The 119,432-nt window shown below is 43.1% G+C and overlaps 7 protein-coding genes across 18 annotated transcripts; 4 read left to right on the forward strand and 3 right to left on the reverse strand.

The window, feature by feature from the left end:
- Positions 1-2,869: 2,869 nt before the first annotated feature.
- zbtb42 (zinc finger and BTB domain containing 42) lies at positions 2,870-9,622 on the reverse strand. Its single transcript, XM_034113395.1, has 2 exons — positions 9,481-9,622; positions 2,870-8,264 (listed from the first exon to the last, which is right to left on the reverse strand). The coding sequence occupies exon 2, from the start codon at positions 8,248-8,250 to the stop codon at positions 6,655-6,657; it is 1,596 nt and encodes a 531-aa protein (XP_033969286.1). The 5' UTR covers positions 8,251-8,264; positions 9,481-9,622; the 3' UTR covers positions 2,870-6,654.
- Positions 9,623-14,693: 5,071 nt separating this feature from the next.
- Positions 14,694-45,449, forward strand: akt1 (v-akt murine thymoma viral oncogene homolog 1). 4 transcript variants are annotated; one of them, XM_034114361.1, is made up of 14 exons: positions 14,694-14,933; positions 19,652-19,837; positions 33,049-33,177; positions 35,606-35,717; positions 36,012-36,138; positions 36,682-36,813; positions 36,948-37,013; positions 37,570-37,638; positions 37,755-37,880; positions 39,384-39,512; positions 42,740-42,954; positions 43,119-43,206; positions 43,386-43,488; positions 44,792-45,449. In XM_034114361.1, the coding sequence occupies exons 2-14, from the start codon at positions 19,792-19,794 to the stop codon at positions 44,869-44,871; spliced, it is 1,422 nt and encodes a 473-aa protein (XP_033970252.1). In that variant the 5' UTR covers positions 14,694-14,933; positions 19,652-19,791; the 3' UTR covers positions 44,872-45,449. The 4 variants fall into 4 exon arrangements, with proteins under 4 accessions (XP_033970252.1, XP_033971050.1, XP_033972462.1 ...); XM_034115159.1 differs by having other exon boundaries at positions 14,766-14,990; XM_034116571.1 differs by lacking the exon at positions 14,694-14,933 and adding an exon at positions 16,858-16,909.
- Positions 45,450-50,387: 4,938 nt separating this feature from the next.
- Positions 50,388-71,201, forward strand: cep170b (centrosomal protein 170B). Of its 6 annotated transcripts, none has more exons than XM_034147126.1 (19): positions 50,388-50,551; positions 51,249-51,386; positions 53,197-53,286; positions 54,102-54,180; positions 54,856-54,914; positions 55,483-55,633; positions 58,272-58,400; positions 59,128-59,616; positions 59,698-60,626; positions 60,799-60,957; positions 61,593-61,731; positions 61,849-63,438; positions 64,234-64,480; positions 64,666-64,798; positions 66,815-66,949; positions 67,037-67,125; positions 67,566-67,659; positions 67,752-67,803; positions 69,541-71,201. In XM_034147126.1, exons 2-19 carry the CDS (start codon positions 51,282-51,284, stop codon positions 69,753-69,755), a joined length of 4,884 nt encoding a protein of 1,627 aa, XP_034003017.1. In that variant the 5' UTR covers positions 50,388-50,551; positions 51,249-51,281; the 3' UTR covers positions 69,756-71,201. The 6 variants fall into 6 exon arrangements, with proteins under 6 accessions (XP_034003017.1, XP_034003189.1, XP_034003353.1 ...); XM_034147298.1 differs by having other exon boundaries at positions 66,815-66,913; XM_034147462.1 differs by having other exon boundaries at positions 64,339-64,480.
- Positions 71,202-71,700: 499 nt separating this feature from the next.
- LOC117479079 (5'-3' exonuclease PLD4) lies at positions 71,701-76,041 on the forward strand. Its single transcript, XM_034126097.1, has 11 exons — positions 71,701-71,785; positions 71,896-71,966; positions 72,064-72,224; positions 72,767-72,950; positions 73,057-73,177; positions 73,271-73,398; positions 73,744-73,944; positions 74,491-74,630; positions 74,716-74,881; positions 74,962-75,058; positions 75,140-76,041. Exons 2-11 carry the CDS (start codon positions 71,916-71,918, stop codon positions 75,343-75,345), a joined length of 1,455 nt encoding a protein of 484 aa, XP_033981988.1. The 5' UTR covers positions 71,701-71,785; positions 71,896-71,915; the 3' UTR covers positions 75,346-76,041.
- A 1,803-nt stretch (positions 76,042-77,844) lies between these two features.
- Positions 77,845-80,722, forward strand: srp14 (signal recognition particle 14). Its single transcript, XM_034125683.1, has 5 exons — positions 77,845-77,951; positions 78,802-78,874; positions 78,975-79,087; positions 79,187-79,219; positions 79,697-80,722. Exons 1-5 carry the CDS (start codon positions 77,928-77,930, stop codon positions 79,781-79,783), a joined length of 330 nt encoding a protein of 109 aa, XP_033981574.1. The 5' UTR covers positions 77,845-77,927; the 3' UTR covers positions 79,784-80,722.
- Positions 80,723-80,768: 46 nt separating this feature from the next.
- Positions 80,769-88,451, reverse strand: xgb (x globin). The gene is made up of 5 exons (XM_034125673.1): positions 88,201-88,451; positions 84,387-84,494; positions 82,339-82,459; positions 82,056-82,136; positions 80,769-80,972 (listed from the first exon to the last, which is right to left on the reverse strand). The coding sequence occupies exons 1-5, from the start codon at positions 88,362-88,364 to the stop codon at positions 80,853-80,855; spliced, it is 594 nt and encodes a 197-aa protein (XP_033981564.1). The 5' UTR covers positions 88,365-88,451; the 3' UTR covers positions 80,769-80,852.
- Positions 88,452-89,033: 582 nt separating this feature from the next.
- On the reverse strand, positions 89,034-118,779 carry LOC117476686 (pleckstrin homology domain-containing family G member 3). 4 transcript variants are annotated; one of them, XM_034123398.1, is made up of 19 exons: positions 118,581-118,779; positions 112,852-112,919; positions 103,376-103,905; positions 100,615-100,715; positions 98,206-98,275; positions 98,062-98,108; positions 97,820-97,970; positions 97,407-97,538; positions 96,733-96,915; positions 96,500-96,592; positions 96,189-96,275; positions 96,070-96,100; positions 95,742-95,843; positions 95,603-95,635; positions 94,878-94,888; positions 94,283-94,546; positions 93,318-93,434; positions 90,957-92,412; positions 89,034-90,851 (listed from the first exon to the last, which is right to left on the reverse strand). In XM_034123398.1, the coding sequence occupies exons 2-19, from the start codon at positions 112,898-112,900 to the stop codon at positions 90,208-90,210; spliced, it is 4,101 nt and encodes a 1,366-aa protein (XP_033979289.1). In that variant the 5' UTR covers positions 112,901-112,919; positions 118,581-118,779; the 3' UTR covers positions 89,034-90,207. The 4 variants fall into 4 exon arrangements, with proteins under 4 accessions (XP_033979289.1, XP_033979269.1, XP_033979279.1 ...); XM_034123378.1 differs by having other exon boundaries at positions 94,196-94,546; XM_034123388.1 differs by lacking the exon at positions 118,581-118,779 and adding an exon at positions 114,379-114,409 and having other exon boundaries at positions 94,196-94,546.
- Positions 118,780-119,432: the final 653 nt, after the last annotated feature.

The following is a 119,432-nucleotide window of genomic DNA, read 5'->3' on the forward strand; positions in this document are numbered from 1 at the left end:
GTCTCATTGAACCAACATAGATGTCCATAGCTCTATAGCTGGATATGTGTTTCCGACCGTAAATATTCTTATTTGATTTGGGTCCGGTCTGAAACTTTCCAACAAAGTGTGTTTACTTATTGTGAAATTACAAGTGAAGTTTAAAAAATCGAATAATTTGTCTGACTAAATCCAGATTTTAAAGATGCTCAGCCTCATAACTTTCGATGACGTAGTGCTAAGACATTATTATGGTTGCAAAAGAAAAAATATATTCATCTATTTTCTCTCCTACAATGTCAAAGCGAGCATCCCACTTCTTCCTTTTTCATTTGTTTTGATCATTTACCGACATCACTGACTCTTAAATATCCAAAGTCCTGTTATGTCCTCTAAAATGGACTGTCCTTATCAGTTATTTCAACCATTTCCTGTGGTCTGGTTAGTGTATTCTTTGTACTCTGTTCTTCACAGTTTAATCTAAGTGTTGGCCTCGTGCTCATAGAACAAAATAAATGGTGATACAGTAGGTCTGCCTTGTCTTATATATCCTAAAAATATGAAACATTAATAAGTAAGAAGAGTTCACATGGACTGAAATCCCTTCTTTAATGTCTTGTCTGTCCTCCACAACATTCATTGTGAACTTATTAAAGGGTGGGATGCTGATGCTCCCCTCCCCTCCCTGCTCTCTGTTAACCCCATAATGATGTGTTTATGCACCTTCAAAACAACACAGTGCAGCTGTCAAGGTTTTCAGCACATCCCCATCCGTGACATTCAAAGAAAATAGTCCCGTGTGCTCCCCCACACGAAGGGGTCCTCATCTTCGCCCTGGTACATCTATGGGCCTGGGATGTCTGTGTGGATGGGGGGGGGGCCACATAGTCACCCACGGCGCTCCAGACAGGACCAACTGCAGTCGGCCAGCGGGAGCACGTGGCTTTGTCTTTCACCCATTCTTCTGGGGACCAGCTGTGGTCTGAGTGTGATGCTGCTGCTATAAATATGCGTCAACGAGTGTGAGTAAGTGACAGCTGTACAGTGGACCAAGGACACACTGTCTTGGCACTGTCAGGGCGAGCCACTCCAAAAAAGGCAAACCCAGTGTGAGAGCACTAGTTGATATGTATTTATGCACTTGTAGCAATTGATGTGTGCTATACACAGCTCAGATCGCAGCTTTAGATGGTGGTAAAGTTTAAAAGCTGCTTCAAATGTAGATGACACCAGACTATTATGTTATCAATTGAGATTTCTTCTTCTATATTCCTATTGGGGTGGGGGGGGTTGTGTTTTCTGAAAGTCAAAAGAATTGCTCCTCTCAAAATTAAGTGGATGATAACCATATGCATGCGTGTTGATACGGAGAGAGAAAAAGAAAACCACCCGTGTTTATGTGTGTGTGTGTGTATGCATTGTCTGCACACAGGCGCATGTGTGTCTGTGTTTGTGTGCCCTTTTCAAGTGTGACCACCTGTCTTTTGTTAAGAAATAAATAAATAAACACAGGCCACACCAGCTGTCCCTGGCAGTCCGTCCCCTCAGAGGTCAAGGGCTCCCACCGCTGGCCTTGTTGAGCTGGTGGACACTTACAACTTTCCTCTTAACTTCTCTCAAGCACCTCTAAACACACACACAAACACACACACACACAAACACACTCAGAGCCAAATGAGCCGGGCTTTGAGCCTCGGAGAGGAATGTTTTATTACACCATCGAGTTACGTTGCACATATCCCAGCTCGTCGCCCTGCAGCTAAGCCCTATCACATGGCCCCCCGCCTTCCATGTGAGGGTTTGGGTCTATAAGAAAAGCACCAGGCAGTCTAAGCCCTGGATCCCGTCAGGCAGATGTGAGGTGTTGGTGCCAGCGAGCGCTCTGAGGCCTGCTGCTGTGGATGTTTAGGTGGCCGCAGCCGTGCTCAGGGCCCTTATTTACTGGGAGCTGGCTGGGGCTGCTCGGGGTGTTTATGAATGATCTTGGGAGGACATTGTTTTCTTTATGTAGGAGCTGCCTGGGCTAGCGCCGCTGTGTCGTCTGTTTGTGCATAAAGTACGTGCTGGGGAGCCGCGCCAGACAATGGCCTGGCTGAGCTACTACCCATGCACACAATAGAGTGGAGGGATGAGGCCGAGGTTTGGGGGCCGTGGTTTTGGGGGGGCTGTGGGGGTGGAGGTAGGAGAGATTGGGGGCAGGGGTAGTTTGGATGCGGCCCTTGTCTATATGGTGTTTCCCAGAACGGGTGAGCTGGGATTTAGGGGGGGGAGGGTGGTGGGAACTCGAGCACATCCCAATTGGGATCACGTCGCAGAGCAGCTGGATTTCTTTCATGGTGCAGCGGGGAAATAATTAAAAGTACTCTCCATTGAAAATGTCCAGTGAATTGGCATTAAGCCCCTGAAGGAGACATATATTTACTTATAAATAGTGTGTGTGTGTTTCAAAGGAGATATAATCAAGCTGAGTTTTAGTAATAATTACAGAACAATGTCAACTGGCTTTGTTATCCAAGGTTTATCTCTTTTGGTGAGTATTGGCAACAGGTCAGGAACAATGGGAAACCATCTTGAAAATGGCTCCGTCCTTGAGCTAAGTTTATGGTTTACGGCCTGCAGTATTATCACTTTCTGTTGTCTCTGTACACATTGCTGCCCACACACACACACACACACACACTATCTGGCTGATTGTTGCTGCTCCGTGTCAGACGAGGGCTCTTAAACAATGTTCTTCAGTTGGTATCAGAGTCTACTTCGAAATTTTTTTTATTTAAAAGCTAATCTTCTAGTAAAACATGGGTTGTCAGAAATTGGCTGGTGTTAAAACTAGATTGAATGCAAACAAAAAAGGAAGATTGGTAAAATGAATAAACGCCACACAATGAGAGAAAGTTGTTCCATTTAATTCTATGCATAATCTTAAGAAAGACCTAAAATCAAGATTGTCACATTTCCACAGCACACGCACACAAGCACACTCCAAAAGCGCAAACAAAGAAAATGCACATACAGTTACAGATCAAAAGTAAATTGCCTCAATATCTAAGCAATGTCAACTCTGCATAAAGATTGTCCTCTAATCTCTACACCACTAACACTGAAGCAATTGATTACTATAAAATATACCTTTCTTATTAAAAAATTATATTAAATTCTAATGGCACTTACTACAAATTCTATTAAAAAGATTTCCGTTCGATATTTAGAAGCTTTTTTTTTTAACCAAATTAAAACTGAGACAGTCAAATGTTGAACAAGAAGCAAATGCAGTAATAAATATTTCTCATGATAATACACAATTTCACAGTTGTAACCTGCTGAGGACAAAATTCCAGTATTGGTAAAGTCATTTTTTTTAGACTTAAAACATCATACAGCATGAGTTAGGCAAACATAGCTCTCAAACAAGTTTCCATAGAAGTCAACAATCAAAATCTCAGTGTTTCACATTCAACAGTGACAATAATTAAAGGACCCGACTGTTAGTTCCCAGTAGTAATGACTTCTAAAAAGCCAAAAAAAAAAAAAATGCTTGTCCTCAGTTAACACGTCCAAAACAGATTTATTCACATAGACAAAAACGGTCAAATAAAGGTTAAATGTAATCTCTCGCAAAAGCAGCAAAAATAAATGGACTTGTATCTTTTAGTTTGTCTGATTTTTGACATGATAGAAAGACAGGAACAACAGTTGTGAATCAGTGGGCTTCTGTCGCTGTGAAGTGAACGCCGCAGTGAAGGGCAAAAGATGGACAATATAGAAAAAGGGCTTCTCCAGATGCAACACCTATTCGTGTGTCTACAAGGCACAAGTGGTGAACATCCTGGAGGTATAAATAAAGACTGCAAACAATAAAAAGAAATCTTCACATATTGTTAGTTTTTCTACCTTTGTACACACGTACATCAGAGAATCAAGCAATTTAATTTGCACCACATAAGAAATGTTTCTTGAAAAAGACAAAACTACAGTCCTGTGTTCTGATTGAACATTAACACTACAACAGCTATGTATCTGAAACACATTGTCTTGCGAATGCTGAGAAATCACATGTGAATTCATTTTCTGTGTCCTGAAAGAAGTCTTGGTGATTAACATAAAAACATAAAGACACCTTAAGGGTGCGCTATGCTGAAATGGATAGGTCGTCAGCGCCTACGTTTGACCTGTGTCGTCACAATTGCCAGACATTATTTTCAGTCCCTACAATTTTTCTAAATCGAGCACTTAGAAAACAATACTATGATAATTCTGATATTCTCTTGACGGATGTGCAATCAAATCACCGTTGTATCTCCTCAATGTAAGGGAACAATGAAGCATTTATCTACTGCATGCTGGGATAAGGTGGGGAGGGGGGGGGGGGGGCTGTTCTTTGATGCCTCCAAACAATACACCTGTTTACAGTGTCCTTGGTCTCCCTTTGCTAAATACATTTCTCACATTCCAAGGGCTCCATTCAATACGGAAAAGTGCAAAGAGAGACTTGCGTTTGCCTTTTCTGCCCACAGCCAGCGGAGAAATACACAATGATCCCTTGAGAACTACCTGGGATTTGGTGGTGTGGTGGGGGGGGGGGGGGGGACGACGACAATGCCTGTATTGTCTGGTTTCTATAGGTAACTAATGCCGTATCGGTGTGGCCGCGCTTGTGAACAACTGCTTCCTGTGGCAGAACAGCAGTCAGAGCAGTAACTGCTCTGAAATATGGAAAAGTAACCAAACTCCCCTGGGGAAGACGTGACACTTTAAGAGACTGCAGTCTTAATAAGACACCTGACTCTGTGTTGTAACACGGGAAAAAAAACAAAAACAGTTTGATAAATAGAATATATATTTACATTAAATATACATATAGTAAGAAATAGCAGCCTAGACAATAGTGTTGAAACTATATGCATGCTTAAAACAAGTGCTTCTCTATGTTCCATGTGACAAATCTTAAGCTTTCTACACGGTATATTAAAATACAATTACAGTAACTCGATTTGCACGGAGAAAAAAAAATGAACAGACAGCCCCAATACCAGTTAATGAGTACCAAGATCGCTAGGCAAGACGCGGCGTCTTTTCAAGCTTATAGAAAATAAGAAGTACACCTACAGTAAACCCTGAACCAAACTAATAAATAAATTCTGATCAAGTCTTCTCAGGACAGATTAGACAATATATCATGAACTTTTAGTGCTACGCCCCCTAAGAATCCAGAAAGCATCTATGTTAACAGACTTGAAAGATTCTTTTTTTTAAAGGACAGCATCACTAAAGGCTCCAGCTTCATCAGTAGTCACATACACACATACAGTAAGAAGATATGATAATGTGAAAAGGTTAATTCAAAGAAAGAAAGAAGTCAGTAGATTGAGCTGAATGGCACCTGGAGCTCAGCTTTGATGAACAACAAAGCGCTGAATATCCACCTGTCTCCCTTCCTGCCTGCTGAGGGTTTGCCCTTTATGTCATACCAGGAAATAACAAGGTCATTCACTGGAATCTAGTAGCCTTTAACCCAAACAATACTAAATGTATTTGAGCTTGCTTTAGGTTCTTTTATTACATTCCTGTTAATTATTCAGTTAAGGACGCTCGTGGATAAAAAGGCATTCCAGAGTGGACAATAATCTTTGTTACCACCTGGTATGTGGAGTGTAATCCAGATTATTTCAAAAGGCCTTAAAACTCAAGAAGGCATAGTGATACAGCTCATTCTCGTTTAAGTAAGTACATCAGGTGAAGTGTTAAGAATTTCAGTAGGCACCAGTGTTACGAGCATTAGCTTTTAACGTCCTTCCTCTGATTATACAACTTCTTTTTAAGTAGCAAATTAGAAGGCCATCCCATTGATATGAGCTCACTCACATTAGCAACTAAAGACGTGCTGTCTCTCCTCAAGGCAGACAGAATTAGAAATATGGGGATATGATGGTCTGCTTGCCTCTTGTTATAAACAACAGAAAACTGTCTCCAACTTCATTTCAACCAAATCAAAATTCTACTTTCATGAAAAATAGTTATACTTCCAGTAGTTAATCTTCATTAGTTTTGCTGCCTTATGATACTTGTTAAGGACTAAATAAATCCCCATAAAATAAATAATAATAATAATAATAATAATAATAATAATATTAATAATGTAGGAGTTTTAAAAGAAAATCATATATTGCTACTTACGGACGGTTCTGATCTCCCATGTGCACAAATAAAAGTCTCACTCACTCTGACGATTGTATTAACATATGTTAGCATTAGCTATTAGCATTAGCTATCACCCATTTGCCCATAGGCTCGAACATGGGATGCTTTTTCTCTCAGCAAATATACTCCTCAAAAATAAAGTCAACAGATTGACACAAACAAGACAGAAACAAACAAGTGCATCATCTACATTTGTTCACCTTCATTAACACAGATCCAGCTTGGGTTTCACAGCACCCATGTGTACCCTAACAGCCTGCTTCTGACCCTCATGAAGGCCTGTGTCACAGTCCAGCACAGGAAGCACTTTGCTACATCTTTAACTTGAGAAATGCCAAATGGGGTAGAATCCAAAAAGAGAAGTCTCCAAAATAAACTGCCAACATGTGTGTGTACTAATGGGGAAAGTGTTCAGTAGTATTATTCAGTGTATGAAAAGACATTCTGTCTCGTGTCATGGCACTGGTGAGAGGGGTTTTATCCAATGGCGAGAGTCTTGACAAGGCCACAGTGAAACTTCCTGATGTGGCGGTAGAGGTCCCCAGACTGGGTGAAGCGCCGCTCGCACCACTTACAGGCGTGAGGCTTCTCCCGCGTGTGAACCACAGCATGCCGACTCAAGTTATGGGAGTACTGGAAGCTCTTGCCACACTGGCCACAGGTGTACGGCTTCTCGCCAGAGTGTGTGCGCTCGTGGCGCTTCAGGGTGTACATGCAGGAGAAGGTCTTGTTGCACTGCATGCAGGTGGGGACCGAGCCATCGGGGGACAGCTTGGAGCGAGCCACGTCCTTCTCTCGGAAGTGCGAGCTGAGGTGCAGCTGCAGCACATGGGGGCTGGGGAAGACTTTGCTGCAGAGGGGGCACACACACACCTGTTGCCCCGGGGGCAGGAGCACCCCGCTGGAGGTGGAGATGTCTGAAGAGGCGAGGTCGTCCTCCTCCTCCTCCTCGCTGTCCCCCAGCAGCCTCCCCCTCCTCTCCTCTACCTCCCGGCCCGGGGCGCCCTCCCTCCCCCTGCAGGCCTCCCCCTCCTCGTCCATCAGGTCCTCCTCCTGGGAGAGCAGGGCGGCTGTGGATCCGTTGTTGCCTGGGAAGAGGGCAGCGAACCCTGTCACCACTGAGCTCCTGGCACTATTCCCAAAGCGCTGGCTCTCAGGGCTCATCGGCTCACTGTCCTCCTGCTCTGACAGCAAGTCGTGTTCGTCTTTAACAAGTGGCTCAGTGCCCTGCTGCTGGCTGTCGAGGGCCAGCTGTCCCGAGACGTAGGAGGGGTGTAAGGGATCTCTGCTAGACAGAGGCTTGAAAGACAAATCCAGCGCACAGTCCATGTCATCTGAAGCCCGGGACCTCTGGGACAGCGATACGGTGGAACTACTGACATCAGCTTTTGTTTTTCCAGCTGTTTGGACGCAGGGCTCGGCCTCTGCTGACAAATAATTGACACCTACAAGGTCCGGGGACCTGCCAGAGTGACCGTTCGCCTTCTGCCTGCTCCGCACAGACCTATCACAATCTGTGACAGCCAGCCTGACTTCGCTGTTGTCCATGTCAAACTCTTGTTTCAGGGGGGCCCTGAGGAGCCCCTGAGACTGTGTCTGGGGCTGTCGCCGGATGAGCTGCTTACTGTGCAGCTGGCTTTCCAAATATTTTGCTCTGTCCACACAGCCGAGCCCCAAGCCCTCAGTCATCTTTTCATCCAGAGAGGAGAGTTCCTTATCTTTAAGCTTGCTTTTACACACTTTCACTATATCATACATGTGGAGGTAACTGGCTGCTGCCAGGACATCCTCCACCGGGAGAGAGCTGAAATCCAACTTCCCCTCATACATAAATTCAAGGAGCAGACTGAAAGCCGGGGCTGTCACAATGTCACTGTTGAGATGCACAACGTCCCTTTTGTCCAGCTGGTCCCTGTAGAAGAGATGGAAGTACATGCTGCAGGAGGCCAGCACGGCTCTGTGCGCTTTGAATCGAGCCTCCCCGACAAGAACAGTGCAGTCACAGAGGAAACCTTGGTGACGCTGCTGACTCAGACACTGCAGCAACTGGCGGCTATGGTCTGGGAACTCCATTCTTCCTTCATAACCTGAGAAAAACAGGAAAAACAGGATACGGGATAAACGAATTGAAGCCATTTAGAGGGCAGAGCGGTGCAGCCGGCAGAGGCAGACACCACGGCTAACCCAGAGGAAATGTTAGGATAACTTAACGCAAATCATTTAAAAGTCTGAGCAAACAAACAATGCACAAGCATGCCCGTGTTTTAATCACACAAGTCCATAAAATCCTTCCCAGTTACAAAACTTTATTCAGATACATTACATTCATCAGCAATAACTTTATCCAACTTGAGACCATAAATCCTACATTCTTTCCAGTGGTGCAGGACACGCTACGCTGCGCTCACCCACCCATATCACGGTGTAAAGGGATCCACTCTCCAAATTATCCCAAGTATTCCGGTTTCTGGTAGTCAGCCTACTTCTTGAGCTTCCAAAATTGGCAAAAAGTGGCGCACCGGCGATCGCACAAGAAATAGCGGAGGTTTACGGAATAAACTCCCGAGAGTGGGAATTATAGCAGTCCATCAGGGGGGCGGGGGGGGGGGGGGAAAGGAGGCAAACGTGAAAAATAAGAGCAGTGCAGAGTGAGTAAACTGGTGCTCTGTTTGCTAATTACACTGCAAGCTGTGGAGTCAGCTGCTCTGACATCACCGCAATGGAAACGCTACCTCCAGCTGTGCTCCCCTTTATGCCATATGTTAACTCTGGGCTATACGCAGTCCAAACTACACACACTCAACTTGTTTCAAAAGAAAAAGAGTGGATTCATAAGTATCACAAGATTGCACGGAATTTCTAACTTTACTTTTTTTAATCGTGTAATTTATCACCAAGGAAAACTGCAGCCGATAACCGCGGAGGGGAATAAAAACGCTTCGGGGCACTTATCAGACACACGCGCACAACTGTGAAATATTAGTTTAAAAGGGTAAATTCAAAACTCTAAACAGGCAGATAAAAAAAAAAACTTCGGTGAATTGGATATTAAAGTTTGATTCACCGTAAAGGAAAATGCATTAGTGTAATTTTGCGCCCGGTATTAACATGTTCATGAGAGATAAAAGTGTAAGACACAGCAGAGCCAAGGGCGCAGTAAACCGAGCTCTATGTCCGTGTTGGGAAACGCATTGCTAGGAGCCTTTTAAACAGCACAGGAACTCTGCGCTGAACGAAGCGGCGAGGGGACACTCTTTTAACTTTCGCTTCCTCCGTTTCAAAGCACAAAAACACTGCACTTACATTTATTTCCGCCCGGTTCGTCGTGTTCTTTCCTAGAAGCCCGGACGTCCTTTCATGATGTGCGGCCAGATGTTCGCTTCTCCTTGTCGTTTCTTGAGCTTCAGTCCGACCCTGGCAAGGCAGGCTGCACTCAGCGCTGCTGTGTGTCAAGCAGGTTGATAATGGCACAAGTCTCGCGATATCGCGCGTCCACAATAAGTTCTGTACTACTCCGAGAATTCACACAGCGGCAGCAAGTAGCAGAGTACACTGGGAACATCAATTGGCTGCCTTATTAAAACACCTGCCCCACGGACGGGGGAGGGGGGCTTTCAGTGGGACAAATCCGGAAGTATGGCAAAGTTGAGGAAAGGACAAATAGAGCAATTGATGACAATACAAAGAGTCTAGACATTGAACAAAAAACATTTTTTTGACTAGACAGACTTGTCACCATACAGCTGGATGTTGAAATGTATTATATGTTGAAAAGTATCATGTTTCCTGTTCTATCCAGATCTGTTTGAAGATAATAGGATTTCAATAGTTCAAATCCAGAATGCAAATTGAATTAGCAAGCTTCCCAGAAACGTGGGATGTGGTTTTGAGTCTGCATTTGATGGAAGAAACACTTTCTGTCACAAATAATTTGTATCTTTGAAAGTATCCAAACTGATACAGAGAATTATAAAATCATGCTTTGTTCATTTGGAGGGTCAGTGGACTATAGGGAACTTTTTAAGGGCTGTTCGCTCTAATCCTGCTTTGGGATGTGGAATTCCCTGGCACCGCACCACCCAGCGCCTTTGTTTCTTTAGACCACACCATGTCCCTGGCTGTGACTTGTTTAGCCTAAATTGTCTGAAGACAGGAATGATGCTGATTTGTGTGGACTACATTAGAAAAAAGTTGTTGTGGACTATCAGGCACTACCAGAAAAAAACATCAGTCTCTAGGGTCTTTAATTGTTAAAGCTAGAGATGGTGGCACAGTGCAGAAACAGGGGCTCGAGGTTGCAGCTGCTCATCTCGTGCCCCCCCCCTCCTGTCCCTCCCTGTGCTCCCCCAACTGCTTCAGTCACCTTTGCCCTGTGTTCCAGCTGCCGTGTGTTTTGAAAGGGCCATTTGCAGCTCCTCTCAGCCTTCTGACACAGAGGGGAATGAGCAATGTGACGGGAGGCGGCAGCCACTGGTCGGAAGGGGCCACCGGCTAGATTCTTATCCACTTACTGCTTTATTCCATTTTTAGTCTGGCTGTTACAGAGGGTGGATATCTTGCACTCTGGTCATGTCTCTAAATAAAAACTCTCTTTATTTTAGTCTGAAAGCTTAATTAGGGTAGCAAAGGAAACAACGATGATGAATAACTGCACATTTTTGACAAAACACCAGCAAAATAAATGGTTATACTGAAGCATCAGATGCCATATACAATTTACCATTGAGCACTCACACACACACACAACACACACACACACACACACACACACACACACACACACACACACACACACACACACACACACACACACACACACACACACACACACACACACACACACACACACACACACACACACACACACACACACACACACACACACACACCATCAATGCAGGAGCAGCGATGTGGATAAGAATAGGAGCAGTGGCCCTGTGTTTCCCTGGCAAACGTAGGCGCCCAGTAGAGGAGGGGTGTGTGTTCACAAGGCAAGACAAAGCAGTGGTTGTGCCTGGGGACCGTGGCCTCAGAGAGAGAGGCTCGGCACGGTGAAGGTTCTCACACACAGAAAAAAAAAAACGATAGAGAAAGAGAGGCAGAGAGGGAGAGAGAATGAGAGTGGGAGAGTGGGGGAGCGGGGAGAGAGAGAGAACACTTCCTGGAGGTTCATTCTTCCTCTCTCCAATCATCAATGGCATTCTCCCCCTGACCCACTCCTCTCTCAGGCAAACAAAAGACCCCGCATTCCAGTGTAGCCTGACCGGCCAACCAGCCAGCCATCCAGCCACAGTCGCACCACATCCCTCTCCCCGCTGGACCAAAGTCTCACCATAGGGGTGCATGAGTGGAGGATGCTTATAAGGCCTCCTTATGCATTGAAAATCACTTTTAAACCCCTAAACATTAAGCTCTCCCATTGCAATCAGCGTTAAGCCAAACATTACACACTGTCTGGCCTGCTCCATCTTTTAAAAAAAACTATTTTTCTTGTACACATTGACACAAAGTTAAGCCTAACATGTATGGTATCTGTACATAGCTCAGGGTCTTTCAAATCATTTAGAATAAAATGTTGTGAGTTTGGAACAATGGTTGGCTGCATCTGGTTGTAAGGAGGGACCAAGTATGAGTGACACATTAAATTATATTTGAAAGTATTTGTTTTACAGATATACTTGTACTTGTATGAACTACTATTGCTCACTCCATTCATCCTTTAGACTAGTTTGGAGTTCAAATAAAACTACACATTTAAAAAAAAAAAAGAGTACATTTTTCTTTTAGTATTTAAAAATATATACTAATCTTCATTTAGGATTTAAAAGGCTACAAGATGGCATATGATGTTCAGTTTGTTATACATTTGGGGTGACCAAATAAAACCAGCTTATATTGAGATGAGGTTATGGTCTTGTTTGGAAAACATAAAGAACAGCCAGCTGTGTGCTTTCTTATACAATGCAACAAACTGCCTACCCTTTAAAGCTTTGAATCCTGTAGTGACTGTAGGCGAAGCTGCACAACAGGTGGATAATACATCCTGGAAAATAATGTGACAGTTGAAGCAACATTGCACTGCAGTTGCCGGGAGATGCCGTATTGGTCGGACCCCCCACCACTTCCTCCCTATTATGGCCCTTCTGCCCTTCTGTGTGTAATTGTTGCTGCTGTATGTTATCTATTCTCCTTCAACAGCCCATTCAGTTCTGTTCTGTCCTGTTTGTTATTCTCTGAACAGATACTGCAGGCAGACAAGAGAAGAGATCAGATGAGTCTATGCAGGAAAGACATTATTAACTCACTTTGACTCTATGATCCTGCTTCTTTAGCTTTGAACCTGAAAAACAACAGAGTTGGCTTCCCCATCACCGGACCAGAGGAGGATGAGGAGGAGAGGAGTCACTGCTGAAATATGGGATACCCTCACTCAGCTCAGTTCTTATGACAGGAACAGCTTGGCGAGGCTGACACATGGTAGCAGGGAGAAACACATTACAGTGTAAGTGACAAAGAGGGGAAACGACAACAGAGGAGGCTGAGAGACAGAGGGCAGAGGCCACTACGTTTGTCATCACAGAGGGAACATTGGCAGCTTTCCTGTTCTTGTGACAGTATATTCATTAGTTATTGCACAACCTTTCAAAAGCATTGTCTTGCATTTTTATATCATACACAGATAAAAGGAGTTGATAAAGAAGATATTGTGGTCGGCTTCAAAGAAAATGAAGCGTCGAAAGGTCACAAATGTACCTGCTTATACAGCAAGGTTATAGGAATATTATTGGAATGATATGGAGAGAGGTTTTCTAAAAATGTAATGTGAAACAAAAATGTATGAAGTCATATGGGTTCTTCATTTGTTACAGAGGATCCCTGACTTCTCTTGAGTCTGACTGACTTAACATGTCTGTACCTGTTGCAAACTGGTTTAACTCCTGCCTCTCCGACAGGCAGTTTTTTTGTGTATGGACATGAGTGTTTATACAATAATAATGTGGTATAATAAGAATTATATTCTGATATAAACTCCCAATTTAATCTTTATGCTTTAGTTTTTTCCTTCTGCAGTTTCATCATTCTTTCTTTTCTTTCCTGACTTTGTGTAACTTTATGTTGCTGCATTTCCTGTTGACACAAATGATGCCCTTTTTATATATTAACCTAGAAGTAGTCCTGACCCTGGAAAAATAGTTGCTAGCAAGCTCACCGTAGTGCCATAATTGTACTCCATCCACCCATGGAGTCTGTGTGAAAGCTCCATAAAAAAACGTGTTCACATCTCAATCAGGATATAAGTGATGTGCTGAGGCGCCAAATAAGAAATAATGGTTGGAAAAGTGCATTCAGTAGGATTTGCCCTCGTCACAGAGTAAGAAAACTAAAGGTTACGTTTGATCTGAACTTTACTTCATGGCTTATGTGCCTTTTATGTGAAATGTCAATGGCCCTTTCCTCCTGACAGCAACTCACAGTTAAAGAATGTCTTTTTTAGCAGGACTGCTGTAATTTGTCCAATCAGGTGTCTCCAAAAATAAGCCATAAATCAACAACCAGTTGCCTGCTGCTTGAGTGCAACAAGTAACAGAAGGACAGAAGCATCACAGCCATGACTACGCCGCTCACAATGGGTACCTGTTCTCAAAGTATTCAGGGCTACAATGTCTGAAATGCTTTTAAGCACCCAAGTCAGATCCTGGGGGAACAGTATCGTGAGTGCCTCCGAACTGCAGGACAAAAACCTTTTGCTCCTGGCCATTACCAAGTAAAGAAGTAACCTATTTTAGCCTAGCGCACAATTTTCATTTGCTGATATATATATTTATTTATCTTTTTGCAATTCCCCATACTGTTTGCATTTTTTTGAATGAAGAGTAATTAATTTAATCACTGCATGTTTAAGTAAAACTTGAGCCATTTTTTTTAAGGCTGCTTGGAATATCTTTACATTGCAAGTTTTACATGATTGAATTACATTTTACATGATTAAATAAGTTGGACAACACTAAACAAATTAAATATAACATTAAGGGGTTTTGAACAATATAGCCTTCATCCTGAAGCCAAAATAAGCTCCTTGAAAGCTCCTTTTTTTATGTTTGTAAAGTCTATATTTTTGGGTTTTATAATAATGAATATTATAAAAAGACTTTGCCATCTTGGGCCTTGGGAAATTGAAGATTTTTTCAATTACAAATATTCTGGAATGTTACATATTAATTTAAGGAAGTAATCAGATAGCAGATTTGAAATTAATTTAAACAACCTTTTATCTTTCTGTAAAAAATCTACTAACAAAATTAGATTATTATAATTAGAAGATTGTTTCAGGAAGTAACAGACATCCTTCATTGTACTGAGGATCCTCTGGAAACATGGCCAGGGGCTTCTGTAGATCCCCGGACCCTATTTTGGAAACCACTGGCCCAGATAAAACAACGGAGAGTTCAGCAGGGCCATGCAGCCCCTAATAATCCCCCTACAGAAACACTGCAGGGTTTTTTCAATGGGACGGCTGACAGCCCACCACTCCTCCTGTGAGTGGGACCCATAAAGCGGTAGGCTCTAGGACCCGGGAGACGGGCTGCCACAGAGGCATTGCAGACAGCGCGTTTGGGAGGTGTAGTGGAAGAAAGGCAAAGAAACGGAGTAAATGAGAGCACTTTTGTCCAGATTGTTGAAGGACTTATCAACTTAATACACCGCCGAAACAGCTCACTATAATGAGACGGACACATTGTTGAATTCCTGTCCAGGTAAATGTCCGCGTTTCCTTCGCATGGTTAACTACAAGAGGTCGACAGCTAGACAGGGTAGGTCCCCATTGTACTTACATGGGATGCGGTTATTCTCACCCAAGCTGCCCTGCTAGGCCCCATATCCTTTCTATCGCTAAATGCAAACCTGAAATGAGGTACTTTCCTGACTTCGCCGTACAAGTTATGTAGCTGTAAAGTCAAGGTCTTATACACGTCCTGTTGTAAATAATGCGTTGTTATTTTTCTACAAACAACCGCGAGTCTATGTGCAGAGTTAACCATTCATTTTTTGACAATGACCACTTCTGAGACACAGCCCTCAGGCCAAAATATCTACTGTCATGTTACTTTAAACGCTTCACCTCTGCTAGAAAGTTGTTTTCGCTTGTACTTTATGGCCCAGGAGGCAAATGAAAACAAATGAGCTCAACAAGAGAGCTGCTCATTCATTGTTATGAACTACCACCGCGTTTGTTTACGTGTTTGAGTGGGGAATTTATGGCCAGGCAGTAATTCCAGTGAGTCGTTAGCTTTGCTAGCTTGTTGCTGTTTCTGTTGTAACATTGTTGCATTCACGTTCAGTGATTCAAAGTTGTACATATTTGTTGTGACTAGATGCCACCTTGTAGTGGTTCTCAAAATGGAGCCCAAGGACCTTTTTAGTTCCACAGTTTTTACAGCAGGGAAGTCATAAAGTAAAGGTATAATAGAGGTATATTTCTACTTCCCTCCCTTGTAATCAGTACAATTGCTAACTGCATGTGGGTAGCTGTTTTGGTGATAGGTTATACTGTTCTCACTGTTATCATCCCACCTACATTGATGAGAGTAATGCCTTTCTTTACTAAACCATATTTTAAATACAGGATCATTCTTCAATATTTTTTTTTTCTCAAATGTATGTGAAGCCTACTGATGTTATTGGAGTCATAATGAAAATGTTTCATCTGAGTGTCAGAAGTAAGTGACATGCAACCTGTAACACTTTAATGTCCAACTTGAACTTCCTTCACTGATGTTACTGTCTGTTTGGCTCCCAGAGGATACTCATACATGTACAGTCTGGAAACAGAACATTGTCCCCGGGCATGTTGTACCCAAAATGCCTTTAGTGTCAAAATGTTTTTACCAGTCATGAGACCATGTCTGTCCAGTGTGAGTACGCAGGGGGACTTGGCATGTGACCGGTGAAGACGCAACAAGCTGGCGTAATGATGCATCCAGTGACTCCTTGGCTCTCCCTGTTCTATTTAGAAAATACCAGTCACCTCCCACCCAATCCCCTCACAGCCCTTTTGACGCAAATGTGCCACCAGTTGCATGCAGAATCTGAGGAATGTTGTTTGAAATGTTTCCCCTGTACACAGGCAAACTTATTGTGCTCGTCCCCCTGCCTTTACCACAGGAGTCTAAATGTAATGTCACTGAGAAGGATATGCTTCTAATGATGGTAGCCCACCATCAGCATCACATGACGGTACTCTGTGTCAGAACACTGCAGCCTAACATACTTTTAGCTTTATTCATCTTGTTAATAATAGTTACTCACATTAAAAAACCAGGAGATTTGATTTGAGACAAACCAAAGACACCTGGACTTATCCTGAGTGTTATGTTACGCTTGGTATATATTTGAATAAATCTAGCTTTGTGATCTATCATGAATTCATTTCAAAGCTTGTCTGAACAGCACAAAGAACAATTCATTTTCAGCATGATTCGTACTGTAAGGGGGTTCCTTCTCACGTCATCACAGGATTAAAACAGTGGGTCTATTCAGCTTTCAAGATTACAGTAGCTGTGGTTTTGTAGTCAGCTATACCTACCCACAATATTCTTATCACTAGTGATATGTTTTAAGGGAACTTGATAGAGGAACTGTGCACTGTGTAGTAGTTCACAGTAGTACCGGTCCTATTGTGACATTTGAACACAAACGAAGTGTAGCTTCAGGGACTGTTTTCCAGCAGCAGGTGAGCATATTCTCATATTGTTGTTTCAATATGTTATCTTTGTAAATCAGACCCTTGTATACCCAAGCGGTGGTATAAAAAGGAGCAAAAACAGACTTGTATCTATCGATCTGTGATGAAGGAAGTAGTGTGGTGATGTCGGCCTGATTTTCTGCTTCCTGCCATAAACACATGGGACTGTCCTCTGTGGCTCAGTGACAGGCTCAGTGTGTGGCATCTCTGCAGCAGGAGACTGATTTGCATTGAATGGGATGGCCCCTGGTGCCAGAGCCAGAAAGATGAATGATTGAAAGCTGCCCTGACAGCAGCGTAGGCAGGCAGGCTGTGGCCCAGAGGCCTGAGGACCATGTGACCCGCTGTCAGGGTACTGGGTTCATTCAGTGGCTGCTGGCTGCAGCGCTGGCAGCAGCCCAGCTTTTCCACATAGGCCGCAGTAGCAACAGGTCCGCTCCCATTAAAACAGCAGCGCTCTGTTGTGGCTCCAGAGCCGGTCTTGTGCATGTGTTGCTTTTTTGGCTGCGGTGTGTGCGTTCAAGTTTGTTTGTGTGATGTATCCAAATGTGTATATAATGTGTGCGTGCCTGTGTCACAGAGTACACACTAAGATGCTGGAGAGATCCAACGGTTTGTGTGATCCCTCGTTTGAATAGCACTCACTGTGCTTTTTCCTCTCCAAGATCCTCCCAGCATCCACTGTGTGACACAAACACCGAAACCCCAAGTGCAATAAACAAAAACACTGAGCAAAAATAAACTGTGCTTCCACAAACTCACTTCTGCTCATTGATGGAAGCGGGCAGAATGGCAGTAAAAGGCGTGTTGATCGCACATTCACTGACAGATGTGTTCAAGCCTGGGGCTCTACTGATATGACTCGTAGTCTGTCAATAGTCACATCCACTTCCTGTTGATGTCCCCACTAGTGAGCTGGATGAGGCCACTCAAACAGAGCTCTCTTTTGATGGCCTTACCGACGGAGCAGCAGCAGCAGCAAATTGATTTCAGTTGATGGTCAGAGATTGCCTGGTGCGGTATGTGACATTTGTGTGAACAAGCATGGCAATTGATCATTCTTTGGCTTCTTCCCTGCGTTCAAAGCTATCTTTATATAATAATAATAAAAAGCACTGAATGAATCAAAAGGTCAAGTGTTTTGGTTGTGATAGCCTCCAGGTTTTTTCAGTATGTGCTGATTATGAATAACCGATAAGGCTGTGATGGAATTCAGCTGTATTTGGTTTATCTGTCAGTGACGTCTTATCCTGTCTTATCATACATGGTAAGATTATTGTTGTGGCTTGATCTTTTAGCTACATTCAGTTTTTAGGCTGCACTTTACTCGTACATCTTTCTGAGACCCTTTTCACACATTTAACTGTAAAAGTGTCTGCATTTTTGTACTCATGTCAGATGTCTGTGTGAATAGTTGCCCCGCGTTGTAAACATCAGCCTGGCAGTTTATCCTATCTGGACTAATTTACATTTCTGTACTGCTTCAACCACAGGTCAGGTGCAAACAAACTAAACAACACTCATAGATTTATTGAACCTTTATCTCACAACATGGCTATTTTATTGATTCAATAGCCACTGAATCTTTTGATCTCAGTTGTGTTGACTTCACAAAAAAGTGTAAAAAAAACAGCTTACAGTAAACAAAACCATCTCATTTCAAAGTAAAATTAGTAGCTGTGGTGGAGTTGTGGATCATATGTTTTGCATCCTTCAGCATGTGATATGACATTTGAATCTTAAGTGTGTTGTTGGGCTTTAAACAAACACATCAGGTTGGATAATGTCACACTGATTAAGCAATTTTCTGATTTAGTACTCTACTGCAAGACATAAAATCTATAATTGATTTAACATTTATTTCACAGTATCTATATCTAGATTACTTCAGTTACAAAATAATTTAAATGAGTACATAACAAGTAATGGGAGATGTGAAAAAAATGTATTTTATTTTTTAATATTTATTGACTGTCGTTGAGTACTTTAATTTCTCTGGTTGTTTCTGTTTTATTTGGTGATAACTATTCAAAGTGAACAAAAATGTTTATTAAAGAAATGTTCATAAGGCCCCTTCCATATTCATGCTGACTTTTTTTGTGGTAGGCAACGGAGCACAGGGACTGCACTGTTGTATGTTTTTTAGCCAAAATGCTAATCTGCAAGTGGGATAATAATCCCTGCTATCCCCCTCGGAAATTCACATCCTACAGTATGCTCGGCAAAAACTAAATCATAATACTCCTCAAACTGTTTAACAAGAGAGCCTTTAGATCTTTTGGACAATCATTTTGGTATACCATGGGCTAAACCATCAAGGTCAACTGTTTACGCAACTTCAAAATAAGTTTGAAAACCCTTCATTCAGTCAGCCTGGGTTCAGAATTGTTTCATGCTATTATTTTCTGACTCACTGTTGAAAAAAAAAAAAAGGGAATATTTGTGTGAGAACAGCATGGAATTTTCCAGTAGGGGGGAGACTTCATTGTGAATGCCAAAAACCATACACAGATATTTGAACCTTGCAATGTTGCAGGTTCCACGTGAGAAAGGGACTGTGCTGTGCTTTTAGCATATCTTCCCTAACTGGGTCATAAAACACAAGGATCCTCTCAAACTCATTGCCTCTCTTCTACTATGTTGACCTGAGGGTTAATATTCAGACGACAGAAAAAAACGTTCACCTCGAAATGCGGCTCGTTTTTACTCTTTTTTTTTTTTGACTAATAGGTAACCACCATTGAGAAGGCGGCTGTAAACCCCAGGACCTCGTCTCCAGGCTCCAGCAAAGAGCCCTGTGAAGAAAACTTGGGAAACAAAGCTGTGTCTCTCCCTGTGGGAAACCTGGATCCTCCACCCTGCCCACCAACATGACCAATGTGGTGATTGTCAAGGAGGGATGGCTGCATAAAAGAGGTAAATGCACAGATACATCTATTCTTTGACTTTCATTTAATATCACTTTGTATGGCACCTCAAATGTGTTTGTTACCAGAATTAAATAAGAACATTTACCTAATTATCTATGGGCTATGGTTTCTTTTCAGTTCAAAAAGATATTGTATAGTCACCATCACCTCATGTACAAAACCAACTGTGCAACCTTGCAGCTTAACCAAGCCGGCAAAGAACACAAACTATGCAAAGACCATCAAATATGTTAGTTATGCACATTAAAAAAAATCCCTTGTTGATACATGTTAATGCATTAAAACGGCTTTCATGGAATACATGCACATGGCAGTTTCCCTGTACTCATAAACGTCTTACGCAGCGTCCACACGGCGGCGTGCGTTGAAGCTTGACCAACAACCAATCACATGAATCTCCCGCCCCGGACATACAAGCACGCGGTTTGATTGGCTAGAGCTTATACTGGCATATGATTTGATTGGCTGACGCTTCCGTCGAAGCTTCAAAAGTTGAACATTGCTCAACTTTTGAAGCGAAGCGACGCTCCCACAATGCAGTTCGGCAAAGTGTGACGTCACCCCATTCAAAGTGAATGGGCAGAAGCGTTGAAGCTTCAACGCACGCCGCCGTGTGGACGGGCCGTCAGTGTGTTGGGGCATAAATGGTGTAGTTTTTGAACAATTAGATTTTTTCCCTAATGGTTAAAATATCACAAATCACATTACCTTCATTCTAGATTTGCAAGAGTTTAATGTAGTACACTATTCGCAGATGCATTATCTGAGTTCTTCAGTGCTGAACCAATGACATTGGTGCAAGGTGATTGATCACTGGGTGACTTTATTTAAACAGGCTGTAATCCAGATCTACTGTACAGAGCCTTCCAGTGGCTGAGGCCCCAGCGGGCCCCCTTTACTCTGACAGTGCTGTGTGGTGTGGCACGGCTCTGTGTCGGTCGTGAGTCCTGTTGTTTGGACGAAGAGGCATTCCTCGCATACCTGCTGGCTTTGAGCAGCTTTATGTGTGCATACTCTCTCTGCCTTCAAACTGCAGCCGCCTCACAGAGCCTGCTCCACCACCACCAGGGGCAAAATAGGATAAGGAACTTCTCCAAAACCACTGAAGGCTCCTGGGCCCAGTGCCAAAGAACCAGGCTTTTACTGGAAAAGGGGAAACCAAGACTCTGACTCAGGGGATAGGGTGATGGTGGCAGGTCACTCGGAGAGTTCCTGGGACTCTTGGGTGGGGGGGAACAGTGTGCTGCTGTGGTGATTTAGCCCACACTCCCCCTCCTCAAGGCTTGGGCTAAGAGCAGAACAGGCTGCTGTTTTAGGAAAGGGTCAGCCTGGTTCGGCTCAGTTGGTCTCAGTCAGACACACCCTGGTGCGTCCAGAGAGGGAAATGTTAGGCGCTTTTAGTGTTTCTCTTAGAATATCAATGTTTACAAAAAATAGTTCTTCAAGTTAGATTTTTTAAATCCAAACCACAATCTATTGTAGCTCATATTTGGTGTCTCGATGCTTTAGGTGCAGGTTGTGTTTTTGAGTCTATCTGTAGGAATAAACAACAACAAGAAAGTTCCTTCTTTGGAAGGGAACATGTACATTTACTTTAGCTAGGCATGACCGATAAAGGTGTCGTGTCATTCATTTTGTACATTTGTATACTCTTTCCGGGTTTTAGTTCCTTTTTCTTCATATTATTATTTGTGCAACAGAAAACTGGCACAGGTAAATCTTTCCAAACATTCATCAGTGCTGATAAGAATGGGAGATGTGAAATGAGGAGCTACACACACACACACACACACACACACACACACACACACACACACACACACACACACACACACACACACACACACACAGTTGTAGCCGTGACACCCTTCAGGTAGTTACACACACATGAACACACTAAACAAACAACCCTTCAGGAATAGTGAGCTGGCATGCTGTCGCAGCCCAGCAGCTGTGTCCTGTGAAATGTCACCCAGAGCCTCTGTGTTTTGATTGGAGGGCGTCCACCTGCCTCCTTGACAGGAAGGCTTTTAGTGTCGCGTCACTGTCACGTAGTCTTTGCCCCAGAGCCACGGCACAGAAGGTGAACCTGCAGTAGCCCCCTGTCTCTCTGTCCATCACCTCAACCCCCACCTAGCCGCTATCATCCCAGTTTGCACCTTGAGTGGAGCTTTTTTGTGCGGTGGCGCCACCCAAGTGACTCACAACTCCATGTGGGCGTAATAATAAACGGCTTATACCGCTTCCAAGTGTGTTCAGCATGCTCATTACTCCCATGTGTGCACTCAAAACATCAATTTAATGTTTTACAAAAGATAGCCCTCCATATTTGCCGCAGCATTTTGTGTGTGTTCCATAGACACGCTCAAACCACATTGGTGTAAGAGGAGATACAGTTAACGTGTTTTCTTACAGTAACTCCTATTAAATGAAGCTACATGATCAATGGATTTCATACTGGGCCAGTCACATGCACAGAGCACGTCAGCTGAACATGTCACTCAGTCTCGCTCTTTGGGTCCTGTCTGATTAGTCGTGGTCAGCGTGTGTGTGTGTTAACCGTGTGGAGGCTCCTGATTGGGAGTAGAGCGAGCATTGTGCCATAGTGTTAACCCCCCCGGTAGAGCTAATCTCTCATGAGAGCTGCAGAATCTCAGCCTTGGAGTGCTCTGTGCTCACTCGGTGAAATGATCTCATTCTGAAGGACACACCTTCATACTTTCTCCTTAAGCCTTGTGGACGCTGTGCAGGATGTGTTGTTGTGACTGTCCTGGTTGTCTGTTTTAGAAGGACACTTTTGGAATGCAAGACAAAGCAGCTGTAGGATGGGAGGAGTGTGTACTTATGCCTGGACATGCATATGCAAATGAGTATGAATATATGGACAGTGTGAAGCATATTTATTCAGAAGGTATACTGCAAGCAGGACGTTACCCCGGTGCCCTTATGCTCCGACCGCATCCCAAGTACAGGCTTTCGAAAACACTGTAACTTTGTTGTTACTATCATAACCAGTTGTTATGCGTCCCCAAATGGTATTTCTCTTGTAGGTTCTTCACAGAGTGCACCCACACACTTTGAATGTGCCTACGGCCTCTAGCGGCCACAGAGACCAAGCAGCATGTTATTTCTTTTTGCAAGTGTGTTTTTCCAAAGTTTCCATCAAAGCAGAGCATCATCAGACATCAAAGAGGCAGATTGTGGGTTCCCTAGTTTCCAGGGAAGTGCTGCGGCCAAGAACCCAGTGAAGCTCAACAGAACAGCGCTCGCTTGTCCTCTTCTCTTCCCTGGCCCTTGTTTGTTTGACTCATTTGCTCTCTGACAAGTATAAAGAGCCGGCCCCTTCGTTAGGCTAACGAAGGCCACAACAACTGTTGGATTTGGGTAGCACGCTCAGCTGGCTCCGGCTCAGGGGAGGGAGGGGAGGCAGAGGGCACACCAGTAGAGATAACGGGGGAAACATAAAGGGAGAGAGAGGGAGACAGAAGTTGAGCAGCATCTTTGTGATGTTCCCAGAGCATTGCTCAGTGACCCGAGCGGCCTCAGGAGAGCGATGGATGTTGTGTGTGTGACATGCCACAGAGACCCTCTCGCCGTTCAGTTCGGAGCTCATCAGCTGATTGGCTCCTATGCTGGTCATGCGGCTGAAGGACACCCATGAGCTGCTCCTCCAAGCGAGACCTTGTTGGTGGTCCAGCAAAGTGCATGAGACTCAGAGTGGGACTGAGAGAGAGGGGGGGGGGGGTGGAAAGCATGCATGACTTTTGTGAAACACCAGACACAGTAGTCTGTGTAGATGAAAACAGTTTTTCATCTTTGATATCTGTGCGTTGTGCATCTGGAGAACAGGCATGGGACATTTCAGCCAGCGCTTTCCACATTTGTTTGAGTTTCCTCTCTGTGTTAGTGATGTCAGTAAGGGAATGTGGTGTTTCCTGCACAGTGAAATGCTCTTCAAAGGAGCAGCCCCACCTGATTAAGAACGTCTCATGATGCTGCAATGCTGACGGACTCAGGACTTTGACCGGCTGCCAGCTCTGCTGCTGGGCTCGCCCTGGCTCCTACACATCCCCTCATTATGGCTGTCATGGGCCACACACTGCTGCATCACACACACACACTAACACCCACATTACGTACTGCAGAACTCAAGCTTATCCAATTTGCAAATATTTTCACCTATTTTGTGGGGCTTTTAAACACAGCAAACACGTTTCAAGTCCTCTCTAAGTGGTCCAAAAAGGTTTGTCATATTGCAGCTTTTTGATAATGTCATGGCATCAATGCTACTTTTATCAAATACACAATGATGCGGTGCTTTACTACTCAATTTGAGCAATGCGATTGCATTATAGTTAAAAAGGTTTTACTCATTATTAAACTTTTGTATATCTCCATTTGTTGTAAGTACAAATAGAGAAATGCTTCTGTCTTCTGAACACTGTCACTGATAGACAACCACTAAACATTAGATAACTGATTAAGTGTCTACAGAAAGCTTCTACCTACTTAAGAAACTCCATTTAGCCGACGTTTCATCAGAGTACGCGTTTATTTATTATTCTCATTTTAACACTTCAAAAGTTTTTATTATAAGATATACAAAACTGAAAAAGAACATTTTTAATTCTCTCTTTGCATCTAGATATATAGTGAACACTGACCAATATTTAACATCTGAACATCATTTAAAAGAGTTCAGATAAAGGCATGATAGTAAAGATTTAACAGTCTTTTTCTTTAAAATGCTTGGTTATTCCCTAATGTTTTTTGTATCATTGCACTTGCCTCTTAAAATAAATATTAAATAAACACTCAAGAAAGGGCAATGTGTGTAGGGATTGTTTTTCAGGGGGAAAACTGAGTAAACTGAGGGGTGTAATTATGTGACGACATGTCATTTAATGGTTTTACTTATTTAGAAATCATAACTTTAAAAAAATAAACTTAACAACAGATATCTCCAACTTTAAACTTTAAATACTCAGGCGGTTGATCACCAGCAGTGGAGGATGAAGTGCCAGGCCGGTGTCAGAGTGGATACCCTGTGGGCGGAGTCCAGCGGCAGAGGGTCTCACACCGGGGAGCCAGCGCTCTGGCCGGGTGTCTGGCCGTCAGCGCGGACCCCCGGCTCTGGGTAATGGGAAGCAGTCTTCCTGCTAAATGTGGTGGAGAGAAGTAAATTACTGGGGTGCAGCTGTCGGCACACAGGCTGGCTGCCATGGTGGGGGGACCAGGAGGCTTGGGGGCGGGGGGGGGGGGGCACCTCCAAACCCGCTGTGTGCTTACTTTGCTGTGCAGAGTCCGCCTGCTCGCCACAACTGTGCTGCTCGGCAGCGCACTCCATCTCCATTACCCTCTTCCCCTTTCTGTCTCTGTCCTTTCCTCCCCTCTGTCCTCCCTCTTGTTCTCTTCCTTTCTTACACCCACATTCTTCCTCTTCTCCTTGTCTCTTTTAACTCCCCTCTTTTCTCTCTGCCCCTGTCTAACCCCCCAACCGGCTCACCCCCTTCTTGGTCCTCCCTTACTTCCAGCGCACACTCCTCACCCACAGCCCCACCATCCTGTTGCTAGGATAATGACCCTGCTGACAACTCAGACCCATGGCGGAAGCGGCTATGGACCAGCGAAAAAGCTCCCAGTCTCCGACATCAATCACACCACTGGCACCTCTCTCCAGTTTGGGGAGGGTAGGGGAGACGTGGAGATAAAGGGGATGCTCAGCTGTCTCCACACTAAGGCTTGACTGTATGCTCAGATATGCCCATATATCCTCCACATCAGCTTATTGTGATACTTGGAGAATACAATAGTTATTCAGAGGCCATTAAAAAAAAAGGTTTATCATTCTTTTAGAAGGAAGTTGACAGTTGTTCACAGCTGGATACTACCTGGATCCTCTGGAGCATCCCTGGTTATCCGGGGGGTGTTTGATCTTCCACTGGTCATTGAGAGTTCATTGGCAGTAATTTGCTCTAAATGATGTGTGTTTATTTGTTTGCCGTGCAGTAACCCAGTTAACTAATCCATGGACTGCTTGTTTACCCAGGGAGAGGGGGCAAATCTCAGCCCCAGTGTGGCAGGGGGGAACTTCCCACAGTGTCTCTATGGTAATCAGCAGGTGTCACTCACCACGGAGAAGAAGTGAGGGCTTTCTTACGAGCGTGAGAAAGAGGGGCAGCCTCCATCGCACCCCCCACCCCCATCCTTCATGCTTTTTTTTCCTGTTGGGGTAGCAGCGGCAACCGCGGTGACAGAGAGAAAGAGAGAGGGATAAGGGGACGAGACAGAGAGGGCCACATTGGAGGCCAGGGTGGCCCTTCCCCGCAACCTGTTGATGCTGCTGCCAAAGCCCTGGCAATGGAGTCCCCCATCCAGCTGCATGGGAGAGTGAGGGGCCAACAAAAGAGGTTTCGAGAGGAGGGGGATGTCAGGAAGACATAAAGAGAAGGGGGGGGAAATGTGGGAGGCCAAACTCCTGGACAGTTTGGGATGGCATGTGAGCCTGGTGCTGCCTTATATGGTCATAGCAAGAGGGGCAAATGGGTAGATGGGTGTCCAGGCTGCACGAGGAGACCAGCTCGGAGCTCTGCGGATGGTGTGGGGCGGAGTTATCTGGTTGCCGGGGCTCAGTGGTGACCCCTGCATCAGGGAGCCCCCTCTCCTCTGGAGCAGGCGGCCCGTGGCTCATTGAGATGCAGGGCACAGGGTGGCAGGCCGCAGCTGCAGCCTACAGGCACAACCCGGCAGAAAAGGGCCGAAGGGATGGCGGGGGCGGCTGAGGAAAAACCAACAAAAGGCGCAGCCCGCTTCCCCCCTCCTCCCTCGCTTTGGAGTTCTAATTCCCTAATCCTCAACCTCCGCCTACCCCCCCCTTCTCATCCGATTCTCACCACTCAAACACATACACATTCACAGTTCATGCAGTTACCACTGGCTCTCTTCCTCCCATCCCCAAGCCATGAATGGCCAGACGGGGACAAAACCCAACAGCAGCCCCCTCAGGAAGTCCAACCACTGGGTGTGGGCACTGAGGAGCATTTTGTCCGACCCTCTCTCTCTCTCTGTCTGTGTGTGTCTTGTGTGTGTGTGTGTGTGTGTGTGTGTGTGTGTGTGTGTGTGTGTGTGTGTGTGTGTGTGTGTGTGTGTGTGTGTGTGTGTGTGTGTGTGTGTGTGTGTGTGTGTGTGTGTGTGTGTGTGTGTGTGTGTGTGTGTGTGTGTGTGATGTGTGTGTGTGTGTGTGTGTGTGTGTGTGTGTGTGTGTTGTGTGTGTGTGTGTGTGTGTGTGTGTGTGTGTGTGTGTGTGTGTGTGTGTGTGTGTGGTGTGTGTGTGTGTGTGTGTGTGTGTGTGTGTGTGTGTGTGTGTGTGTGTGTGTGTGTGTGTGTGTGTGTGTGTGTGTGTGTGTGTGTGTGTGTGTGTGTGTGTGTGTGTGTGTGTGTGTGTGTGTGTGTTAAAAAACCTTCCAAAGTAATGGAGAGCAGGGGAGAGAAGCGGATGACGTGCAACAGAGCTGTTAGTTTTGGACACATTGTTAGAACACTGCGGCCTCTCCTTTTGGGGGCCGCACGATGAATGCTGCATGATGTGTCTTATTAAAAGCCAACAAGCCACAGCAGCTGGGACTTCAACATTCCTGTCAGTGTCACTTAGAGACGGCAGACCAGGACGCTCCTCGGAAACAGCCACTAACCCCTGTCACTCTTTCTCTCCCCCTTCTGTCTAAAGCCTTCCACATGTTTTCCTTTTATTTATTGACCCCTGAATGAGCCTGCCTGGCCATCCCTTACTGTTAAGGCCTCTCAAAAGCAAAGTTGACTTGCAAATGTCTACGGAGCTGCAAGAAACCATGAATTATAATCCCAGTGAGTGCGTTTTCCTTGCAGATCCTCAAATCAGGGGAAACTCTTTTAAATGTGTTCAGTTGCAACCAATCTTGTGATTATTTCAACATCTGGAATATAATGATTCACTATGGTTAGATTTTAAAAGATGTTTATGAGATGTCCTTGCTTTCAAGGTAAACTATGTAGGGGTCATTTTTCAGCTCACAAACTAAAATGCATAGACGCATGCATAAGCCTCGAATACGATGCTCCACCATCTACAGCTGTGGCCCTACCTTGTTGCGTGTGTGTGTTTGGTGTATAGAGGGTGTGGCGGTGGCAGGCTGGAGCTGTCCACACACGAGGCCATGCAGCAGTTGGCAAATAAAGATGAATTCTGTTGTGTTTGGCAGCGGTTCTCCGTTCATTATTTTCCACTTTGCCCAGCGCGCATCCCAGACCTCAGCAGCTGCTTGTCATGTAAAGACACTCTATCAGGCCCTGACAGCTCCTCCCATGCACACACACACGTACGCATGGCTCATACACACTTCACTTGAGCTCACCCCCCTCACTCACAGTCCTACATATGTGGGGAACATATGTAGTGATCTGTCTCACTACCACTCCGCTCAGCACAACTCTTTGCACACTGCGTAGCTTTCTCATCCCCTCTAGTTCTCTCATCTTTCATCTGGTGTCAAAAACCCTTCCCCTAATTTGGCGGAGTTCAGCCACATGTCTGCTGTCACACTTGACTTTTATTACCACTTCATTTAGTGGATTTCCTCACATTAAAGTGTGTCTCAGTTACAGTGAGACCTTACACATGAAGAAGGTTGATCTTATCTAGGTTGTGGTCAGTCTGTCTGTTGGCCAGTTTCCTGTTTTGGAGAACATGTTGACATCAAAAGGGTTTAGTTTACATCAGTGATGAAGAGCTGACTTAAAAGCAGAAGGCTCTCCTGTGTTGTTACGAGGTCCATTGTCTTCTGTCTGCGCCGTGTCTCTCACTGTACACAGGATGTAATCTGCAGAGCATTGAGGTCAAGTCATTTTGAGTATTGACAGCAGATTGGTCTTTAATTAATATGTTGGTGTATATTACAGAATATAACAGTGTTTCCACATTTACTCTCCCAACAGCTGTCAGTTTCACTTTCTCGTCATGTCGGCACTGAACAAAGGCCACAGTGTGGAAAGTAGAACTGAATTAAAGTAGAAGGGGAAATGGGTGTAAATAGGAAGCTGACAAGGGTCATCTTTGTTGTTTATGCTCTGAGGGCAGACTGTTTGCGGGGGGTGTTGCGTTGCAGAGTGGTGGAGTCACACGCACAGACACACACAAACAGCCGGATATAGCCGCTTCCACTGTTGTCATGTGACACAATTTGTGGTCACAGACGACGAAGTTGCCGTGTCCTCCTGTCTAGAAAGAGCCTGTGCTAAGTAAGGGTGTGCAATGCAGATGTGGAGGTACTTCACATCTCTGTGACCATCTTTGAAACATGTGTGTAGAAAAAGATAACAAAAGTCTCACACAAGTCATTTATTTACATCCACCTGAGAAAAGTGTGATTTGCATTATCATATTGGCTGTTTTCTTAATCCCATGAAGGGATATGATCTGGAGTTTTACATTCCTTGCACCACAAGCTTGATGATCTTTTCTTTGTTTTGTGTTGCCTTTCCCCAGTGACCATGCAGACTTGTCATAATGTCCTAAATATTGCAGTAAGTTGTTTAGAGACTCTAGTGACTGAGAATGGTAAGCTGACATTGTCATCTTTCCCGACACCCATGTGACCGAGGCCACCTCAGTGTGGGAGAATGTGGAGCTGACACACACCGTGCCATGCGCTGCTGCGTCACGTATGACCACCCATGCTACTTCTGGTGGGTGCTGTGCGTCACTGAAGCTGGCAGGAGAAGCTCAGAGCCTTCCAAACTGGATGTTGTTGTAATCTGTTAAATACAAATACCTTTCGCTGCTCACTCACGGAGCGGTGTACACAGACAAATGTATTTGCACACAAGCACATGAATGCGTACACATAAACACCTGTCTCTGCCCATCAGGATCCGAATGCTATAAGGTCATCACTCAGCTGGAAGTGGTTTGCTGCATTCCTGCTGCCAAACCAAAAACTTCTAAACTAAAAGTCCCAACATTGAGATGTACCTTCGTCTGGTGTCAGGTAGGGGTCTCATTATGCTGCCTCTGCATTGTGCACATGCTGTCCTCACTGTGGGCTGGCATGGACTATGGCTGGGGGATATGGGTCAGCCAAAACTGACCACAGAACAGGGCGCCAGCTGGGGCCCATCTGAGGCAAACATGGATCGGTGCTGAAGGCTCAGGGGACTTTCTGGCCACAAATTATTTCTATGTTGATCTGGCTATTGGTTTACCTCGCAGATGATACTAACATGGCTACGTGCAATCTTAAATTGCACCTCTTCTGCGCTTTGAATATTTAGATTTTATGCTGAAGTAAGGTAGTCTGTTTCTCCTGAAGGACTGTGATAGATAACACTCTGCAGGAGGATTCTCTGGAGACCTGCGTGCATGCGTGGGTGACTGATGTGGAAGTTGATTGGTGAGGCCTGCAGTTTAAAACAGACAAACGACCCTGTAATTGTGTCGCATTCAAACAGACACGAGTGAAATCCATCACCGAACAGACTTTTGCCGGTGTGTATTCTAATTAGGACGATACATGTAGTAAGAGTGGCTTTATTGGGAGGCGGCAAGAATGGCAACCTGAAGTAAAGCTAATTTCTAAATGAGCTGTGTTTGCCGTGAAAACGCCTACTCTGCAGAAACAAGATAAAAAAAACTTCTCCTATGCCATGATGAAAAATGTAATAATAACATATGGGACATCTGCTGTGGATTTAACACGTAAAGTACGTTGTGCTCTGGGGCAGATGTTTTCCTCGGCTGTGGTGATTGCCGCCACCAACTTGCCAGCGGCAGTAAATCAGGTGTTTTTACACATGGATGTTTGTTTTGGGGTTGATGGTGTGATGCTCTGCTGGAAGTTGCCTGCTTTACAAGGCTTCATCCTGCTGTATGTGGTCGACTAGAATGACTGTGCTCTTCTAAAGCGTGCTTTCCCTTTCCTCTACACCTTTTACGCTGACAGAGAAAAGCCATTTGGAAAATGTCCAATTAATGGTTGCAAGGGGTCCTAAAGAGTACGGTGAAATTCTAAGGGGAGTTCAGCTTGGGTATTCTTGAATTTAAGAACATTATTAATATTAAAATGTAGATTTTACTATTAAAGTGAATGTATTTTTGTTTTATTCCGAGTGAAATACACGGTACCTGTTTAAGTGAACAGTATATCCACTTGGAACTGCTTGTCATTGATTTGTAACCTATACTGCATTCAGCCGATCATTTGCCAGAATCCAATTAAACGGTGTTTCCGTATAATGACTACCCTCTGAAAGCACATCCTTCCATCACATGTGCATCTCATAGTACTGGACTGTCTGAGCTGAAGGACTGATTGATTATATTCATGTATTTATTTGGCAGATTAAATTAATGTTGTCTTCCTATGATATGGTAAAACGTGTGTTTCTATCTGCATACAGGCCTGAGCGAATAATCCCCATATTTCTATTTTACTCCCGTTATTCCCCATAAATTCACCATCGATCGCCATGGAAAGTTCCAACTTGAATATTTGCAGAATTTTGCAACCCTAGCCCTATTAGAGTTTGCCGCTCATGTCATCACTTTCTACTTTTTTTAAGAGATAGTCCATCATTTTGAGGTGTCAAAAGTGGCAACTCTTGAAAGTGATGTTCAGCCGGTGTTGTGACTTGTTGTCTTTTCCTTTTAGATATTTTCTAAGGATGTACACTAATCAGAGGAGACACTTTAGGCTGCTGTTTTGATCTGTACCATCTCACACATGATATGTCATCATGTGTGGCTTTGAAGGAGGGTAACAGAAGCTCATATTGACAGATCTCCTACCTCTCCCTTACAGACACACACACTTCTGTGTTAGAGGAAATGGGGCAATTAAGGACAGCTTGCTACGGCTCTGCATGGGGTTAATATGCGGCTCCGTAATTAAAAATAAATTACACTTTTCCTGTATAAATATTCAACTCCCTCTCCACTTTGTGCCACTGCCTTGTTATAGTATGTAAGCTATTTTTTTCCCCCGTCTGCACAACATCTGGCACGACATTTCCTGAAGCATCACCGGAATAAATTGAGTTTTGTCTGCCTACCAGAGATTCATTTGTGTGATGCTAGTGTGTCTAAGTGAATGGGATGCACATGCATGGCTTGAGGTTATGGGTGTTGTCCAAAAAATTGAAATTGTGGAAAGTTTTATTTGAAAATCAAATGGAGGCTTTGTGGATGCTTGTGTTACAAAATGATTGATAGGGAAGAGACAGTGGTTGAGAGTGGTTGTGGTCTATAACGATTAACTAAAATTCATCCCTAAAAAATTATAAACGGAAAGGGGAATTTCACAGACTGTCGTTTTTACATGTTTTAGGGAGTACTGCTTGATATTCTATGGAAATAGTTCTGTAAAAACGTTGGGACCGCGTCAAAAGTCTATTTGAGGCGGTGTTTGTTAGGGCTACAAGTAAAAACACCCACATTTCCAACTGATCTGTTGAAAGTCAACTTGCATTTTGGGTAAATTAGGTCCAAAGTTTTGACAATAAAGAACAATGTGTGGAATACAAAGATGTCCCTGGGTGTGGTGTATTTGATTTTGATACTTGTTTCAAACTTTCCTTCTTGTTTTAAACTTGCCATCTAAAGGCCAACAGTGTTCTGGGAGTACAGTGCTAAATCAGTGGAGCACTCCTAAGGGTACAAGACAATAACTGGGAGGTTCTTCTTTTGTCTCAGGTTGACTAATTAGACTTTTTTAACAAGTCAAAACACCCATATTTTACCGTGCCAGTTAAAGGAAATGATCGGAGGATAGAGCACGTTTTTGGACCGTTTAAATGTTCCCTGAGAGAGTCTACATTGCAAGTTATCGCTGTAAAGGGGACAGACAGGGCTGAGGAAAGGGTCCTGACTCCTACTCAAACCACCATTTGTCCTGCAGCTGACCTACACTCAAAGAAAAACGGTGACAAGGTGGTCATTTTTTCAGGGGACACTAGTGAACAGCATAGTAATTACTTCCAGGAAACGGGTTGCACCTCTTTGATTTAAAACAGAAAAAGAAAGGACATCCCTGTGCTGTCATTAATCATGAAACTACAATGTTAACAACATGCGAAAGAATGTGATGTTTCTGAAAAACACTATTGCTTTGTCACACTTGGATTTGATCTCGTCTCTTATAACAATTTCAATCTATTTTTTCATATCAGGAGAATACATCAAGACCTGGAGGCCGAGGTATTTTCTCCTGAAGAGTGATGGTACATTCATTGGCTACAAAGAGCGACCGCAAGATGTTGACCAGCTGGAAACCCCCTTAAATAACTTCTCTGTCGCACGTGAGTATCTGCTTCAGAGAAACCACTGCATTTTTTTCCCTCCGTTTCTTGGCAGCTGGGTTTTACCCTTCTTTTGTTTGCTGCTTTCTTGTTTTTACTTGCATTTTTGTAACATATATGTTTGCATGCTTCTCTATCCAACTCTGAAAAGTAATTATTAACGGAACAAAACACCCCAAATAAATTGTGCCCAAGTGCCTGTGATGTAAAATGAAAGTGAGAAGGAAAAATACGTGTTTACAAGTAAAAGTCCTGCATTCAAAATCTTACTTTAGTAAAAGTACAAAAGTATTGGCATAACATAGTAATACAAAAACTAAAAGTACCTATTTGGCTTAATGTAATTTCAGAAATATATGAGATTACTGGATTATTATTATTATTGATGCATTAATATGTTCATCACAGCTGGTAAAGGTGCAGTTAATTTAATAACTTTATATACTGCTTCTTGATATCTTAAACTATAATTATGTATCATAGTTTATGTATTAGTTTAATTATATTTTGTATAAACCTATCATCTAAATCTGTTAAGTAACTAATCTTGGCAAATAAATGCAGTAAAGTCAAAAGTAAAATATTAGCTTCTAAAATGTAGTGGAGTAGAATTATAAAGTAGCATAAAATGGAATAAAAAGAAGTACCTCAAAATCACACTGAAGTATAGTACTCGAGTAAATGTACTTCAATACATTACACCACTCCTTGGTTGTGAACAGAGACATTAGCACGTTAGGCTGTATGATGTTAACGGCTTCACTGCAACTTTCTTTCAATTGGGGTGTCGCTCCAGGGCAAACCAAGCGAGCGTGTGTGCAAGATGTCTGACTCCTGACGTTAATACATCAGATGCCATTCCTCCTCTCTGTGTGTGTCTCTCACAAATCCTTAGTTTTTATAAAAACGGCGACAAAAAAGAAAAAATGCCCAGAGCAGCCGAGCCCTCTCCATCTTCACATCGGAGAAAGTTGCTGTGATAAGCTGAGCAGATGACTGAACACAGCAATTAGACAGCATACTGTTTGTTTAACTAAATGTTTCCTCCCCGACACTCTTGAGTTATCATGGCTATTAGCCGCCTGATTTTGAGTATTTATCTGGGCGCCGCTCTGAGGCTCTGTCTCCATCAGCGGTAGCTTTGTTTTTTGTCACCACGGCGACCCAGCCACAGAGGACACATGGTGCGGCGCTGCTGACGGGGCTGCTGCAGCTGGATTACATACTCAGCCTGATGGAGCCATGTTGGATCTCAGTGGTGGTCCACTCCCCTGTCCTCCATCTATCAGACAGAGGCCATTTTGTGTCACGTTTTGACATATTTGCTGACATGTTTCATTTGGGAACAGATGTTAATGTGAAGGAGGTGCAGATGGAAATCTTAGAATTCAGTTATTAGACTGTTGTGAGTAATTGTTTTGCAAACCGCTTACAAGACAATAATTTGCCTAAAAAGTGAGATAATTGAGCGAAACGGAGGGAAAGTATGTGTTGAGCTGCTTTTTTAAGAAATCGTTGGCAAGTTATGAAAGATTTGTCTGTTCAAACATGACATCAGTTTCTGATTTCAGCTTCCCTTTTTATTTTGTTCAGGTTAAAATTATATTCTTTGGTTTCTGCAATGTTTGGAGAGCACAAGAACTTGAACGCAAGAAGTCACCATTTTCAGGGTTTTCTATAATATAGACAAACAAACCATCAATTAAACAGGAAAATAAATGGCAGATGAATCAATAATGAAAATAGTTGTATATACACTTATAGTCCAAACAAAAAACACAGAATCATTTAAAAAAATTAAAAAAGTGTACTATCGCAGAATTGTTCTAGAACTTTAATGTATTCATTCTGGGTTTGCTCCATCAAAGCCTAAACTATAGCAAAAAGGCTGGGCGATATGGAAAAAATCAACGAATTATTTTGGATCTAATAGATCAATAACAGTGTAAAATATGAAAGGGTTACATATTAGTACATTTACAAAATATTTACACAATGTGATTTTTGATAACTCATTCATCAGTTATATTAATTTAATGACTAACTAAGGCATATAACAGAGAGTGTCTGGTAAGTTTAGAACATGACATCACTTTACTGTAATGCAGCGTTTATCACCAGGGAAAGACTACACTAATGCAATGATTACAAAATCCAAAATGATATCTGATCTTGTTTAATGATTTTTACCAAGCATCGATGTTATGCCCAGCCTTATTGGCAAACGTTTTGTTTTAAAGGGGCTGACAAGTTAAGGATCGAAGTTGTTTCCCTCCACCAAAGTGCACCTGTTCTTCTCCAAATTGAGCGACAGTGTGTGTTAGGGTGGCGATAAAGATAAATGGCTATAACTGTGGGTCTGTCTCTCCTCTGCTCCCCTCCACACCGGCCCTCCTCCCCGGCTCCCTCCCTCCCTGTCTGCGGTCAGAGTGCCAGCTGATGAAGACGGAACGGCCCAAGCCCAACACATTCATCATCCGCTGCCTGCAGTGGACCACTGTCATCGAGCGCACCTTCCACGTGGAGACCCCCGAGGAGAGGCAAGCGAGAAGCACACATCTCTCCGCTCACCAAGCAGTAAAACACAAATCATTTACATGCAGAGAACTGGCCCCTGTTGCTAGAAAACAGTTTAACGGCTTTGTTTTTCTAACATCTAGAAGCAAACCAACACATTTAATCATTATTATGCTCTCTCACAAGGTTCCCTGGCTATTGGCAGGACTCACAGTTACCTTCCTGTTGATAAGAAGACAATGACATGATTGGGCTGCTTGGCTTGCATGATGGTAAATGGGCTGATGTTATCTTTCTGCTGCCTGTTTGTCCCTCAGGGAAGAATGGACTAAAGCCATCCAAGCAGTGGCTGAAGGCCTCCAGAAACAAGAGGAGGAGATGATAGACCTCTCTCCGGACCCCATGGACATGGAGGTCTACCTGACCAAACCCAGACAGAAAGTGGTACGGCCCGTTTGACCCTGCTGTGTAGCTCTGCTGTCCCCACATAGAAACACATCAGTTTCTATTAACATGAATTCAACCCACTTGTATTCCTCCCCACCCCGCTGGTATCCCAAGATGACCGTTACTCTTCCACGAACTCTGCCTTATTTGTACTTCAGCCCACTTTCCTCCGCCTCTCCCCAGCTTCTTTTTTACTTTCCTAACATCAGCCATGGGTGGCTTAGCACCAGATAGTATGTCCACCAGGTTTCACAACCCCCACGTGTGTCATGACATAAAGGTCCGAGGCCACGGGATTGTATGTCCCCCACACAACAATTTTCAACATTCTCCTTAGGGCCAAGGTCAGAGGTTAACTCAGACACAACCACATATAGGCCAAACCATTAGAGAAGGGGAAATTGCACAGTGGGTGAAATCATGCCTGAAATGCTTCCGTGTTGTTGTCAGTGGGACTGTGTGCCCTGGATAGTTAGAGCACGAGTTTGTTAATGCTTCTGTTCGTAACCAAACGCCACTTTCTCTCCTTTGGCTCTCCAGACTATGCACGACTTTGAATACCTCAAACTCCTGGGAAAAGGCACTTTTGGCAAAGTTATCCTGGTAAAGGAGAAGGCCACAGGACGCTACTACGCCATGAAGATCCTGAAGAAGGAGGTGATCGTAGCAAAAGTGAGTGGATGCCAATGAGCAAGTAAAAGAGGAGGACATACACTGGGGGGAGAGCAGTGGAGCAATGACTGATACCTAAATGGTAAGCCATTGTGAGAGTTGCACAAACAGTCTTTGTTGCTTTTTTTTTTCAGGATGAAGTGGCGCACACACTCACAGAGAACAGAGTCCTCCAGAATTCAAAGCATCCGTTCTTGACAGTAAGGAGCCCCTCCATATACCTAAACCAAACCTTATTTTAACTCGCAGAGATCCTCGGGAGCCTCTTCAATCCAACCCAGCAGCATCCTTTCAGATAAAGGGGCAGTTTCAACAGGAATGTTTTGAAGAGTTTTCTTACAAAGGCTGCAGACGAGCCAGGCCTTTTATACCAACACTGAACGTTCCTTTTTTTGTTGTTATCAGTTAACCCTTTTCTGTAAGTCTGAGGTGGGCTGTAGTGAAAGCTCCTCCAATTTGATTTAAGTGTCGGTAGGAGGCAACATATAATGTGATGTGCTCATGCAATGAATGGGATCAATGTTTGCCACACAACAGTTGTTGAAAAGGTTCGACGCACTAAATGCACTATGCTGTAGTTTCTCTCATCCTGTTAGACATTTGAGTTAAAAAAAAAATGTGAATGTAAGGTTCAAAGCTGCAACGTGTGTATTTATGTTAGATGTTACAATCAGCTGTTCAAATGTCAGCTTCCTCTTGACTTTGCTGGAAACATCACCAAGTTCTGCTTTAAGCGTTTTCGTTCTCTGTCTGCAGGGACTGAAATACTCCTTCCAGACACATGACCGCTTGTGCTTCGTCATGGAGTATGCGAACGGCGGCGAGGTAAACCATTTGAGCTATCAGTAAATCTGCACCTGTAGTTTAATCAGAATACGTTTTACTGTTCCTATTTTTCCTGGACTAACCATCTTTCTCTTGTCTTCTCTTCTGTCAATCAGCTTTTCTTCCACCTGTCAAGGGATCGTGTATTCTCAGAGGAGCGGGCGCGATTCTACGGTGCAGAGATTGTGTCGGCGCTGGACTACCTGCATGCTGAGAGAAACGTGGTGTATCGAGATCTTAAGGTAGGTGTGAGACACATCCTCACTCTCTCTCATCCTCGCTGTCAGCCTCTCTTCTGTCTTCCTCTTTCTCCCTCTCCCCTCCTTCCCTTCATTTCTCCCCTGGCAGGATATAAATAGGGTTTGCCTCCATAGAGAGCAGTGGCAGTGGACAGGGCTTATTGATCTGCCTCCCCCAGATCAGTCTACAGACCTCACTGCAGCTGGAGGGAGGCTCAGTCCATACGCTTACTGCAGCTAGACAGAAATAACCACCAGTCCTCTCTGCACACACTGCATCCCGTTATAGCATGCGCACAGCGCTCTCAGTGGGTGATTTGTGTGCCTGATTAATGTCATTTTGTACACTGGCAGCATAGCAGGTTTAGGTAAATGAGAGAAAATGATTTCAAAAGGACGCATTTTTATTTTCTGCATTCAAAAGCTGCAGAAAACTCCTCAGATGGGATCAGAAGTGGATGCTGCAGACTGATAGGACATGTTTGGGTTTAGATGTGCTGTGGGGGGTTATCGGTGTTGCAGTGTGCATTTGTAGCCATGCTACTTCCAGCTGATAAAACTATACCAGCCAGGTCAGCACAGCACAGCACAGCACTCTCTCCCTCCCCCCCCTCTCCCTTGGGTTTATGAGGCAGGCTCCCAGCCTGCTAGGGTTCTCCTGAAAATGCCAGGGTAGCAGGATTGGAGGATGTGCTGACTCTGGCCAGGCGCTGCTGGCCACGTGTGAGCTACAGCTGCCAGGTGACTTTAACTGAGAGAGAGGGAGAGAGGGAGAAGGAAGGGAGACAGAGGGAGACAGAGGGAGGACACACTGATATTAAAAGGCCATGCAGCCTCATGTCATGACACTGCATGATGCACAACCTTACAGCCTTAAGGTCAATCTACCTCTACATGCAATCACCGGCTACATTTCCATCCACCTGTGTTTGAGGGAATTTTTTTTAAATACATGTTTGTGTAGGCATGTTAAAAGAGATAGATTCATTAAATAAACTATTATATTATTTAGTTTCTATAGTTTTTTGAAAATACATTTGTGACATGCTCGCAATCATTGTTTCATGCCGACGCTTAGCTAGAATGCCTTTTTTAAAACGAGGGATAAAAATAAGCAAAAGATATAAACACTACATTGTACACAAGGATTTGGTAATTCATTCATTATTATTTTTTAAAAAAAGGGAGAAAAAGCTAATTATGTACTTTGGTGGTAGGCAGCAACCAAATGTCATCAAAGCTGCTGGTGCTAATTTGTTTATGTCATCTTGCATAAATGTAGCTCATTCATTTATTTTAGATTGAACTTTTTCCAAATGTTCAGGATTTCATGAAATACTTGCACAATTATATGACCGAAACTTCACAAACACAGATGCCTGAATTATTATACATTCAATAAATAATATTCCCATCACCTCCCTGAATGATTGGCTTTATTCTGTCCTTAACAGTGACTCATTTTACAGTGATGCTAACATCTGTCTTTTTCCTGTCCCCCCTCAGCTGGAAAACCTTATGCTGGACAAAGACGGACACATAAAGATCACAGATTTCGGCCTGTGTAAGGAGGGAATCACAGATGGCGCCACCATGAAAACGTTCTGTGGGACGCCAGAATACCTGGCACCCGAGGTAACCACTGCACGGATTCAGTCCACCTGAAATATTGACTTCACCCTTACCTGCAACAAAGTCAACCTAGTGTAGGCCCGTACAGATGGATGATAAATTAAAGGAAAAACAAACATGAGGTAACCTTTTAGGTCACTTAAGACTTAACAGCTTCAAAGACTCTGAAGCCCGATGGAGGGAAATACTTCACATTCAATATTTTACCTGGCTATAGTGTTACTAAATAAACAAAAACAAAGTGAGATCATTTTGAAATTCCACACACACACGTGTGTTGTTGGACATCAGTGTATGAGAAGCATGTGGAAAAAGCAGCTGTCCCAAAATGCCTGTCTAATCTCCAGCTGAAGTCTTCCAGTTAATGAGTGTGCCGTGGCAGGGCAGCCTGCTCATATTTGCTGTGTGGGGGGGTGTGGCTTCTCCCTATTGCGTGCAGGTATGACAAGTGTTGCAGTGGGCCGTGTAACCCGATATTGCATTGTGAGGGGTTGGCCGTGTGTGTGAGTGTGTGTGTGTGTGTGTGTGTGTGTGGGTGAGTAAGTACATGAGTGTTTGCGCTAGCCCCTCGCCTGTTGCTGTAAAAATGTTTTCCGGGAGAAGGGTGTCCATGTTGACACAGTTGCCGTATCGTTGTTTTTAGCCTCCATTTGGAATTTTCTGGTTGGGGGTGAGGAGGTGGAGTGATAGGCTGGCAGCGCCTCAGGAAACGTGAGCTTCCGCCCCTGAAAAAAAAAAGAAAAGGAGCACATTGGCTACAGCTGTTGTGGGGCACCAGGGGGGCCACAGCCCGGCTGCTGCCCTGGATGCCTCGCCTGACCCGCACAGAGCCAGAGCTGTCATGAGCACGCTATCCCACAATGCTTCAGGCTGCCTCACAGGAACATATACCTGTCGTATTTTCATCAGTCAGACCAAACCTGCCTCTGACCATCAGCACCAGGCCGTCATAGCTAGCGTGAGAATATTTACTCCCTCACACCTGGACAAACATGAAAGAAAATGTTTGTTTTTCTATACTTCCATAAACCTTTTTATTGAGGCCCCACCTGTCCGTGCTGAACTCTGTCTGGCTCCACAGAGGAGCACAGTCTGTGACAGCTCCTGCCTCGGCAGCGGAGAGCAGGGAGACATCAGGGGGCGTTACCATGGCAACAGGGTCGCTGGCAAGTGTCTCTATGGAGTGCGGGCCAGGCAGTGTTACAGGTTGTTCTGCAGTAAACAATGACCTTGTTGTGTGTGCTGCACAGGAATGCTGTAACGTCTGGGAATATTCCACCCAGAGCAGGAGGGAGAGGGAGGGAGGGCGAGGGAGGAGAGACCCAATCTGCCTGACCAGTTTGTCTCTGGAGTCAGGAGCGGGACAAATTCACTTTGTCACTTTCATTAAGAAGTTACAAGAACAAAACTGTTATTGGCTGAGGGAATAGGCTTTTAGGGAACATCTACAGAGAAATGTGGACAGGCTTTATCTAGCCACTGAAACTGATTTGGATTCACAGACTAATGGCTCTCTGTGTTCTGCACTGTTTTGCTCACAAAGTTCTGCACTGTGTGGAGCTCCAGCAGCAGCAGCAAGTGTTTGTGCTTTTATCTGCTCCTTCCTCCCTCTCTCTCCTCCCTCTCTCCTCCCCCTGTCGGTGCTCCTTTGGGGCAGTGTAACAGTATTAGTTTGGGGTTGAGGCCCAGGCAGCAGTCCTGGTTACGTATATGAGGGATGAGCTTGGCTCCTGCGCTCCTGGCAGCTTCACAGCTGTGGCGCTCTTCTACATATATGGGGCAGCTGCGGGCCCAGCTGTCGCACGGTGTGAATCACACGACAGCGGCGCTGGAAATAGAGACGGCCCAGTAATCCTAGCCCCACACCGGCTTCACGTTACTCCCCCTGCCCTCCCAATCCTCCTCCTCGATGCTCACCACTCACCGCAGCGCCAGGCGGAGTGCCCACACACATGCGTGCACACACACATCACACAGTAGTTTTGTTCCTTTTACGGACACATCGTCCCATCTGTTTTCAGAGACCCTCTCTCTCTCGTCTTGTGCACAGTTGTGTCCATATCTAATTCTATTAATCCGCCCACATCTTTTACTGAAGTTTCTATTCTTAGGTCTGAATTGCCTAGCATCATGCTGCAAGAGGTTTAAGAGAACAGACTGTTCTCCTTGTCTTGATCTCACCTTCAACATCCGCCTGGCGAGGTAGAATCCAGTACATGTCCCCTGAGACCTTGGAACAACTCTGCGCAGCAGCACATTAGTCATGCAACAGGTTGCTGTTCACGGAGCACAACACTGGAGGAGTTGTCTCATTAAGAACGCTGGAGAGGAAAGTCATCCTATGGAAATTATAAGACTAAATATTTCCCTCTCTCTAGTTTGTGTTTGTTGCCACACAGTCACTTATTTCAGCGACGTGTTGTGTTGTGTGTGTGTGTGTGTGTGTGTGTGTGTGTGTGTGTGTGTGTGTGTGTGTGTGTGTGTGTGTGTGTGTGTGTGTGTGTGTGTGTGTGTGTGTGTGTGTGTGTGTGTGTGTGTGTGTGTGTGTGTGTGTGTGTGTGTGTGTGTGTGTGTGTGTGTGTGTGTGTGTGTGTGTGTGTGTGTGGTGTGTGTGTGTGTGTGTGTGTGTGTGTGTGTGTGTGTGTGTGTGTGTGTGTGTGTGTGTGTGTGTGTGTGTGTGTGTGTGTGTGTGTGTGTGTGTGTGTGTGTGTGTGTGTGTGTGTGTGTGTGTGTGTGTGTGTGTGTGTGTGTGTGTGTGTGTGTGTGTGTGTGTGTGTGTGTGTGTGTGTGTGTGTGTGTGTGTAGTGTGTGTGTGTGCGCAGGGGCTCCAGGGGAAACTCTATCCTTTCTCCTAATGTGAGATGTGAGTCAGTGCTGGCTGGGGCTGCCTCAAAAGACCAGACTGGGGGGGAGAGCAGGTGATTTTGGTGGGGGGGACAGTTGCTTTAGGGTCTTTAGTTTAGCCTAAAGAGCTATTGTCTTCACAGACTTCTGATTGTCAAACGCAACCACAAAACCATGGCAACCTAACTATTTTCTTTAGCTTGTTGTGCAAATATTCTTTGAAAAAGAGCAGATATAATATATATTTTTACTATATTAAAAAACAATAGTATTGTTTAATAAAAGGATATCATTCGTACACACTATACCTCCTCACCATGTACTAACAATGGCTCATGAGCATCTTAACAGCTGTATTTAACAAACGTTTTACCCTCATCCTCAAGGTGCTGGAAGACAATGACTACGGCCGGGCAGTGGACTGGTGGGGTCTGGGGGTGGTGATGTACGAGATGATGTGCGGCAGACTGCCTTTCTACAACCAGGACCACGAGAAGCTGTTCGAGCTCATCCTCATGGAAGACATTCGCTTCCCTCGGACACTCGGCATCGAGGCCCGCTCGCTGCTCTCTGGCCTCCTAAAGAAAGAGCCAATGCAGAGGTGAGGCAGGGTACCCTCCGCAGTAGGGAAGCTCAAAGTGGGAGTTGTGCTTCTGATGCCAGCTTATGAGCTTTTGTTAGGCTAAAATAAAAAGAAAGTAGAAATCATTATTTTAGAAATATTATTAATAGTGGATATTTATCGATTTTGTATTTGTCTTCCAGGTTAGGTGGCGGATCTGAAGATGCCAAGGAAATCATGCAACACAAGTTTTTTGCATCAATTGAATGGCAAGACGTTTATGAGAAGAAGGTCAGTTTCTAAAAATGTTCATGTTGCTTTATTTTCCCTTGTTTCGTTGTTATGGTAAACACTGAAAGACAGAAGAAAATAAAAAGGTCACTCTCCCCTAGAGGTGAAGTTACTGTTACTAAACTGAGTGATGGCGCTGATGTGCTGATATGTTTGTGTCTCTTCTCCTCTCCAAACAGCTGGTCCCGCCGTTTAAGCCCCAAGTTACCTCGGAGACGGACACACGATATTTTGACGAGGAGTTCACAGCACAGACCATCACTATTACGCCACCCGGACAAGGTACCACCAAAGCATACACACCCAAACATCAAGCACACTTAATATGACTTAAATGCATTCAACACACCTTCACATCATTAGACTGTTCCTTATTGCGGAGCGGTAGAAGCTGTGGACTCTGGGAGGGAAGATGACTTGCAACCTTACTTTATAATAAATGTCCATCGACCTCCTGTGAGATGTTCTTAGGAATGAGGAATTACATTTACAATTTATTTAAGATGAGAGTTTCTTCTTGATTATATATGGTTACTAAGTCAGGGTCACTAAATGTGTTTTCATGTGAAATCCTCAAAAGATTGTCACTTTCATTTGAAATGTTATTACAAAATGTAAGCTGTCAGGTTCATTTTGAGCCTCGGTGTGAGGCTTGATTTAGTCTTGGGGAGTTCATAAAACCTTCCTGTGGGTGTACAGAGCTCCCCTGAGAGGAGTCTCCCCTCTCCTGGAGAGCCAGTGCCATTAACACAGTGTCATGCTTCAGAAAGGTCATCTAGTGCATGTGCATTAGCCAGGGTGTGAATTCAGAGATGACTCAGTATAAGGGAAAGATAATAAATGAACACTATATAGAATATATATATGGTACTATATGAACAAATATATATTAATGTATTTTTGAATGAATATTTTGATGAATCGTTGCTGCAGAACAAAACCATGCGTATAAATGATGAGCAATGTGAATATAATGGCCATGCAGGTGAATCATTTATATGCACTTCCTACATTAAAGGAAAGGCTGAATATTCTGTCTACTATCTACTGTCCCAGTCTCTACTGTCATATACTGGAATAGTGTATGTTTCCTGGAAAAACAATTAAGAAACAGTACATGGATTTGACTACAGAAGTGACTTTGCAGGTTCAAATTATAAAGAAAAATATAAATCAACTAATGAATTTTGATGTTTTATTAAAGTCACTCATGTTAGCTGAACCTTAACCAGCAGCAACATTAAAAGGACATACACTAATGGATCACTATGTATACCTTTGTGATGTAAATATTTGTCTGAAATGGGACATTATGAGTACTTTTAGTTGTGGTACTTTGTTTACTTAGATGCCATTCCTTTTTTACTTTTATTTATTTAAAAAATGTTTAACTTCTACAAATAATATGAGATTACTACTTTTACTTCAATACTTCCACTTCTTCTTGTACATCCAGATATATTAAAGGGGGAGAGTATAACGAGGAACGAATGTGGCAAGATCTCTGACAGTGAACACATTCTCACGGTGTATATTTCATATCGTTCTCAAATAAATACGTTTTTTTGTTGCCCTTCATCCTCAGAAGACAGTATGGAGTCGTTTGACAGCGAGCGGAGACCCCACTTCCCCCAGTTCTCCTATTCTGCCAGTGGGACAGCCTAAAGCGACTATCATCCGTTCACCTGGTCCCACCGCCTCCCCCCACCCCCGCCCGACTGCACTCTCTAAAGACCGGGGCCACAGCCCCATCCTCCCTGCATTGTCTGCAAGATGCCGTCGGTGGATGTAACATTTCAAATCTGCAAGTTGTGTTTTCCAGGAAGGAGGAAATTCAAGACAAAACAAAGATCACTGTGGTTGTTCTGAGGCCTTTGAAGACTGACCACGAGAGAGTTCAACACTACCCTGCATCTCCTAGTTGTTATGTTGTATACTGAGCAGGCATCCATACACCATAATGAATAGGGAAGTGCAGTCATGTTATGCACAAATTAGGCCACTGATGTGAGTTTTTGTAATAAAAATATACAACTGAATATGAATCAACCATTTCAAATAGAACACAGGCATACTGCGGACCAAAAAAGATCATGTGAGCAGAGTGTGTTGTTTATCGAGTGGGTAAAAAATCCATGTTTTCCTTCTGAACAATTCAAGTACCATTCAGACTTCCGAGACATTTTTTAGGCTTAAAAAGTGAATGTACCGTATCAAATAAAGTCAACATTTCTGCATTCTTACGTCTTGTAACACATGGCTGATTCTCCTAAGACTGAAATCTTCGGGAGGGGATTTTTATTGTATCACTTTTCTACTTACCCTGATGCAAAACTGACACCAATCAATGTGTTGTATTATCATACTACACCACAACGGGTCTGATGTGAGGAGTCACAGAGTGGTTAATCATTAAGGTAATGCATTCCTCTTGACTGTTTGCAAATCACTGAGAGGCCCCACAGTTTCCTGTTCAGGATAATAACTAGCTCCTCCACCCCTCCTGAAGTAGGTGCTTTTAGTTCCTGATGCCTTGCCGTCTCGATGCTGAGCTGCAGACCTCCTGGTTTCCTCTGATCAGGGTCACTCACTGCTGACCAATCAGAAACTCTTCTCTCCTCTGGGTTTTTCCTCCATGTACAGTTCAGTATTGGGTGTTTTCCACCCAGTGCATTCACTGCAGCCTCAATGAGGTCATTAAACATAATACACTTCTTTAGGAATACTTTGCAGACAAACTGGGCTTCAGGGGAAACACACACAAAGAGTTATCTTTGATTTGCTACTTTAGGGGACTTCTATCCCTTCACGAGCTTCTGAGTTATTTATATGAGACCAGCATTGACTAAAATGAGTTTTCTTGTGCCAATGATATGCACTTTGCTGCCCCAAAATGATTGTATTTGGCCTTGTATTTGTACTTTTTGGTTTGAAAATACTAAATTAGCTTATTTTATAATGTCAATTATAATATTGTTGATACAAATAAAACAAGAGTTTCTTGTTGAATGATTCCCCCCCCCCCCCTTTACAGACAACTGAAACTCCTATTTCAAAGTGTACTAAGTTTCCAAAAGCGCTTCAGTATTTCTTTTTTTTTATGACAGATAATCATTTTTCAAAAAGTGCATCATACGTTATTGAATGTAATGGTTTTTATGATATTGTTTTCACTTCAATCGTTTGCAAGCCTTTTGTTCAGTTTTTGATTGTTACTTACTCCTATGCACGCTCACCCTTCTGCCGCCACCTTCTGAAAATAGGGAAATACATTTTATACTTTTTATTTCAACTTTTTTTGTACCTGCCCTCCCATATTCCTGAGACCGAGGACACCAGCTTTAGTAAACAAATAATATAAACTTTGTACACTGTTTTTACTTGTTTCTTTCAAATTGATGAAATAAAAGGTCTTAACAAAAACACTGTGTAGAGTCAGACTTTTATTATGAGATTAAAGAAAAACAATTGAGTTGAGACCAGCACTAGAAACAACTAAAAGTCTCACATCTGAATAAACCATGTTGTGAAATATTGATTACTGTCTGTGTCTAGACATTCCCACTGTGAAAGTACAGTAATTAAAACTTTGAAAGGAGTCGTAAAGAAGGAAATCCATTATTTTCTAATACTCTTAAGTATAATTTTTTTACATAAATGTCTTTCTTAGACTTCCTATTCCCACCTTAGTTCCTTCTTTTTCTCCTTGATCATACATTTTCATACAAAGTTATTTAAACCACATGAAAATCTACCTCATCAATTTGGTTGTTTTGGCTAACCATGATCATGGATGGATTACTGAACCAGCCTGCAGGGCAAAGGCCTAGGGGCCCGAACATATCAGTGGCCCCCATGGCCTCCACCTACACAATATTACTCAAAGAGATGAGTACCGACCAGGAATAGGAATCAAAATAACCACAAAGAAATGTAAAAGGAGCACAAAGGGACACACAACAACCACAAGCACACACAAAAGAGAGCATCATGACTACAAAGACACACTAAACAACAACAAACAAGGCTAACCAAATACAAAGTCTCTGTTTTGAGGTGGTGGGGCTCTTTGCATTTTGCCAGGGGGCCTACTGTCTCATAATCCGCCCTTTCATGACTTTTGAGTATGGTGTACCTTTACTCTCTCCTCTAGTGAAAGCTTGCTCAACAGGAGCCGGATTCGTGTGTATCTCGCTATGATGGCACCCTACAGATAAAACGCAGCTAAGTGTTTGAGACAAATGTTCCAGCGGCACACGACGGCTCTGACTGTGTCTTGGCCGTGTTCTGTGCTCTGCAGGACTGCTCAGGTCCACGTCTGGGGCTCTGCAGCTGGTCTGAGACGGGAGAGAGGCTCCCCGCGGGGCCCGGGGCAGATGGTACAGTCTCTGGAGCAGATGTTGACAGCCAGAGCTCACAGTCTGTCTTTTGGCCAGCTGCAACGCACAGCGCCACACAGTGAGACCGAGGCTTGGCCCAGTGTGGCGCTCACCTGACAACCGTACCATCCCTCACCTGAGTCGAGCTGCACTGCCCAGAAACACAGAGCAGAGCTGAGGCCGCGGCTCCACATGCCTCCCCTGGGTGAGGTAGTGTTGTGCTGGGTGAGGGAAGTGTCACTCACACATCATGGACGCCAGAGATGCTCTCTTTGTGTACCAGACACAAAATAGGTTTCCTCTTATATGTCCAAATATAGAGCAGGTGGAGGCTGGCATTTATATACAATATATCTTATAAAATCTTGAAAATGGGATTCCTTATTTCGACATGAAAGGTCAAATACTTTATCCAATAATGATTTTGCCTTCAAATGCAATAAATGATAAATAAGAAGTCGTACTGAGGCAGGTGAACGTGAGGATTTGGAAGCTTTGAGATACATGACAGATTTAAATGCAGTTGCCACTAAAAATCAAGAGGATGTCATTCATATTTATGATAAAATATTCTAAAGAAATTAGCCAATTACTGCATATTTCACTTGGAAAACATTTTATAATTTATATAAAAATCTTCTTTCTCGCCTGTCGTGAGCGCAAGATCAGCTGTCGAGGCAGGCTTCAAATGTAATTCTCCTTACTGACTGCAATATGCTTCGACAAACAAAAAGACACTGAAGGAGAATGTGAAAGCAGGAGCACATAGGACATTTGTTTATATAGCCCAGGATCACAAGTCACAAATGTGCCTTAAGGGGCTTTAGAATCTATTCTACATAGTACACCCTCTATCATTTGACCCTCAATTTGCATAAGGAAAACCGTTAACCTTTATTTGTGAAATATGTGAATGTGCAAAGCTATCATTCAGCCATCATTAATTGTATCCTTTTGATTTGCTTTTCCATACAGTGGCATGTCAATGTGTTTAAGGTGAAAATAAAAGTGTTTTTGCTGTTTCATGGGGCTTGGTGGAAGACAGGAATTTCAGGGGCTTTTCAAATGTGTGACAGAGGTCAGGGCCTTCAGAAACCGGTTCAACCTGTTGACTTCAAGCCCCTTCAAAACTCAAAGGGCAGGGGTGAAGTGGAGGGGAAAACACAGCCAGACTAAGTAAACTGACCTTTTTTAGAATATCTTCTACTGCAGGTTAATGAACTCCAAGTCTATTGAGTCCTTGTTATATGTAGAAAGATTATTTTACCACAAAGTAGAGATGTCTTCGTCCTCACATGGATTTACTAACGTGATGTTGCAATTCCCGCTTTTTACATACTACTAACGCACTGATAGCAATTTAATGATGGTTTCTAAATTATATCAACACAGCAAAACATTAAGACGTTATGGCCCCAGTGAAATTCCCTCTAACATCCTGAAACAATCTTCTGACAATAGTGGAAGTTTTGCTAGAGATCGCTACGTTAAAGATGGAACTATAACGCCATCTAGCGGCTACTGGTCTCATCTAAAAATCATTTCAGGTCGATTTATATCCACACCATCCACACACACGATCACCAGATTTTTTGTTTGGTTTGGATTTGAAGGAAATTATTATATAGACTGCGTAATGCATGTTCAATTCAATTTTGCGTTTGAAATTTGAATTTATGTTTAATTTAACCTAGGCCTAATTACTGGTGCTCTATACTCTTACACACCTTTCAACAACAATAATTAACCTCTGTTTGACTATTAATCCAGTCTTTTCCCTGATGATGCATTAGAGACTCCTATATTAGTTTGTTGCTACATAAAAACATTACATTTCTGTATATTTTAGCTGGTATATTAACCATCCTGTTGATGAGCCAGTGACACACAAGATAAACAAAGTCCTGTGGCCGTGCACAGAGACAAAGATCGTCTATATGCAAGATTACTCGATGGTTACAAATTCTAGCCAGCAATAATGGAGCTTAATCCGTACACATGCGTTCTTCACCTGCTATTTTATTTTTCTAAGTTAATAATAACAATAATACATTTGATTTGTAAAGCACCTTTCATTGCTAAAAGCAATCCCAAGGTGCTAAGTAAGTAAGTAAGTAAGTTATTGCATACATTTCCACTAAAGCCCACACAAAGCAGCTTTACTTGGAACGATTTTGAAAATATTACTGCAAACCTTTTTGCCTAGTAATGCTGTGTTGTCATTAGTTGCAATTCAAATTGTCAGCCGGTATAATGTTATAATGATTAATCAGTTTAATTTATTTTTTTGATAGGCCTTGTTTTTTTTTAATAAAAACCAAATTAAGCGTTTTGAATACAGGACTTACTTGTAACATAGTACTTTAATGTATAATAGTGGGTTTTTGCTGCTTTTTAACTTCAGTAAAGGTCAAGGATATAATATACTTATTCCAAATCTGTCCAAACACATACACCACAAATGACCAAAACAATTCAACTAAAAAAAACGTTGTTCCATTGTCAAACAACAATTCATAACATATATAGATAGATTATTCTTTTGTTTTAATTATACTAAATTAAATAATATTACTTTTTTTTGTTCTAAACAAAACTAATATGGAATTCTATAATGATACTAATGTTTTAACTATGCTAATGAACACGTTTTTGTATTTTCATAGTTTCTACATTTTGTCTGCACCTGGAAACCATCAGAGTGAGAGCTCTTCCCTCCCTCACCTCTCAACTCAAACTGGTAAAGCGTTTGATGGACTTGTCACGTGACGTCACCCTCTGGGCAGGAGAGGCGTTGGAGAGTTTCGCCCGGTTGTCATTCCCAGAGGAAGAAGAGGGTGTGATCGACATTTACCTGTCCAGACTTACCTGGTGCTCTTGCTGTACATGTCGGTCGTCGAGTTTCCTCTGCTGTACGACTTTAAACACTGGCTTCACTTAAGAGTAAAACGGAGAAGGCATTAAAGGTACGTTGTTTGAAAAGAATCATTGGAAAACGCTTGTTTCGGTGTAGCGGAGACTTACTAACGTTAGCTAAACCGCCTCACTGTCACCGACAGCGTCAAACAATCCGCGGTGTAATTTGAAAGAAAATAGTACTGCCATTACGAGACAATACATAGCTTGTAAAATCAAATATAAATACCGTGTTGGCCAATATTTCCCATGCCGTAATGTTTACTCAGCCAAGGTTACAGGAAGTAAAAACCTGACCACTGTTAAGTTAGCTACGTTTCCCACTGGCGCTACTTTGCAACAGGTTTCCCAGCATGCTTCATGAGACAGACAACAGGAGTTTATAATGTCTGCTGTCCTTTTATTTACTGCATGGGTGAGTTGTGTTAACATACTGAATACCATTCATTGTCCCATTGAGACTTGCCTCTCTTTAACATGACTCACCAACATACAAAATATGTTCAGAGTTGTTATTTAATTGCATTGTTTCAATAGTATCACTGCCAGACTGGAATTCAATGGATAAGCAGGTCTTACTCAAGTGAGGTGGTAACTTCCCCTCAGTAATCTCTACAATAAAGCACCAGCTTGTTTAGTAGGACATTGTTCAGGGACACAGGTATTGAGTTTGGATCATGCTTTCTGAATGTCACTCCTTCAGTCCTCAGGTTTCTTTAAAATATGTGTATTGTTTTCTTTTCCCAGGATGCTAAGAGGGTCCTGACGCGTGGCCCCAACATGAGTGTGACGTCATGGTTCCTGGTCAGCAGCTCTGGCACACGCCACCGGTTGCCACGGGAGATGATCTTCGTTGGCAGGGATGACTGCGAACTAATACTGCAGGTGGGTGAATTTGTATGTTTAAGAAAGGTATCGTGTGTGCGTTCGCCTTGGTGATGACATTGTAGAGAAGTTAGTGTTTATATGGCAAACACCAGCAGAGTGTCATATAAACTATAGCTGGTCTTCACTGTAGCCTGTCAGAAATTATGTCTGACAGGACAGCTAGTCACAGAACCGTGTGAAAGACCAGCGGGAGGCTCCCTACATGCTTCGTTTGTGTGTGTGCATGTGACACAGCCTCAACACAGAGTTGCCCCTGACGGTCATTCAAACAATGACTTAAAACGCTGCTAAAGCATTTCACTGTGTTGTTTTTCCATGCAGCGTCCGTTATAAACACAATTTCTTTTGTGGGTTTCGTATAATACTCTCCCTCTCATTTTCTCCACTCTCTGCATTTAGCCCCGCGAAAGAGGAATGTTGCCTCAGAAACAGTTGTTTATACTTAGTAAGTGCTTTATGCTCAGAAAAAAGCCTCCCGACCACAGATGTCGGTCGGATTGAGAAGTTGCTCATGTCCACATTTAGGCGTTGCCGGATCAAAGAAAAAACCTCAGCTTCTCCCAGTCTGAAATGATGCAGACTTTTCTGTTGCTCCATTTAGTTGCTTAGCACTCCTTCCTGACCTGGCTCACAGTCAGTGTCTTAGCCAAATTTTCTTTTAACCCTTTAATCTTTTTCTTTCCTTGGCTTATTGCATTTTTCCTTTTCAAACAACTGTTGAATATCTGTAACATGAGAATCCTGTTTGGCTTGAAAAGCAGAGATTGAGTCGAAGTCCTCTCACTTAGAATAGCCGAGGGCCTCGACTTGAATGTTTGGACTTCCCATGACAACTGGTGTCCGATCAGCGTCTCTATCTCCATAACCAGTAATCAGACCCTAAGCCTCCTCAAATGTGTGGTATACTTATTGTTTCCTAGCGGCCGTGCACACATTTTCTAGTAGGGCAAAATGAAGTTAAGGGTCACCAAATTAGGAATGTTGGATGAATTCTTAGTTCTGTTGCACAGTTAACATAATCCAGTAGTTAAACAATAAGCCATACTTTATAGGCAGTGCAGCACTAAAGCTATTTGGAAGTCCACTTAGTGAAAAGGCAAACACAGACATTATATACAGCCTGTGTACCCTGTTTATCCCAGTTAGTAGACGTGTGGGAGTTTTTCCAATGCTACAAATGTACAATTGAATCACGGTAGTCATCTCAGTCTTTGTGATTTTTGTGACGAGGAGGCCCAGAGTGCATAATGAGCAGAGAGGAGAGCATGAGTCAGGCTGAGTCACGTGCACAGTTTGCGCATAATTGATGGGCAGTTGGAATAAGCACATTTCCATTCTGGTGAATGGCAGTTGGACTGTGGGCAACAGGTCAGAGCTACGCTGGCAGAGTTTGGTAGATGAGGGCCATCTAAAAGTGTAATCTACAGCACTTTTTAAAGGATTGTTTGTGGTGTATGGACAGGGTCTGACTCTGCCTGAATGTTAATTTTCATGCCCTCTCAAGTCTTACATTTGGATCATAAAGAAGTAATGATAATGATGAACAGCGTTGACTTTATTTAACGATGAACCTACCAATGACCCTCTTGATAAATTCATGAATTGAGTTCATGGAAAGTAGAAAACATGCTCATACAGTTTCCAGGAACTCAAGCTGATACCCTTCAGATGCCTAGTTATGTAGTTAGTCTGCGGGTGACTTCTTACGTTGGAGAAACAGAGATTGCTTGAAAAATGACAAATGATTAAACATTGATCTACCAATGGTTGAATCTCTATTGACCTTTTCCCTTTACTGTCGTTCCAGTCCCGCAGTGTGGATAAACAGCATGCTGTAATCAATTACGACCAGAACACAGACGAGCACATGGTGAAGGACCTGGGCAGCCTGAACGGGGTGAGTGAGTCCATCTTTAGTGTCAGAATACCTGTGGTAGAGGAGCCAGCCCCTGGGCCCCCAGGAGACTCCTAATCACGTCCACATCCATATCCCAGAGCACAGACTGCCTCTGTGTGTGCGCCACAGACGGTTGGTGGTGGTAATCAGGAGACTGGCTTTTCCTGCTGGCCTAGAACCCCTTTTTTTTTTCTTCTCCCATTCTTTCTATCTCACTCGCTAACCCCCACCTTTCTCCCTTCAGCGATCTGTTGCCACTTCACTGCACCATTATCCCTCTGAAATCCAGAGTCGAGCAGTGGGAGAAACCCTTCATTGTTCTCAGAGAGTGTTTCTTTTGGCCTGGGTAACTGCAGCCAAACTAATCAGAGCAGAACAGCACAAGGAGCTGAAACTGAAATCCAGCATTGCTGCGTTTTCCTCCAGTTATCTTAGTCTAGTCAGTATAGGATAAGATTTGCTCAGCCAATCTTCTGATGATATTTCTGGAATCCCTGTCTCACCTGTTGTCAGTTTAGGCACACGATAGCACGATTGATCAACACATTCAAGCACAGTTGCATTTATTTATCTCCACATGGCCATTAAGCATATCGTACAAAAGCAGAGACAGTCGTTGCATAACAGCATAATCTCTTCAGAGTTTTTATGTGCTCGGGGATTACCTTTCAATGGGGAAAAAAGGGCCAATTGCAAAGCACCTTACAGTATCTGGGTGCATGCCAGTAGGAATGACCTGTGACTCAACACATTGACTTCATTAGTGACCAGCAGACGGTAGTTGAGCTTGATGTTTTCTTGTCTTTCTTTTGCAGACATTTGTGAATGACCTAAGAATCCCAGACCAGACGTACATCACGCTCAAGCTCTCTGATGTCATCCGTTTTGGCTATGATATCCTTTTTCTGTATTATTCATTATAATTATAGACAAATGTTCTGCGTAACTGTGTGATTTGATGTAACCCCGAGTTTGAGCAGTTTCAGTTGGTGATTAGCAGCCCACGCTGAAATAAGCCAATGTCTGGCAGCTGTTTGAGGCACACATTTTTTACATTTTATTTTCCCTCTGTGGTCTTTCGCTACATTGGCATGTTAATCCCCTGCGGTTTTTCAGTCAGGGGGTTTAGATTATGGTCAACTGTGCACACAAAATCTCCTGCCCCCTTTGACCCCAGGGCATAAAACTCACAAATGTTGAATCTTAAATATCACTGGGGGGGGAAGTTGTTAAGAGAATCGAGCAATGTTTAACCCGTCTGGCATTTCATTATTTAAATTGCAACCGGCCGGTACTTCTTATCCGTTTTTCTACTTCTTGGAAGCAGTAGAAGAAAGTACTTTTGACCTCTTTAAATGTTAAAACCAAGCATGATATTATATTCAGTATACATGTATTAAAGTAACTGCTCATGTACCGTACTTTAGGTAACAGATCTGTATTTCTTTCAAGTCCCTTTTCCAACAAACATCTTACTGGTCAGACTCCGAACTGTGCATATATATTCTTAGCATATCCTCACATTGTTTTACAAAATGGTAGGTGTGTGTTCTTTAACTCTCCGTGCACATGCTCATGTATATATCCTGGAGAGGAGTCAACACAAGGTCCCAGAGGAAGCTCTCAAAGTAAGTAAAACCAACAGCATGTGCCCTTTTGGAGCTAGCAGTGATTACTTGCCATGAATCCTTGATATTGATAGAGTGAAGCGCCCTTTTTTTTTAGTATAAAGGATTCTGTCTTTTTCTTTCTATTTGAAAAGGATTACAAATGAATAGACTTAACCTATTACACAATATGCAGCTTTTCCATTGGAGGTGTGACTGTAATGTGTCTGTGACCTTAGTTTGTCAGGTTCCCGTGCCAACAGTCGTCAGCCTCCTTGATAAGCTCTGCGGTCCGAAACAAATTGGCTAACTGGTGTTGGAGTGTTTGTAAAGACTTAGTTAAATTCCAAATGAAAAGAAAGATAAACATTGTAATTTTAAAGTGTTAACACAAATGTTTACCAGTTCAAAATGCCAATACTTCAACATTTGAAATTGTAGTATTCATTGTTAACAAATAGAAATATGAGCAGGAGTCCATGGTGGAGACTCTTCCTTATACACTGTGTGTCTGAGGACAGGAACATCTGTACTGATTGTTGGCAGAAGGTTTCTAACATCCTGTTTCCTCTCCTGTCTCTTTGTGCAGCACGAGAAGTACACCAGCCAGTTGCAGCTTAGTATTAAAGTCCTGCAGGCCAAGGCAAAGGAAAAACAGCAGCTCCAGAGCTCGGAGAAGAGCAAAAGCTCTGTGTCCAAACTTCAAGACAAGGCCGAGCAAAAAGCCCAGTCTCTTACAGGTACACAAACCTCATTATAACAGATATGAGCAGGAAGTCGGCAGCTTTTATGGATACAGAAGCAGGGTAAACATTATTGTTGCCTGAGGGGAAAATGTTCCAACTTAAGTGGATTTGAATACCATGTCCACGCACGCAAGGAAGCGAAGTGTCTGCGCCTCCATGTGCTACAGGGCTTTGACGGTAGATCACTCGATGAGGTGCCTGTGGCGTCTTTTATTAACAGCTTCCCTGGTGTGAGATTAGGCTGCCATGTGAGTGGCGAGGCTGCAATCCTCTGGTGTCAGTGGAGAAATAGATCTTGACATCCCAGAGTTGGCAGAATGAGAGCTTTCCAGACTAGCACTGGGGTAAGGAGTTAAGGACAAGCAGTCTTATCTACGTCATTCATCCCCGACTGCTGACGAGGGGCGGCAACCATGGTGCTGATGGTTCAACGCGAGCAAGAATTAGAAATGTGTAAAGGTGTAAAGGTTATATCAATTGATCTGGTGGTGGGTTTGTTGCTGCTTGTACTACCAGTGGCTGCTATGGCCTTCTGCCCTGAGCCGTACTGAGTAAATCCTGCTCTACAGTACAGGCAACAGTTTAACAGTCGAAGAATTGTTATTTCAAGCGAAGCACTTTGTGAATGAAGCTCATTCATAGGGACAAAACCTATTCCAGCTGCTGTTGATTTTGTAATTCTCGCGCTTTCTGCTCCTAATCGCCCCTGTGAGCTCAGAAGAGTACAACTGTTGCTTAAAATAGGACTTTTCCAACATTAGACTCCCAGAGTGCAGTACAAATAACTCTCTGAACTTTAGAACTTTGGAAAACATTTAGTAAGATGGGAGAGCGGTTGTATCTCGTGTAGCTAAAGCTAACCACAGTGATCCTGTAAACCTGTGACTGCAGACTCTTTGTTGAACGCGCCGTGTTTACCAGGGGCCCTGCACTCACCCTGCACTCACCCTGCAGTGTGATAGCAGCCTCTCCCTGTGTTGTTGTGAGCTAGTCTACAGAGATAACACACTAGCATCCTCTGTCTCGCTCGATATACAGTCACAAGAAGATAAGGAATGCATTTCATAGTATGCTACAGAAAACAAAGCTGCACTTGTGTATACAGATAGACATGTGGATAAGTCGGCTTCTATTTCCATCACTGTTATAAATGAAAAGTCTGCCACACCAGAGTGAACGTATTTATATCTGTTGGCTTCAGGCACATAGATTGGCTTTGGCTGGGCTTGTTCGACTGGAGACCTTTATAACATATTGTATTCTGGTGGTTACAATTTATTTTGTTGTCAAATTCAGTCGCTTACAGCATAAAGTGCTGCGAGAGCCGTGTTTATCTTGTTCTCTGTGCTCTTAGTTGTGTTCCCCTGCAGCTGTGCAGGATGTGGAGTGTGTTCAATCCTTGAACTGTCTTCAGGGCAGGACGCTACTACAGTGTGTGACTCAGGCCTACTTCACTCTGCCAGGTCCCGAAGCTACTTAGTATTTACTGAAGGGGCACAAAATGGATATTTCATGTCTTCCCTGATACTGTACACCTCAGCACTACATGATTTAAACAGCCTGAATGCTTAAACCCTTTTTTTTAACAGATTGAACATGTAGTAATTTACCATTTTATCATGTTTTCATACTAAGATGACCCAAAACATTATCTATCCTGACAAATCCTAAATCTAATGTGACTAACATGAAAGTATTGGGCTGAAAAAGTATAAGAATGAAAGCTTTTTGTGAAGCCACATATTCAGGACAAACATTGAAAAGGATTTTGTCAGATTTCCTTCACTCTTATCTTTTTATGTAAATCTTGGCCTGCTTTTAAATCTTGCTCTAAATGTCCATAAAAGCTGAGCATAGCTCAGTCCATTTGAGTTGTGACACCCACTCATGCTTGCCTTAGCTAAAAGGGGAGTCTTGGATAATGGGAAAGGAATTAGTAACATGCCCCTCTGCATCTCTCGTCGCTGTGTTGATGTCTTATTGTGAGTGTCCAAGGCAACAGTGGCAAAGTGCTGTTGATGCTTAGAGTTGTGAAGCCTCCACATCAGAATCCAGAGCGCGTGTTTAGCCTGTGTATCAGGCCAACAAGCAGCTTCTAGATTATCTGATTAGTGCCATATAGGCTCGCCGGCATGTGTGAACACTGTCAAGCCAGCGGCTAAACTCCAGTTACCAAACGGCATATGGGAAAATACCTGCATGGTATCCAAGGTCAATCAAAGTGCAACCAGTGTGTCGCCGTCTACAACCAGCCTCACGTTACATGCAGTTGTTATGCCATGTTTTATATTGTTTCTTTCTTTATAGATTAGGATTAGCAGTGTCCCGATTTTCACCAGAAGGATTATGTTTTGGTGGTTTGTGTGATACTGTATACATCCCAGCTGGACCCCCACTATTCTCTCTGTGTACAGGCAATGGGGGGGGGGGGGGGTTTAGGAAGCCCAAAAGCTGCCGTATTTAATGTCCTGCTGAGCTCCAATGTGTCACAGGACCAAATTTAGACACACCATAGTTTTTTCATTTAACTAACATATTGCCCTGTCAATGCTATGTATATGTAAAGTCAGCTCTGTGTTTGGCTCCTGCCTGAATTGATCCACGGGCCTCATAGTGTCTGTTTGTGTGTTAGCTTCCACAGAGTCTCCCATATCCAAGCCCACTCCTCTCTATGGCCAACCATCCTGGTGGGGTGAAGATGAGGAAGCAGCCATCAAATCCAAGAACAGAGGTGGAAAATCACCAGAACAGGAGTCTCCAGGTTAGTGTCTTAAAATGGTACTAATGTGTTCAAACAACAGACTTAATTATAGTATTTATACATAAGTATCATTACAGCAGAATGTCATTTTATACTAGTCAGTACTACAATTGCATTGGATCTTCCCACATCTGTCAGTCAGATCCTGATTTGTAATGACATGTTTTCTATGGCTCTGCTATCTAACGCCCTTTGTGGGTCAGTGAGAGATGGATGGTGAGAAGCGCAGAGCTGGTCCCTGGGTGCCAGTTGTGGAGTGTTAGCCAGGCTGCACCGTGCCAGGCCAGTGGGCAGTGCCTGTCAGCCTCGTGATGGATTATGACCCTCTAAGCCTCTGGAGGGGGGAGGAGGGGTAATTGTTTGCCTCATGGTGCCCAGGCTGAAACAGATTATTCCTGCTCAGCTACCCTCCGCTGGACGCTGAGCTCCTAACGTGATATTTGGCCACATCTAACTGGCACCCAAACACACACTGGCAGATTTGTTTTCTCAGTCTAACTGCTGGAGGATTTGTTTTTTGTGGCCCCCACTTTCAGGGATTTTGTGACATTCTATCATCCCGTCATCTCAGTGTGTTGCTTTGTGTACATCTGAAATTTGATTTACTTTCATTGTGAGCTGAAAGAGGAAATTGAAACAAAACACATACAAATGTTTCTATTTGTAATGCCAACATGATACTCTTTCTATCGTAGAACAATCTCTTTGTTTTTCTGCTCCCACACAGAGCCTGCTAAAGACGTGTCCAGATATGAGGTCAACGGTTCTCTGTCCGAGAGTCAGACCAAGTCCATCCTATCATACCGCCGGGAGCCCAGCTACTTTGAGATCCCAACAAAAGAATTACATCAGCGAGCTGCCAAGAAACCCGAGACGCAGGTCCACGAGGTGCCCACCAAAGACACTCCAAATCCCGCTGACATCGTCCCCTCTACGCCCCCCGTGGTACAAAGCCACGCCTCCTTCACCATCGAATTTGACGAATGCACGCCAGGGAAAATGAAGATCAAGGACCATGTGACAAAGTTTTCTTTCCGCCAGCAGCACAAGTTACCTTCCACAGAGCACGTCACCGCACCCACAGAGGTGATTTCAGCAGAAAGCAAAGTTGCTGATTGGCTGGTCCAAAGCAATGCTAGCATGATTAGGCGAAAGTCCATGGCTGAAGAACTGTATGGCACAAACGGTGACTCATCACCTCTGAGGATCACCAAGGGTAAGTCCCACATACAATGTGTTTTTACCTATACCGACTTTAATTGAAATAATGTGCTAACTTTTGTCTTTCCATCATTAGCTAACCACAGTGAAGATGATACTCATGTTGAATCAAGAGATCCTGCAATAAATGGGAGAGATTTCCTCCAATCAGATCCTCTGAGTGGGTCCCATGTGTCCCCACAACCCCTGAGAGCCTCCCCACCACAACGCCTCGCCTCCCCTGACTCTGAGGAGGTGTTGTCCCGCTCTCCACCAGAGCCTCAGTCCCTGTCCAGTCTTGGCAAGGCTGAGCCTCACCAGGCCTTTGTCATTGAATTCTTTGATGGAGGCCCACGAAAGAAGCGCTCCCAGTCCTTCACCAATAACCCATCTCCACCTGAGTCCTCATGCCTCAGGGTCCCTTTGGATAAGGTGAAGAAAAGCTCAAGCCCAGCAGTGGAGAGACGAGGCCCACCTCCAGCCTCCACCACCACCCCAACCAAACGATACACTGTCCCTCTAAAGGGCCCTTCTTCCACAGGCTTCCAGAGAGCTGGCTCTCTACGCAGGGAGAAGACAGACGACCGGATGAGCACCAGCTATTCCTCCCGCTCTTCTTCCTCCGTGTCTGCAAGGCCCTTTAGCAGTGTGGGCCGGAGGTCTAAACTCGCCCAGGAATTTAATGCGGAATTTCTCAAACAAGCAAAGCAGTCGTCGTCTGCCAGCTGGGAGGACAATGCATCTAGTCCCCCCACAGCAGCTAAAACAGAGGCAGTGGCCATATCGCAGAGTAGTCCCGCTCCATCTAAAGCTCCATGCCAGCCACAGACTTCCTCTCCTATCCACCAGCCTGTTGCCCTCAAGGCCCCTGTGATGGCCCCGGTAACTCAGAGTGTGGAGGTCACGAGCCCCACTGTTGGTCCCAAACACGAGGAGGAGGACAGTTTGAGTGACGCAGGAACCTACACCATTGAAGCCGATATTCAAGATAAAGAGCTAGAGGAGGCACGGACTAAGATTGACCAGGCAAGTTGATTTTGCGCTTGATTTGAATGAATGTGCTTATAATAACAACACATTGAAGGAAATCATCTTTGCATTTTCACCAGTGTCCTCTGTCTCTAGGGAGAAAGTTCCACTCGGAAGGAGCCGTGTACTTTGTCCGACTTATCAACCTGCACTGCTTTGTTCCTGACAGGTGTTTGGTGTTTTACAGAGCCCAGAGCGAACCAAGCAGACTGAAGCAGATTCTTCCTCAGAGTTTAGTCCTGTTCTAGTTGAGAGCAGGGAGCAGCATAGGCAGAGTAGCTGTGGGGAGGTGAGGCCAGCTCCAGAACAGGGACAGAGTCTGTTGGAGGTAAACCTTCCTGCTCAGGGTGTGATCAATGTTGGAGTGGAATAATCAATATTTTATCGCTAATCCAATGTCTGTATGTGCCTTCTTGGGGTTTCTTCTGTGTTTTTGGTGTATCTCTCTCCATTGATTTCTAGATGTGCTTCATCTTTCTTCACAGGTTCTTGGTGTTTCTTTGCTTTCTAACCAGATACAAGATAATCTTAGGGATGCACCAATAGTTAACATCTGGCCGATACTGACTTGGAAATAGCTGGATTGGTTAGTGGTTAAAACGGGGCCATCCTATTCAATTACCAAATATCATATACTGGGATTTAATGAGCAATTTGTTGCTGCAATTAAAAGGTTAATGCTTGAATTCAATTCCTTTTAACTTTTTTAACGATTTTTATTTTATTTTATTGGAATTATGACTTGATATACACACAAAGTCCAGGTATCAGATCAGGCCTGAAGAAGTCATATCGGTGCATTCCTAAATCTTACTCATGAAACAGATGACGTATGGAATTGTCTGTTGTGTGTCATATTAACTTTGTTTTCTAAGGAAATCATATAAATAATAACTGCTTTCTTTTAAGTGTTTAATCTACTATCTTTCTTATATTGATTAAGTTGTCTGTTATCTGGTGCAGGTCCAGGCAGCAGGTGCAGTGTTGCGGGGGGCTCCTAAGTGGATGTCTTGCTGGGCCAGCCTGGCAGACAGCTACACAGAATCTGGCCCTTCGTCTGGCCTCTTTGACATCTCCTCCCAGATGGAGCTGTCAGCAGGGGGTAAGCCACCTGACGAGACACCAGACTATTTGAAATGATAATGAGACGCCCTGATGAATATGAATGATTCCGTGTTGGTACGTGTCGTTAATATGCATTCAAACTGTTTCACTTCAGCACGAGGATCAATCACCAACAATGCCACGCTCAGCCGACACAACGACAGCGCCGACAGCGACGGTTCAAGAGCTCGCCGCATCCTGCCCCAGGTGCCGCACGGGGAGAAGAGTGACATTCCAACTCCCAGCATTCATGTTCATTATGACCCGCATTTGACATTTAATGTAGGGGAGAGGGGCTTGGCGACCCCCAGGTTTCAGGAGGGCCTTCACAGGTTATCGGTGCAGGACGACGTAGAGCCCGACAGCCTGAGCGATGCCAGCAAGTCAGACGACGGTTCCATCGTGGAGCAAAAGAGGAGACAGCCGTCGGACACAGAAGAGAAGACAACAGAGAACAAGCTCTCAACAAAGTCTACATCATTCTACATCGGGTCCGAGGAGTCACAACCTGATCGTGGGGGCTCAAACTCAAGCACTGAAAAAAGAAATGGTACCAAAATGTTCTCAACAGCCACTCTAACCAAACCGAAAGGTAGCCCGGACTCAGGAAAAATCAAGCCCACTTTGTCGGCTCCTGTCCTAAATCAGAGTTCAGAGTCAGAGGGTAGTGTCTCTCCATTAATCAGACAAGAGAGCTACACTAAGGAGCGGCCTAGCAATGCCAGATTACCCAACATCTCTATCCTGTCTCTTCAGAGAGAGTCTGAATCATTCCAGGGAGCCGTCAATCAGGACACACATTCTTACCTCAAGGACACAGAGGACGTCCTGGCTGCTCTGGAGGCCAAACTCCAAGCAGGACAATTAGAGAAAACCCCGTCTCCTGTAATGGACTTTGTGTCTACAGAGTCTGATGTGGATACCTCCAGCACTGTGAGCCAACATAGCAATAACACCAGGTCAAATATACTGACAAGTAAAGTCTCTGCTAGTGGCCTCCATAGGGAGAGGTCTTCAGGTAGTATAGCTAGTCAGGACTCAAGTTACCAGTCCACTACATCGGAAAAGATGCGTTCTCTGGGAGCAGATAGCAACAATCAGACCGGGTTTTTCAGGAGGCCGGTTGGACTCAGGCGTAGTGTCGGGAAGCACGGATCCACAGACCTCAGTGACGACCCGCAGAGCTTACCTTACTCTGATCAGGAGTCCAACAGCTACCAAACACGCAAAAAATACACAGTGCCCCTTCAGAAAGAGGACTCCAAGACAACAAGAACGTCCATGGCCTTGAGTCGCGCCAACAGCTTGACAGCCCCGAGACCCACCAGAGCGTCCATGCTCCGCCGGGCTCGCCTGGGAGAAGCTTCAGACAACGAGGGCACGGAGACGGACAGGATGTCCCAGGAGGCCGGCAACGCCCCGGCTAAGCAACCCCAGGAAACCAAGAAACTCTCCAGGCTGGACATGCTGGCGATGCCTCGTAAGCGTACGGGCTCGTTCAACACTCCCAGCGACACGGAGTCCTCTTCAGCCCCATCCCGCTCGGGATTCTCCAACCGCAGCACGGAGTTGGGAGGCAGCTCGGCTCGGAGGGCCTCCACTTCGGGGCTGAAGCCTGCAGAGAAGCAGCAGAAAGCCCCGCCCAACAAGGCCCCTCTCACAAGGGGACGCTCAAGCAGTGCCAAGTATACCGGCAGCACCACAAGTGAGTATAATACAGAGATTCCCATGAACCTGTTTCATTGGGTTTCAAATATTATGACTGGTGTAACCACTTACTGCTGTCTTAGTCAAATCTAGTATCGTTGAAAACAATCTGAATTCAAAGTATTTCATGATCAACTAAAGTGGTGAGTTGGTTTGATACATTCATAGTCCTCTGTTTATAGAGTGTCCTTCAGAAAATAACACCGGGGTTCTATACTTTTCTCATAAAAGCGGGTAATGAATCAAACTAACATTACATTGTTTTGACCAGGGCAAGTAGCGCTCTGACTGTTTGGTATTTTCCTGACCTTGAAATTCAGTTTGCTGGTCTTCATGGTATTTTGGTGCCTTCACACAGGTGGGAGTCGAGGGGCAAACGGGAGCATAAAAAGTGCCCTGCACATTGTTCTCTGTGAGGATTATGGGACCTGATGAATATTATATAGTTAGCCATGTTCAAAATGCTTTACTCTCCAGAGCACTCTATACTGAAGTATGTGGTACTCTGCTGGTACTCAGATGCTGTTCTGTGGAATGAAGTACTCATTTCAGTTTGTAAATAATGTTTTAACTGGGAGAAAAAAAAACTGGGACATTTCAGATTGATTTTCTGTGTAGAAATGAGCACTTCCACAGCAACTTCTCTGTCTCTGGTTCTGGGAGGATTTTGGTCTAATATGCTTGGTGGTGTTTTTCTTTCCCATATTCTTTGATGGTATCTCTCCTTCTCTCCCGTTTTCCCAACTTCCTCTATCCTCTCCCTCTGTTACTCAAACCAATTCACGACCCCAAGGCTCCAGGAGACGTCAGAAAGGCTCTGACTACGCCTCTACCTCAGACGAGGAGTACGACTCAAACCAGAGCACTCCTAAACACAAACGCTCCCAACCTTCCTCAGCTACCCACAGCCCTCGTCATCACGCTCGGCCTCAGCCCGTGGTCGCGCTGCGTCCCAAACCCCGCAGCAGAGACTCTGAGGACGAGAACAATGAAGGAGAGGCCTATACTAATTGGACCAATCACAGTTCTGAGATTGCAAGGTAAGGTTTTTAAAAAGTTTAAAGAAAGCCTGACTATAGCCAAACTTCAGCATTTATTTACTGCATTTTCCATTCAAGGGTCTAAACAAATCAACGTTTTTGAGATACAGTAGAAACATTTTAAATAAAAAGACTCTTCTTATTTCTGTCAGCCATCTTTCTAACACATATTCCTTGCCTGCTAGGTTGAGTCAAGACCTGGCTAAAGACCTAGCTATCTTGGCGAGAGAGATTCATGACGTGGCGGGTGATGGTGACCCCACACACCCAGCAGAAGAGATCAGTGCGCCTGTCTCCGCAGTAACCGCTCATGAACAGGTACATCACTTTTTCTTTCTTCAGGCTGTTGCCTCTTAATCTAACACAATAAAGCATTAAGACTCAATTTGATCAAGTGACCAAAACGAAGGATGACCATTCCATATATTTGTTTTCCTCTTTATCACAAACTACACTTGCAGATTCTCATATAGTACATTTTTCTAGATATTTTACAGTTATGTAAAATAATATTTTAAGGTATAATACATTATAATAACTTTAATTTATATAGCGCCTTTCATTAACCCAAGGTCGCTTAACAATTAAAAATGTAAGGACAAGACATAAAACAGGGGGCAGAAATGGAAGTGTTACATTGCAGGGGGGGGGATGAGTGAGTTAATGTTGGAATGCTTTGTTGAACAGATGAGTTTTCAGGGTTGATTTGAAGATGTTCAGAGAAGGGGCGTTACGGATTTCAGCAGGGAGGGAGTTCCAGAGGGTGGGGGCAGCGACACTGAAGGCACGGTCCCCGAAGGTGCGGAGGCGTGAATGGGGAATGGAGAGCAGGCCGGAGTCTGAGGATCGAAGCGTGCGGGACGGGATGTATGGGTGGAGGAGATCTGCGAGGTACTGAGGGGAGAGGGCATGGAGGGACTTGTAGGTGACGAGGAGGAGTTTGTAGGTGATGCGGGACTTGAGCGGGGGCCAGTGGAGGTTGAAGAGATTGGGGGTGATGTGCTGCCAGGGCTTGGTGCGTGTGAGAACCCTGGCAGCTGAGTTCTGGATGTACTGGAGCCTGTCCAGGGTTTTGCTGGGAACCCCTGACAGGAGTCCGTTGCAATAGTCCAGACGGGAGGTAATGAAACAGTGAATGAGCTTCTCTGCAACAGAGTCGGAGAGTGATGGCCGGAGTCTGGATATGTTTCTGAGGTGGAAGAAGGCTGATTTTGATACTGACTTGATGTGGTTCTGAAATGAAAGGGTTGAATCCAATACAACGCCAAGGTTGCGGACCTGAGGGGATGGGGAGATGATGGAACCGTCGATGTTGAGGAGCAGATCTCCAACCTTCCCGAGCAGTGCCTTGGGGGCCACAACCATGAGCTCAGTTTTATTACTGTTACATTTGAGTAGGTTGGTGGTCATCCAGGTTTTAATTTCGTGGAGGCAGTTGATTAGCGACCGAGGGGGGAGATGGGCAGAGGGTTTTGTGCTGATGTACAGTTGGGTGTCGTCAGCATAGGAGTGGAAACAGACCATGGCTGCGGATGATATCACCAATCGGAAGGATGTATATTGTAAATAGAAGGGGACCGAGCCTTGGGGGACTCCATGATTGACAGAAGCACAGGGGGAGCTGCAGCCAGTGTGTGTGACAAACTGTGTGCGGTCAAAGAGGTATGAGTGGAAGAAGGAGAGGGTGGAGTCAGTAAGGCCAAGGAGTTCAGACAGGCGGGTGAGGAGGATGTTATGGGAGATGGTGTCAAAGGAGTCTAGGAGAATTAGATTAGTGTAGTGATGGAGCCTGAGTCAGCTGCGATGAGGAGGTCATTGGTGATTTTGATCAGGGCGGTCTCGGTGCTGTGGTGGGTCCGGTTGGCAGATTGAAAGGGTTCATAGAGCTGTGATGGTGGAGTTGGTCGGCGACTGCTCTTTCCAAGATTTTACTAAGGAAGGGAAGGTTGGAGATCGGCCGGTAATTATTGAGGTCAGTTGGGTCAAGTCCGGGTTTCTTCAGAATGGGGGTGACTGAGGTGGTTTTGAAGGATGTTGGATAGATGCCAGTTAACAGGGAGGAGTTAATGATGTCCACGACGGTGGGCAGAACAGTGTGTAGTGTTGCCTTTACCAGGACAGTGGGCATGGGGTCCAGAGAGCAGGTGGAGGGCTTGGCCTTAGAGACCAGCTTAGCGACCTGGACAGCATCCACAGGGGAGAAGGCAGAGAGGTGGCAGTATGAGGAGCGTGCAGCTGGAGCAGCGGCGCTTGGAGTACGAGCTGTGTGAGGAGCAGGGGGAACAGGTGCGTTAAGCTGCAAGTGGATGGAATTCAAGTAAGATTGTGTTGCAGCTGGTTCATCATATTCCTGAGGCTGGACTAAACTACCAGAGAGTGCCACCAAATTCTGCCCCTCCAAGGGAACCGGAGCAGAGCTGCAGTGACCCTGAGGTGAGCTCCAGGCCGCGAGCGAGGAGCAGAGACGAGGTCAGAGCTAATGTGCTGCGTCACTTTGAGCAAACCTCTGTGATGTAAAAACATGGGGATCATTGTTTTGTTTTTGTTTTTCCCCAGGTCACTGTGGACAATCTGATGCTGAACCCAGTGTCTCAGATCACCATGGCTATCAGAGAAAACACTGAGCAACTAGCTGACAAAATTAAGTAAGATGTTACTTTATTCCCGTGCTCAGACTGCACTGAGCCAATAATCTTATTAAAGGGGTGTAACTGAGTCAGTCAGCACGAAGATATAGCCTAACAGACAATATGGGGCTGAGAGGACTGGGATGTAATCTGCTAAACAGATTAGATGCAGATAAAACTGTTCCTGTTTAAATGTTACCCCCTGAGACATGTAGCCACAATTTGGTGATTTTTTTACAATTGTTATTGAATTGGAAACCCATAGTATATCAAAGAAGAAAATGTGTATTTCAGTATTTTTCCCTGATTGGATTTAGTTATACTTAGTCTCCAGAATTGGGAAGCTATAAGTGACAAATTGACAAGATCAATAATATATTGGACACAAATTAGGATTTGTCCTTTCTTAAAGAACGCAGTAATAAGTTCACTTTCTGAATCTGTCCTTGTGCACGCAGGTTACTGTTCCAGGACAGGGTAGATATCTGGGAAGAAATTGATGCAAAGGTTAACTCTGACAATGATGTTCCTGTTGTCAAAAGCGCCAACAAGGTAAGGGACTCATGTTTGTCAACATTCAAATTAAATGTATGCCAATTATTGCTAATCGTATTGGATCGCTGAATTGGACATTTGTATTGCAGGAAATCACATCCATCTTGAAAGAACTCAGGAGAGTTCAGCGACAACTTGAGGGTGAGTCAACAACATTAATACAAACTATATCATTTTAATAATTATGTGCAGAGGTGGGAAGTAGCGGGGTACAAATACTTTGTTACTGTACTTAAGTACATTTTTCTGGTATCAGTACTTTACTCCACTACTTATTTTTTTGACAACTTTTTACTTTTACTTCTTACATTTTTAACACAAATACCTGTACTTTCTACTTCTTACATTTTCAAAACAGGTTTGTTACTTTAGTTTTAATCTGTGTTTGGTGGCGTGATCATTATTATTTAGAGTCATTGCGTGCCTATTGATTTCAACACGATCCGTGTATCCATCACTTCCAGAGGCCTGTACTACGAAGCCGGATTTTCGCTTAGCCGGCTGACTTCAGGGAAAACTCGGGCTTTCCGGTCCTACGACGCTGGTTCTCTTTTTAGCGGGCTAGATCTCCATGGTAACTTATGCTGAGCGGCTAACCTCCTCGGGAGGAGGTTAGGTTGCAGGCTAAGAGATTAACTCAGTGAAAGCACCGCCTGCTGACCAATCAGAGCTCCGTGTGCGGAGTTTAAAGCTATCAAGTCATATTACAGGATAGAGGAAATACAGAAAAACTGCCGTTGCAGGAAAGACGGCCGGCCAAAATCAACTGACTGTGTGAACGTGAAAATTAATAGAATATCCCCTCCCATCTTCAGAGCAATCTGACTATTATAACATTAGCGTTAAGAAAGCTTACTTAAATATCTGCCACGACATAAGTAACCGGATCAGAGTAACATTAAGTACAGTCCGCGGCACTGTGAGTGCAGACGTCAATGTGTCCCATTATCATTCATATCATATCACATCATAATGTATCATATATTTCCTTATCTGAGTCAGCTTCTTGAGCCGTATCTGGCCGTGCAACACTCACAGTGTCACATACTGTATGCAGAAGTATTATTTTAAGCAACACATTAAGTTGACGAAACACTCGAGTCAAATGTAATTAAAGTCAGATCCACTCGTGTCTTAGACGGGGCAGTGATATCTTAAACCTGTTAATGTACGCATTCAAACACTTTTTCTTTTACCAGCTGTATTCACCTTGCAGGTGCAGCTATGTGGCTTTTATCCTGGATAAAGTGTTTAAGACATGGATGTTTAAAGTTTAACTTCTTCATATTTGACTAATATTAAAGTTCACTTTTCATTCAGGAAGTATGACGCTGCGCTGTCAGTACGCTTGTCCATGTTTGAGATTGGTCGAATGCTCCAAATACCACCCCTTTCATGTGAACGCGCACCTAACTAGATAGGACACGGCTGGCTTGAGCGATCCACTTGATAACCAGCGTCGTAGTACAGTTTAGCCAGAGTGCATATGTTTTGGATTGGGCCAACTGGCTAACTCAAACATATCCAGGTTAGGAAAATCCGGCTTCGTAGTACAGGCCTCTGGTCTTCTCTAAAAAAGAGGGACCAATGAAAACGTTGTCATTTTGCCGTTGTTCAGCATCGAAACATTCATTATCTAACAATGACATTATTGTTCTATTCATATAAAGTGAGGTCAGTTAGTCTTTAAAACAGTTGGTAGTTATGGGAACTTTTTCGAAGCCCATACTTCTTTACTTGAGTAAAGAAGTTTGGTCAGTACTTCTTCTTTTACCCGAGTATTTTTAAACACGAGTATCTGTACTTCTACTTCTTCTACTACTTGATTATGTGAAGCTAAATATTCAGCTCCAAACTACATGTTTTCTTTTCCCCTAGTCATAAACACAGTGATGGAGCCCAGTGGGCAGCTTGAAGCATCCAGGGCCTCAGCCTCTTCTTCTTCCGGGGTCCAGCCCTCCAGACCCCCCGCCTCACGGGACTGGAGGACGGTCCACTCTGCCTCCAGACGTGGCGGCGGCCCCCGGCCCAGCGAGAGTGTGAGGAGAGCCGCTGTGACACCAGACGATGTCAGAGCGGCGTATCTGGTGTGAGACCAACACGCAGTTCCCACCAGCGCTGATCTGCTGCTGTGACCCCACACACAGGTGTCGGACCGTTATACGCAATATGAAACCAAGAGGGAGGAAGTGAGAGTGTAAACACAGAAGTGTCGCCTCCTGTACCTCCAAACAAACACTACTGCACTATAAGCACTACACACCCACACAGAGGTGTCATTTACAGTGACCTAAACACCCTTAGAGTACACGAGGCCTACATATGAGGTGAAGATTTGAGGAAGTACCAAAATATTTTCATAATCCACACCTCGACAAGGCCTCTAAGCTATACTTGATTCTCTGTTTAAAGGTCGACTTCTTTATTTGCCAATGACATGAGAAACATAGCTGATTTTAAAGTTTTTCTATTTATCGTCCTGAGCATAATCATCTCAGGGAAATCTATGAGTATATAAGATGTTTATGTTTAGTGACAAATCACATTTTTGAGGAAATATTGATATTTCTTCGGGTAGAAAGCACTGCAGGAACAGCAGCAGAATGTAGTGTACTGTGTACTCCTGTTCAACTCCTTGATTTTCCTTTTTGTTTCCTTCCAATGTTTTGTTGCATCTTTTCTCTTTGTGAACCAGATTTATCAACAGATGTAAAAAGTATTTATTAGGGAGCTCTTTTGTGAGACATTGTAACCGAGACAACATGAGAATTAGTGCCAGGACAATTTATGTTATATCACACAGTTGCTACCAGCCAGTTCCCCGAGTATTTATTCTGTGAACATTTCCCAGTGTAGCGACTCTGTGCAGGCGCTCCTCAGTGGACGGACACTATTTTGTTCAGCTGGGAATTATAAGGAATGTGTGGTCCGGCTGGTAGGAGGGACTCAGTCTAGTCACCTGGCAACCACACACTCGCACGGCTATAAAACCAGGGTTTCCAAGCATTCCTGGCCTCTTTACCTTATAAGAGAGGATTTTTTATTTGTGTTGAACACAGTTGGGGGGGCTTCCATCTAGTTTTAGTTTTCCATGCCTAAAGAGCACAGTCGGCTCTGAAGTTTGGCCAAAGACAATCATAAAACGACTTAATGTGTTTACACTAATCCCATCACACCTACAGTAAATATCAGAGCTCTGTGGTTAGATCTGATGTTTCCTCTCGAGTCCTCTTCCTCTTCTGATGGGTCCTCACATGACAGGAGTAATGTAAATGTAGCATTTAAGTGACAAAGTCGGCTTGAATCTGAAAGTATAAATCTAATGATTAGTTTGTGACATTGTGTTCTATATGTAAATAAGTAAAGATATTTGTACGTCGTAGAAATTACCTCTCAATCGTGTCTTTTGCACATTATCCCCTCTAACTTTATAATGCTGCAAACTGGAAACCACCTCTGTCCTGTGAATGATTGTAAACAGGGTAAAGAAGGTGAACCAGTGCACCAGCAAGAGTCCGTTCCCCCCCCCCCCCCCCCCCCCCCCCTCAGAGTCCAGATTGTACATGTGATTGTAATTGGGAAGTACCTTTAAGTGCCACAGAGCAGGGTGGGACAGTGGTTGTTTACAAACTCAAGCTAAAGTTGCATGTTTGTCCTTTAACCTCACTTGCTCAAAGTGTTGCTGCTATTCGTTGTCCATGGGATAGAAAATCTCCTTCGCTTTACTCCATCTTAGTCTAGAGCAGGTTTGAGAGCTGAAATGTAATTCTTGTTTGTCAAATTTGTGACTTATTTTTTGATATTCAATTTATGTTTCTCCTCGTTTTACCCAGAATGATTTTTGTTGTAATCTTGCCGGTATTTATGTTTTGTGTAATTTGTTAGAGAATGATTGCAGGTTTTTCAAATAAATATGATCAGTAAAGTTATTTGTCTTGACTTTTTTCACTCATTAGATTTTATTTGTATGTTGTTACTGGTGGTTACAAAACCTGAAATGAAAGTGAGAAGAGGAACTGCGCTGTGGTATATTCAGCAAAACAGACATCACTTCAGATTCATTTTTAGTGAAGCTGGAGGGGAAGAAGCAAGTTGCCTCTGACATTTACTACATCTGATTTGTGTAAGTTACTGTTGCTTTTAATACCTATAGTTCATATTTCTGTCATTACACTGGTCGGATTTGTAGTATGTTTATTTCTGTCTCTGACATTAATGTCTTCCTTTGAACAGACGAGGAGAACTAAAAGAAAATGACCTCTTTGTACAGCAGCCTTCATGACAGCTATGTTCCAAACAAAAGGGTAGGACAACATTAAATATTCACAAGTTATGAACTCTGTTTGAATATGACTCATATTTGTATTTTTATTGATTTGCTATCCAACGTGATGTTGTTAGAGGTCGACCAGCTGTGTGGCATTAGCTGTGATTCTGGGCTGTCTGACCGTCTTGGGGGTCCTGCTGGCCATCGCTGTGCTGGAAAGACCAAACCCCCCCAAAGACCATGAGACACTTCCTCAGGGAGCTGGTGGGAGTGTTTTATCTACAGACCAGTGCAGGTAATAATCCCATGGAAGTTAGATTTATATAGTTTATCATCTACTCAGTTGACTCAACAGATGCTTATGCGCAACCTTCAATATTCAACATTATGTGTACTGTACAGCTTTTTCATTTTAATTCAGATATATTGTACATATTTTTATATATTTTCATATTTGTATCGTTATTTTTTATATTAATGCTTGTTGACTTTTCCAATACTTGCTTTTATTTAGCACCATATGCTTCCATGTTATAGTTTTATCTGCAAGACATTTGAAACTTAACTAAACACTGACTTTATCACTTATGATTATTACAATTTCTAGACCTATCGTATGTCATATTACAAAATAGATCCCTCCTAAATGTCTGTTTTTAATGCTAAATACAGTGTATTCTGTGTTTTAATGTAGCAAATTACCTATTTTGTTTCTCTTTATGACTTTATCTACATCTATTGACCTAATTATTCTCTCGAGTCTTTCTCTGAATTATAATTTTCTCCAGTTCTGTTTCTATTAAAGTCCTTCATCAGATGTCTCTGCTTATCTCTTAGCATGGCCCTGGTGGAGAGCATCCCTCAGCACATGAAGTACAAAGCCAATGCTACGCTTGGCATCCCTCTGGAACAAGTATGGAAAGATCTTATCTCCATGGCAACGGCCCAAGTGGACATATCCTCTTTCTACTGGACTCTAACTGGGGAAGACATTAACGTTCACTCTTCCTCTGACACAGCTGTGAGTTATCCACTAAAACAGAAAGAAACACCAAGCCTGCATATTAAATCTGTGTTAAATATGTAGGTGGGAAAGGTCTTAACTACAGTGAGTTTGTCCTCTGCAGGGAAGAGACATCCTGAAAGCACTGGAAGAGTTGCCCTCCAGGAACGTATCTGTCCGAGTGCTGACCAGTGTTCCCACTGTTAGAACAAACTCCACAGATTTAGAGATCTTAAAACAGAAAGGTAAGGAAAAGGCCCCTCTGTTACCTTCGCTGTGGTGTGATTTGTTCCTCATTGTGTGAGCCTAACCGCAGTCTCCTCTTCTGTTGTCTGTAGGAGTTCAGGTGAGGAGGGTGAACTTTGGGCGCCTCACGGGGGGCGTCCTCCACAGCAAGCTCTGGATTGTTGACAGAAAACACGTGTTTATTGGAAGTGCCAACATGGACTGGAGGGCCCTCACACAGGTAACACCAACATCTACAATCAGAAACAGGTGTATTGCGGTTAACACATACGAGGAATTGTTCTTGGTGTTATGGTGCATACATATACATAACAAAAAAAAATTGGAACCGTGATAATAAACAATTTAAGAAAACTATAACTACATTCAAAATATAGTAATATTTACATCCAATATGGTTGAATTATAGGTATACCCGTAGAAATACAAAAAAAAATGGATCAAATAAGTGCAGTTACAATACAGAATTCAGAGGGATGTGCAGTGCTGACAGTATTATAATGAAACACAAGGTATTGTTTACACATGCTTAGTTCATGACTTCATGACTCTCTTCTGTCTGTAGGTGAAGGAACTGGGGGTGGTCGTCTATAACTGCTCCAGTCTAGCAAACGACCTCCATAAAATCTTCAAGTCCTACTGGGAGATGGGACAGTCCCACAGCTCTGTGCCACAGCCCTGGCCTGCAGAGTATGACACTGCCTTCAACAAACAGCACCCCCTACTGGTGAAAAGTGATAATATCTCCAGCAGGCTGTACCTCACAGTGAGTTCCCCTTGGCTTTCACTTCCCTTTTACAGGATAATGTTATTCTGTTGGACAAAGAGCCGACTGTGTGTGGGTTTTCTTTCTTTTTTGTTGATTTTAAACATTCAACACGTAATGTATACTTATAAGAACCATCCCTGATTAACATGAAAATAAGTAAAAGAAAAAGGAATAAAGAAGAAAAACTGCAGTTAAAAATTAGACAGGAAAAGAAAGAATGAGGAAAAAATACAATACAAAATAGGGTGATACACATACAGGACACATTCATTTCAATTAAATTAATTGATGTCCTTCAACTTAGCCTTTGACTTCAAAATTCACTCAAAACATGTTTTAATAACAAAATGATTTCCCAAATATTAACAAACTCAGAAACTTTCTTTCTCATTATACAGTTTCCTTTGTTCTACTGGACAGTGTAAAACGGTCTACCCACAGCTCGGGAATTAAAATCTGTTACCACTTCGATCAGATTTTATGAATCAAATGTTTTGGTAGCTTTTGTTGGTGTAATTATTCAATATTTGTGTTTCACCCAAGGGCTCTCCACCATCCTTCTGCCCTCCTTCGAGGACTCAGGACCTGGAGGCTATTCTGTCCATCATCTCAGAGGCCCAACACTATATGGACGTAGCCGTCATGGAGTATTTCCCCACCAGACGATTTGAAAGGCCTCAGAGGTGACCCACAAAAGAAACCATCTGTTTCCGTCAATCGATACACCTTTTTATTAATTTCCTAACAAAGTACTGTTTATTTTGACAGATACTGGCCTATCATTGATGATGCCATCAGAACGGCTGCATTTGAGAGGAGGGTTAAGATCCGGATGCTGATCAGCTGTGGGCGGGACTCTGACCCAGCCATGCTGCCATTCCTCCAGTCTCTGGCCTCCATGGACAGCCCTCACCACAATATCAGCCTCCAATTGGTCAGTTATTCCTCCTGAAATAAATGATAGGCTAGGAGTTACCAGATCTTAGCCTCTGAATTGTCTTCTTTTTTTTTCAGAAACTGTACATTGTGCCTGTGGGAAACCAGTCTGATATTCCATACACCAGAGTCAACCACAATAAATACATGGTGACTGATAAAGTAGCCTATATTGGTGAGTTATTGTGCATTAAGAAGTCTATTTGTTGCATGTGAATTGGTTAATAATTTACCAGATAATGCTGTTGTTCCTCAGGCACCTCCAATTGGTCAGGGGACTACTATCTGACCACAGCTGGAGTGGGTCTGGTGATTTCCCAGCATGCTCCTCACCATGTATGGAAGACCAAGGCCCTGCAGTTCCAGCTGAAGTCGGTCTTTGAAAGAGACTGGCACTCTGAGTTTGCTGTGCACCTCGCAGACCTGGGCAACCACCCAGAGTGTGCACTATCAAGACCATAATCTCCTTCATAAAAGTTGCACACAAATCTTTTTCATTAAGCGTCTTTGTAAATAGAGCCCTGACATCCATATGCAAGCTTGTAAGTAACATAATGTAATGCAATGAAATGCATGTGCACCCTGATAACATTTATAGAGCTATCATTTATATTTTTTGTTTTAACCTGATTGTTGAATGTATGATTAATTAATATATTGTATAATGATTACATATAAATTGTTAACATACTTTATAAAGATTAAATATATGTGAACATCAATGAGCCAAAATTATTTCTGTGTCCAGAGTAAAAGCCTCTACATAATAATGAGAGAAGTACTGTAAAAACTGTATGTTGTACTGTATCGTATAACCAAAAAGAGATGATTAATTTATTAAGTATTTTGGTAGCACTTCACTATATATCCCTGGAGTTATTGAATATTTCCAAAAAGAAAAATCACCCAAATTATGAGCATTTATAAGGATGTATTGAAAATATATGTAATGTTGTCACCAATAGGAGACCATTAATGTGTGAAGTGATTTTGGTCAAACTTTTCTTTATGGCAGGGAAGTGATTGAATCTTTTTTTAGGATTATGTCTTTAAAGCGTTGCACTTTGGAGACGGTCCAGCAGCTCCAGCTGCAGATAGAAAGTTGTCCAGCCGGAGAACAGTGCATATTGGATTGTTTTAATAAAAAATTAGGTTGTAGATTGTTGTCTGTTTTAATAAAAAACACCAACATATCCCTCCTACAACCACATCCATCTGACACACATGACACAGCATTGTCTGGTTACATGATCATCTTATTTTATTAAACCAAATCGTTGGGAAACTCCGTTGTGGCCTATTAAACGAAATGTTAGGTGTGTATGTTTGACCCAGTATGACCCATATTCGTTGTGGCCAAACGGCGGTACTACACTTCCGTATCAGTCACTGGGCCCGGAAATACTTTTTCCCATTGACTAACATTGGGAAAGAGACGTCTGTAAATCGTTGGATAATTTTTTTTAAACGAAATAAACTACCCAGTATGAACATTTGCATAGCCCTTATTAAAAACATTCGGTCCTCAAGTTGTAAAATGTGCTAATAAAGTTGTTCTGAGAGTTATTTTCCTCTGCATTATGAACGCGGATCTAACCCACGGGACCGCGCTGCCCGGCACGCTCATAGGAATGAACGAGGCCCCGCCTCCCACGCTGTATCCAGTTCTTATTATACATCCATGCAGGGCCGGCCCTCATGCCGGCCCTAGGCACTGGCGAACTAGCCGGTCGCCTAGGGCAGTGTTTCTCAAACTTTGTCATACCAAGGACCACTTAACCAATAAAAAAACACTCGCGGACCACCTAACTCCACAAATATCCAAAAACACATCGTTTTTCTAGAACAGATTACAAATCGTCTGAAAATGGTACAGACAAGTGGCAACATGTTTGAGGAAGGTGTTGCGCTGGGCTATATCATGCAATCGAAAGTGAAACTTAAGCTCCATTGCGGAGATATTCCTGCGAGAGTGCGGAAAACTTAAATAAATAAATGTATTTCCATTCCAATATGAAATGTTACCAATATACTCACGGACCACAAGGGGGCGCTCACGGACCACACTTTGAGAAGCACTGGCCTAGGGCGCCAGATCTGGAGGGGCGCTGCGCTGGGAGAAAAATAAATAAAAATTCTGCCCTTGATGTAATACATTTACATTAATAATTGAATAAAGTAAACACCCTTTGCACCCCGGGCCGGCAACATTTTGCCTTTACCCGGTACGATGTGCGCTGTAAGTGATGAAAGTGGGGGATGTTGACTTATCAGGCGCCCGCAGGTCACAGCCAAAGTGAGAGAGAGCCTCCGAGCGAGCAAGAGAGAGAGAGAGAGGGCGCGCATGCATCGGTACCGCGGATTGTTGTTGGATTGAGGCTGATAACTACAGCTCAGTGAGGTAAATGACTCTTGAGTGTTTAGATAGTTCACTTTAGTCTAAGTTATCTCAGTGGGTCTCAAACGGTTTGGTCACAATTTATGTAAACACATATTTCCAAGGCACTCCTTTATAATTATTGGGATAAACAGGTTTGAAATCATTCCAATGTATACTATAGGACAGTAAACCAAAAATATCCTTTAAAACTGGAGAGATAAAAAAATATGCATAAATAAATAAATGTTAACTAGGTAAAATAAGATATGAATGAACAACAAAAATAAAATAAGTTACATTTATTTGTTATTGGCTATGGTAGGTTATTGGTTATGTTCACATGCTTATTTGATTATTCAAATGTAAACCGGTGCCAGCTAAAATCTCGCCTAGGGCTGCAAATTGTCTAGAGCCGGCCCTGGGGGGGGGGGCACCAAATCATAATCTCGCCTAGGGCACCAAAATGTCTAGGGCCGGCCCTGCATCCATGATATGACCGGGTGAAGGGATGTGAGTGTTGTTCCCCTCCCTACCAGCAGGTGGCGCCCTCATTAACTGCTTTTCCCCCACAGAGGCGCGCGGGGCGGGGCTCCGGCTGTAGTACGTGTGCTTCACTCACAGCAGCTAGCTTCAGTAAGCCGACGCTAAAGCTGAAGTCAGAGTCATGGTGCTGCTGGAGAATGATTCGGTAAGAACACATCATTTTGTGATAATTTCATCCCTCGACGTTTTTGATGATAAACTAGAAATACACCCTCTTTGCTCTAGCTGTCTTACAGATGCAAAACGTTAGGCTAGTCATCAAACTGACTCGTTAGCCAACATGCTAACCATTGGTTGAAGCTAACACTGGTTATACGTTAACATGGCAAATGTGTTTATCAGCGAATGTACTTTCAAACATATGTATTAATAGTCATAAACTGGCTTTTGTTACAGTTTTGTATAACTGGTTATCATTTCATACAAAGACACCCATATCGTCTAACAGGGTGCTGCTGTAAGTTAGCACTCAGTAGTAACGAATCCTCTCTAGACAGTATCGGCAAACAACAATCATTTTCCTAATTGCTAAACTTGTTAAGCTAACCACAATGTATACTTTTAACAACCAGGTACTTTTTGGCGACCAATGCTCAACTGCCAGATTATTAGGCTGTGTTAACGTACATTTAGCAAGCTAAAACTAATGCAGTTTAATCAAATGGGCCGAATGAAAGTAGGCAAACTTTAGTAAAACCCTTCAGTGTGATGCAATATCATTTAAGACCAGCACAAACGTTTTTTAACTTTCAAAAACTTCTTGCAGAAACGGTGTTAACATAATGAGTAAAGTAGTTAAATGTTTCAACTAACCTGAAAACGAAAGGTATAATAAAGCAATGCACCTTAACTTACATGGAGTCTGCTAAACTGACAGTGTACCATCAGCTCATATCGGTGGAAAGCATTGTTGATGTGTCCAGTCCTCTTGCTGTGATGAACTCTTCTTATCTGAAATTAATGTTAATCATATTTGTTTTTGCCTCACTGTCCAGTTTCTCACGGAGCTTACACGACTGTTCCAGAAGTGCAGATCATCTGGCAGTGTTGTCATCACGCTAAAGAAATGTAAGCAGATCCCTCCTGATCTTTACATTTGATCAGGAAGTCAAACTGTGAATTTCCCATTTCAACATCCAAGCATTTAAAATTGATTATTTGTTTACAGATGATGGGAGGACCAAGCCAACGCCCAGAAAAGGCAACCCTGAGACATTTGAACCATCAGACAACAAATGTCTCATCAGAGCATCAGAGGGCAAGAAGAAAATTAGCACAGTGGTGAGTGACCGGTGTTTCCTGTGCTTGATCTGTTCGTGTATTACTGTTAATGATTTCTACAGGCTGTTAATGCTCGGTTCTTATTTCTTGCTATTTCAGGTCAACACCAAAGAAGTAATCAAGTTTCAAATGGTATGTTGAGTTTATCATTTAGTCATTTCTGTGTTGTTTTGAAGCTGTTGCCCTTTTTGTTTAGTCTTTGTTGGTTAGATCTTCTTGATGTTGTTACAATTATCTTCTGTTTCATAGTGGTCTATCTTTGATAAATTAGCCGTGAGAGCTTAATCATTTGCTAAGCGGCAATCCTTAAGGTTTCTCTCTTGGTTGATTTGACAACACATTATTTTCTGGTGGTAACGGGAGCTTCGTTTTAATATTATGGGTCCCAATAATACTGGTGGAAGCAGTACATACATACTTAAAATGTTTGTAGGCCTTTTTCCGCCAGTCTGTGAGAAACTGGGATCTGACGTTATGCAGATTAACATTTGAAGTAGTTTCATCCCTCGCTGAGAAGGGCTGCAGAATATTACAACACTCATCAGTTGATGGAGACTTCACAGACATGAATTTAAAAGGAAATAATCAGATGTTTTTTATTCTTTACAGGCGTACTCCAACCTCCTAAGAGCTCACATGGATGGACTTAAGAAGAAAGATAAGAAAAGCAAAAGCAAGAAGACTAAAGCCACCTAACGAGCAACAGACTCTTAAACATAACCATAAACTGGCCTGTTGGATCTGAGGGGACGGGATCCCCCCCCCCCCCCCCCCCCCCCCCCCCCTCCATTCACCGAGGCCTCAGAATCACTGTTCATCCACCAAGTGACCGCTCTGATACCATGCCATTGTTTGCATGTCTCATCCCGGCTGCTGAGGACAGAAACCCTGAGGATTCCTCTAACTCATGCAGGACGTCAACCTTTTTCAATCTCCACCATTACTGCTCCAGAACCAGGTCATCATCAACATCTGCGTCACATCTGGAGCCACATCCATGGAGCCCACCACTTTCCTGCCTTCCATACTAATTGAATTGTTAGAGTCCATATTTATGTCATATTTTCAGCTGACCTGTGCGCTCTGCTGCCATGTTTCAATTTGATTGCATCTTAAGAAGAATCTTTTTTCTAAATAATGAAATGAGCAATGAATTTACTGCAAAATTACTTTGAAACACAGAAGTCAATCAGATGAGATATATTTCATAGTTTAATATTGGACTTGGAAAAGTACTTGTTTTTTTATTTCACATGAAGTACAAAGGCAGTTTTTTTGTTTCAGGCCACAATTTCATACCAAGCTGTCAAACTGGCCGTCTTAAATGGTTAAACACCAATAAAATGTGTAGCTTAAGTTAATGTAGGGATTTGAAAAGTGAATCGGATTTCTGAATGATGATGGAAAAAATGCTTAAAAGTTATATTTGACTGAAAGGCATGTTTTGAGTTATGAATACAGAGACAAAGTATTGGCTGGTTATTTTAATAATGTCATTTCAGTTAATTACAAGGCAGGTTTAAACTATGGCCGGTATATTTTCAGTCATTTGAATTGTCTCTGTGCTCCAGGTCCTCATTAAAGAGGACAGCAGCAGAATCTAAGTTCAGAAATAAAGTGCGTTATTGAAAGCCACTGCAAGTTCTTTTTTGTGTCCATAGTGAGAAGATAGCAAACAATGATCACGGTTAACATTAAGCGCTGTAGAAAAGACACAGTAAATACATTATATACATGAACACTGCTGGTTTAAAGAGTCCCAGTCTCATATCGCTGTGTTCCTCTTGTCCGGTCTCTCCTTCGGGGAGGCTGCAAGCTCACGCTGCCGGTCACTCTCCTCCTCGTACCCCCGCTTCATGAGGCCCGTCACAAACTGGAACAGGGTCTGGAGAACACATTGAACTGGGTCAGGGTCCCCTTAGGTACATGGGGGACATTCACATTCAACAGTTTTGAATGCAGATAACTACTGTTCATCACAATGCTGTATATGTATTTATTTTCAGCCATTTTCAGCTATCAAAACCCATTTTCTCTGTTGAAACAGTGCTGTAAGATACTGCTGGAGTGGAGGATGAGTAATAGAGGTTTGCTCGAAGATATATGTAGCTCAGTTATGTAATCATTCTTTATTTATCATAAGATGTTGGCTGTTAACATGCAAAATGTCTAAGTTAGGCTTTTTCTTAAACAAAGCGTGGAAGAGGAGGGGGAAAACTACTGGGATAAACTCAAAGCATGAGGAAGTTCTACGTGTGCAACTTTTTAGATATTGTCACTACAATATGTTATTTTAAAGTATATGGAACCAAACATAATGCTGTAATTGGTGATTTACATATAAAATATATTTGTTCAATATTTGCTAAATATTGGTATTTTGTCCTAAGTGGGAAGAGCAAAATATGAAATGTAATTACCATAACCAACTTCAACCACTAGAGGGCACTAGAAGCCATCAATTAAAAGCAGAACGATTTACAGAATTTACTTAAATTAAATGTAATTTTGAAATATAACTTTAAGCTTCAAACAGACTGTTTTTAATAAAATGTCACCAAATTGCACATTAAAAATTGTTTTTATGGATATGTGTTATATAAGGAAAAATGTCTTCAACATCTTTAATGTATCCACGCCTATGCGTGCAGAACGCTCTGCAGTAAAGAGAGATGCATCTAGCACAGCAACATTTCTGTATTAATTACACTAGGGCTCTTGAAGTGACATAACATGATGTGACAGGGCCATGTCCCATTTTCTCAATATGCTCATGTATGGTTCAGTGACATGTAAGTCCTCATCAGTCAGGCTGGTGTTGCACTGGGTTCCATCTTGACATGTTACATGGAGTATTAAAGACAAGCCTGAAGCTGACATGCTGATTGCACACATCCAGCCTATTTCACCAGGTGTTTACCCAGAAGGGGTCTCTGATTCAAACTACACAGAGAGACACACTCCTCACCTTCCAGGCCTCCTCCAGCTCAGACGTCCACTTCTCCTTCAGGATGGGCCGCACGGCGCAGATGAATTCAGCTCCGACGTACTGGAAAATAATTATGACAGATACTTACTGATGTGCTTAGGGCTTAGTAACAATATCCAGTAAGTGTGTCACTCCAAGAGTACAGGTGTTCCCATTAAGCAGTTGTGATTAACATCTACAGTATCAGTGGAATTCAAAATATCTGAAGTCCTCTTAAAAAAGCAGCAAAACTGTTAAGTAATCACTGTTTGGGATCTCTTACACTGTAGTACTTGGGAGGGGCGTTGTAGTGATAATGGCTTTTCCCCAGCTCCAGAGCCAGAGCTTCCAGTCTCTCCAGCTGGTCCAGTCTCGCCACACTTTTCTCGATAAAAGACATCACCCTGAAAGAGATGGAGAAAAGAAAAGAGCCTGCTTGATCCACCAGAAACTGGGGAATTAGAGACTATCACCGGGTACTTCTCCACCGGCAGTGGCTAAGTCAGTAGGGGCCTGGACTGTGAGCCGTAGGGTCGCCGGTTCAAGTCCCCGACCAGACCTAAAATATGGAGTGTGGACTGCTACTTGGAGAGGTCCCAGTTCACCTCCTGCCCTGCAGTGGTGCCCTTGAGCAAGGCACCGGACAACCCCCCCCACTCCCATTGCTCCCCGGGCGCTGTACAATAGCTGCCCACTGCTCCTAGTACTAGACTCCTGGTACTAGACTCCTGGTACACATTTCACTGTGTGTGCTGTGTGTGCTGTGTGCTCTGCATGTGTGACCATTAAAGAGCACTGAGGATAAGTGTCACACTCTTCTGCCTTAAAAAGCTGCATGGTGACATTTACTGTTTCACAAAATCAAAATACCAAAAAGAATAACACAATTGAATTTGTATCTTAATGATGCAGCATTGCACGATCTTTTTTCCCCCAGAAGAAGACAATAATTCTCCCCCTGCACAAAACCCTACAAGATGGATTCTCTTTGTTGCTCTTGCAGGTGTGTGTGCCATCACTGCAGCCTGTGTGTGTGACAGTTTTGGTGATGAATGGAACAAAGGGTTAGAGTAGGTTCCGATCTCTCTTCCCTCTGTATTTGTATTGTCGTCTGTATTCCTCTCTAATTTGTTCTAATGTCCCCGTGTGCCGTTGAAGGGCCATTTGGCCTTATCCCTGAATTTGAGAGCAGCCGGTTCACACTGGGATGCGTAACACATTGTGCTATACTGCCACGCTCACCTCTGTACCTTCAGGTCCTCAGGTGGTAATTGGCTGCTTTGACCTCGTGCATAAAGAAAGGCAGAGAGCCCTGATGCACCCTGGGAACAGCAGAGTGGCTACAAGCTGTGTCTGAGCAGAGGAAAGCTGTGATATAATGATATACGACTACCTGAGGCGTGCTGCTTTATATTACTGCACTGTGCCGTGTGCAACATGGTATTATTATCATGTATTGTTAAAAGGAACAGTATTGTGATATTCTAAGTTTTTCCCATAAAAGACCAAAACATTTACTGTGTGTTCCATGCAGTAGAGCCTGCAGTCAAAGCCTGCCTTTCCTTGGTGTGATGTAGCCGCATTGTTGTCCAATCACTATCAGAAACATCCATGAGCCACACTGCTGGGGTACATGTTCTTCCAATAACGCTGAATATGGCCGCTGCAGTTTTACATTTGGGTCAGTGGCACATACACTGCTCTATGTGTCTGGGAGAAAAGTATCCATGTACTTGTGTTTAGGAGGAAAATACAATTAGTATACTATAATTTATGATGACATGCTTGACCTTTTACCTTGACATTTTTATGACGGGTTGATTCTAACATTTCTTTTCTTTTTCTAATGACATACTGTAATACAATGTTATTATGGCATTCAGCATTCATAGTATAGAATACTGTAATGTTTAACATGACACCTTATTTTACATTTTTATGGAAAAATCTATACAATTATTTGTCTTTGAAATGTGTTACTCCTGTAGATCTTTATTATTACTATAGTATGGCATGCTATGCTAAAGGACGATGAATATGATCATTTACAGACTTAAATGGAATAATTTGTGATTAATTCATTAATCAAGATATCTTAATTGAAAATCACCAGAAAACACTTACTCAAAATCTGTTGTGAAATATTTGTCAGGGAATATCCTTTAAAGATTGCAGTTTAGTCTTTACATTACAACCAGAAAACATGCTTTATCCTGATTATTATTGTTATTCAGATATGAAAAGCCCTAGCAGATGTGGGTCGTATCACCCTGACTCTGTGCTGTCCTCTGATTGGCTGGAGTGTTCTGTGATTCAGAGCTGGTCACTGACCTCAGGCCGTGCGCCCTCAGCTCCCGGCTGGTCCGCAGCCTCTCCAGGTCCTCCACGTCTCGGAACAGGAAGAAGACGTCCTTGCATTCGGGATGAGTCTCAAACAACCTGTTGCCAAGACAACCACAGTGCAAGCCTGTCATAATCATTCCCAAAATGAAAACACTACACCACCGTTGTGTTTCCCAGCTAATATGACATAACCCCAAGAGTCTAACAACTGTGAAGTCCAGCTCATCAACGACTGGAGGCGCCCCCCCTGCTGCAGCCGTTCTGTCACTGTGGATTCATGTCTGACTGTCTTTCTGTTCTCACTCTGTCCTACAGTCACACCCAGCAACTGCAATCAGTGACAGGCCATGGTGGGTCTTTAAACCAGGTAATGGATACCCTCATTTCCACATGAAGCTCAGTGATGAGCCCCCCCGCCCCTTCAGAGCCGGGGCGGGGTTCCGGTTAAATGAAGACACTGATCCTGATAGAGTTCTGCTCTTCTGATTATCCCTCAATCCTTTTCTTTAACCAGACAGTTTAATCACGCTGCCTCCAATCAGAGCGACTCCCAGTCTCCAGCTGAGCGACCTGCCATCACTCACGCTGCCAGGATCGTGCTTGCAGTGAGAACCAAGGGTTATATGTAAGTTCTCTTTGACAATGACAGTATGACAATGGTGCAAAGAATACAGAATAGAAAACCTTCTTTCTATTGGAATATAGTACACATCCTTTTTTTTAATGAATATTCTTTTATAGAAATGTGCCTGTATTTAATAAAAAAATCTTGTTTTTTTTTATAGCCATTATGTCAAGTTACCAAGTCACACCAAATCAATACAACATTGTAAACTATAGAAAAGTAGGAAACACCTCCTTTTATAGAATGTTGTGTTTGTCTACTTTCTTTGTCTATACAATGCTTCATTGGAGTGAACTCATTAGGTCACATGACTTAGAAGCTATTCAAAATAAATGAGACTTTTCAATAAAGAAACTGCTGATTTTCGTGCCAATATTCATATAAAATACATACAACGAGTGTACTACTGGTCCAGAGTAGCAGAGTCATAAGGTCATATAATATAAAAAGCTATTGATTAATTTCAAGGGTTTTCAATTGAATAAATGTTGACTTTTTTTCATCAAGATATTCGTATGAGTATAAGAATACCTGACATCTACCACAGTTATACAATGCTGTATTGATTTGGAGTCACTGAGTCATAGGACATGGAAGCTATGGAAAACTGAAAAGAAGTACAAATCCATTCATGACACATCAGTAATCAATATGCCATGTGAGATACATGTATTATATTGTTTAAGCATGGTTTTCATTAATATGCAGCATCTACATCTACATTAGCATGAAGGTATTGAACATATTTTTTTTTATTGATCAAACAGTGGAATGGATGGAAAAAAAGAAGACTTAATTTAATATCCTAAAACTCAGACAAAAGCTTATTCTGTTGACCCATGGCCATCAAGCACTACTAAAAAGGAAAAATAACATGTTTCTAAACCTGGCATACAGAACAAAGTCCTCATGAATAAATACATTAGATGTCTAAATCATGTCCCCCCCCTCCTTTGATATATTGATTGATGAATAGAGAGAGATGGGTTGAAAGGGGACGGTCTCTCTAATGGTTGCTGAGGAAAACACACGTTGACAAGCAGATTAGAATACAGACAGCTCTGTTGAAATGCAATACATTGACAAGATAAGATGTGAGGGATTGTTCAGGCCATCTTGACATCTTTACATTTTATTATGCGCTACCATATTCTCATGCCTGCCTTTTTTAATGATGTGTCATCCCATAGTTTAACTGAAGTGTTTTTAAATAATAATGCAACTACAGCTCTGGTTTATAGATATATCTTTTCTACAAACTACTGACATGTTCCTTTACCAATTCACCAAATTAATTTAGATCACGCTAAGTATAAAGATGTTCCATAAGTTAAAACATTTATATTGGGTTTAAAAATGAAAATGAGCTTGTTCTTTTGCCTTATTTGAGGTTTGAAAACACTGCGTCTTTTTTTGGTTATTTCGCTCAGTTGTGATTTGCCGCCAATGATTGCTCTAAATAAATGAACTACTTTGAATTTGGAAGACATGTTGTCGGCATTAAATAAAGCCAAACGTTTATTATAATCAATAACACACATGTAAATGGCAAAACCAGAGAAATTGAACATTTCCACAGTAGTCTCTTCATTTCTCCCAGAGCTTGAGAATACACATTTGATTGAATACATGTGTGCAATGTTTGCACTCTGGTATAAGACGCTTTGCAAATGTTCCTGTCCAAGCTTTACGTATTAGAGAGAGTAAAAATGGGCTCTTCTTCATTTTCACTGTCAGAAATGTGTTTGTCTTGTTGCATACATGCAGTGACCATGCAGACAATGTAGCCCTATACAGCTCAAGTGGAATTTTAATTGGCACTATTTAGAGGTTGTATTCATGAATAGATCCAGGCCTTTAGAGTATCTTATGTTGTATAAATTGGACTTCCACTTGCCAAATAATAAGGTCAGTTAAATGACAGCAAGAGCGGAATGAAAACAGATTTTTCCTATTTATTTTTTCAATGTAATAATTACTGATCAGTCATTATACAAGCCCTGACAACCCTGGGGTGGCCCTGACCCCCAAGAGGCCCCTGCATTTCCCGGCTCTTCATGCTAAGGTCAAGCTCTTCAACAGTTGAGGTCACTCAGGGGACACAGGGGCATTTACTGGGCTTCTAGCTATGTGCCCTCCAGTCTTTTTACTGTAGTTGCGGCAGCCTGAATGTCCGGCACTCTTATCACCATACACTTTCATTCGGTTTGTTTCCCTGCCAAAGGCCAAATATGTTTTTCCCGGACGCTAGTCATCATCCTAATTGATCAAATGCATTTTCCTGATGGCTAATACCTTTAATTGTATAGCACTATTGCAGGCCGTTGGCGGGTGTTATTATGTAATGTTATTAAGATGTGATAGGAAGTGATAAGGGTTGGAGGAGGAGGGGGATTCTGCTCTGAGCTCTAAATGAAAGCTGTGTGGGTCAGAGGGCAGAGGGGAGGGATGTTGGATGTTCACTTTACAGCTCGTATGAAAAGGTCAGGCATCGTGTCATCCTCACAGCGGATCAGAAGACCCTCCTCATCTCTTAGGTCAGAACACAGTGTAGGGGTTTCACTGAGCTGTCTAATAATAGTCAATGGCTATTCTGATTATTTAAACACACATAATATGGAAATGTCATTTTTTTTTAAAAGTGGTTTTTCTTTGGAAAATCCATAATTTTCCTACTACATTTAACAAACTATTATAATCCCATTTTGAAGTGAAAAATAAAGGAGATTAACCGCATTATAACAAAGGCTACTGATCTACTGATACTGAATGGCACCTTTACTTTCCTCTTAAATGCATTTATATGTACCGTAATCTTCCTATATAATGTGTGTGTTTATCTGACTTTTTTTATTTTTAAATGTTTAGACCATTAAGTAGTTAGGGTTAGTTATTTCGTTTTCAGGGTTTTTGGTTAGTGTGGGGTATGTTTTTGGGTTGTAATGTTTCTGTATAATACACGAACTCTCAATTTTAGATGTATTAATATGTAATGTAAACACTGTTTATTGTCTGGGCCCCAATTCTCAAGCTTCATAAAGCTGATTGGCGTGTCCCATTTCACATGTCTCCATTATGTCGTATGATTGTTCATACAATTAAATGAAATATGAAATCATATTTTTTTAAAAAAAACATTTGACATGGAAAAGTACAAACAAAGTTTAAGCATCCTACCTGACGAACATGATAATCCCAACTTTGGCTATATCGTCCCGGATAACTTTCCAGGACTCTTTGATCATCTGAATCTGAGGCTCGCTGGGAGTCGCAGCAGCATCCTCTGTGGTCCTCTCTCCAAACTCTCCTTTAGCTTCCAGACCCGATATTGCGCAGCCCATACTTCATACAAAATTTACGTTTAATGATTTTGTGCCAACCAGTAACGAAAAATCTAAAGTTAATTGATTTTGTGCAAGAGGAAGTCTGATAATGATGGCACCGCGGGTTTATACGCGCAACTCAAGACGCTTGTTGAACTACACGCCTCTTGTCGGTATCACGGATGAGTGTCAAGTCAGTAAACAGACAGAGAAAGTGCACGTTCTGCTGAATAGTGCCAAAATAAAACACCCGTTAATGGGAACACATTGCTGTGAGTGCTGAGCAGTACTTGTGCTTTTATTTTGAAGGATGGCGGTGATGACTTCCGGTGAGAGTCCGTCTGTTAATGGCGGGCTTGACGCAACTGTTGAACGCACAGATAATTCAACAGAGCCTGTTCCTCCATAACCTGAGGCACAAAGGCTGGGCTGTGTGCAGTCATTATATATTAATATATAAAAATCACATAAAATAAATTAATAAAGACATACACTGTACACACATCACATGTGCCCACTTTATCGTACTACCAGCGTTAAACCTGTCGTTTTAATAAGTAATTGACCATTTTAGCCCATGTCTTTTACATTGCATTGACATCACCTCTTCATTTGTAGGTCCCATAGAGTTAGATTATAATGATTAAAGTAAGGGACATCAAGTTAAAAATCATATTTAAAAGCAGATAAAAACAATGTTACTTTTTATTAGGACCCAGAGACTCCAAGCATTGATTAAATAAATATTTTTTTGTCACAAATGCAAGATTTACTCCTGAGAGCACGTTTTTTTTAAACCTTGAAGTCAGTTCAGTTTAGTTTTGCGGCTTGAGATGTAATTCAGAATACAAAATCATGTCAATAAAACACATTACTTCCACTTGTTACTAACACAGTACAATGGTCTTGACTCTCTTTGAATCCTGCATTAAAAAAAGTAGTGCTGTCTGAGTCTGAATATGAAAGCACTCTTCATTTCTTTTAACCAGTGGACCACGGATGTTGTAGATTTAACAAGGCTCTGCAATGGTTTCAAATGCATGACAGAGTAAAAGGAGACATTTGTGGACACTTACCATTTCTGTTTTTATTGAAAATATGGGAAACTTCAAGTATGAAACAATATATTTTCTGGAATGGAAAAGTAAAAAGGGTTGCTACGGGTCAGTATTTACATAAGGCTAATCTCTCAAAAATGTACAGTCTCATAAATAATATTAAAGAGGAAATATACAACTTATTGAGAAAAATAAAAGCTCCAGTGATACATTAAGTGAGAAGGAGTTAAGAAGCAGCTTCAGTTAACGTAGAAGCAAGTTACTGCTGTGACATGCATTAAAGTGAAATGTAAAAAAAAAAAAACCTCTTTGGTTTTGCGCTCAAACCTTTTTGCTTCCCCTCAAACTCCAGCTGGCAGTCGACATCTTAAATGAAAATAGTGCTATGGTGCTTATAGCAACAATCACCAACAGTGGGAGGAAACCAAATAAATGCATATCATAAGAATAAAGTAGAACCTAATCTTCAATTTGATACTAGGGACTATATACACATTTTACATAAACTTGTGTTGTACAGTGCAAACAAATACCCAATGTACAAATATTGCAATACTCCTTTTTAAAGACAATTTGCATGCAACTTATTGGCCTCACCAAAGACCAATTATATCCCTTTGAGTTTCACTGGTGCAAACATCATCACCATGACCTATAGTGAGACCTATAGTGAAAACAATGTGCAGACAAGTTGCATTCTTTTGGGGGTAAAAAAAGAAACAGGGATGTTGACAAGCAAGTGTCAGACAGATAATGTTTTCACATGATAGTCCCTGATAATAAAAATGTTCATAAATCGTATCTCATGAGCTGGTGGTCAAGCTCTGGAACCTCTCTCGTAAGCTTTTCACCAGATTACTTTCTGTAATTTTCCCTGAACCCGGCGCAGCAGACTTATTGGTACAGTCCAGCTCCTCGTGGAGAACGCTGTCCCCATCTTTGTCTGTTTCTCTTTTTGTCAGAGACACCTGACTGACTGACAGGCAGGTCCTCACAGGGTCCTTAAGGTTCTGTACTTCATTGAGTGGAAGAGACCCTAACATGTGGTCTAAGGAGCTCCACCTGCACAGCAGGGGCTGGGCCCAATCCTCCACAGCACAACTTTCTTTGTTCCCCGATTCAGACCGTGGGGTGGGGGAGTCAGTCAGAGCGCTGTGGAGGTCAGAGGAGCTGCTGTACTTGTGTGAGCAGCCATTGCACCGCTCTGTGCTGCACTCCAGCAGCCCGTTTGGGGCCGTGCAGCTACGGGTTACTTTCGAGGAGTGGGAGGGGTCTGTGTATTTGGTCCGCAGCTCCTGTACGTGAGGCCAATGGAAGGCCTCGGTCTCCGGGGGCGGGCTCTGTGGGCTGGCTGCAGAGCTGGGGGTCTTCTCCGGACTTGGAGAACGCTCCTCATGGATGACCGCTTGATCGCAAATGTTCAAGGGCAATCTCAGGTTGGGGTTACCTGCACAAAAAACAGACACAAAACGCTGTTCAGTTTTCTACATGAGCTAAAGAAGTAGGTCACTGCAAAAGAGAGCAACATGGCAATCATTTGCATCTAATTTACCCTTTTTCCTCAATTGCACTTTCTCTTCTTGAACTGCAGGCAAACTCTTGAAGGCTTGTTGGCTCGCTTTTTCTCGGTTCCTCTGCCAGACCAATGGTCTGTTGTTTTTGATGCGCTGACTGTACTGACGTGCGAGCTGGAACACCTTGTTTTTCATCTTCCCCATGTCCTGCAGGATCTGGTCCTCGTCCAGACTTGCCCGTAAGCTTGTGATCCTGGGTAGTTGGGCCTGGTCGGCATGGCTCTTGTCTTGAGACGTAGAGTCCTGACTGGATCCACCCTCCAGGGCTGGAAAGGTTGTTGTAGGAGATGAGATGGGGGAGAGATCTGAGGCGGAGCTTATTTCAGACTCTTCTAAAATCAGAGATGGTTGCCTATTGGTTTTAGCGTCTGAAAGGTCTGCGCTGGCATCCTGCGTCACATCTAAGCTCGAGTCGTTAAGCGTCTCCTCTGCACTCTGCAGGACGTGCTCGTTCTCCTCCGCCATCTCCATTTCTTGCCAAACCTTGTGCATTTCTGATGAAGGTCGGAACTCTTCTTCTGTGCTGGTTGAGGCCTCAGAAATGCTCTGAGACCTAGCCTTGGCTCCCACTGCCCTCTGTGGTTCAGTCTTTTGAGGAGTGCCAGCGCTCCGATTCTTTTCCAAGCCAGGAAGGTCAAACACTGACCAGGAAGTGGGCCGGTTGCGAGAGAGGCCTTTCCTGCTGACCGGGGTACCTTCTTCCTGAGGAACACTGTTGAGCTGTCGGCTCAGATGCTGGACCAGACCTGCTGGTATGTAGGAGAGGCTCTCTCTGCGCTTGATGCTGAAGTTAGCGTCTTGGTGCTCGGCGTGCTCGTAGTATTTTCTGATCTTGCAGATGAGGAGGCGGTCTTGTTTGGAGAGAGTGGACCCGAGTTCCCCTTCAATCAGAGTGTGCAGTTCAGGATCGTTTGTAGGCGTTGACAGATCAGCCTCTGAGGTCACCTGATGCTCTGGAGACGACTGAGCCAACATCCGGGCGTGTTGCTCTAAGTCCATGCAAGCTGAGGGGCTTTTTAAGACTTCATTTTCTACTGAGGGCGAGGGGCAGGCGAGGGACCCCAAGTCCTCTGAGACCAGGCTGCTCCTCCTGGACAGGCTGCTGCTGAAGCGCTCTGCTATCACGCTGGCCTGGTCCAACACAGAGGAAGGTAGGATGCTTTTATCGTCTGAGAGACCCTCCTCTTCCTCCTCTGAAAGCTCCCCGTTCGTCAGTACGCTCGCTTCATCCACTTGGAGAACGGAGGAGTCACTCTCTCCTTCTTCTTCTTCTTCCACAGTTTCTCTCGAGGTATCCTGAGGTTCTTGGGTGTCGTCATCTTGTTGGAGAGGGGAGACGGGGGATTCTGGGCGCTGGGGGTGATGCACCTCTTGATGATCACTCTTCTTCACTTGAGGGACACGATATGGAGGGCACAGCTCCTCCACATTGGCCTGAAACATGATAGGAGTGTTTACAATGGGTGAATGAGACATTATGTTGGCCATTAATGGACCGAGGCAATTCAATCTAAAGCATCCACAATTTATGATGCGTGTCTTTTATCTTTTGAGTCCAACTTGAGCTTAATAACAATGTTTTTATGTACAATATGAAAGTGTGGCTAGAAATTAAGGTGACACTGGGAATGTATTTACGGCTTGGGTAGTAATGACCTTTTTTTGGACCATTTCTGTTTCCTGTTGCGAGTTTAGTGGGGAATATTTCTGTGTCTGCGGCTTTAACCGTGTTTATATTGCTGATGTCGCCTCAGTCGGCCATTTATCTAAATGAGTTTGCAGGTGTTGTGTTCCTCTTTTGGAGTGTGGGCAATTGCAAGAAAGTGCAGCTTGGAGCTGTGTGGTGGAGATAAGGTTAGGAAGAGTAATGAGGAACACTTTTCTCAGACACAGGGGCTGTTCAGCAAAGTTATCTTGAAAATCAGGCGGTAACGGCTCCAAACTATAAGGTTGCCTTTCTCAGAGGGAGTTCTGATCACAGAATATCAATGTGTGTGTGGCATTTTAATTTAGCAGACTTCAAGTAAACATCAGCACTAATATAGCTCCAGGAAAGTTTTCAAATAGGCCTGAGAGAAATGCCCTATTGGAAATGATAAGGTAGGAAACCTATTGAAATGTCTAGTGCATTATCACATAAACTGTATAACAACAGCAAATTGACCAAAAGTGTGTCAATTTAAAATATGCAATGGCTTACAAACAAGCTTAACAACACTTTAGGCGATACTGAGGACATGAGGATAGACAGGACAACTGTGAATAAATGTCACACGTGGCCTGAGAGACACCTGTGGAAATGAATGGCTTTACAAATCTATAAATGATTTGTTAAGTACCTGTGTGGCAGGAGTTTCTTTGGCAGCCACATCCACATGTTGTTCCTCCTGGCTGTGAGTTTCTACCTCCTCTGTCCGTGTAGTTTTCAGTTCAGCCGTATCTTTATTCTGATCATCCTGAAGAGCAAAATACAGGACATTAAACTGCCAGTTTGTATACTAAAACATCCTGAGGTTGTACATTACCTAGAGGTTCATGTGTCTTAAGGTCAGCCTTGATAGCCTATGACACGAGTCTTCAAAAGACAAGCATTGTTTTCATGTTCAAAACAATACTGGTATAAAAATGAACCCTAACACTTTCCGACTATGAATATTCAGAAGGGAAATGCGATTATGAAATACCAAAGAGCAAAGCCTTTGCTTTTATAATGATAATTCAATTAGATTAGAATAACCTTTGAAGTCAAACAACATTTAACAGCTTGCATTAATCCACTGGATTGAATAGAAATGCAGGCAATAGCATTAGCTTCAACATCAATCATGAAGCACAGCACATTGTAACTACACGCATGAGAAAACAACACAGAGGAGAACCGTGCATGCACAGTGGGATGACTTCCACCTCCATAAAAAGGCAATACATTCAAAAGGCATGCACCAAGTCCAACTTTAAAGTTTCACCCCCATATGTTTTAGAGTTCACACTCAGCGGTTTGGGAGAACTTCAGTCCATGCACTTCAATGGGAGGAATTTAACCTGAGGCATTCAATGAGCACAGTGCAAATGGTAGCAGGTGTTAGTTGGTTTCTATTTATGAAGCAGGAAAAAAAGAAGGAGAGAGCAAGCGTGGGAGAAAGAGTGGCGGTGAGTATTGGTAAGCCAGTGGAAGGGAGCAGGAAATAGGAAACCCGTGGGTGTCAGAAACCCTCACCGTTGTGAAGTGAGTAGAAAGCAAAGCCCTGGCTCTATAGTGCCAGCAGGAGATGGCCGCCAGCACTGAGCTGGCAAAGTCGGCTACCTGGTCGTCTCCCATCAGTATATCCTCCGTGTAACTCTCCTCCTCTTCCTCCTCCTCCTCCTCCTCCTCTGCCTTCTCCAGCTCCAGAGAGACCAGTTTCAGGTCACTGTTAGTAGGACTTAGGGGCTCCAGAGAGTGCCTTCTGGGAATTAGACTCTCCACACATGACCTCTCCTCGCCTACACTGGAGGCCAGCGCACTGACACTAGTGTCCGGCTGAAGGGAGCACCTCTCCCCCAGCAGTGCACCCTCACTTCCTGCGTGCTGTAGCGTGAAGTCATAGAAATGTGGTTTGTTATTGCAAGGCCAGTGCTAAGTCGTGGTGTGATTGCAAAGACTGTAAATGGGATGGAATCCTCACAAAGACGCTTAAAGAATAGGTGAGATATGATTTTTGTAATCCAGGGCAAGTCCAAGTATGTTTGGTGAAGATAAGGTTTGTACTTTCTCATTTTTAGTTTTGAGTTATTTAGCAATTGGGAAAGAAAAGTTGGACTGCAGAGTAATACTGGATAAACCATATCTCACCGCAGCACACTGACATTTAAAGAGGACAGAATGAAAAAAGTGTATCAGTTTGGATTTCAGCACTTACCTTTAAAACGGCTGCAGAACAGAGAAAAAGAAGAGATCAACGTTAGAGAATGGTCAATAACTTTGGAATAACAATCTCAAGGAGAATATAACATAACAAAATAGCCTGAGCATCACATGAATCTTTCACAATTATAGTTAGCAGAGCCGGAGCGAGGCCCAGACTTTAGGGAGGCCTTGTGATTAGATAAATACTAATTAGAAAGTCTTCCTCTCAGAGGCTCAAACTGGACATGATGCAATTAGCCAGGAAGTGATGAGGGGGGTTGACGTGAAAATTGCTTCTTCATTACATTGGTTCAAAAACTGGATGTGGACTGTGAGCCAAAGGACAGCTGAGGACAAGAACACAGAGGTTTCCTCTTCCATAACGGCCAATTAGAATAGATGCGATATGGGAGATGAAGGCTAAGATTGACTATTGAAAAGAGCTTGTGTATGACAAAGCCTTCCCCCAATGTGGCATATATGTGTCAATATAATTGACTTCATTATGGGTGAGGCCGGTGGAGTGGGAGTGTGTCTTTAGATCTGTTTCCCAGGTGTCTGAGGGAGAACAAAGCAAAAGGGATATGGGCAATTCCTATTAGACACACAAATAACATCAGGCGTGGCAGAGCGGCATCTAGAATGTGGATCAAACTGACCCACTGTTAATGAAGCTGCACTAAGGCTCCCAAACTGAACATCCGGTGATATGAGCAAAACAAAAACACAGGTACAAACCTTTTGTGGTCCTCATGATTTGTTTTGCAGGCTCTAAAAAGATAGACAATGTTGTGTTAAGGACGATTAAAGATCAGCAAATCAATTATATTTATATAAAGCAACAAAAACACAAAAAGATGAATAAGTGTTTTTATACCTGATCTCCTTCTCCCATTTCTCCCTGCATCATGGAAGTCGTCAGAATTGCAGGACTCTGTTTTCTTCAGCCTCTCAGGACTATAGTGGTACTTCCCCGGATCTAAGGGGGGGGGGGGGGGGGGGGGGGGGGGGTGAAATGTCATGTCTCTCAGATGCGCAATTACATAAACAATTTTCTCTACATCGATAGATTGTTTATGGGATACGCCTTCCTGTTCAGATTCAGCAGCACATTTTCCACTGATAATAAAATGTTCTTTGGTGAGAAGCATCTTTGGTTGCTATGGAAACAGTTGAATTGTCGTATCAAAAGTTGTGACACTTACAGTTAGAGTTGTCCAGGATGGCTTCTTTTGCCTTTAAAAGAAAAAGACAGCGTGTTTAAATACGAGGTGTCCCTTCAGAAGCTAAGGAGAATAAAACAGTTTGTGATGTTGTTGTTTACCTTCTGTGGGATGATGGTGTTGTGGTTCTCGAGAATGAGCCTCTTAATGTGATGGGCCCAGAGACGCTTCTCTTCTACTGACTTGGCCTGTAACAACAAGCACTTATCATTTAGAAAACAACGTCAACAACATGAATGAAGCTAAACCAGATACATGCATGCATACTGAACAGAGATATACAACAGTGTGAAATCACTGGCGCTCAGACAAAGCTTTGGTCAACACAGACGTTAATATTATATATGTTCAAGTATTTAAATTGTTATTTGAATAGTGCTGCAGAAGGAAAAAGGCTGGTGTTCACAGTTACCTGCACAGTATGGGGTTGCTTGGGATGCTTGAAATGGATGACACTGAAGAGCAGGGGATCCTTTGCACTGTCGAGTAGCATCAGGGTGGCGCACTGCAACCATAATGTAATGTAGTGATTTAGCTGAGGCTTGATCATGAGTTGGTCAGAATGTTCTACCCAACAGAAAATATGACCTTTCTCCTACATCTTTAGAACTGTTAAATCAATGAAAACAATGTCAAAAGGCCTACTGAGATGTGGATCTTGTAGACGTAGTGTTCCCCTCTTTTCTTGGTAATGAGGAGCATCCTTTCGAAGAGGAAAAGCGTACGGGTGTTCTTCGCCCGTAGGACATGAAAGGTTCCCTCCAGCACCAGCTCTCCGTAGGTGGTCAGGTCAGGACCCTTCCAGTTTATCAGAAGAGACTGTATCTCCTGCACATGAAAGCACACACCCCCACTGTCAGCACTGTTCCTCCAGCATGAAAGGAAACACATGCCAGCCTTAGAAAGCAAGGAAGGTGACGCAGTGGCACTCACTTTACCATGCTGCTAGACTTGAGAAATGTGTCTAGGTCAACAACAAACTGTGAAGGGTTATGGATTAGCTTTGGACAACATCTGTTAAGCAATACTTGATGATTTGGAGGTTAAAACCACACCTTAATGCAGGAGATGAAAGCTAAGAAGGTGAAATCAAAGTGACAGTAGTAGTGGATAACAGTGGAACAAGACAAAATCAGAAGGTCCAGAGTGAAAAAGAGTGAAAAAAGACAGCAGGGTGTGACAGAGCTGCCTGTAAATGCACCTTGACAGAGTACATCTTGTACTGTGTGAGAGTACTGCATGGCAGTGACATGAAAACACATTTTCCAGAGGATGTTGGCATGCATGCGTGGCGTGCATGCGTGGCGTTTTGGTCTGACCTGCACTCTGACAGCATGTTCGTGTTTCCTCTTCATGTCGTTGATGTACCAGGCCACTCCGGTCATGGTGTCTATGGCCTCCTGAATAACCTCATGGCCCTCCTCGTCCGGGTCAAAGTGCCTCGCTATTTCCTTTTAAAAGAGAGCAGGGACAGTTACCATCTCTCACAAGATCGTCCAACAGGGAACTAGGAAAATCTTTCCCTAAACAAAGAGAGATGTGTATCCAGATACATAATTGTGAAATTTGGCAGCTGTTGTTGTTTTTACCTTATATAATACTATCTAGGCAAATCAAAGAACCAGAATAGAAAAAATATCACTCTTTGAACTGGTAACCAGTCACAGGCTATTCGATGTAGCAAAGCTTGCAGTCTGCAGTCAGCATATGGACCACTGTGGACATTGTGTACCTGGAGCAGCAGGTGGTACTTCAGGATCCTCTGGACCGGCTTCAGCAGGTAGGAGCCCAGAGGGAGGGAGCGCCTCAGATCAGCCTGTCGCTCCCTGAAGAACTTGGCCAAAGTTTTACTCCCCATGCAGTCGGTCAGTGCTGCCACTGAGCTGAGGGACAGCAGAGAATTACATTACACTACAATCAAAGAAAATACTTCAGCAAAAGTTGAATTAAAAGAAATGTTCTCTAGCTACTTACTTGGGATAGTTGGTGCAATACTGAGTGTATATTTCAAAGTGTTCACTCTGAGGAAACATAAGTGCGACAATTAGACATCTAGAGTTTATTTCCTTATGATATGAATGTAAATCAGCATGAGCAAGACGTTTTAGTTCCTCTAACCTTATCTACAAAGCAGCGGGCGATAGCCACAGGGTCGTTCTCACACATGTCTAAGGACTGCAGCAGTTCACTGAAAACAGAAAGAAAGTCGAGTGTTAATGTTGCTAACCGAATTTATATTTCTAGAAGGGATAAAAAAAACAAGGGAAGGACATGAGTGTCAAAGTAAACGCATTCTAATTCTCAGAGATTTTACCTTTGTTGAAAATGTCCACTAGATGGCGACGTTCACTGTTAAACATTAACCTTGTTGCATGATCAGACTGATAAGATAAAGCATTTGACTTGGAATTCTCCATGCCTTCAGTCGCATGAAAAACAAGCTTTATCCAGAGCTTGGGAAAGCACAACATGAGAGTTGTACAGCATCTAAATGCTTGAGAGGGTGTGACATCACTTCAATAATAACATTTGCATGACTGAAGGAGGCTACATGAGGGGAGGGTCAGTGTGGAAAAAACCAGCCGCACAGAAAACCTGAACATGACCAATTATCATGAGTGCTCTGCACGAAACCTGCTCAGTAAACAAAACACATGAAAATATGTGAATCAAACACAATTCATCACACAGCGCTCTATAACTCAGATCAAAGACTGCGTGGCTCTACTGAAACTGAATAATGTCAACATGTTCACGGTACAATGAGGAAAATCTTGGTGCTGAGATGTGTCTCGGACACAATGTCAATATTTGTTCATACCGCATGATTACTTTGTCAATATTTGGAGGTGGGAAAAGGGTTTAATGTAGGAATGAAAGTTAAAGTGCACCTATCATGCTAATTTTAGGCAATAGCATAGATCTCAGATATATAAAAATATATAAAAAATATGTCTATGAAGTGTTTTGCTCAAAATACCAAACAGATCACCCATTCTAGCCATGCCTCATATTCCTCCATTTCACTTCCTGTTTCAAAAGTCCTGATTTGGGGTATAAAGCTTTAAAAATTGATACAAAAAAAAGGAGGGGGCTGAGCTCATGCGGGACCCGGCAGCTACTGTCTAAACTAAATACTGCCGTGATGAAACGCCATATCATGGATTATCATGGATTATTTCTGAAACAGTATGGAGCTCAAAGGCTTTCTCTCTTGCCGGTTATACCACAAGGTGAGTTCCTTTTGATTTCCAGCTTCTTCACACACATGCTCTCCAGTACAGGTTAGCTCTGAGTGTTAGCGATGCTAATGTGAACATGCACCGACCATATTACGTCCAAAGCAGTCGGCATTGTTTCTGATAGCAACTTTCTGATAGTGCTGTGGGTCCACATTTCGGATATTACGTCATATCGGACGCAAATCTGGATCAGCTCCGTATTACCCCCGTTTTTAGAGATTTGGGTACGGAGGAAAAGAGAGAGGGTTTTATTTTCTGACGCTGCGTGAGTTCCCCGACACACCGGGGACACATATTTATGTATAAAAGACATCAAAAAGTGCATTTTGCATGATAGGTCCCCTTTAAAAATTGGATTTTTTTTTTTTTTTTTTTTTTTTTTTATATAAATGGACTGGTGCAATATCCAAAATCGCAGGAAAAGACCCGGCATACAAATTATAATATTATAAATATATTTCAGAGTGAAAAAACCCTCTTTAATTAGTACAGATCTCTGCAAAAAAAAATGAATCACTTTTAACATAATCTTTCAATGAAAATGAAAAAAACGTTTGCCAAATGAATTCCCTCCTATCATATTATATGCCAAAAATAAATCGCAGTTAAATATTTTTTTCTCCAAATAGTTCGAATCTGCTGTTTCACTATCTTCAGTGCTAACTTTTGGAAAACACAGCTTCCTAGTGCAGTTTGACAAGAAAGATATGTCCCTTTAGATCCTAAATCTGTCAGAATCTGTCTTCTACAGCTGGTTAGAATTTCATTAAAAAGTAATAAGGAATCAAATCATCCCCGTTTGTGGTTCAGAGCTTTACGATAGCCTTGGCATTACCGGGGAGGCTCCTTGCTGTGAGAGGAGAGAGGAATGTTAATGTGTGTTTTGGCAAGCAGTGTGGTCAGCAATGAGTACTCGCTGACATAAATGTGAAGCAAGCATTTCCCCGGCTTTGTGATATCTATAGGAGTGTGTGTGTGTGTGTGTGTGTGTGTGTGTGTGTGTGTGTGTGTGTGGTGTAAAGTCTGTCGTTCCTTCCATCCGTTTCATGTCAGTGTAAGAAATAGCAGCGACAAGTGAAATAACAGCATGCATTCTTAACATTCTTTTATTATCTTACAATAGAACATTATATTACATACACACAGTATGTACGACTGAGCAGACTTTGTGAGCTTTGCCTGGCTACCATGAAAGTCTTAAGTCATACTCAATCATAACACAAATTAGATGGAGATGTAGTATGGTTAGAATGCTCTTTGTGTTAGTATTGTGTGTGTGACTCACCTGTTGAACTCATAGATGTCCTCTATGTTCCCAAACAGGCCACACACTTGCTCTGGCCGTATAGGAAGGTTACTCATATCGATAATGTAAGCCAAGTAGTCCTGGAAACACAGCAGAAATTAAGTTATATATGATCTGTTGACATATTGAGTCATGCAGGAATTCAGAATTCTTACCAGTAGAGGGAGCATGTATGTTGAACAACAGTACCCTCCTTGTGTTCCTGTTACATCCTCTATGATGTTTTCCTATGACATTTGGTCTGATCAAGTGATTCCTACAGTTGTGGGGCTGAATGACATGTGATCTAATGTAACCTATATAAAGAAGGATAACATCATGATTTCAAGGCTTAATTATTATTTCGGTTTAATAAAAAGACAGTTTTTCACATATAATGGATGTGATTTTTAAAAGCATCCTTTTAAGGATTTGTTCCGTTGACTTGAAGCCAGTGTTACTGTCTGGAAGAGGCTCTGTGGTACCCAGACCGTAAACATCAGAACAGCCTGTTCCCTTCCCCGTATCAGATCCCCCCCCCCCTCAGGATCCCAAGAGTATTCAGTAGTAGATAAAAAACATCAACAAAGAAAACACAGGAAATAAATTGGCCAGCATCTGGATGATTATCCTCCCTTGTGGGTCAATTACACGCTCATGTGGCAAACAAACATCTCCAAACAAGTGGAGGAGTAAGTTGACGAGAGACAAACGCACACACACGCAGCGACTATATAAAGAGCATACCAGTAAACAGCCTGTACACACAGCCAGCCTCCCAGACGATGTGGTGCAAATGCACACACATACACACACTGACACACACTTAAAAGGTATGCCGGTCAGCCCAGATTAGGGGTAGAGTCATCACTGAATGAACTGCTGTCAGTCATGGATGGAGAATTCCAGTGCAGTGAGAGCAATGCTGACTTGCAGTCAGCAGGGCGTCTCATAGTCTCCTATAGAAAACTCGCCGCCAGTGTTAATACCATAAACATGTGACCTTTAGCTTAGCGTCAGAGGTTTGATGCTATGTTTGTAGTCTAAACTATGTATGTAGCTTACAGTGCTGCATGCCGAGCTGTTTAAAGAATATGAAAGGCTATTTTCCTTTTTAATGCTGTTATAGGTCAAATTAAAAAAGCACTGACTACATTCTTGATCAACAATGCTGAGTATGATTTCTCTGGGTGTGTTTGGGCCAGGTGTTGGGATGTCTTTGGACATGCAAGACCAGCTGGGATAAACAGCTGTTCTTAAAACTTGATTTCATGGATAGACAGATGATTTGAGGATTAGGGACAATATCTAAAGGGAAAGAGGACAACAGCTGCCAGAGAGCTCAGTGTCAATATCAAGTGGAAGCTTTTGATTAGTTTGCTAAAGGGACAATGCCAAAATGAGGGAAGAGTTTCACACGTCTCCGTCAGATTCAAGGCTCGGTGTGAAATTAAATTGAGCTCCAGGGGATCATTTTGATTGAAGCCATACTGTAATCATAAAAGGATAAAGGATACAACTGTACTAGACTGTGTTCCCACACTGTAGCCTATAGCAAAAACTGTTTCTCTCCTTTCATCTGTGTTATTTCTCCAGTTGGCGTAAAGATGGAGGTGTTTGTGTTGGCTTGGAGGGTCGGGGAGCTCAGTCTGAAGCTCTGTGCAGGCCGGGGCCCGAGTGACCGGGGCCAGCGCCGGCTGCTTGATGGGCTGCTGCTCCTGTCAACTGAAATACTTAGAAGTCCTGGAAGTGTTTGTCAGGAGCAAGTCGTTACTCAAGCTGTTACGGAGGCAGCCATCCCTCCCACGGCAACTGCCAGACGCCAGCGCGGACAAAGTGAGGAGAGGTGCTTGTTGGCTTACTGCCAGTCAGTCTCAGAAATACCTCACATGTTAAAGACATTACCCATAGTGCAGAGGAGATCGTTTAACAGCAGGGCGCTCCTGTTTCTATGCAGGAAAGATTGAGAGCCTCTCGGTCTGGAAGTTGTTTCCAGATTACAACACGTTGAAGATGTGATAAGATGTAAGTGTTCTGTTGAGTGGGGGAATCATCCCTGGTACATTTTCATGCTTCACATTTCTGAGGTGAAGCTATCTTTGGCTAGGATCACAAAGCCCATGATTTCTGTCATGACAGACCTGCACTGTGTCCCAGTTTTGACTCTGTGATTGAACTCCAGATATGAGCACACTCCATAATCCCAGGCTACAGGCTGTAAACTTTCCCTGCACTGTAAATATACAGAACGGTTTATATACAACACTATGAACAGATCATAAAGTGCTCCAAAGCCTTCATCTACATGAAGTAGAAATATATAAACAAAGAACACAATTGCCAGATGTGTCAGGCATGCATTTTTCTCAACCGAGCAATTTGTTTAGAAAGCAGAGGAAATCAGAAGGGATAATGGTAATGAAAATAAAATATAAAAATCCACTGGGTGATTTTACTCATTTGTGGCCACAAACCGCTGCTTGGAACACAGCAGACATTATTGGTTCTCAACAGCCATTGAGCCCCTTTCCCCTATTTTAGCTCTTAGCTGGCAAAATGTAGTAAATCACCTCCAAAATGTGCTGCAGACATGAAGTCATAGCAGCACATTAATCCAAATTGTGCTTTAAATACACAGAACACTCGTGATTTACTCTCACTAATATCAGATGGTTGGCTCAGGCTGAATACTTGGCTGACAACACCAACTGAGACGGAAAATTAAAATACAGTAGTCAGCATAACCCTAACATCCACTCACCTCCACGATGCTGCGCAGGTCCTGGACGTACATGCGCTCTGTCTCAATTATCTCCATGACAACGCGGTCCACATAGGTCAGCTTTGGGTTGGGCGCCATGGCGTGCGTGACGACAGGCGAGTGGTGGATATGAGGTACTTTGCCGCTGGCCTTCCTGTTGGAGGTGGCGTTGTTGTTGTTCCACTGGTGGCTGATCACCCGGGGCTCCAGCCGCTCCTGCCAGCGGCCCCTAGAGCAGCTGAGGGTTGGACTCCGCTCTCCGGTGCTGTCCGCTGGGCTCAGCTCCAAGTCTATGTCCTCCTCGCTTTGTATAGGTGGGGTGGTGGACGAAGGAAGAGCTACGGTGCTCCCGAAAGTGCTGCGACTGTCTCGGGACGACCCAGAGGACAGGGTGGACACGAGGCTCACTGGACGGTCACCCTCTCCGTCCAGTGGCTCCACACATAGCCGGCTGTAGCAGTCTGGGCCCAAGTCAACGTTTGCCTGGACATGTTCACCGGTGGAGAGGGGCGATGACAACTGAGGAGATTCTGGGAGAGGTGAGAGGAACACAGACAGAAGGAAGGTGTCAGGGTTTGAGAGGCAGATCTTGGCGAGGCCACCTTAAAATGCTGAGGGTCTTAGTTATCGAAAAAACACATTTTGGTTTGAGTAGCACGTAAGAACACCTGCTGTTTTATTGGTTTATTTCAGTTGTAGTTTATGGTAGGATACTCACTTAATGTAATTAATCAAATCTCCACCTTTGCATACCAGGCAGCCGCCCTGTAACTAACCTTCTGTGCAGCTGCACTAAGGGTTTGACTTGACTTGAAGAACCAAGATGACGAGGCCAATAGTAAACCATGCAGATAGATATTTGTATTGCTCATTTAGTTCCTTATAAAAAACACAATGCATCCCATCTTTGGTAGTATAGTTCTATGGATAGAAAATATAATAATGGTCTTAAGTGATGAAGAATAACAGCAAGGCACTGTCTGGAAACAACTTTAGATAAATAGTATTCTAGTTACATTGAGCAGACTACTAACTACAAATCAATAAAAGACAGCTCAGAGTTCTCTGTGTTACACAGAGGACTGGTTTACAGTAAAAGGACTTGCTCAAATCATTACTGACATGTTCTAACTTAAACACTGCCTATTTGATGGAAAACCAAGCCATTTCCTCTTTTTCTCTCGACTGCTGAACCTTGGAAAAACAGAGAGAGGGAAAACTGACGGGAAGAAAAAAAAGGGGAAGGGTACCAGCAGCTTTGTTTATGTGTCCTTATTGCCCTACGTTTAAGAGAAATGGAATCCATATTGTATTTCACATCCTTCCTGGCTGAGTTGGGAATTTTCCTCACAGCGTTTCCTATATGTATGAAGTCATGGTGGTGTGAGAATGGAGCATTGAGTGGCCACTGTGGCAAAGAGCTCCATTTCCTGAAATATTTGCAGTGCAAAGGGGTCAGAACCGTTTGGCCAAGCTAAAGAAATAAAGCTTTGTCGCATAATTTGACTTCAGGCTAATAAATGGAAATCTATGAGGCACAAACATTAACATTAACAGGTAATGCCAAGTGGGGATGGAGAGCGTTTGTTTGGTTTTAATAGTCCACAGATGTCAAGAGCCTGAAAGACACTCTCAATCACCAATGTTGACAAGCTTGTAACATGAATATGTTCATCATTACATGTGCATCGTTGGACCTGGCCCACAGATGATAACACAAACCTGATGTGTCAGCAGAACTGTATTTCATCAATCTGTAAGAAGCTGCAAGCAAACTGATTCACGATTTACAAGCATGCTAACTTGAATGATCTCTTATGTGCAGTTTAAAGAGAGGAACTACAATGTTTTACAGCTCTCGATGGAATGGATTATTTTAAACAAGACAAATATTTAACATGAGAGCATGGGAACTGAAAGTGCTCAAAGTAAGTGATTTAGGAAGTCTTGAAAAAAATATCTGATATGCAGCTGGATGAAGGGCTCCGCATGAGGAATTAAACAGCATTTCAGTTCATTCACACACACACACAAACACACACACCTTCTGGCATCCTCAAACTTTCCATGAGTCAGTCCTGAGCTCATGAGAGTCTTGCTCACGCTGTACAACTTGCTCCCCACCAAGCCCTCTCGACAACACAGTTCCCATGCACAACCTCACTGGGAGAAAAGGATGAGCTGGCAAGCAGTAGCCGACCACTAGAGAAAATCTGTTTACGCTCCGTGACAAATCACAGGGTTGATGGTGCAAAGGGAGTGTAGAAGTGGTGAGCCATTACACTCACTAAGCCACTACGAATTAGAGTAAGGCATCTGCTTCCTATGCAGCCTCTGCCTTTTTACATTTTGTTTGAGCTTTGCAGTGTCTGGTGTGTGAAACTCACTTCGGCCTTATTTCTTTTCAACACACAAAATCACCTCCTCAAATAATGCCAGCAAAAAAAGGACTTGCAAAAATCAGCACGATGTTTACACGGTTTCAACACTCTTCTAGCTATTATATAATAAGTGCCAAAACAAGTCGTCTCACTGAACTGTAAAAGCTAGACAGTGGTATGTGCATATCCTAAGGCTTTAACACTTGACTCCAGCACCAGCTCAGCTTCAGATACTAAATCTACAGACAGGAATGATCTATTTGGCTGATACCACAAGCCACAGGTTTCTGGGGGAAACAGCAGCAGTGGACCACTGTCTGAATGTGTTGAAGCAGGCTGCGTGGAAGAATGCAAATGATCTGGACAACATACAGGTTTATGATAAGTGGAGCGCGAGTTCCCGTGCCAGTTCCCCCAGTTATGATACCGTTTCTACCCAAAAACGTAATAATAAGCAACTATTATTGTATAGAGTAGACAATGTAAAAGCGGAGTGTCTGATCATGCTTGTTGAGTCTCTTCAGCATCTGTAAACGTATATCACTTATTTCCACATTGTGCCACTCTGTTGTCAGACAGATGTGGAGGAATTGTAACTGTTTTGTATCACATTTAGCTTATAAAAACATGCATTCAAGTTTTTATCTAAAGAAAGCATGATCAGGCGGTTTTTCTAACATGTTACTTGTTACTTTTGTTAAATAGTTTGTATGTATTACTATAGTGTATGTTCTGTGTGCCAGTTTTGTCATTAAAAATGTCTTCGCATTTTTTTTGACTAAACAATTATGGATGCCTGAACATTGCCTTGATGTCATGTCACATTTAAGCTATTTTCCCATCAGCAACTGAGAGTGATTGAAGATAAGCACAGCTCTCTGACTGATTTAGGACCCCATTTGTTAACATTAACTTTAATGGTAGGAAAAATAGTTCCTGGAATGCCTCCTTAAAATCCCAAATGCCAATGATGTTTTGGCAATAACTGTGGGGAAAGGTCTATAAAAAGTAACCACCCTAACAATGCCAGCTATCAGCACAAATTGCTTCATCTGTTTTTACTACCAATTGGCTAGGACAGTAACATCTAACATCTGCACACAAACATACATATTTGAGCACATTCTTACTATTCACCGGTCAGTGTTTAATTATTTAGATCATAGCAACGACAGCAGCTAAAAATCATTACACAGGGAATTTGTATAGAGATGTAACAGCTCAGTGGACAGACCTGTTAAATTGTTACTTACACATAATGGTTGCATAGTTAAGTAAATGGCCCAGCACGACATTTCCATTTCAGTCCAGCCATATATTTCACATTCACACACACCACAATTTCACAAAGTAAACCACTTCAACGAAACACAACCCTCTCCTTTGTTTCAGTGCTGCATCAACACTCAGAGACATAACCATTAACCAAGTCAAGGCTAGAGAGATAGTGTAGTATTTGGGTTACATTTCAGGCAGACTCCCAGCACTTTTTGAACGTCCAGTTATTCTCAACAAAGTCCCAGCAAGACCGTTAACTAAGTGTTTTGAGAATTGTATCCTTAATGGGTTTAGTTACATCAGCTGCCCGTGTGTGAACATCGCTAAAAGGAAGAATGGTTGGAATTCCAGATAAAAAACCCTCCCAACCCCTCATTGTAATTCTTTGAATTCCAGTTTCCTGTCTGTTAAGCCGAGGTTAACATCTACAGACAAAGGTGTGTTGATGCTACAAGCATGACCTTGCCTTCTCTATTGTTGCTTCCCTCAATCCAAATCCCCTGGACAGTGGCTCGTTTTAATGCAGTGCTGGCGTACGCTAATACAACATGTAACCTTAAAGTAGTGGTGAATGTTAAAAAAAGGTGAAATAAAACAGCTTACCAGTTCAGGACCATTTGGTTGAGGATAAAATCATTGAGTGCGAGGGGTGTAAATGATAAAGAAATGGATGTAAGGGATGGGACAGGTGATTTAGGTGAAATGCTTCTGTTTCATTGCTAGAAGCAGACATTCACTCACCGAGGGGCTCGATGACTAAGCAGTCTAGAACTAATAATGCAAAGTCTACATTTCAGTCTGAGCTTATCATGCAGCTAACAAAGCAGACGGTTCATAAACGTGTCCGCCTCTGACATCACGGTTAAATGAATGACATGCAGAGCCTAATAAGGTGGTGAAGAAGGTGAATGGAAACAGTGAATTAAACCCCCCGCACCTGGTCGTTAACATTTCTGAAAGGCAACATGTACGACAGAGATGATCTGTATCCGTCTGAAAATGTTGGTGTATGGGACACAAAGCATTCCTTCATAGCAAAAGCTTTCTGGCTTCTGTAGAAACAATCTAAGCATGTTTGGATAATGGCAGAGATATCTAAGAAAAGGTCTCCTACGTAAACACATTTTCCAGATGAATGTTACCTCCTCTAGGAACTTGATAAGCCACGGCATTCAGCAATAACGTTAGTGTTTGTTTGCAAAATCATGTGATGATGTGACTCGCGTTTCAAAAGTCCATGCAAACCAGCCCAATGCAAATTCTAGCCCGGGAAAGTTTTCGTTTCCTCCAAAGTCTAAAACTGCCCTTTTAGTTTGGTTATTCACCTTCTCTTCTGCGCTCACAACAGGATGACAGTAAAGTAGGTTTGCGTACGTACAGTACCTTGGTTCAAGGTATTAGGAAACAAACTAGACACAAACAAGTTAATAACAAGTTCAGTGTAGACATAGTGCACAATGGGAAATGGAAGACTTCGACAACAGATAATAGCAATTCCTTTCAAGTTTAATTATTATGTGTCTAAGATATTTCTACATAACAAATCTATAAATAAAACATTATTCTTCCTTGAAGTTTATGATTGCTGATATTCACTCACCAAGGAGGGAAACCTGAAGGACCAAGGTGTCAAAGTCCTGGAAGATTTCTAAATCGCCTTCTTCAATCCCTCACACTCCTGTGACCAGACTCAAAATATGATGAACGATGAGTGTGCACTGCACAGTGAAAGAGGAGCTCATTGAAGACACACCTTTATGACTACTTCAGATGAACTTACTGGGAAGCAAAGTCAAAACTTTATTTGATTATTTCCCTATGAAACTAAAAAATAAAGCTATTCTGTCTGGCTTGTGACATTTTGTTTTTTAACCAAAGCAGAGGCAAAGAAACAGGAACTACAAAGACTCTATCTAATCAGCATGCAAATGCTTATCCTAAAGCTGCAGGAGCACTTTCAGGGAAGGACGTTCCCTCTCTCTCTCCACTGGAAAACTGTTGGCAGATAACACTAGCCATGCGTCGATTGCATCAGTGTTAAGCTGCGCTGTGTTTTCCTGAGCGTAGCAATAAGAGAGTGAGAGCACTGTGGACAGAACATCCCACTGACAGAAACAAGCCCCTGCCTGCTCTGTGAGTAATACCTCACACAGCCCCTCCTGCTTGATTCACATTGACTCATGTATCAATAGGTGATGAATTTAAACCCAGCGGACATTGATTCACTTCTTGCATAATTCCTCTAGACACTAGCCTGATCGTACCTGCATCTGCATGATCAATGCTGATACAACTGTGAAGTATTGGTTCAGTTTCATCACATGGAGTCATGCAGGAAGAGCATTCCTTGTTTCCTGGGTGCCTGGCACTGTCTTGACAGCTTCATACATTACTTCAATACCCGTAGGCAAAACTGTTTTTCTATGACTGCTGGTAATGTACCTCACTTACTTAACAACCTTTCTTGCAACATACCCTCACCTTCCTTGAAAAAACATGGTTTGAAGCTGCTGTCTTTTCACTTGCTTTATTTTGTATGTGCTAGCATAGAGTCACTTCTTTCTTAAGAGATATTTCACTTCCTCACATTAAAGCATGTAACAAGGTGGACAATCCTAGTTCCTAATTGGCTGATTAGTATGTTCACTAACAAGCAAAGAAAAAACCAAACCAACAACTTCAAAACGGCTCTTGCGGCGACCGCTAATCTGCAAACTCTTTCAGAGCCAAGTGCACAGTGTGTGATCCCGATTCTCCTCGGTGGGGGATAAAGGGGGCCGTGTGTTGCAATACATCTTAATACAAAATAAAATACTTCCGCCCCTCAAGATCCACTCTGAACTTCCTTCTTCAACACCCCCCCAAATCCTCCGGCACTCCCCCGGAGGCTGTAGGGAGACGGGGAGGTAGTCTTTACTGATCCCCTTGGGAAAAACTCCTCCCCACCTGGCAACGGTGAATGGCGGCCCCTCAGGAGGGCAGGAGGCACAAGCACGTGGGGTCCCTCTGAGGATTAGGCCCAGAGTCTTCACAGACAATTATCAAACAGCATGAGTCAGAACGCTTGTGATTACACATCAAGACTGAGGGTATGGACTGATTTCTTATCCCTTCATGAGTGGAAGAATTTGAGTCACTGTAGTGTTCATATATGTATAACATGGTTTGATTTACACCTGCCTTTGACCTCACAAGGAGCGTTTAATGCTCTGTTAATGATTAGCCTGAAGGTGGGTAAATAAACGGCAGTGGACAACAGAGGCTGAGTACACACATGCGAACTGAACCTGCATTCCACAAAGACAGTCAAGGTTGAAACCTTATGCTGGGAAGTTTGGGGGAATTCTGGGGTTTAAAAGTGAAACTAACTAGTGTTTTTGAAGCCTGCTAATTTCACTCATGTACCGAGCTCGATAGATTTTCTTAAATACCTGAAATGCTTGTGTTGTAAGAATGTCAGACAACCAAAAGTCAACTTTAGCATAATAATCAGAAAATATTATACTAAATGAAAGAACAATTATTTGTTTGTGGATTTAACCTTATAACATACAACAAACTAAACCAGGAATAGGAACATTTACTTCCTCAGCATTAGAGAGCAACATGTTTCAGAGAGGCAGGATTCTTAAAGAACCAAAAGGACAAAAGCTCAAATGTAATCCTATAAACCTCGCCTGCGCTGGACCCTGGCTCTTAAAGCATCCAGCTGTGCCAGCTAACCTCAGTGCATAGGCATGTGATCATCCACTTAGGAGACTCCTCCATCAACAAGCCCCCCCTTTAAGAGCCCTTCAGGCATTAGGACACAGCCAGCTTTGGATCCATTCAAAACTCGCATCTCATCTGGACGACACACACCATCTGGGCCCTGAGGTGTGAGTCCTTTGTAAACTTTACCACCAATTTGACAGTCTACAACCAACCTGCTGTCATGTCCGCGGCACTCTGCAGAGTCCACACGGGCTGTTGGCAGGACATCTGTGTGAAGTGTGCGTGTGGGGGGGGGGGGGTCACGGAGGTACACTTAATTGACTTCCCATCATCAAGCTGTTTTATCACCCACAGCGTAATAAAGAGTGTGATGCTGTTTCTACTGTAGTTTAGACCTTGACTGACGCAGCAGTTACTTCCTTGTCTGTCGTGTGCATTACCTAACAGGCAGCTATATGACATAATGATTAACTTAAGCAACACTAGCGAGTTTTTGTGGACGTGCAGGATAAGGGGGAGTTTGAGCGAGTTGCTTCTGGCTAACCTGAGCCCGCCTGTGATCGAAGCTACAGGCAGTTAAACAGAGCTTGAGTTCCAGTCCAGGAGCTCCATTGATAATCCCACTCAGATGCAGCCATCCCTGCCATCAAACATCTATATCCACCACCCTATGCCCATTGGTCTGGAAAAGCTGCGGTAAATGGAGATGATCCACCCGTCCCCCAGAATCCCTTTAAAGCAGTACATTCTGCACACACAGCTACATTCCTCCCAGAGGTTAAGTAGGTCAGAGGGAACCCTTATCTTTGAAAGGGATGCTTCTTGCTGCCTCAGGTCTCTTGATGCCTGGCTGAGCAACTTTCATTAGATTGACAGGGTGAGACTTTTAAACCTAAGATTTTTCTCATGAAGTAATACAAGTTTAGCCTTGGTGGAAAGTAAGAGTGGTAAAGTGGGTTCCTGTGGAGAAGTCGTTTTTCTTATTAAATTGCATAGCTCTATCCAAAGCCTGCTGCTAGTGGTGAAAACGATACAGTGCTTCTTTGATCATCAAAACTCTTTGACCAGTAGGAGGAATTGAAGATGGATAGGCACCACAACCTTTGTATTGTTTACCTTGACCAGACACGGGGGGGGTTCCTTTAACCTTGTGCATTCCTCCTGCCTGTTAACCACATCCACTCATCACCTCACACAGATTACCAGCAGCCTCACCCCTCAATTACCATCAATCCATCCACGGCAGGGGCGGGTAGGTCAGTCACACTTTAACTCGCACAAAATCTGAAAATGTATCGACTGCAAGTGGGTGTTCTCTGTAATGCCAAAGTGATTTCGCACAGGATATCTGAGCTGCAAAATGAGCTGTGAGAACGTGTAGTCGGTGTAGAGTGGCCTTTTGAAGGAAATACAGACACTAATTTTCATGAGGGCGGCACACGTCTCCAGCAGCCAAAAGCCTTCTCTGGCAAAAGCAGAACCAAAGGGACAAGCGCGGAGGAAAAAGGGAACCATTGACACAGTGCTATTATTCAGCCAAAGTAGAAGCCCAGCGCCAAATGTGTTCAGTAGAAAAGAGCGGAGGCGTGGGGGGGGTTGAGGGACAGAGCAGACAAACAGATACAAAGAGGCCCTGTGTCAATGCCGTAGTTCTCTGTGACTGCTGATAAAGAACGCTAAAATAATATGTAATTTGAGTTGTTCCCAGCATACAAGGTCAGCACCGCTGGCTAGACCAACCGTCTTGGCTGCCGGTGTTTCTGACACGTTCTGGTTTGATGTGCGAGTGTTCGGGGTTTCAGCTGTATGTAAGAGGTTGGCCGAGCTCCACAGGCCAACAAAGAGCCTCTCTGCCAGTCCCTACTGTAGGAGGGGATTCATTGCTCTCTCAGTTTATGCTTATACATTTCCTCTTTTCCAGTCCTTTTTTCCCCATTTACCTCTGCTGTATTTCTGTTATGTTAGTACACTGTCCTGGGGAACAAGATACACCATTAGAAATAACTCAACTTAGAAAAACTCCATGCTATAAGGCTGGTCGATTCATGGGCAGCAATTACCAGAGCATGGGTCTTACTCTTATTTCGTTTGCATTGATCTTACCTTCCCCCATTGGGCCCTGGTGGAGAACAGAATGGGACCCTTCTGGCATGGCACTCAGGCCTCTGGAGCTGACAAAACAAAACATGAAGGGTCAAACCAAACAGGCACTTCATGTAAGGGTTTACAGTACATCTTGCATGGAAATGTTTATCACCAAAAAAAGGCAATGTTTCTTTACTTTATGTTAAAGTTTCTTATTCTTTTGTCAAGTCAGTCATGCTTTGTCCCTGAATGCAAACTAGCTACAGTCAATTCAGGGGTTATATAAGAAGGACATTCTTCCCATTCCCCGGGTCACTGCTCTGCAGTGGCTCATGCCAGCCAATTGCTAATATATAGTGAAGCTGGGGCTGAGGTATGCACAGCGGAGGCAAGCAACTGTGATATGAGCTCATGCTAATCAGTCGAGAAGGGCCAGGAGGTTAGACAACAGTCTATGAACTCAAGAGACGTAGTAGCTACAAAGTCAATGTTTTACATTAAAGTACCTCTGTTACTGCTATTTGAGCATGATTAATATTACGTATGCATCTTTAATTGAGGTTTAACTCCGAAAAAGCATTTAAAAATAATTAACAACATGTTAATACTATATAAAATATTAATGTCTGCTGTATAAAATGACAGACAGAAACAGACAAGCCCAGCAAAAACAAGTTCATTCTATATTAACCTAAAGTATTTGTAAACAAGTGTTACAAATGAAGCTTTGTTACTTCAAAACAGATCTCTCATTATTCATGTAACTGTCCAGGGAGATTACAGGTTCACCCTGGTGGCGTGTACTTCTCTAATCCCTCATGCCATGCTGAGGCTGCGGTGCTGTTGATGAGGGGTTTCTCCTCAGAAACACTGCGCGGCCAGTTTCTCACATCACTGCCTCTATGGCTCCTTACAACAAATTAACATGGACGACTGTGCATGAGAACTCTTCTCCCTGTGATTCCTGGTGAGCCTCCGGCCTTTTAAACATCACATTCTTAGGCCAGCTAGATCAGAGGAGCAGGAATTCTTCGGGGATTAGGATGAGCATTGTTCATAGTGCGTTTGCTGGCCACTGTGCCGAGCTGACAGCCAGGCAGCCGAGGCCAAACTGAGACCACAGCCAGGAGCTGCGCCAATTAAGATGTGCAGGAATGCATGGAGGAAAGTCACAGAGCTGGATCCACACATTAAGATCACTGTAGGCTTCCTGCAGCTGTAGAGCTTGTTTACTGGACTAGAAAGTCAGCAACCTCTAAACTTGAATTATTTTTGGTTCATCATAAAGCAAAGCTAAAGTTAATATGAAAAAAAGCTCTTATCCACCCCATCTAAATTAAATGTGGTTTGTTTTTAATGTTTTTGTTTCCCATTAGTAGCACTATGAAGAATGTAACAATGGTTCCCCATTTGTTTGCATCTCACACGAGAACACAAATGCAAGCATGTGGGCACATACTAACAGGATGACCATCATTTTGATGCTTTCATAATAACCCACTCCCAGAGTTTTGAAAAAATATTGACAAATCCCACCTACATTACCATTTGTATATTGTGCCTTCAGCGTGGATCTGACTGAAGTCAATAATCTTATCTGGGGATGTGGAAAGATTGTAGAGAAGTTCAACTAAGTTGAAAAGAAAAGAAGAAAGAATTTGATTAAAACTCTATCCAAGATCCACGTTTTGGTACTTGACCATCATCAGTAACCATCTGGAATAGCTGGCTAAAATCACTGATTAAATAAGTAGCACAAAGTAATGAAGAAAATGTAATTGAATACTTGAATATAAGATTTCTTTTTTTTGTCATGTTTGGCCTTGGGGTCCCTCAAACCTAACATGTTGGGAAGTCTTGCTGTAAAACACGCACATTTACACTCATTCAAAGCAGGGCAGCTACAATCACGTGTCTTCAAGAATGAGGCCTCCTCAAACAGCCTTTGACCAATTGATTTTCAAGAGACGGGTTAGTTTGTGTAACCTGCAGGAGTAGTATTCATGTTGAGGGTCAGGCTTTTAACTTGTCTCAGTGAACAGTGAACTAATACAATCCTGTTAATCCCGTCTACTATGACCTCTGATCCAACCCGCTTGATGACCAGACCAAAACTATGCTAATCTGATTTTGGTCAATGGGAGGCTAGACTAGGGCTCAAAACGTAGGCTGTAGACGTCTGGGTCTTAAAAATATTTTTCTAACGTGTTACCAAAGACTGTTGGTAGATGTAGTAAAGGGTTTGGGTGGAGAAAGTAAAAATGTCTAACAGGAAATATTACCGCCAATCTGAACACATCTGGACAGAATTCAAAGATCGTAACTCATTAACTTTCATCTCCTGTTTGCTGACATATGGCAATTCCAAATCCTTGTTTTCCTAAGGAGGGGGCATGTCCAACTCAAATCCTAAAGAAAACACTACCTACAGGCTAACAGTCATGCCAAGCTGGCCACCTGTGCTTAAACTAGATGCCATTTCAACCAAAAGGAGAGCATTTGGTTCCCACAGCTGACGTCTGCATTACCCGCGGCATGAACCTCCTGCATAGGAATCTGCAAGTTGCCCCTTAATTGAAGACAGATGCTACAAGAGCCAATCTGATGGTTATTAAAAGAAGGACCTTCAATGGATCACTTCTTTAGATGTGCTTGTTCCTTTAATCGTCAGGCTTGACATTGATCCTTGAATTCAAAGCCTGAATTCCTTTCTTTAAAAACACAGCAAACCGATAATTGAGGGCGACAGATGCTGGCCAAGATTCAGCACCCATGTAAATAGAGAGAAATACATAGTCAAAAACATGCACCTTGAACCAAGACCTTAGTCCTGACACGTTAAAGTGAAAGGGTCCCCAGGGGGTGATGACTATCTGGAGCCTTTTTCACCATTGACAGCCTGTCAAGGTCATGAGAGAAGTGAAACCCCTGAATGTGTCTACAGAGGAAGCCAAAGGGAAACTAGACTTCTGCTCTTCTGCCACTTTCTCTGTCTCTACAGGAAGAAATATACGGGGCACAGACAAGTCAGTGAGGATGTGACATCTTATTTAACCAAAGAAAAGCTTTACTAGAAGATGCCAAGATTTCTGCCAATTATTGGTCTGTTTAAACCTCCAAAGAAAACTCCCATACACCAGCTGCTCTCTTTCCAACTAATGCTCGGAACTAATTAAAGTATCCAGCATCTGAATCCAAAAAGACAGCCTAATCATCCATTTGTGCAACAATTAACAGCCCAAATTGATTTCTCTTCATGCGGAGCAAATGGTTCGGAGGAAAAGCTAAAAATAGCACCAGAGAATTCCGGCTGCTCTTCTCGCTCCCAGTCGGAGACCTGCTGGATCATGTTACACCGTCTGCCTCAACTAGGCCCACGAGAATCTGGAAGTATGACATAAGCCCCCTGGGACGTGTCCAGTCAGACAGGGTGGTGCGGGTTTCATTAAGTCACCATCAGTCATGACGGATGTTTATGCTCAGAACAAATACAACTGGAACCTGGCATGGCAGGCAAGGTCCAGGGTCCTATACGGGCTCATTGAGACAGAGAGCCTTTATTATTTCAGCATTGGTGCCATGTTTATCTTGCAAGACCTTTCTCTCACCCTCTAACCCCGTCTACCCCGGCAGAAATATCCCCTGACAAACAGCCTTTCTGTTGGTGCCCTCTTTCCCACATTAGTCCTGCACTTTGTCACCCTGACACACAGGCCTTAAGAGACGAACAGCTTTTCATTCACAGGGGCAAACAATAAAACCCTCACGGTCTCTCTTCACCTCAATCAAATCCACAGCTTCCACAAAAGCGCTGCCCTAACGCGTGACTTCCCACAGACATACAACACATGAGACCTCCTATTTTAGAGCGCTGCATTTTTGAGCATGCTGCTAAGATGGGTCTCCAAGTGATCCATCCAAATGAACACCCACAAGGCACAAGTTGTGAGGAGATTTGCCCATATGGTGCACGTACAACCGGGCCAAAATAGCCTTTAATGGGAGAATAATTATTCCCTGCTGTGCTGAAAAACGAGTAAGAGCAATTTGCACCTCCCCATCAGTGACCTATTACCGCAGAATGCATACCTGGCAAGTGATGTTGGCAAGTGCCATCTTATTTGGCAAACGGCAAGTGAAGACTTCCAGTTCTTTAAAGTTAGAAATGGTGGACAACTAAAGGATAAGTAGTCCTCCATAACGTCCTGCAGTGTTAGGAGGGGAGACTCGGAGACTGCCGGGTAAAATGGGATGGCAAGTCTTCAAATAGAATTGGAGTGTATCCATTTAAAGATGCATTACACCATATGTGCAGGCAAACAGCTCCCTTGTGCCTTCGTGCAGACTTGTCCACACAGTAATAACAAAAGCAGTGTCCGGTCTCCCTGGGGTGTCTGGAATGCTAAATCACTTATGGCACACACTTTCAAACCAAAACAAAGTTGTCAAGTCTTGTTTAAAGTCGACCTTTAACGCATGCAATGTAATCCTAGCTTTAACTTGCAATAGCCGGAACTTTACGGTCTCCTAAGATCAAGGTTTTTGCTAAGCAGCATCAAATAAGTGCTCATCCACTAAAGCACAAAAGAAGGTAACGTATAAAAAGCTCCCAAGCAGGTTTTTTAAAGTTATAAGATATAGATGAAACCACCCCAACATTCTGCAGCTCTGGTAATTTGATCACAGCTGCATCATACCGAGGAAGAAGGAATAATGTGCCAACTCTGAGATCCAAGATACACTTGGGCCGTTTCCTGTTCGGACCACCTGGGAGAGAGCACTGTTCATCGCATAGAGGCAACATTAATCTGAAATAATGATAAGGCGTTATTGTCTGAAAGGTCAAGTGAGGTCAAAAAGAGGTGGAAGATGGAACTTTTCACTGGTAACTGATTGATTTTGTCCCATTCTTCTCTCACAGCTGGGGAGGAAAGTCATTGACCTATGGAGAGCCTGCATTTAAAACCTCACTGGGGTGCTCATTAGAAAAGACAATTAGGATTGCTGGGGCCAAGTATGGGCACCATAGGGGGGAATGGGATGCACGGAAAGAGGAAATGACAAATGATTCAACTGCAGTGTGGATGTTAGTTTGTCGCACAAGTTAAATATGACATCAATGCCTAAGTGGAAAAAATATCAACCTCTTTAAAAAGCACACACAAAAAAAAGAGAATAGTCTCCAGCAGCTGATCAAAGGTCACTCAATTGAGAGCATTTTTTTCCAAAGACAAACACAACTTATCTGACCGAAACTCATGGTCCCCTCCAGAGCTTACAGTATATTATGCACGTTTTGACATTTTCTGAAGCAAAAAAACCTCTAAATCTGTATGCAATATCTGCAAATAATGGACTACAAATGCGTAGGAGTTTATCAAAAGGAATTTGTTGAATGTTTTAGTTACATAACTCCAAAACGGTCTCTAGGCTGAATGCATAAGCACAACTCGTGCAGTTTGTTAGTAATTTCCACACCAACTTTGTTTAGCTTAAATTGATCAATGTTAAGCAGGTCAACTCAATTCCTTGGTCTTTATTTAAAACAAAAAGCTTAAAGACAAGCCAGAAAAGCTTCTAAAATGTCCTGTTTTTTTAAATCCCGCAAAAACACATTGTCAGTACCGACAGACAAACCACAGAAGAAGAATCCTCTTGACATGTGAACTAGCCTCACTGGCATCTTAGCTAACACTGAGTTAACGTCAGCTAAGATTTGGCAAAGTGGTCAAAAGCAGTTCACGTACCGAATTATCCAAGTTCTTTCCTCCCGACGACTTCTGTCCTCAGTAAAACTTTCCCCTGCGCTTTCTTGATAAAAACCTTAACGTTACTCCGGTGTTTTGTTTTTCTTCCACATGTTAAAAGCCCCTCAGACACGTCCCAGCAGCACGGGTCAGCCGCTCGCGCTGCATCAAACTAACTTAGCAAACACACACTGCTGCATCTCTGAAGAACAGCTAAGAACTGACGCTGCGTTCAGGAGCCCTGGGAAATATAGCCATCACGGATTGGGTTGTAAACGCAAATGAATACCACAACAACGATGTTAGTCTCATCTCTCTCGCTCTAGCTCATCCCAACGAGTGGATATGGTAAGATATGTATTAAACTGCCACATGTTACTGCTTCACCCTTTAAATGAATTAATACAATTAGTCACGGAATAACTGGATGAATTGTGTTGTTTAGTTTAAAGTTGTCACTTCCCAGGAGAAATACATGAACAAGCAACTTACAGTAAATCAAAAAGTAAGACTTTTATGTATTGTTATCAACGTTTGTTTTTTGAGAAAAGCAAAAAACTATATTTGAAAGTCCACCTGGTTTATGATCTCTATTACTCGAAGAGTCCGTGAATGTGACTACGGACCGCCTGTTTTTGACATGCCCGTGTCTGTTGGGTGAGTGTCAGATGTGTTTCTACATCTAAACATCTGGAATGCATAGTTTAGTAATTTATTTCAGTGTGAGAGAGTTTAAAGGGGGGGTTGTATTTTTTCTATAAAAGTATCTTTACTGCCACTCCTAGAAGAAAATGATTCCAACCCAAAAAACAGGCTTGTGAAAAGACATGACAAATAGTAACCCTGCCACAT

The sequence above is a fragment of the Trematomus bernacchii genome, unplaced genomic scaffold, assembly GCF_902827165.1.
Source record: "Trematomus bernacchii unplaced genomic scaffold, fTreBer1.1, whole genome shotgun sequence".
Classification (NCBI taxonomy): Eukaryota; Metazoa; Chordata; class Actinopteri; order Perciformes; family Nototheniidae; genus Trematomus; species Trematomus bernacchii.

Coding starts and splice junctions, on each gene's coding strand:
- srp14 (XM_034125683.1), top strand. CDS start 77,928: ATGGTGCTGCTGGAGAATGATTCG. Junction 78,875..78,974: donor TGTCATCACGCTAAAGAAAT/GTAAGCAGATCC, acceptor ATTTGTTTACAG/ATGATGGGAGGACCAAGCCA. Junction 79,220..79,696: donor AAGTAATCAAGTTTCAAATG/GTATGTTGAGTT, acceptor TATTCTTTACAG/GCGTACTCCAACCTCCTAAG.
- zbtb42 (XM_034113395.1), bottom strand. CDS start 8,250: ATGGAGTTCCCAGACCATAGCCGCCAGTTGCTGCAGTGTCTGAGTCAG.
- LOC117479079 (XM_034126097.1), top strand. CDS start 71,916: ATGACCTCTTTGTACAGCAGCCTTCATGACAGCTATGTTCCAAACAAA. Junction 71,967..72,063: donor GCTATGTTCCAAACAAAAGG/GTAGGACAACAT, acceptor TGATGTTGTTAG/AGGTCGACCAGCTGTGTGGC. Junction 72,951..73,056: donor ACTCTTCCTCTGACACAGCT/GTGAGTTATCCA, acceptor TGTCCTCTGCAG/GGAAGAGACATCCTGAAAGC.
- cep170b (XM_034147126.1), top strand. CDS start 51,282: ATGAGTGTGACGTCATGGTTCCTGGTCAGCAGCTCTGGCACACGCCAC. Junction 58,401..59,127: donor ACCAGAACAGGAGTCTCCAG/GTTAGTGTCTTA, acceptor GCTCCCACACAG/AGCCTGCTAAAGACGTGTCC. Junction 67,804..69,540: donor AGTTCAGCGACAACTTGAGG/GTGAGTCAACAA, acceptor CTTTTCCCCTAG/TCATAAACACAGTGATGGAG.
- akt1 (XM_034114361.1), top strand. CDS start 19,792: ATGACCAATGTGGTGATTGTCAAGGAGGGATGGCTGCATAAAAGAG. Junction 37,639..37,754: donor AGTATGCGAACGGCGGCGAG/GTAAACCATTTG, acceptor TCTGTCAATCAG/CTTTTCTTCCACCTGTCAAG. Junction 42,955..43,118: donor AAGAAAGAGCCAATGCAGAG/GTGAGGCAGGGT, acceptor TTTGTCTTCCAG/GTTAGGTGGCGGATCTGAAG.
- LOC117476686 (XM_034123378.1), bottom strand. CDS start 112,900: ATGCCAGAAGGGTCCCATTCTGTTCTCCACCAGGGCCCAATGGGGGAA. Junction 96,593..96,732: donor TCTACAAGATCCACATCTCA/GTAGGCCTTTTG, acceptor TTATGGTTGCAG/TGCGCCACCCTGATGCTACT. Junction 93,435..94,195: donor TTTCTACTCACTTCACAACG/GTGAGGGTTTCT, acceptor TTTGCTCTTCAG/GATGATCAGAATAAAGATAC.
- xgb (XM_034125673.1), bottom strand. CDS start 88,364: ATGGGCTGCGCAATATCGGGTCTGGAAGCTAAAGGAGAGTTTGGAGAG. Junction 84,495..88,200: donor GGGATTATCATGTTCGTCAG/GTAGGATGCTTA, acceptor TCTTGGCAACAG/GTTGTTTGAGACTCATCCCG. Junction 80,973..82,055: donor AGCTGGAGGAGGCCTGGAAG/GTGAGGAGTGTG, acceptor TGTGTTCTCCAG/ACCCTGTTCCAGTTTGTGAC.